The sequence below is a fragment of the Leuciscus leuciscus genome, assembly GCF_965113295.1.
Source record: "Leuciscus leuciscus genome assembly, chromosome: 7".
In the NCBI taxonomy this organism is placed as follows: Eukaryota; Metazoa; Chordata; class Actinopteri; order Cypriniformes; family Leuciscidae; genus Leuciscus; species Leuciscus leuciscus.
In genome coordinates this window covers 23,061,800-23,205,978 of record NC_138731.1, presented here as the reverse complement: position 1 = coordinate 23,205,978, position 144,179 = coordinate 23,061,800, and the positions used below count along the sequence as shown (strand labels likewise).

General features: G+C 38.0%; 6 protein-coding genes across 7 annotated transcripts in view; 3 read left to right on the top strand and 3 right to left on the bottom strand.

The window, feature by feature from the left end:
- Positions 1-27,978, bottom strand: part of thsd7ba (thrombospondin, type I, domain containing 7Ba) — a 317,109-nt gene extending 289,131 nt beyond the window's left edge. The window contains exon 1 of the mRNA XM_082175663.1: positions 27,896-27,978. The gene's annotated coding sequence lies outside the window, so the exon portion shown is untranslated. The remainder of the gene's footprint in view (positions 1-27,895) is intronic.
- A 21,698-nt stretch (positions 27,979-49,676) lies between these two features.
- Positions 49,677-51,667, top strand: cxcr4b (chemokine (C-X-C motif), receptor 4b). The gene is made up of 2 exons (XM_082175686.1): positions 49,677-49,815; positions 50,105-51,667. The coding sequence occupies exons 1-2, from the start codon at positions 49,801-49,803 to the stop codon at positions 51,149-51,151; spliced, it is 1,062 nt and encodes a 353-aa protein (XP_082031812.1). The 5' UTR covers positions 49,677-49,800; the 3' UTR covers positions 51,152-51,667.
- Positions 51,668-54,605: 2,938 nt separating this feature from the next.
- dars1 (aspartyl-tRNA synthetase 1) lies at positions 54,606-86,567 on the top strand. The gene is made up of 18 exons (XM_082175676.1): positions 54,606-54,765; positions 58,807-58,909; positions 59,810-59,839; positions 60,551-60,608; positions 61,302-61,394; positions 64,725-64,827; positions 70,778-70,880; positions 71,280-71,360; positions 73,201-73,260; positions 77,539-77,650; positions 79,850-79,984; positions 80,962-81,109; positions 81,621-81,767; positions 81,858-81,900; positions 84,074-84,154; positions 84,247-84,358; positions 85,365-85,436; positions 86,087-86,567. Exons 1-18 carry the CDS (start codon positions 54,743-54,745, stop codon positions 86,176-86,178), a joined length of 1,596 nt encoding a protein of 531 aa, XP_082031802.1. The 5' UTR covers positions 54,606-54,742; the 3' UTR covers positions 86,179-86,567.
- A 41-nt stretch (positions 86,568-86,608) lies between these two features.
- On the bottom strand, positions 86,609-93,641 carry LOC309502998 (protein lifeguard 3). Its single transcript, XM_082175687.1, has 12 exons — positions 93,555-93,641; positions 93,013-93,257; positions 92,487-92,557; positions 92,301-92,365; positions 92,129-92,182; positions 91,487-91,537; positions 91,364-91,403; positions 91,246-91,283; positions 91,066-91,153; positions 90,452-90,547; positions 88,023-88,076; positions 86,609-87,890 (listed from the first exon to the last, which is right to left on the bottom strand). Exons 2-12 carry the CDS (start codon positions 93,245-93,247, stop codon positions 87,744-87,746), a joined length of 939 nt encoding a protein of 312 aa, XP_082031813.1. The 5' UTR covers positions 93,248-93,257; positions 93,555-93,641; the 3' UTR covers positions 86,609-87,743.
- A 1,936-nt stretch (positions 93,642-95,577) lies between these two features.
- gmppaa (GDP-mannose pyrophosphorylase Aa) lies at positions 95,578-103,001 on the top strand. 2 transcript variants are annotated; one of them, XM_082175343.1, is made up of 13 exons: positions 95,578-95,941; positions 96,959-97,056; positions 97,151-97,254; positions 97,678-97,870; positions 98,072-98,131; positions 98,277-98,407; positions 98,551-98,565; positions 100,122-100,256; positions 100,372-100,469; positions 100,556-100,602; positions 101,894-101,986; positions 102,092-102,260; positions 102,346-103,001. In XM_082175343.1, exons 1-13 carry the CDS (start codon positions 95,902-95,904, stop codon positions 102,444-102,446), a joined length of 1,284 nt encoding a protein of 427 aa, XP_082031469.1. In that variant the 5' UTR covers positions 95,578-95,901; the 3' UTR covers positions 102,447-103,001. The 2 variants fall into 2 exon arrangements, with proteins under 2 accessions (XP_082031469.1, XP_082031470.1); XM_082175344.1 differs by lacking the exon at positions 98,551-98,565.
- A 107-nt stretch (positions 103,002-103,108) lies between these two features.
- Positions 103,109-112,788, bottom strand: LOC309502805 (rac GTPase-activating protein 1). Its single transcript, XM_082175342.1, has 16 exons — positions 112,666-112,788; positions 111,043-111,245; positions 110,085-110,221; positions 109,913-109,985; positions 109,719-109,775; positions 108,935-109,033; positions 108,099-108,240; positions 107,878-108,023; positions 106,757-106,918; positions 106,572-106,667; positions 106,165-106,363; positions 104,436-104,541; positions 104,201-104,333; positions 103,986-104,109; positions 103,696-103,807; positions 103,109-103,609 (listed from the first exon to the last, which is right to left on the bottom strand). The coding sequence occupies exons 1-16, from the start codon at positions 112,745-112,747 to the stop codon at positions 103,555-103,557; spliced, it is 1,926 nt and encodes a 641-aa protein (XP_082031468.1). The 5' UTR covers positions 112,748-112,788; the 3' UTR covers positions 103,109-103,554.
- Positions 112,789-144,179: the final 31,391 nt, after the last annotated feature.

Here is a 144,179-nt window from a genome sequence, read left to right as displayed (position 1 = left end):
CAGTGGTAGATCGTCAGATTTTCACGCGAGAGACCCGCGATCGAATCCCGGGTCTACCGGCAAAACACACTTTTTGCCGTCAATTCTCGCTCTGGCAGTTCCCTGAAAAGGCGACTGCAGATGTGTATTTTGCAGCCAACGAGCGCGTGGTACAACCCATTCGCCTGCACCCAAACTCTGTTTCTATGGTTTCCGCCTCTGAAGTTCAGACGACTGGAAATGTCAATATTGCAGTGAACAAGCCTGCTGTAATACACGCACGCCTGCAAACAAACGCCAGCATGTTGACGCTTTCTGTTTCTATGGAAACTTCTCGCTCGTTCAGTTCCAGTAAATGCGACTGTTCCAGTGTATTCTGCAGTAAACAAGTCGGCGAAATAGCCCGCTTGCCTGCACACAAACGCCGCTTTTACGGCTACCCAGATAAATCCCATAAGAGTGTATTTTCTGGTGTCCCGGCCACGGCCGATGGTGTTACGAATGTAGACGAAATTCCTACACACAAACACAGCCCGTCACACAGGGCTCGCGCACATGAAATCGACCCAGGTCGATTGCGCATTAAACGTGGTAAATGTGCCCACTGCCCAGTGCCCACAAACACTACGTTCCGCATATCTCAAGGTTTCTGTAAAAACAAAACCAACGTGCATTCGCTCTGCTCAGGCGGACAATGCTCTCAGTGTTGTAAATGTGCCCGCTATCCCGCGCCCACATTCACACATAGACATGACAGGTCCTACGGGACTCGCCCAGCCCTCCCCTCTCGGTTGACCACCGCAAAGGAGTCGAGCGCGGGCAATCTGCCCGCTGTTATCAGCGCGCCCCCTGCCTCGAAGCGCGACGCTTATGTTACAGCACACCGAAGCCCCTCGGTCGCTGAGCGACCAGAGCGCGCTCCGCATTCAGCCCCTAGCCATTCGTGCAGATGCATGGGCAAGGCTACCCGGGGGTTTTGAAGTGGGTGCTAGACATTATAGAAAGAGGCTATTCGCTACAGTTTCGCCGACGCCCTCGCCGCTATGTGACGCGCGTCGAAGCTACGGTAAAAACAGAAGTAGCACCACCTACTTCGAGCCGAAATTTTGAAACTGTTGAGCAAAGGGGCCATAGAGCCTTTATCTCAAGCTCAGAGTGAAGGAGGGCTATACAGCAGATACTTCCTGGTACTGAAAAAAGACGCGGGTCTCAGACCCATACTAGATCTAAGGCAACTGAACAGAGTGCTTGCGAAGCAACAGTTCGGAATGCTCACGACCAGAAAAACCCTCGCGCACATTCGCCGAGGAGATTGGTTTGTGTCAATAGATCTGAAAGACGCATATTTTCAAATACAAATAGCGTCACGTCACAGGCGACGTTTGAGATTCGCCTTCGGGGGCCAGGCATATCAGTGCTCAGTCCTACCGTTCGGCTTGTCTCTAGCCGCTCGCACCCCTCAGACTACAGGGCATGCGAGTATTGAACTACTTGGACGATTGGCTGATTCTAGCTCAATCTCACTCGGTGCTCATAGAGCACAGGACCATTTTGCTCGATCACCTCGAGAATCTGGGTCAATTGGGCGAAGAGTTCTCTGTCTCCCAGACAGATAATATCTTTTCTGGGCACAGAACTGGACTCGCTGTCTATGATAGCGCGACTGTCACCAGAGCGCGTACTAGACATTCAGCGCGCAGCGAGCTCTTTCCGCTGCGGCGCATCTGTCCCGCTCAAGAAATTTCAGAGGATGCTAGGTCTCATGGCCTCAGCATCATCAGTACTTCAGTTGGGCTTGCTTCGCATGCGCCCGCTACAGTTCTGGCTGAAAGCGCGAGTACCGCGCCGAGCGTGGGCTTCCGGTCTGCTTCGTCTCAAGGTCAATCAGAAATGCATCGCAGCTCTGAAACCTGGGAAAGCAAACGACTTGTACCAATCAGGTGTTAGCCTGGGGACTTCCTCGAGTGTGAAGGTAGTGTCTACGGACGCCTCCACCTTGGGATGGGGAGCACTGCTCAAGGGCAGACCGTTCTTCGGCCAATGGTCAGAACGGGAGAAGCTTCTACACATAAACTGCCTCGAAATGTTGGCAGTAGACAACGCACTGACGCGTTTTTGTCCCTAAATACGAGGACACCACGTCCTGGTCCGCTCGGACAACATGTCAGTGGTGTCCTACATAAATCGCCAGGGCGGCCTCAGGTCCCGAAACCTGCACAGGCTGACAGAACGCCTCCTGGTGTGGGCTCAGCGCAACCTGCTCTCGCCGAGAGCAGCGCATGTGCCAGGGCTCCTGAACGTAGGACCGGACAGACTGTCCAGAAACAATGTTCCGACAGGCGAATGGCCTCTACACCCACAGACAGTCCAGCTGCTGTGGAAGAAATTCGGCAGAGCGGAAGTAGACCTGTTCGCGTCTCAAGAAAACGTACTCGGTTACTAACGTAACCTCGGTTCTCTCTAGAGAGGAAACGAGTACTGCGTAAATCTTACGCTAGGGGAAAATCTCTTTTCCGCGAGATACTGAAGCCAAAAAATTATCCTTAATTTTGAAATAATGTAAAACGCGTTGCGGCAGCATGCAGACACAGGCGAGACGGCTTGTGCGCCTATTGGCTGCCCTGCGGCAACTGCAGCAGCCTATCGATAAGGCCCACTCGTGACGTCAGCTCCAATGGGGGCGCTTCGCGCCCAATACGTCACGTCCCGCCAGAATGGGCGTGGTCTAGGGCTATAAACATAGCTTCGAGAGGCTAGCTCACTGGTTTTTCATCGCCGAAGCGAACCAGAGCGTGTGCAGGCACGGCAAGATACGCAGTACTCGTTTCCTCTCTAGAGAGAACCGAGGTTACGTTAGTAACCGAGTACGTTCTCTTACGAGAGGTACTCTCGTACTGCGTAAATCTTACGCTAGGGGAAACAGTGTAAAACGCCGTGCATGCTAAGATCCAGCACCAAAGTCCCAAGGGCAAGTGCCCGGGCTCATATAGTACATGATCATAATGGACTCACAGAGAGCCCAGGAAAGAGTGGCTAGAATAGCATCATTCCTGTAATAATATAACATCTTATAAGGAGCAGTTATACTGATGATGTGTCGTACAGTCAGGGCGACCCCCGGCCTGGACTGACGAATATAGTGGGTCTTACACACTGCCCATAGAGCTGCGCGATCCAACAGCGAGCATTTGCTCAAGCAGTTTCAGTATTCTGGCCCGAACACATCAGGGCAGACAGTACCGATTTTAGACCGAAAGCAGCTTAGCCTGCAAGGCGGGAACCTCTAGGTTATAAAACCTTATAAATGTAGACGGGGAGGCCCAGCCTGCCGCCATACAGATATCTTGCAAGGCAATCCCACTAGACCAAGCCCACGACGAGGCCACGCCTCTCGTGGAGTGTGCTCTGACTCCAAATGGGCACTGTAAGCCCTTAGAGGTATAAGCCAGCGCTATAGCATCAACTATCCAACTGGATAGGCTCTGTTTCGACACGGCAAGTCCCTTAGAACGTCCGTAGAGTGAAAACAAAGAGCTGCTCTGTCTGTCTGAAAACAGACGTGCGAGACACATAAGCTCTTAATGCTCTGACTGGGCAAAGGAAGCTTGCGTCTCCTTCCTCGTCAGAGACCGGTAAGGCTGACAGGGAATGACCTGCGCCCTAAACGGTGTGTTGAGGGATTTTGGAACATAACCGTGCTTAGGTTTGAGTATAACTCTTGAGTCATTAGGCCCAAACTCCATACACGTCGCGCTTACTGAGAGCGCGTGTAAGTCCCCTGTGCGCTTCACTGAAGCGAGAGCCAGAAGAAACACTGTCTTGAAAGACAGGTGTTTAAGATCAATCGTCTGTAAAGGCTCGAATGGGTCACCTTTCATGGCTTCCAGCACTGTAGAAAGGTTCCATACAGGGACTGAGGGAGGCCTGGGAGGATTCAGTCTCTTAGCTCCTCTAAGGAAGACGATGACTAAATCATTCCTTCCTACTGACTGACCCAGCGTTGTTTTTGAGAACGCTGCTATGGCCGCCACATACACTTTGAGCGTGGAAGGGGTCCTGCCCTTGTCCAACAGCTCTTGTAGGAAGGAGAGAACCTCCGTCACCCCACAGTCTAGGGGCGACACGCCACGAGCTGTGCATCAGCTGGAGAACACTGACCATTTCGAGGAATAGAGACGTCGCATAGACGGAGCTCTAGCCTGCGTGATCGTGTTTAACACTCCGCTTGGGGAGGTCAGCGGGTACCCGTTGATGGCCCAAACATGAAGGGACCACAGCTCTGGGCGCGGATGCCAAAACGAGCCCTTGGCCTGAGAGAGGAGGTCCCTCCTCACTGGCACTGGCCATGGGGCAGTGCTTGCTAGCTGCATCAGAACTGGGAACCAGGGTTGGTTTTTCCAGAACGGCGCTACGAGTAGCACTGAGCATCCTTCTCTGATCCGTTCTATCACCTGAGGCAGGAGAAAGACGGGAGGAAAGGCATAGAGCGGGCGGCGGGGCCATACGTGAGCCAGCGCGTCCCTGCTCTTGGAGAAAAATTCCAGACAGTGAGCGTTTTCTTGAGACGCGAACAGGTCTACTTCCGCTCTGCCGAATTTCTTCCACAGCAGCTGGACTGTCTGTGGGTGTAGAGGCCATTCGCCTGTCGGAACATTGTTTCTGGACAGTCTGTCCGGTCCTACGTTCAGGAGCCCTGGCACATGCGCTGCTCTCGGCGAGAGCAGGTTGCGCTGAGCCCACACCAGGAGGCGTTCTGTCAGCCTGTGCAGGTTTCGGGACCTGAGGCCGCCCTGGCGATTTATGTAGGACACCACTGACATGTTGTCCGAGCGGACCAGGACGTGGTGTCCTCGTATTTAGGGACAAAAACGCGTCAGTGCGTTGTCTACTGCCAACATTTCGAGGCAGTTTATGTGTAGAAGCTTCTCCCGTTCTGACCATTGGCCGAAGAACGGTCTGCCCTTGAGCAGTGCTCCCCATCCCAAGGTGGAGGCGTCCGTAGACACTACCTTCACACTCGAGGAAGTCCCCAGGCTAACACCTGATTGGTACAAGTCGTTTGCTTTCCCAGGTTTCAGAGCTGCGATGCATTTCTGATTGACCTTGAGACGAAGCAGACCGGAAGCCCACGCTCGGCGCGGTACTCGCGCTTTCAGCCAGAACTGTAGCGGGCGCATGCGAAGCAAGCCCAACTGAAGTACTGATGATGCTGAGGCCATGAGACCTAGCATCCTCTGAAATTTCTTGAGCGGGACAGATGCGCCGCAGCGGAAAGAGCTCGCTGCGCGCTGAATGTCTAGTACGCGCTCTGGTGACAGTCGCGCTATCATAGACAGCGAGTCCAGTTCTGTGCCCAGAAAAGATATTATCTGTCTGGGAGACAGAGAACTCTTCGCCCAATTGACCCAGATTCTCGAGGTGATCGAGCAAAATGGTCCTGTGCTCTATGAGCACCGAGTGAGATTGAGCTAGAATCAGCCAATCGTCCAAGTAGTTCAATACTCGCATGCCCTGTAGTCTGAGGGGTGCGAGCGGCTAGAGACAAGCCGAACGGTAGGACTGAGCACTGATATGCCTGGCCCCCGAAGGCGAATCTCAAACGTCGCCTGTGACGTGACGCTATTTGTATTTGAAAATATGCGTCTTTCAGATCTATTGACACAAACCAATCTCCTCGGCGAATGTGCGCGAGGGTTTTTCTGGTCGTGAGCATTCCGAACTGTTGCTTCGCAAGCACTCTGTTCAGTTGCCTTAGATCTAGTATGGGTCTGAGACCCGCGTCTTTTTTCAGTACCAGGAAGTATCTGCTGTATAGCCCTCCTTCACTCTGAGCTTGAGATAAAGGCTCTATGGCCCCTTTGCTCAACAGTTTCAAAATTTCGGCTCGAAGTAGGTGGTGCTACTTCTGTTTTTACCGTAGCTTCGACGCGCGTCACATAGCGGCGAGGGCGTCGGCGAAACTGTAGCGAATAGCCTCTTTCTATAATGTCTAGCACCCACTTCAAAACCCCCGGGTAGCCTTGCCCATGCATCTGCACGAATGGCTAGGGGCTGAATGCGGAGCGCGCTCTGGTCGCTCAGCGACCGAGGGGCTTCGGTGTGCTGTAACATAAGCGTCGCGCTTCGAGGCAGGGGGCGCGCTGATAACAGCGGGCAGATTGCCCGCGCTCGACTCCTTTGCGGTGGTCAACCGAGAGGGGAGGGCTGGGCGAGTCCCGTAGGACCTGTCATGTCTATGTGTGAATGTGGGCGCGGGATAGCGGGCACATTTACAACACTGAGAGCATTGTCCGCCTGAGCAGAGCGAATGCACGTTGGTTTTGTTTTTACAGAAACCTTGAGATATGCGGAACGTAGTGTTTGTGGGCACTGGGCAGTGGGCACATTTACCACGTTTAATGCGCAATCGACCTGGGTCGATTTCATGTGCGCGAGCCCTGTGTGACGGGCTGTGTTTGTGTGTAGGAATTTCGTCTACATTCGTAACACCATCGGCCGTGGCCGGGACACCAGAAAATACACTCTTATGGGATTTATCTGGGTAGCCGTAAAAGCGCCGTTTGTGTGCAGGCAAGCGGGCTATTTCGCCGACTTGTTTACTGCAGAATACACTGGAACAGTCGCATTTACTGGAACTGAACGAGCGAGAAGTTGCCATAGAAACAGAAAGCGTCAACATGCTGGCGTTTGTTTGCAGGCGTGCGTGTATTACAGCAGGCTTGTACACTGCAATATTGACATTTCCAGTCGTCTGAACTTCAGAGGCGGAAACCATAGAAACAGAGTTTGGGTGCAGGCGAACGGGTTGTACCACGCGCTCGTTGGCTGCAAAATACACATCTGCAGTCGCCTTTTCAGGGAACTGCCAGAGCGAGAATTGACGGCAAAAAGTGTGTTTTGCCGGTAGACCCGGGATTCGATCGCGGGTCTCTCGCGTGAAAATCTGACGATCTACCACTGGACCACAGAGGAAGACACATAGACATTCAGTAGCGCGAGTATTATCAAAGAGCGTCAACATGCTGGCGTTTGTTTGCAGGCGTGCGTGCAAAACAACAGGCTCGCTCACTGCAATATTGACATTTCCAGTCACCTGAACTTAAGAGGGGAATGAGAAATGTGTCAGGAGTGGAGGTCGGCCCGGCCGCAGCGGGGCTAAAAACACCCTTTTCTCCTTTCGCCAGTGACGCACGGGAACCATAGAAACGGTGTTTGGGTGCAGGCGAGCGGGTTGTACAGCGCGCTCGTTGGCTGCAAAATGCACATCTGCAGTCGCCTTTCAGGGAACTGACAGAGCGAAGCATTGGCGGCATAATATATCTGCCGTTAGACCGGGATTCGAACCCCGGTCCCTCGTGCGAAAACCTAAGATTCCGCCACTGAGCCACAGGGGGGGAACACAAAGGTGTATAGATGCATGAGCATATAAGAGAGCGTCAACATGTTTTCTTCGGCGTTTGCTTGCAAGCGTGCGTGTTACAACAGGCTCGTTTGCTGCAATATTGATATTTCCAGTCGCCTAATCAGGGAACTGAGTTGTCTTTTCGCCGGTGAGTGACGCGTGAATGGGGCGCAAGGGCAGGGTAGCTTTCTTGTAACGTAAAGAAAAACTAACCCCGATCGTCCGCTTCAGCCTCCCTTGTGAACGGCGCAGTTTGCGCGGCTCGAACAGAGGGAGAGAGAAAGCTAGCCCCGTGACCGTCCGCTCCTGACATCCCCTGTGAACGGCGCGGTTTGCGCGGCTCGAACAGAGGGAGAGCAGGTATCATCCCCCAAGCAGGCAAGGCAAGCGGGCGCACCGGCGAGCTTTGCGGGTTGGGGGGGGGCGGAGGAGCAGTCTCGGAGAAGGATGCCAGGTGAGTCCTCAGAGTCACCAGGCAGTAACTGGCTCGCCGTGAGGGCGGTCGCCGTCAGCGAGCGCGAGAGCTGCGTGATCCTCAGGAAAGGGGCGTCTTGAAAAAGACGCCCGGCTCTTTTAGTGCAATGAGAGTGTGTGTCGCGGCGGCGAGCACACACACATACACAAAACACAGTAGCAGAGAAAGGATATAAAGCCGGATAGCGCAGCAGGAAGGCGACTGAAGGCGGCGCGGCCAGCGGCTTCAGAGTGTCGACTCGTCCCGCTGAAAGGCTTTTTCAGACGGCGCGGCTTCTCTCCGGATCCAGCGATGCGAGAGCTTCGCTGAAGAGATGAAAAATCAGTGAGCTAGCCTCTCGAAGCTATGTTTATAGCCCTAGACCACGCCCATTCTGGCGGGACGTGACGTATTGGGCGCGAAGCGCCCCCATTGGAGCTGACGTCACGAGTGGGCCTTATCGATAGGCTGCTGCAGTTGCCGCAGGGCAGCCAATAGGCGCACAAGCCGTCTCGCCTGTGTCTGCATGCTGCCGCAACGCGTTTTACATTATTTCAAAATTAAGGATAATTTTTTGGCTTCAGTATCTCGCGGAAAAGAGATTTTCCCCTAGCGTAAGATTTACGCAGTACGAGAGTACCTCTCGTAAGAGAACGCTCACTGTCTGGAATTTTTCTCCAAGAGCAGGGACGCGCTGGCTCACGTATGGCCCCGCCGCCCGCTCTATGCCTTTCCTCCCGTCTTTCTCCTGCCTCAGGTGATAGAACGGATCAGAGAAGGATGCTCAGTGCTACTCGTAGCGCCGTTCTGGAAAAACCAACCCTGGTTCCCAGTTCTGATGCAGCTAGCAAGCACTGCCCCATGGCCAGTGCCAGTGAGGAGGGACCTCCTCTCTCAGGCCAAGGGCTCGTTTTGGCATCCGCGCCCAGAGCTGTGGTCCCTTCATGTTTGGGCCATCAACGGGTACCCGCTGACCTCCCCAAGCGGAGTGTTAAACACGATCACGCAGGCTAGAGCTCCGTCTATGCGACGTCTCTATTCCTCGAAATGGTCAGTGTTCTCCAGCTGATGCACAGCTCGTGGCGTGTCGCCCCTAGACTGTGGGGTGACGGAGGTTCTCTCCTTCCTACAAGAGCTGTTGGACAAGGGCAGGACCCCTTCCACGCTCAAAGTGTATGTGGCGGCCATAGCAGCGTTCTCAAAAACAACGCTGGGTCAGTCAGTAGGAAGGAATGATTTAGTCATCGTCTTCCTTAGAGGAGCTAAGAGACTGAATCCTCCCAGGCCTCCCTCAGTCCCTGTATGGAACCTTTCTACAGTGCTGGAAGCCATGAAAGGTGACCCATTCGAGCCTTTACAGACGATTGATCTTAAACACCTGTCTTTCAAGACAGTGTTTCTTCTGGCTCTCGCTTCAGTGAAGCGCACAGGGGACTTACACGCGCTCTCAGTAAGCGCGACGTGTATGGAGTTTGGGCCTAATGACTCAAGAGTTATACTCAAACCTAAGCACGGTTATGTTCCAAAATCCCTCAACACACCGTTTAGGGCGCAGGTCATTCCCTGTCAGCCTTACCGGTCTCTGACGAGGAAGGAGACGCAAGCTTCCTTTGCCCAGTCAGAGCATTAAGAGCTTATGTGTCTCGCACGTCTGTTTTCAGACAGACAGAGCAGCTCTTTGTTTTCACTCTACGGACGTTCTAAGGGACTTGCCGTGTCGAAACAGAGCCTATCCAGTTGGATAGTTGATGCTATAGCGCTGGCTTATACCTCTAAGGGCTTACAGTGCCCATTTGGAGTCAGAGCACACTCCACGAGAGGCGTGGCCTCGTCGTGGGCTTGGTCTAGTGGGATTGCCTTGCAAGATATCTGTATGGCGGCAGGCTGGGCCTCCCCGTCTACATTTATAAGGTTTTATAACCTAGAGGTTCCCGCCTTGCAGGCTAAGCTGCTTTCGGTCTAAAATCGGTACTGTCTGCCCTGATGTGTTCGGGCCAGAATACTGAAACTGCTTGAGCAAATGCTCGCTGTTGGATCGCGCAGCTCTATGGGCAGTGTGTAAGACCCACTATATTCGTCAGTCCAGGCCGGGGGTCGCCCTGACTGTACGACACATCATCAGTATAACTGCTCCTTATAAGATGTTATATTATTACAGGAATGATGCTATTCTAGCCACTCTTTCCTGGGCTCTCTGTGAGTCCATTATGATCATGTACTATATGAGCCCGGGCACTTGCCCTTGGGACTTTGGTGCTGGATCTTAGCATGCACGGCGTTTTACACTGTTTCCCCTAGCGTAAGATTTACGCAGTACGAGAGTACCTCTCGTAAGAGAACGTACTCGGTTACTAACGTAACCTCGGTTCTCTCTAGAGAGGAAACGAGTACTGCGTATCTTGCCGTGCCTGCACACGCTCTGGTTCGCTTCGGCGATGAAAAACCAGTGAGCTAGCCTCTCGAAGCTATGTTTATAGCCCTAGACCACGCCCATTCTGGCGGGACGTGACGTATCGGGCGCGAAGCGCCCCCATTGGAGCTGACGTCACGAGTGGGCCTTATCGATAGGCTGCTGCAGTTGCCGCAGGGCAGCCAATAGGCGCACAAGCCGTCTCGCCTGTGTCTGCATGCTGCCGCAACGCGTTTTACATTATTTCAAAATTAAGGATAATTTTTTGGCTTCAGTATCTCGCGGAAAAGAGATTTTCCCCGAGCGTAAGATTTACGCAGTACTCGTTTCCTCTCTAGAGAGAACCGAGGTTACGTTAGTAACCGAGTACGTTTTATAATTAAGATCAATCAAAAGGAAATTGAAACAGTTAATAATTTTACATATTTAGGTGTTATTTTAGACTCTCATTTGAAATTTGATATGCATGTTAAGAAGCTATGTAGAACTATCAAAACAAATCTGAATTGTTTTTACATGATTAGACCATATATATCCTTAAAAGCAGCCAAGTTATACATGCATGCAATGATTTTTTCACACTTATCTTACTGTGTGACTGTCTGGAGTCAAGTTTCTCAACTGACTATTAAACCTGTTAGATCCTTATATAAACAAACATTAAAAGTCCTGGATAAGAAACCAACCAGATGGCATCACTGTAGCATTTTACAAAAATATAGTTTGCTTAGTTTTGAAAATTTTATAAATTCATCTGTTATTAAAATGTTTTTTAAATGTTTAAATAATCTTGTGCCAAAAGTTATATGCAAATTAATATCAAAACAGAGTAGTAGGGGGATCGCTACAAGGGGTGCAACTACACAGAACTGTATAGCACCACAGAGAAAAACTAAATTTGCACAATCTACATTTACAGTTCAAGGTACATTGTTATGGAACAGCTTGTCAGCTGAATTGAAAATGCAAACACAGTTGAATATTTTTCAAACAAAACTGAAAAAGTGGTTCAAACAAAACTGAAAAAGTGGTTGAAACAAAAGCAGATATGTGAACACTGATGGTTGTACATAGTCTTGGTTGCTTATTTTATTTTACTTCATTTGTTTGTTTTTTTTTATTTTGTTTTTTTAGCCTAACCAGGGACTGGGGCTGCAAATTAGCCTTTGGCTAGAAGCTTATATGTAGAGCATCGGCTGCATGAAATTGTAGCAATGTTATACTGCATTGTCCCTGCTAAATAAACTGATAAATAAAATAAAATAAAAGAGAGAGAGAGAGAGAGAGAGAGAGAGAGAGAGAGAGAGAGAGAGAGAGAGAGAGAGAGAGAGAGGATTCTGTATCACTGAACCACTCGCTCGCTCGTTTTTGAAATTACCGATTTGATCCGTTCATCTGTGAGGTTACTTTACTCATTTGTTAGTGGATAAATGTTTGCGGAATTTCTAGCATTATGAAGGCAGAACTTGCAGGAATGATTAAAATTATGCACAATACCCACCCTGGCCCAGATTCAGGCCCTGAAAGTCATACAATTCTTAAGCCATAATTCTTCTAGTTCTGTATGTCTTTGCCCTTGCCTTAGGAGTGCATAAACAAAAAGTCGCCCAAAGTTAAACGTGTTTTGTTAGGAACGCCACCCGCTGAGAAAAACACCCCATGGTCCTGTCTCATCATTTTGGCATTTATATGACACTAAAGAGGCGTTCAGGACCACATCAGACATTTGTGGTGAAATTGTAACATTTCACACTGTTTCCGTCAGGAGTCATTTCCTCAATTCCTTTCTGTTTTGCTTGTGACAGTCATAAATTCTCAGGCAAGTCCATCCATCATTCTTCTCAGCAGCATGTTGATGGGACCTGTCGTGGATGGGCTGTTTTGCGAACTGTCTATATTTAACCAGCATGAGGTAAATATTTAGCGAGTTGCGAGATGATATACCCTGGAATACAGCACAGTCGCTATGAGCGAAAGACAAGACATGGGAGCTGTCGGGACAAATGGCCGAACAGAACTCGTGGTGGAGCACGAACTATGAGACATTGAGCTTTACGCGGCATTTCCCGAGGGTCAGGCTATGAAGACAAACACCCCAGCTGGAGGAAATCCTACCTTGTCACCCACCACAGCATGGCTCAGGATTGTTATGCTACAGAGTCATTTAAAACTCACAAAGAAAAGGTATTGAGCTCTGCCACAGCACTGATGTTCAATGGAAGCTTTTCAAATAGCAAACCTTTTATAATATGAAACTAAGGATGTTTTGGGTACAGACCTAAATCTGTATGATGCCAGAGTTTGGTTTGTTTGGCTAGTGTAGGCATAGGATACAGCACTTTCACTTTTCATTGAACTATTAATAAGATAAATCATTGAATTGACATCTTTCAGCTTTCTTGCCAGGCTGTGATACAAAGAAATTATGAGTACATGCAAAACCAAGAGAAAACCACTGAAATCTTAGAAACTGATTTGCTGCACTCATGTGAGCTTTTTGATTTTCTTATCCATTTTCATTTTGCATAGTAAAACAAATCATCTAGCTGCAGTTTGCCTTCTTTTTTTTTCGCCAAATAATTTTGACAGAGAAAATCCTTAACCAAGTTGTGGGTTTTGTTCTTCCCTTCCCACATATTTGAAATATCTCAAAAATAAAATATAAACATTTTCCTCCTACCAGTATTTTAAAGGTATAATCAAACTTGTAGCAGGGTCATTAAAAACAAATATCCTCTCTGGACATCACTTTTGCCCACTATTATATTTCATCAGGCAAATGTATGCATGTGTAAGTGCAAATGTTCAAATTCCCTGACTAAGCTTTACAGAGATGTGAACTTGTCCTGTAGCATTGTTTCCGTGACAACCAAGTTACTGATCTCGCTCACTGCAACACAGGCAACGGTCAGAGGTCACAATGAACTCAAAGCAGCAAAAATCTCTGCATTTACATTTTACTGTTACATCAAACCATGTACATTGTCATGTGGTAGCTAAATGATGTTTTACATTTGATACATGTTTTACACATCTTAAACTTAATCTGTGTTTTAATCTTTTGGTGATTACTTTAGAAAGCCAAGCACCTTGAGATTGCGTACATGTTATATGTAAGTACATGACTCTTATTCCCGGTTTTACAGACAAGGTTTAAACCTAGTCCTAGACTAAAATGCCTGTTCGAGCTGTTTTAACTAAAGGCAACTTGCACTGACACAATTTAAAATATTTTGTCTCAAGATGCACTTATAAAACTTATAAAAGCTAATTCAATGTCCTAATTGAGCTAAGGCCTAATCCTGGCTTAATATAAACCATGTCTGTGAAACCAGGCCATAATCTTTTGTTTTTTACAAATATATTAGCAAAGTCACATAACATGAATGAAAAAAAAATGCACTCATTTTCATATGAATAAAGATTTTTCACACATTTATATCTGTCTAGATAACCAGAATAGGATGCATGTTATCACAAGGTTGTAGAAGCCCTTTTAATTATAGTGATTTACTTAACACCTGCAAATTACATTAACTATAGAAATGACTATAAATAAATAAGAGTAAGGGATGCCACAAGGGATGTGCTCACACCTCTCAGGAGGAGGCAATTATCTGTGTTATTTTAACATATTAACACAGTTCAGGTTATTCTTATCTACCTTGGTATAATATCTAAGAATACTGCAGTTAAACTTACAGTTGGAATATCAATTCACATATGCAGTGTACTGGCAGTCGTCTTGTTTTGATAATCTTTCTTTGATGAGCATTTTTTTATTTATTTTTTTTTTTTACTGTAATTGTAGAATGTGTAGTATGATATGGCTATTATAATTGAGAATAATCCACTAAATTTGCAGTTTACAAACTGTGGGCCACACAATAGAAACAAGTGTTTAGCACATAAAACAGTGTGAAAGTGTGAAAATTGTTTTTTCAGATTCTCAAATTCAATTAACAAGGTCAAACGGGCATACCAGATGGAACAATATGACAAAGAAAGTACAGTACATTTTCTCAAGATTGGTTATTCCTCAGGTGGATCGTAGAATGAAAAATAAAATCAAAAGTCCTGTTCTGTACTGTCAATGACTCTGAACACTTCAGAGAGGTTTTTTTCTTTTTTTGCCTAAAGCAGCCTATTCTACAAATATAATTAAGACATAGGGCCCTATCTTGCACCCAGCACAATTGACTTTGTACAGCGACGCATGTATCATTCCTATTTTGCACCCGACGCACAGCGGACTTTTCCCTCCACAGACGCACGTCGGTAAACTAGGAAATACACTTGCTCTCCCGGGGGCGGTGCAGCGCAAAGAGGAGGCGTGTTCCGGCGCAAACGTTCCCTCATGCTATTTTGCAGGTTTAGAAAACAATTCCGCCACTGACCGAAAAAATCTAGTTTAAAGTCAGTGGCGCGTTGCGTATGTTATTCATATGCTATTTTAAGGGCGCATGCTTGGCCTTAATCAATGTAGCACAACGCGCATACACTTTGCTTCTCTCATCTACACACAAGCAGCAGTTTTCATTTTTGCAAATCATACATTATTACGATAGATAGATAGATAGATAGATAGATAGATAGATAGATAGTTTATTATAAAAGCATACATCTAGCTTACACATTTACCAAAATTATCATACGCCTGTTTAACCGAAGTTAATTTGGGTGGGTTTCTCCATCCCCAATGTCACTTCTCTGTGTTTTACGGCCCTGACGAGAACGTCGGTCTCCTCGGCTGTGGCGAGCGCCTGGCAAATCCGCCGTTATAATAGGAATCCGCTTTAGAACAAGCGTGCCTGCTCTTAAAGGGAATGTGAGATGACGCTCTGATTTGTTTATTTCACGTTACGCCCAAACCACACCTATGAGTAATGAAGCTACTTCAGACCAACCCATTTTAGATTTGCGTCGGGCGCAAGAGTCATTTATCTCGCCGGTATAATAGCAACAGCGCCCAGCGCTTGATACTTGCGTTTCAGATCGTTAAAATAGGGCCCAAAGGGTCTTAATTACAAAAAAAAAAAAGTTGGTCAATGGACAGAAAATCTGGTCTTATGCAGAACATTCTGACCTCTAAACTTTCTTTCTTACACTTTTTACACACTTGTCTCATTGTCAAACATTTGTTTTGTGTTCATCCTGTCAATTATTTTCTCTTTCACTGCTTCCCTTGTCTCCTCAGAGAAAATACCCCTGCTGTATATAGCACAGAAGAGAGCTGTCTCCATTCATCTCCATCAACGGTTACAGTGATAATGGACTCTCAGAGAACAAGATAGCTTCATTCCATGGGCAGGTATTGGAAATCACTCAAATAGACAAACTAGCAAAGAGGGGTTGCATCTGTATAACCAAGGAGGATTAAATTCTTTAACAACAAGGTATCATCAACATCCCAGTCTTTAATAATGATACAAGCACATTACAGTGCTCTACAGATACATAAAAACCATAGGCTCCTCATGGATAGAGGATTGGAGCTATTTAGGACATGATCACTGGCACAAAACTTAGTCGTACATAAGAGACAGATACTTTACAATCTGCAAAAGTTATTTCCCTTCCAAATACTGCTATGTCTAGCGGTACGATAAAAGGCAATGCTTCAGCAGTCTTTTAAATGAACCACAGGGATGGCAAAGTGGAGGCAAAAATGTATTATGGGCCTTGACAACAATCCAGTAGGCCTAATGGAGCATACACTGCTTTCCGCCAACAAATATATTCTATGCTAAGTGGATTTCTACTTGCCCTAACATATAGAGGGAAACAAAAGAGAAAGAGGACAGGTTTAAAACAAAACAACAACAACAAAAAAGTTCTTATTCAGTCAGACACAATGGCAACATTTAACTTTGTAACCTCATTCATCTTGCAAATCATTTGAGGTTCAGCACTGCATAAAGAGGGGGTGATTCACTTGTTTAACACTTGGAAGGTGGTGACACTAAAGCTACACTTATCAGACTCTCTCCACACACACACACATACTCACACACACATCTAAATAGGGACATTCCATTGATGTCTATTGTTCTTTATATTATATAACTATGCATTAACCCACACTCTTACCCTAACAGAAAACTTTCTGCATTTTCACATTTAACATTTTTTTAAAGGTGTCATGACATGAGAAATTAGATTTTCCTAGATCTTTTGGCATATAAGAGGCTTCGTACCATTAGAACATCTTGGAAGTCTCATTGCTTTAAACATCCTCCTCATTTACAAAAAGGGCATTTATGTAACCAAGCTACAAAAACGGCGTAGTTGGATATTGTGGGATTTGTGATGTCACACGGGCAAATACATTTGCATTTGACTGCCTCTAGAGCAGGACATCGACAAATCGTTTTATACGATCACGACATAGGCTCCACCCACTGGCGTTTAGTCGCTTAAAGGGATAGGCCTAGTTCACCCAAAAATGAAAATTCGTTCATTAATTATTCACCCTCATGCTGTTCCAAACCCACAATACTTAAGTTCATCTTCGGAACTCAAATGAAGATATTTTTGATGAAAACTGAGAGCTTTCTATCTCTCCATAGACAGCTACGCAACTGACACTTTGACGTTTCAAAAAGTTCATAAAGAGATCATAAAACTAATCCATATGGATTGAGCGGTTTAATCCAAATTTTCCAAAGAGAATCGATAGCTTTATATTCCGAACAGATTCAATTTAGGCTTTTATTCACATTTAAACATAAAAGAGTCCGAATTGTGAGATGTAAACTCGCAATTGCAAGGAAAAAAAAAGCCTGAATTGTGGGATAAGTCGTCGCAATCATCTTTAAAAATGTTTTATTATGTGGCGGAGATGAGCTTCCATAGATTTCAATCTGTCAGAAGCACAAAAAAGGCCTGTTTTTGGAAAACTAAGGTCAGTGCACAAGGGCCAAGAGTTTTGCGGTATTGTGTCAGCACCCTATAGCAGCCCTGCAGAAACGGGCCTAAGCACCCTCAAACGCAATATATTGGCGAAACAGATTTGTCAAACGCTCGAGTGCATATTTGTGTTTGCGCTCTGGAGAACGTCAAATGTATCGATTTACAACATGTTTTTGCAGCGGTGAGCATTGGTGTAGCCAATCACAGACATAGTTGTTGATCCCTTGAATGCAAATGGCGTCCACTCACCACTCAATCCACTCAAAAAGTTTGTATTCATAGCTGAGTTATGCAGGCTTGCAAAACCTCTCATTAACAAACAAAGTGTAGACACAATGTAAGTAAGAGATTCATTGGGCATTGTTGGCAGCTTCATTTATTATAACGGAACTTAGTGAGATCGCGATGAACTGAAAAAGCAACAGTGTTTTAGTGATTGTAAAGGGAGCGCTCTTGGCTGTGCTTTGAGGCTACAGCCTATATAATCCATTGAATAAAACTATTGTTTTTCATTCTGCTAAGTGGACCGATGGCCAATTGCATGCTGCAAAGTTTTGGAAGTGACATCTACATATAAATGCTGGATTTACTCTGAATCTGCACGGTACAGAAATATGACGTTAAATAGTAATAGTAAGGCATTGAAGCAATGTAAAGGCAGACTAACAGATTAATAGAAAAATATTTGTAGCAAAATATATTTTTTTAAATTCTATTCCAATTATTGGTAAAAGGGATGACTTGTAAACAATCTTAAATGTCTCACTGTACACTGCTATGGTTGAACCATTGCTTACCCTACATCTGCACTGGAACCAGGCTTGTTTTGTGCTTTTTGAAACTATATAAATTACCTAAAATTAAGATAATGACATTAATAAAATGTACAAAAGCCATCAAAACTAGCAACCATTATCCATAATACCTGATCCATAAATCATTAGGTGAAACATATGCTTTGATATGTGACTATATTTTCATGTACTAAATCTTTATTTGATCTGTGTTCACTGAGAAATGATGCGTGTATGACTGTAAGGTGAGGTTCTATTATGCCCAAATTACAAACAACGGAGGAGAGATAACTGTGCTCGTACAAGAGGACACCTGCTGCTCTGCTTCCCAGAATCCTCAGTGCTGGATTACTTATGTAGCTCGTCTACATGAACATCAATAATCCTGTTTCTGCTCCAACACACGCACACCACACAGGAACTGGCTCGTATGCAACTAAACTGGAAAACATGCATTCAAGAACACATAATCCTGTCTGATATGTTTTTAACTTGGTGCTGAATATAGCCAACAAAATAGAAATAAAAATGAAGATTAGCACGTATAAATGTATTTATATACGTGCAGGATTTCAGAAACCAGCCCTAAAGAAAACAATCTGCCACTGTCCACAGCACAGAAAATGCAGCAGAACATGAGATAATGTCACCAGCCACAGGGAGACTGCAGCAAACACAAATGTTGCTCCACTGGCATCCAATATTTCATCTCCCAGGGTTGAAACAGTCACAGAAGTAGTAAAAAATGTGGAAAGGGGGAGAAAAAGAATACAACACCCTGGAGCTAGTCAGAAAAACACCAATAACTAACATCACAAGTTGAATAATGAAAACCGCATCATTTCCTTGGCCGTTTTTTCTATTCACAAGGATAAGGGGGATGTTCTTTGGACCCATTCATCGCACTCCTGTCTATGTTTGAGCACTCTAGTGTGCACTTTTATAAAGAGCTTGAGTTTTTTTCAGACAGAGTGAGAGGCTGTCAGTATTGCCATAGCCAAAGGATGCACTCTGAAGCGTGTCAGGCTGACTAGGTGCTCTGAATTGTTGACAAGGAAAACGTTGTTTGCTTCCGGTGTTGGACAGCATCAAATAAATGGAGGTATTTTGCGGCAGAGTAGCATTTCGAGGCTGTCCGAGTCGGGTGGGTGAATGTGGTCTGGCAGAGGGGCACTGAACGTACTACCCTTGGGTGCTGCGTAATGTTCTCTTGTAACATTTTAACTGATACACACACTAAAGCATCAGGACATCCAGAGGACACCATCTTGTTTCCTCACAGCTACTTTTGATGGCAAGAAACTTGATGGTTACTTACAGGAATATTCTAGGTTCTGTTTTTGTTCAAAAATGTCCTATTCATTTATTTATTTGTTTGTTTGTTTCATGCTGTTGACTGAAATGCCCCTCCTCCCCCCACCACCCCCTCCCCTCCCCTATATAATTTACTTTATATTGTGGTAATCAACATTATACTACAAATGCTGTTGACTGAGCTTAGCTTGTACTGAACCCGGAAGATTAATTTGCTCCTTTTGGATTGTTAAACTTCTATAATTAATAAATAACAGAACACTCCTGAGTCCTGATTTTGAATTAAATAACAGAGGATGATGTCAAGAATGTGAAGGTCTAATTGCAAAAAAAAGCAGAAATTAAATAAATCAAACTGAAGCGTTTGTGATCTTTGAACAGCTCCTTTCATCTACATGCACCCAAATTCGACACACTTCCTTTAATGCAAGTTGATATTCTGCCATCTAGTGGCACAAGCATTATTTGTCATCTAAAATGCCTCCAATACTCTCCCTTAGTCATAAATAAATAAATATCACCGTAGGCGGTCTGGCTTTGAATGTATTGATATTTTAATCCGATTAAATCCCTTAAAACCAAATCTTTCCCTCTGTATATATATATATATATTAAAAAAAAAACTAACCTCCACTACCATAATGAGAGGATAGTGAGAAAAGTGCTGCTTCCTTAGACCTAAAACCATTTGATTGTTGGGGAAAAAATAACAAACATTTGGGGACCAACCTTGACTCCCACCCCATCCACACATTTCCCATCACGCTAAAAATACCATTCTTAACTCGGTGTAATTGCAGTGTCTTATGGGCATCCGTGTTCTGGATAGAGTCCCAAATCACTCTGCTGGTCCGGAGCAGAGAAATGTTAATTCCAAACCTAATGCATGATGGCACTCTCTCCTCTCCATCGAGGTGTGATTTACCCCGTGTGAAAGCATCCTGACAGCCCCCTCCATCATCACACCTCTGTGACCAAATCTATAGGATGCTCAAATCTCCTGGTCCCCGGCTCATTCGCTCTTTCCATCCCTCCATCCGCAGGTAAGGCTGAAGACTGTATCACTCATTCCTCTGAGAATAACAGCCCTGAGAAACAGAGGTAGTCAAGCCCACTGGGACGCGAGTGCGTGGAATACGGGCTCTTGGGTTGTTGGATGCTGGTGTTCATTAATTAGCACGGACTTCAATCATGTAAAATAGTACCTAAGGCTGCTTTTAATTTAGATGAGATCTGCTGCACAAACACATTCAGGGCAAGTGGCATGTAGTTATTGCAACAAAACACTGAAACATTTATTCATTTAGTTAGCAGACGCTTATATCCAGAGCTATTCATAAAGCACACGATATGATTGAAAAAGCGAAATAAAGCCCAAAAGTGCATGGATGCTACTCATGGACTGTAAAGTTTGGAAGCCTATCAAGATGCCTTTTTAAGCCATTAAATCAACGTGGTTCAATACTGCAGAGCTCTAGACTGCATGAAATCCACCGATTCACGCTTGCCTCTCTAGTAATGCTTGGTATAATACTGCATGGAGAGCACAGACTTAAGTGTCTGAAAGTTTGCCAATTCGAAATGCCATTTGAAAACTTTTTTTGAAACCTTTGGGAGATTTAGATGAGGAAGGGTAAGGCTGCTGATTTCTTTTCAACACTGCACATTTTTTTTCATTTTAATTGCATTTTAATTGCATGTGGCATGCAGCTGCTGGTATGGCTAGGGGACAGCCTTTTTTCCCTCTCTCTCTTTAAACTAGTGTTTGTGTGTTTGCTGGAGTGCAACAGAGGACTGGGGCCACACACAGTAATGGATTCCCTGCTCGTCCTGTACCATGCAGCCAAAAGTGATTTGTCAGATTGTTGCAGGGGGCAAGAGTTTTTCTGCTCATTTAATCAGTTTCTTCTTGTTTGGTTTGGTAGCAAAAAAAAAAAAAAAAGTTTTCTTTTAACAAAAAAGAAAAGAAAAAAAAAGAAAAGAAAAGTTGGCTGCATTACTGATCATGATTTATCACTTTAAGATTATAAAATCACTACAAATAAAACATTACTTCTAAAACATCTACTGTAATAATGAAATTTTGCTTTATATGTTTCTTATAAAAAAATTAAATAATAATCTCAGGATAGCCAGCTACAGTTTTTCGAATGGTTGTCAATGGGGAAAGTTGCTTTATGTCCGTGTAATGATATAGTTACGAAATCTACCAGCAGGGACCAATCAGCAAAACTCAGTCTTGTGTAGCCAGACCTTTAACTACAAAAAAATTATAATGATTATAAATGCAATGATTACACAGTAAAACCACAGAAAAATGCGTGACACGGTGGTTAAAAAAAAATACACCAACACAAATCACAACCATGGAATGTACGGTTTCACTTGTGGATTAGGATAGGACTAATCTTTAGTAGAAATATTAAATTAAACAGTAAAAACATAAGCAACAGCATGCTGGGAAGCTTATACCCTTTATCTTAAAGGGGTTCATATACACAACGGTCTTAAACTTTTCACTTCAAAATAAAAACAATATTTGTTAGTTTACAAATCTAAAGAAATTAATATGTCCATGAATCCCCCATTAGCAAACAAACAGACATGACATCATTGTTAATATCCAACATAAAATAAATTCACAGATCACTATTATTCATCTTTAGTCATCTTAGACCATCTTCCCATATACTGTATGATTTTTGTAATTTGCACAGTATTTTACTGTAATGTACACTTACTGTATATACTGTAAAATGTTTTATTACTTTTTCATGAGCACAAGCCACATTTTTTGCTGCCTTCATTAAAAGATTTAGCCAAATTAATACCTTAAATTAAGATTACTCTGGTTCTGTTCTTAGGGGCTTAGATAACTTTATTAACAAAGGAGAACATCTGATCAAGGTAATTACGCAATGTTAATTATGGTTCTTAATCGCCCTGCTAATTATGGGCGCCCTTGCTGGTTCAATCTAAAAATCAAATTGTGCTCCCTTGAAGGTGTGGCAATTCGTTTGGCGAATCTCCATCTAAAGCGGTTTTCCAGCACACTCAGCAGTTCACCTGCTGAGGAAGAGGGGGGATGAGGGGAAATCAAGTACAGAAGGCCTATTTTCATTATCTTGCTACTGTTGGTTCTGCATGTCTAATGTGCATCATTTTACCTTCTGAGGAATCCTGGAGTGTGTTGCCAGGCAACATGCACATGGTATGGGGTGCATGTGGAGGTTCACTAGTTTGCCTTGTATAATAATCCAAACAAGCTGAGCAGTCAACAGTCACTTTCAGTAAATGCAAAAAATCTGGAGCAAAAGCTCCTTTGGTACTTTTAAACCGCTTCGCTGCTAAACACGGACGTGGCTGCTAGAATGTATTTTGGGAGTGCATAAAGGAATAGTTCAGCCCAAAAAGGAAAATCCTGTCATTTATTCCCCCGTGTCGTCCCAAACCCGAACAGCTTTTTCTTCTGTGGAACGCAAAAAGACACATTTTGAAGTATTGGTTGCTCTTTTTCCTATACAATTATTTCCCATGAGGACTGATGGCTTCAAACAAGAGGCACCCAAAAGTGGGGCATATGACTAGTTACAATAGGCCTGTGTGAAGAACAGAATGAAAATTTTAATCATTATTCACTAATAAAAACTTTACCATCCAATAAGCTGTTAACTGCTGCGACCAGGTCATTGAGTCAGGGTGTTGAACATGAGAACCAGATCAGACAGATTCAAGAAGGAATAATTCAGAATGCATTTGTGAACTGAATCAAACACATCTATAAAAGGATCTCATTCAAAATAATGATTCATTCTCAATATCACTGTGATTGCATGGAAAATAATTATTCTTAATTGATTTAAAATACACACTACTATTCAAAAGTTTGGGGTCACTAAAACTGTTTTGGAAAATAAATTAATATTAATAATAAACTGTTTTCAACACTGATAATAATAATGTTTCTTGGGCAGCAAAACAGTATAGAATGATTCTGAAGGATCATGTGACACTTAAAACTGGAGTAATGATGCTGAAAATTCAGCTTTGCCATCACAGGAATAAATAACATTTTAAAATATATAAAAATGTCAAATTGTAATATTTTGCAGTATTACGGTTTACTGTATTCTTGATTAAATAAATGCAGCCTTGGCGAGCATAAATGGTTTCTATCAAAAATATAACAAAATAATCTTACCGGCCCCAAACTTTAGAATGGTAGTGTAATTTTTCAAAAAATTCTTATTGTGTTTCCTGAAAGAAAATCATGAATTAGAAACAACATGAGAAGATTTTCATTTGTGCATGAACTATTCCTTTAACACGAATCTAAGAGCCGTTCTATGAACATTAACCATAATAATAAAAGATCATGCTGCAAATTTAATAAATGTTGTGCAAAATCAAAAAGACAAAAGAAATAAAATCTCATGCAGGGGACACCCACATTCTTTAATTATGAATCATATCTGAACTGTGCAAGAATCACAATACATTACAAAATAGAGAGCACTGATCACTTAATTCAAGAAAGAAATTCAACTCAACCCTAAAACATCTCACTCAGTTAAATAGTTCAAGCAGCAAAAAGACTGAGGCTGGAGGATGAACAATTTACAGCTTTTACCCACACGTTCCACAAGGACTATCTCAAGGAGAGCTCCATTGCCTGCCATTTGCATACATTTCCAAGTGAACAGAGTTTTGTAAAAAATTTGGCCGAGTGTCAAAGCGAAGCATGGGGGTTAGCGAACGCTCATCTCTCAGAGCTCCCGGTTCGCACCAAGCAGTGACAATCTGGCCACGTCTCATCCGTCAGTTTCCTGGGTAAGAAATGAACCAGCCTGGGACACTAGCAGATTGCTGGAAGCTGTCCAAATTAATTATAAGGCCTCTCAGAATACAGAGAGCCTACTAGCCTGTGTGCGTCTCTCCCTGTGGCAGGGACAATCGCTCTCGAAGTTGGCAGACGCGTTTAATCGAATGATCGCAAGCAACAGAAGTGCTGCATTGCATGATTTATAGAAGATAATTTCAGACCTTACCTGCTGAATTTGTAAACATCATCAGTCAATCCTTTCCAGGCTAACAAATAGCTGCCATTTAAAAATATGACTATTAGCATAGAGTCATGGGCTAATACTGTGGATCATAGCCTGCAGAGAAGTGAGTGGAATCTGACTGTAATTGATGAAGTGAACTTGTTGAGGGGGTTTAAGTCTGTAACTGACAATGTATCTGCGGACACAGACCTTAGTTGGGGTAGACAGCATAATAAATTTGATGTGAATTACAACAAGGCCATGAGGGATTGATTTGATGTCTGTTCAATGCGATGGATGATGTACAGTGGTGTAAATAAACAATCAAAATAAACTTCCAATTGACAAAAGCATTAGTTGTGAATAAGATCAATGGGTAACAAAAAAAGGTCATTGAAAAAAGAAAAGTAGCATATGACCTATGACCTTAAGAATGCATGTCTGTTTCTCAAAGCCTAATTTTCATCCATGTCAAATTAAATATGACATCTACCCTAAGCTCCATTGCTTATAAATTTTTTTTAAAAAAGGTGTTATGGGTAAAAGGCCAGTAGATACTCTAATCACATCAAATTCTTTGAATCCATTTCAAATAAAAATAAATAAATAAAAAAAAAAGTAGATAGAAAAACATGCTCCTCTGTGATAAATATCTCCTATTTTAATGCTTTAATTTGAAAGTAAATCCATTCAATTTTAAATGTTGCTCTTTTTTTCCATGTACATTAGTAAGTTTGCCTTACAAAGTTGGTATGTCTGTGTTGTAAATGTTCTAGAAGAAAATTCAGATTCAAATTCAGATCAGTGCAATAGGAGTGACCCTTATCTTGACAAGTCAAGACAATGAATGGATTAGCATGGACTAATGCATGCCAGTCTTTATCTGTCCACTATATGTGTAGCGTTTCTCTGTGAAGTGATACAAACCACGTGAGCTGAGGAACCGCAGCTGAACACAGCTTCAGCAATTCAGGGCTGACAAATGAAATGTAATTGACTCAGGAGCTAGAAATCAGACCCAGTGGAGGAGGAGTTATCATTCTGAATACTGATCAGCTTATGTGATTGACATCTAACAACACAGAAAAAGCCCAAAGCACAGAGGGTTTCATCAGCAAGTGTGGAAACATTCAAATTGTTACAGACAGCTATATCTGCAGGTGAAAATGAGTTGGACATTGTGGTCCTCTCTTGGGATGTAACCCCAAAAATAAAAACTCAAGCCAGAATTCTGAGACAAATCTCTATGTGCATTATTTCTTGATAAAATCATCAACAAAATACACAATGCACTGTACGATTAATACAAAACAAAGCAAAACAATGAAAAAAAATGAAAAAAAAACATGCCTGGTTCCAAAAATAAGGATAAGGATTTCAAAAAGTCTTTGTTAAAACATAAGCCATGAATCAGACCAACCAGCCACAAAGTCAATCACAAAGACAAACTTTGATTTGAAGCAAAAAGTAATTAAAAATCAAACAAAAAGACTAGGTACAAGAGATGGCTTTAAATAAAGAACTACAATCCCATGAAGGATTGTAGAATGACATCATCATATTAAAAATGATGGAGAAATATAAAACTACTGATTTAATTAAATAAAAAAAATAAAATAAAATAAAAAAATATATATATATATATATATATATAATTTTTTTTAAATATGCATACGTATACAAAACATTTACGAATTTTGAGAGCATTGGGAGACTAACTCTATTTGAAGTGCTTCATGGGAGTGGGTGAGTGGGTGATGTTGTTTCTCACAAGGATTGCAGCTGTTAAAGACGATTATTTAAAAAATAAGTTGAAATAATAATAATAATAATAATAGTTGAGTACAGCAGGCTAAACAAAATAACATTAGCCTACTTATAAAATCATGCAACCAACAGGTTTGAAATAAAGTTATCATCAACAAGCAATGATGGGTCCCATCACTTGTCAACACAAAATTCAACAATCACTGTCATTGTCCCAGCACAACTTTCTTTTGCTGCTTACATTTCACTGGTTTGAGTTAAGAAAGGCCAGCGTATCAACGTGAGGATGCAAGCTTGATCTCTCCTGGGTGACGGTGTTGCCATCCAAGGAAAAATTGTGTGTTCGACTATTAATTTATAGTCACTAGTAATATATATAAGAATATATTTTATTTAGATTTAATAAAAAATATATATACAGAATTATACAAGAAGTCTATACCGTGCACTTTTGTCCTATTTTTTTTTTCTGCGAGTCTAGAGAAAATAAATAGAATTTTGACTTGCAGAACCCAACTTTTGTGCTCTGCCGTAATTGTTTAAAAGAAACTCATGTATATATATATATATATTCTTTTTTTTTTATAATCATTCATAGTCAATTATGCAATCTGCATATTAAATTGAGATCTGTGCTTAGTAAGTATCTTCTCTAGCATTTAAATTCTGTTAGGAAGCCACGTACCCAAAACATCTTGTTTTGCTCAATAGCCTGCTAACACGAAGAAAAAAAGACCTTGCATGCAAGAACTCTGCGCTTTCCCTCAGCTCATTATGCAATGACAGAATTGGCCAATTTCACCACCCGCCCTGGGCGGTGTTTACACCTCACTCACCTGACAGGGGAAATAGGCTAATTAAAACCAAGGGAACACTTAAAAGTGTTGCTTGTCCTTTAGGCCCTGTTTACACTGGTATTAAGATGTGTTTTGGTCAATCAGATCACAAGTAGACGAGGCTGTTCAAACGCACTTTTCGACTACCTCTGGAAGTGGTCGAAAGTGGACAAGCTCAAAACGTTTTAGATCACGTTTACACCTGTTCATCCACTTGTGATGGATCTTAAATAAAATGGATCTTAATACCAGGTGTAAACAGGGCCTTAGTGTTTTAACAAAACAGAATTTAATCAATGACATTTCCCTAGCGGTAACTGACCGTTTCAAAAAACATTCTTTCAAAAATCGGTGGAAAACAAAAGTGTTGGGTTTTTCACTATTAGCATGTAAAGGAAAGTACAAAAGTATTCTACAATGAACCGTACTGAACTCTTGGGATTCAATATCTGATGATATCATCATCTCACAAAATTTCCAAATGTTGAAATGGTTTATTCAACATTTCCTCAAACAATGAGGTAAATAAGATGTCAGTACTGAGGCAGAGGTCTCAGATCCGCCCAGCACACAGCAGAGGGATTGTGGGAAAACACTGCCTTCATATACCTCTCCACATTCATCTGTCCAAGAGCAAATTGGCTGCCACCAGGGTTGGTAAGGATCATCCTGCTGTAAATGAAGACTGAGCCAACATAGACGGGCCTGTCAATTTGGCCCCAGCATCTCGGGGACCCTCCGGTCCCCAGACCTGCCCGCTCCAACCCTCACCACTATTAAAAGAATACGCAATTCAACTATGGCCAAGGGAAATATTTAACCATAGCGCTGTCAAAGCGAAGACATATAAAAATTAAACCCCTGGTCTTCCAGGGCCAAAGATGAGAAAGTTGAAGCCATTTACAGAAGTGGAAGCAGCAAGGCGTATTACCTGGGAAACAGAGTGGTTTGTTTATTAGAATAGTAGTACGGGTCGACATACCTGTCAGCGGATTTGCCATCTCACTTGGATTAATGTTCCACTTGTGCGTCTGCATCTTCATCATTTTGTTATCCATTTAGCTGCTTCATGGCTGTTTATAAACAGAAACAAAGAGCTACTTGATTTCCACCACTGAAGAAATGGCTGTCATCTCAAGCACTGATATAAACAGTGGCGTAATAATTGAAGTGCTTTTGTAAGCTTTGACTAAACAAAACACAAAGGGTACTGGCCGTTGGACACACTGGCAGCGGGGGAACAATCTTCTATTTGCTTTGATTTGTGTAAACCTATTTAGCTGACAAACCACCTGGACCAATTGAGATCAATGGTTTAATCCAAATGTTAAGTGTTCCTCGGCGTAAATGCACATGTTAATAATTATGGCTGCGAGGTGTCATTATATTCCTGTAAGGTGTCTCGAGGGATCCGACTCCAAATGAGAAAGCTTTGTCTCAATTATGGGCATTTAAACAGGGGGAGTTTGTGATAAGGTGAAATAAAAATTACCCTAAAAATATACTGACAAACAAATTGCATAATATCAGGGGTAATGTATCAACAATCCCCTGAAAAGCCTGCCTCCCACAATGTTTAATTTTCATAACTGCGGGTAAAGCGGTTTCGCAGTCTCAGTGGATAATTTCACATGCTTTTGTTTAAAATCTAATACGGTGGAAAATTACCTCCAGTACATTCATTTCTCCCCCAATCCTGCCTGATAAATCGTGCCATTTGAGATGAGAAGAAACAGGTGGGTTTTAAACTGCAGCTTGCCTGAGATGACTAGTGCAAGTCATTTCCATTTTGAGAGGTTTCTTTATTGCTCTCAGTTTTGTTACATCTGTTTTCTGCCATGCTCCTTCAACATGCCTGAAGTTTCTTTGCAATATCGGCTTGTTCAATTTGTATTCCTAAATTACCGAGCATACCATCACTGGCTTATGACTTTCTGAAAACCAGAACAAGGAGGAACTAATCGTTTCATCTGCGTTTTCATGTTTGTTCACCTTTTTCACAATGAGCTTTAATTGTGTTTCCGAATTAGAAGCACTTGAGAACGTTTAGACAACAGGATAAATTACTCTGTTTGTTTTTCCGGAATGAAACAAATTAATCTCAACATTTACAATTAAACTAACCGAAATGAGGCAGTAGGCTACTCTATAGCCGCGTTTCCATTACCCTTCAAATTGCGCTAATTGAAATTGCGAATTGAACATATACGCCCAATGGAAACACGTTAATTTCGCAAAAACTCCCATTTATCGCAAAAAAGTTTTTACGCTCGCATGAGGTGGTTTTTCAGGCTATTCGAAAAAGAAATATTTCGCAAAACTGCAATGGAAAGTTTTTGCGCATTTACAGGTCACCTGACGTAGATGACGCGTATGTTTGGACTGAATATGAGACAGAGTTCTTTATTAAATGTATAAAAGACAGAAGAATTACAGGAATACTGGATTCTAAACATCAAACAAATGCCACAATCAAGACCTCGAGGCAGAAATGAGTGAGAAACACCCAGAAACTTTTGCATACGCAAGATAAAATTCTACGTACTGTGTAATTTGAGCGCACGCGAAAGCTTATCGCAGATTTCGCAGCTGGTTGAAGGTGGTCGCCAGCTATGGTCACAAGGATTCAACGCGTTGACCAAAAGATTCAAAAAATGTATTTGAAAGACTTCTAGTGAGCTGTGCTTCACAATACACGCGGTCCTTTTTCGCTAATATGACGTTTTTTCCCCCCGCAACTGTCACTTCCAGGCAGATAAGCTAAAATCTTAATTGAACATTCCTGTGCAAATAGGGAATCCCCTACTGGGGAATAACTAATTAAAGTTATTAAACTATGTGCATACTTCATACCTACCTGTAGCTTGACGGTTATTTTCAGACTAGTGTAGAATGAAGAAACGATTCACTTTATGCAAATAGCACTCGGAAGTTTGAATCATTTTGCGAACCGATTCCTTTAGACGGTTCAAAAACTGATTTACCGAGTCTCTATCATAGAGGTCTCTATACATTCACAAAATATCACCCTCTCCACTAGATGGCACCTACATCCAGTGATAACAATGATTGTCCTTTTGCCTTAGATGGGCATAGTCTTAATGCAGTTACATTTTAGTAGCTATTAGTCTACTGTTATTACTCAAGATTTTTTGTGCATGTCTCCTAATAACATGAAGTATACTTAAGTAATGTTCAAGTATATTTTTAAGTATACTTTATGTAGTAGGCTAAGTATACTATTATCAGTACTTGTAAACTTGTAAGTGTACGATTTCAATACTGCTTGGGACTAAATTGGCCCACTTTTAGTATATAAAAGTATACGTTTAAGTGTAGGCTACTATAAGTGTAAGAGTAGTAAACTATTTTGTTTACTATTTTAATACAAGTAGTAAATTTTTTAGTTTATGAAAGTACACACTGTGTAGGCTACTCTCAGTAATATATACTTTATACTGCAAGTATACTTGTAAGTTTCCTTTAAGTGAACATAACATTATACTTATAGTTTACTATTTATATATTATTTTTGCACTTGCAGTGTACTACTATGTTCAAATGTAGATATTATTTTTATACTTGAAAAATACCTTTAACTGTACTTTAATTTTAAAAACATTTTATTAGCTTCATGCATTTCATTTGGTAATATTAACCAGTTTTGATTTACATGCTGTTTAATGTTTGATGATCACATTATTTTACATCTGAGTGAGCAATCTTCTACGGCCCTGTCCCAAATGGCACACTCCGGACTTGTGGACTTCCTCAGAGTCCACACTTTGGTGACGTCATGTAGTGCAGACCTATAGGGCCCTTGGCGTGAGTCCACGAGGGCGCATTGAGTGGTATTTTTGGGACAGACTCGATCGGCATGCCGGAAATAACGGTCTGGTTTTTGTTGGACAGAAGAAATCACATTTTTGCGCTCCGACGGCTTATCTGCATGTCCACTACACAGCCTAATTTTACAGTTCTATATTTTGATATTGTGCAAATCACCTAATATATCATGCTTATTTAAATGATGTATACAGTTGTACATAATAATACATAATGTTCCATTTGGACTAAGATTACAATTTTAAAACATAATTTAAACACAATTTTTTCAATTTACAGGTTTCAATATTCATACTATGTTTACATATGACTCAGTAAAGCCCTGCCATTCGGTTCTATTTATTTAATGAATCATAATGCGATCGTATTATTAAACGCGCTATTATTATGTTTGAGACATAAACCGCTGCTCGATGACCATAATGTTTGTATAAACTGTAGGTAACAACTGGTAAAACGTACATTTAGGTCATTAAAAACGTAATATTTTCTTCTCAGCCATGACAACAATTATCCGTGAGTGAAATCTCCTCCCATCTGTTGTCTGATTGGCCTTTCGCAAGGATTCCTGGGTAGTTAAAGTGTGTGGAGCCTGCTTCTATGCGGGCTTCGTGGAAGACCGCTTCAAGGGTACAAAGGGGGCGCTGCTGAGCACACTTCAGAGCGGTAAAATGCTGAATGGGACGGCCTACGGACTCGTAGACTCAGCGAGCACACGCAATTCAAGTCCACGAGACCGAAAGTCCGCATGAAGTGCGCCATTTAGGACAGGGCCTACCACTTGTTTCAGCTTCTTTTTCTCCTGTGTTTTGATCCAGAGAATCTGTACTAGAAGATGTGTCATAGCGCCCCCTACCGTATAACAGTGAAAACATGGATAGCTGGAAAATTCAGTCAATGGTGCCACTGCAATGGTGGGGAAAAGTAGAATTAGAGTAAATTCCTATACACTACCAGTGGACTAGCCTACACACAAATTCAGTTACGCAGAATTAGAAACATATCTGTTTATATCAATATTCTAATCAGTATTTTCAAACAATGTAAATTTCATAAGACTGTATATGAAAAACTATGTAAAAAAAAAAGGTATATTTAATAGGCTACTCGATCAAAAGGGTTAACACAACTACAAGCCAAGTATACTTTGAATAGCCTACTTATACTTTTAAGTATATCTCGATCAAAAGATTGAGTACAAGTACAGGCCAAACAGTATACTTGGACTTTTCTCTCAGTATAAGTCAAGTACTAATTTGTACTGTACTTTGTAATTTGTACTGTCAAGTACTGTAATTTTATTTCAGAGAAGTATATAAAGTATATTTTTGAGAAGTATATAAAATGTAGACTGAAAGTATTCTTTCTTATTTTTAGTTTAAAAGAAGTATACTAATAGAACACTTTCTCTTTTTCGCTTTTTAAACTTTTTTCGTAAGGGAATGCACAACAACTGTCTGCCTGAAATTTATCAATAAATACATATCAAATATCTTCGTTTTAGAACAACAACAGTTCTGAAAATGGCTGTAAGAGCTCTGGATGAATTAAATAGCCTACTGCGCAAATATCACTTCTCGTTTGCTCACATAACATGATACATGTGTTAATATGAAAAAAAAAATGAAAAAAAAAAACAGTGCCAAGAACAATTTGTTCTGCAGCAGGAAGTGGTTTTGATCAGCAGACCAAATCACACTTTATCTCAACTCGGTCTGAATGTGAAACTATACAGCCTCACTGAAGAAACTCAAAACCCCCTAAAAGATCACCATTTCAAAAGTTCTCTTTTGGTTTTGACATGCCCACTAACAAAGGCATGTTGTTCCACCACATCAAGAAAAACAGAAAACAAAAATGTTTTAAAAATTCATTATTTTGTCATTCATTATTTAGAGGCAGCATCGGCATGATTGATTTGCAGGCTTTCTCTTCCTTTTTTTCTGCCTAATTAGCCTTTGGGCACTCGGTCACAATAATACAAGCCATCTTTTGTTTCCTGTGGCAGCCTTTACTCTGGGATCCATACCCACACACACACATGGGAATACTATATGTCACTAGAGAGCAAAGTTCCCCATCATGGCTGCAGGGCAGGAGTGGAGCCACACGGTGGAACCGCCACCATCCCTCTTACTGATTTATGATCTGGAGAGCAACAATAAAACAAGGAGGAGGCCCAATTATTCTTCTGAGGGAAACTGGAGAAAGTATGTTAGCCTTGACTGCTGGAGAAGTGGGCGTGGGAGAGAGGAAAATGAGTCTGGCCGTACGCAGCAGGTTGCTTCTCAACCAAAACCCAGCCATCTCATGGAGAAACAGATATAGACCAATCAATGTCAGGTTTTAAAGCCTGAAAAAGTGGCTTCCGATTCAGTTTACAGTGGACATAAAAAAAGTATACACACCACAGTTAAAACAACTGTTTTTTGTGATATAAAAAATGAATACAAAAATTTAAAAGAAGAGTCAAGATGTGCCAAACTGATAGACTCCTATCTAAACAGACTGTTGTAATAAAGGGTTGTGCACACTTATGCAGTTGGTTATTCTCTGTGAAATGTCACTTTGGTTTTCAGTGGCATTGCAGATGTTGTAGCCTAATATTTACATTAAAGCTGCAAAGTTCTGATTATGATTTATCTTTGTTTAATTTTTTCACATTACAGCCATGTGTGGACTTTTTATAGTCGATAGCAAATACTGATCTCCCTACAGAATTCTTCTGCGTATCATCAGTTGGTCTCACAGTAAAGCTTTACAGTGGTACAGTCTTGCAGTGCATGCAATATAAGAAAGCTGAATATGAAATTTTACATCGTGAGAACTTCTGAACACCCAGAGGAGAGAGAACACAAGCGCTTAAAAGAAGGAAAAAGAGAGCAGTCTTCACATGAAACACTGTGATTCATCAAACTTTGATTAAAGCACTGATGTATGCCATCTCTAATAGCACTCAACAGAGTGATCACAGATTAAACCTGGAATCTGAAAGTAGTTTGACATATGCTTTGATTTAAATTCAATCAAAAGAATGAGGGGAAGATTGAGGATCCTGAATTAAAGTGTTTGGAGTGCCACCTGGTGACTGTTTACCATATTGGTTTATATTAGATGGAAATCTTGACAGGGTCACTGTCAGATGAGGTTAATACTTTTAACCCTTGTTCTCTGTTTGGGACCCCTGTCTGTAAGACCCCAAGGTCATTTTAATAGCTCAAAAAGCATACTTAACATTTGAATAGGCATTTACAACCTTTCATTATATATATATATATATATATATATATATATATATATATATATATATATATATATATATATAAAATTATTAAAACACAAATTTAATTTTCAAATGTCTTCCACAAAAATAAATAATAAATTCAATGGATTTTCATGCTGCCTTTCTCTATTTGGTGCATTTGAATTAAATATACAGTAGGGGTCAGTCAGTCTTAACTTATTAAGGTTATTACATATGACTTTTTTACACAAAGTATTTTTATACAAGTTTTGAACCCCCCAAAAAAGCAATACGTAATGGTTCAACCAACATACTCTTCCACCAATATGAATTTAACCATCATAATAAGGATGCAAATGAACATCATAATCAGCCTTCTTTCACAGATGGCAGTGCACATGTTGTTTTCCGTCTGTGCGTCTGCATTTGTGTGATGTGTTTATTTGGGGAGAATTCAGTGACCCTTCAAGTCAAAGTCAAATTTTGTGAAGTGAATCACAAAAAAACTCTACTTTGTCTTTGTTAGTCAATGAGATGCATTAATACTGACAGGACTAGGCAGATCGGGAGATTTATGACTAAAGTGCTATGACTTCTGAACCCTGTTTTGCCCTGGAGTGCTGTAATGAACACGCGACCCTACCTTCGAAGCACAGCTATAACAATTAGCATACAGACAGGAGCAAGATGTTACATAATTAACTTCTCAACCACGCCATGCTAAAAACCGTTGACATATGAGAACATAGATGTGTAAAACTGTGTTGCATTATCATTCTCCATGATAATGAGTTGTAGGAACAGCATATGTTTGTTCTGATTTGTGCTTGGTGAAGAGATGTTTACATCGATCAAAGAACTTAAATGACATAACGTCATTATAAACAGGAAGATTTGTTTGCCACAAACATAAATCAGATCAGATTAACCAGTTCCTGCATTTACCATATCCTATGTGACTGCAAACCCTGAACCTGTATCTGAAGAAGTCTTGGACTCTAGCTCAAACCTTTTCACAGGCATTTTCCATTAATATGGTAGATTCTGTTTTAATTGTTGGATATGGATACACAAAAAATTATCAACCATATCCATATTCAGCTATTAAAATCACACAACAGTGTCATAATTTTGACAACCTTGACTGCATCTGCCATGCTCAACCATTTAACACAGTTACCCAAATTATTGTGAGGGAAAATAAAAATAAATAAAAGTAGTTTCCTTTTATTTATGGGAAATATACATTTATCAGTAGGCTAAAAAGAATAATTCACCCTAGCTAGTTAGTTAGCTCCCTAACTATTTAGTTAGCTTTGTTTAACGAAACAAAAAACTTAATTTTAAGAATTTCAGACCTTATTTTTTACTCTATTTTTTGAAAGTGCTAATCATGCACTGACTGTCCACCCATTGAGCAGATAATGGTGGAAAGCAGCCCTGTGGGAGGCCTTGAAACCCTGAGCTGAATGCAGTTCTGCTCCAGATGTGTCACCCTGCCATTTTCCCCAGCAACAAAGCACAATCGCCGTGCTCCGCTTGTGTGCTTTCAGAATGGCTGTGTCATGTCACTAATCTCTGGGTGCTTGCCTTTGTGTGTGGCTCCTTCAAGCCTGATCTCTTGCTATTCACTTCGAGCAGGCCACACTTCACACCTCCTGTCTCCCCCCACCCCACCACCACTACTACAAGACAAGAGGCCATCTGCCCCTCTAATAGATGTCAAGAAGACTCCTGAGGAGTGAGGTACAAGCTTGACCTCTCAGATTTTGAGACCATGCAACTTCCAAAAATACTATTTGCATAAGGACCTTTTTCACAGTCGTTTCGACAGTTATTGAAATATTAAACCTAGCAATGTTCTTTCTTATTTTTTAATGCATATTTATAACACTATACTGTTATATTACCTTGTCATTAAATTACAAAAAAGTGGTTAATGCTCCTGCATGAGTGTTTCTACAACGGCTGAGGGATTGACAGCAAATTTGACATCTTTCTCTCTTCTAACCAATGTAATCAATCCCTCATTATTTTATTTTGCTATAGGGGAAATGAGAACGCAAGCAATGCATTTGTTGTAGGCTACAGTTTACATTCACCATTATAAAAGTTTACCCAACTACAGTATGACTTCTATGAAAAGTGGGGTTTTTTTTTTTTTTCTGTCATGTTTTCTGTCACTTGGGGCTTAAGTGAGCCAGGACATCCATTTGTGCCACCTCAAAAAACAAAACAAAACAAAAATATGGATTGGCTACGACCCCTGATCAGGGGTGTTAAAATATTTATTCATGTCTATTTCTAAATGAACAGGAGGTTAATACGATCAATAGAGTCTATGGCTCTGCGACCACTTTACTTTGCCTATGGTTTTAAAATGTCATAGAGCATGAGGTCATGCTTTAAAGTGGCTTTCTTGATCATGAATAAGCCCCTCTCTCATTACAGGTGACACAGAGGTGAACTTTTCTGCACGAAAGACCACAGAACAAGAACGCAGCAGAAAGTATCCAGTGTGAATACTATAGCTTGAAAGAAACCTCAGCATGTTCAGAGGGGGAAACAAACAAGTCGCAACTTCTTGTTTTTAATGGTTGCTCTCACGCAATCAGTGTGCAAAACAAGGAAATGGGCAAATGTGACAGTGACTCATCAATGTCCTCGACTATTGATTTAATTTCAGACAGGCGATTTTATCATGCATCAACAGGCTAGTGTTGGGTTAGGGGGAGTAAACTAGACAGGGGAAGTTTCTCTGAGGTTTGAACAACATGAGAAGCTACTGCCATCAGCAGAACACCAGCAAGGTTCACAGAGAGTTCAGCCACTGGAACACTGTGTTTGAAGTAACATGTTGAATGGCAGAAGTTTGGTAGGGAGTGAAAGAGAGAGCTAATTACCCTGCAGACATCAGCAGACGGCATCATTTTTTATTGCATGTTTTTTTTTTTCAAACTGAATGGCACTGGTAAAAACAGCTCTGCAGGAAAGTGCTCAGGCGTTTATACTCTAATACTTCTTAATGTAAGTGCTCTTTGAACACCTGCTTTCTAGAGTGGCCTTGTCATTAGCTTATATCATTGAATAAAGTTAGAATACAAGGACAGATACTTTTTCAGTTTTAAAGTGACTGTCTGGCAAGATGATGACTGTCTGGCTAAGATGTTTTATGGGATTACCATATGGTCTTTTTCCCAGACATATCCTTTTTTCGAACCTTAAAAAACATCCAACCAGGATTTCTAAATGAACTATGCCAAGGATTTTGCAGGAATTTTTCTATATTGACGTGTTCGGTCATCATTTATTATTAGATTAAAAGTGGTAGGCAGTTTTCAGTGAGGCAATAGCAATAGCAAGCTAGCTTTGAAAGCATAAGATCCCACCCTCCCTTCAGAGTGCTCTCCAAAGCAACGCCTCCTCCAAAACACATGAGTGTATTCAGCAGGGAGCAAACAAAAGCGTCACGAGAGATGGTGTTAAACTACTTCATGTCTCAAAGCACATAACATTACAATAATAATGAACAAAAACAACTTAAAGAACACTTACCTGTACCACCTGACTGCTGCAAATTAATTTCGGCATTGATAGTGTTGCCATTGATAAATTCGAGTCTCAAACAACTCCGAATATAACAGGTTTCCTTCTCTTCCAAATTACAGTGGCGTGAACGCAGCATAAGCTCGATGTTTTGGTTCAGGAGGAACTGTAAACATGGCTGCTGTTTCGGTTGCGGTGTTCAGTGATTGACGTCTGTCTAACTCTGCTTAGCATGAAACGCGCTGATGACATGTGATGTCTGCGCGAGGAGGGTGCTACGTTGACCAGAAGGTAGGACATCGTACCATTGCATACGGACCGAATTTGTACCATTGCATTCGGATTAAAACAAACATTGTATGGTCCTACGCCTTCCACAGACGATACATAAATTTAGACCTCTTAACTTAGTGATTGCTATCATGATGTGAAGAGACTTTCAACCAGCATAACAAAAAAATATTTCTGGAACAAATCACCTACCCTACCTTTAACAATTAAATGATTATCTTTCTATGTGCACATATTTATTTGTGTTACTTTGACTATTCTCTTTTGATTCCGCCTTCTCGCACGTCATAATTGGTCACTGCAAAGTGCTCAATTTTGGTCAAACTGCTTTCAAAAGATTGTTTTCAGTTTTCTGTTTTAAGATGGAAATGGTGTCATGTACAGGCCCCGGGCTCACGCATTTCGAGGCATGTGTGAATCTGGAGCATCAGATAAGCTGTGTTTAAAAAAAAAAAAAAGTATGTCCCTACGCAGTATTCATCAAATACAGACGAAACCTGAATCGCGCATATTAGATGAGTTTGAGGTATGATACATATTTCTATAAATAAAAATAATATTATTTAGATTGTTTATAGACTATATCATTCACATCTTGTGTAAACAACTTTTGCAAAATTTGTTTTAATTTAATTTATTATTTAAGTTATCGCAGCATTGAGGAAAAACTTTAAGCAAAGTATAAGCAAAAATAACAAAAAACAAGATAAGACTAAACTGCACAATGGAATGCTCTTATTGCACATCATCAAATTGTTCATATAGTTTGTTATAACAAAGCCACAGGCATATTAAAAGTGTGATTTAAAACAGACCTATTTTGAATGGTTTTATGGCTCAGTGTTTTAAGACAGGCTTCCCCCTGATAAATATGAAAAAGTGATTTGGCCTTAGGAACACCTGAGAACAAATCAGAATAATCCATCTTCTGCAGAAGAAAGCAGAGAAATGTGATACGGGTGTCTGAGGGCAAAGACAAAGCGCTCAGAAGTTGGTTGAGCAATAATTTCTGGTGTCAGACATCGAAGACAATAATAGGTGATTCAGTCTGAGTAATGAACTTATAGCACAGGTGTTGTCATCACATGGAATGATAACATCGATTTAATTAACATCAGCCGTGGATGCCAAAAGAGTGTTTGCACGAGAAATGCTTTTAGTTCTCAAATAACAGTAGGCCTACATCTGTTAGGAAACAACAGTCAACAAATTGACTATTTCTGCAGGGGTTAACATTTCCAACGCTTGTGTATTTTACAATGAACTCTTCAAAACACATGATGAAACCGTGCCAAGGAAATGAAGCAAAATAGTGTCTCATTTTGCATCCTCTATAGAGTTTAGTTCCCTCCTGGACTACCAGCTGCATCTGTTGATGTATCTTCAAGTCACTTCATCTTGTCAGTTACATATAAAACCAGATGGAAACCACCCCGGGGACGTGGCCCTGCTAATTCAATTAGACAGGCCTCAGCCGTAGCCCCAGATATAGGCAGTCAGTGGACACCCTGAAAAATGGCAGATTCATCCCCACTGCCACCCTGAAGGCTTAGGGCCCATGATTGATCAGACATTGATTTGATTTGAAGTGAGAGTGAAGAGCACTTTCCTGGGCTCTAAGTAAGAGGTCTGAACAAGATTTCCCTTGTCAAATCATCTGCGTCTTGTGAAGTGACTTTGGCTGTGAACAATAGGGGCTTACAGTAGAATGCAATTCGAGCACGATTCAAAACACATTGCTGTGAGTGAGTCAGAACAGAAGATTTTACAGCATCCAATATCTGTCTTTACTCTTAAATCAAGAATTCTGTTAATTTTCAGGCCATCTATGCCATCCATGCATCCAAGCCATCCATGCAACCCAAACTGCCTTTTTTAAAAATACTGTTTTTCTATTTGAGATATATAGTGAAAAATACTGTTTTTCTATTTGAGATATACAAATGTGATAATACACATTCTGACTAAAGGCCTGTTCACACCAAGGACAAAACACTAAAAAAAAAAAAAAAAAAATTAAAAATGCTGCCTTCAATTTTTAAGTACAATCCCCTTGGATGTTTAAGTCATTTCACCTTAAATTATTAAACTGACAAAAAAAAAAAAAAAAAATCAGTTGAATCTTGTATAACTTATAAAATAAGTTGAAAATTGCTTAACTTATTTTGATGAGTTAAAGCTATATAAAAACAAATGTTGTCATAACTTATTGATCATATAATTTTTGGATAAAAATAAAGATATCATTATAAAAATCATTCTAAATTAAAGAATAGCAGAGTCAAAACAACTATAACAATAATGAGGAACGATATCATTGGAATCACTTTAAAAACTTTTTTTTCCAGCTGACGAACGGTAAAAACATTGACAGCCAATAATAATCCATCCTGCTTTAAAAGGTAATGCATTTAAAGCGGGATATGACAGAACTCTATGCTTATAAACATAACGTCATTGTGTGTTGGTGTGGGCGCTAATATATTAATTGTTATAGTTATCTTTATAGTTATCATTCTCGGTGTGAATGGGCCTTAACTTGTAATCTAACTTTTGTGGTTACTCAAAACACTGTTAAAATGTAAAATAAAAACTGTTTAATTTTGTTATGACTGCCTTCGAGGGAGTTCGAGCCTTAAATGACACTTTGTTAAATGTGAACACACAATGCTTATATCAGGATTATATTTTGGCTACTTCACAGCAATGCTCTCAGTTTTTCTGTCTGGATCCTGTCGTCAACAGGTTTTATCGGTGAAGACATCTCAGTATTAACAAGTCATAACAGGAAAAAAGGGAAACTGTGGCGTGAAATACAATACAAAATAAACTAAGGGCTGTTACTTAGGCTACAAAGACCATGCTGGGAGTAAGATTCCCTGTCTGTCCACAGAAAAAGCCAGGAGGCGGAAAGTTTAGCCAGGGGGGGAAAGGGAGTCCTCTGTTTACCTTTCTTAAAACACAAAGCCTCATGGGAATCTCCTTTCAGTTTCAGGCTTTCATACTTTAAATATACAAATAACAAGTTAAAATTAGTCATTTATATAGTGTACACTGAATATAAATGTCAACAGTATAAGGAAAAGAAGTGCGTATGCATGTGTGTCCCAATGAAAAGTACATAAAAGTAAATATACAGTAATTTTTTTCTTTAAATACATGTATATGTGAGTACTTGGCCTTGCACAGCAGTCGGGCGACAGAATTTGGAGTTCAGACAGTAAAGCCTATAATTATGTCAAAAGTTTCACGGTGTGGGCCATCATTATAGCGTACAGCCTATGAAATTGAGGAACAAAAACAAGTCATGTTAACAGGTGCTTGTTTTTCATCTCTCTCTCTCTCTCTCTCTCTCTCACCTCCAGACAGAGAAAAACTACCATTTGTTTTCAGCTTGCTGCAGGCCATTGCTCTGATCTCGTCTTTCAGGCTTCAAGAAACCAGACCTTGGAGAAGACAGAGTGTGCCGGTATGACTGTGCTGATTATGAGCGCTTTGTTTCAGTCTAGGTTTTAAGCAATATCTGCATGTCAGAGCTCTGTATACATGGAGCAGCAGTTAGTGTGAATGTTCTTGATGCATTATGGTGTTCATGTTGGTGATGCAACGTGTCCGTTACTTTACTCTTCAGCCAAAAATGTTTAAAGATTATAGTTTATAGATTAAATTTATATTATAAAGATTCTAAAAATATATTTTAAAGAATATTTATAATATTTAGTATTTTATGATTGTTTTTCCTCAAAAAACATTTCAAATATTCAGTGTTTAATATTTAGTTTTTTCTAAAACTGTCCTAGTACCTTAAGTGACCTTAAGTGGATGTGTCAACTCTGCACTTCCTCCTGGCTTCCTATAGAAATATACAAAATCTGAGATTAAGTTAGACGATATGATTTTTTTAGGCATTTTTAAAACATTCATGTTGAGCTTCCGCTTCACTCCATCTGGACTGACTATACCTCAAATATGACTTGACACGAGACTAATAACACATCAGTAACCTAATAAATAATGAACAACTCTAAAATGCATTGTGGGTGCTCTGAACGCTCATTAACAGCGTGCCTATGACTCTTCCGTTCACCCATTCATGAGGTCTTATGAGCTGTCATCTGGTGCACCGTCCCTCTTATCCGAGTCAAGTCAAGCAGAATTGAGCGGGCCATGTGTTTGATGTGCTCTTTCTCCTCTACTTAAGCCACTCTTGGCCATATGGGTGGATTTAGAGCAGGGGACACTTGAAAGGGGGCAAAAGGAGTTGCTCCCCCTCGACCCTTCTGTCACAGATAGGCATGCTCTTCTGCTGAATACACACAATGTGCTCTGTTGACAGTTCAGACACAGGTATATCTGTGAATAAAACAGCTGGTAAGTCAGTAAAAAATGTAGGTTACAACTGATTGTTTTGATTGTTTTGTTATGGAGTGGATTTTTAGGTCATTTCCCTCTGATAGAATAACAGACAGAGAGTAGGCCTATACAGTCTTTTAAGTGAACAATTGCTTGTAAACCCAGCTAACAGAGAACGTTCTCAGAACTTTGGCTTACATGGAAAGGTTTTCTCAAATATTCAATAATATGATGCTTAATGCTTTGCCAGGGGACTCAAAAGGGAGAGTAAATGCTCAAATTAAGTGTTTTATAATTTATCTTTTGTGCAAGATTAATGTTAAGTGAGAGATTTAGTAGTGTTTAATGTTGTTTTGCTATGCTAGTTTTAGAAGAGTTTCTGTTATGTTGAGTTTTTTGGGGGGTTACCATCATGGTGACAAGTGGAGCATGTGCTTAGTTTGAGAACAAGTATAAGCTAAAAGCTCTACACTGTTTTACTCATTCAGCTATTGCCGTGCTAATCAAAGCATTGTGTTGCCTGTTTTTGAGGTAGTTTTGAGGTTTTCTGGGTAGCTTCAAAATGTACTGAAGCTACCCAGCAAGCAATAGCCGCCATTTCACCGTCTCGGTTAACCATAGAACCGATATAGTCTGGCTATGAGTAACCCATGCACTTCTAGCCAAAATTACCTTGAATTTGGTTTCATGTTGTTTTTTTTCCAAAATAACTTATGTAACATCACGTAAGCAAAGGTGTTTGGTTTCATTTCTTTGACATGTTTTCTAATTGATGATATTCTATTCTTGGGATATGGTTCGACATCTATTACATTTTCACTGACAGCCCAAATTTTGCCTTGTGTTAGCCTAGACGTCAGGGCGTTGTTTGGACAGCTATTAGAAGTCTTTTAAATGCAAAATTATATTATAGTTATAACTATTTCTGTTACCACTACTAAAAATGTTTGAGTAGAGATTACATGATAAATTTAAGTTAAACGTATGATTTGGCATTCTCAAATACTTCAAGTTAAGAGTAATTAGCATAAATAGTCAAATAAAAAAATTAAAACCTGCAAGTTAACTTTGAATTTCTTAACTCAAAAAATTTGAAGTAACTGATTACCTCAATTTTCTTGAGTTTTGAAGTAACTGATGTAATCAGTTTATTTTGGGTTTACAGTGGAAGCTGGGTGTTTTGCAATCTTAAACCCATGGTCACTTTTCTCAGCTTCAGTATTGCAAATTAAACCACAATTTAGCCGTTAGTGAAGGAAGGTAGGAACTTATCATGGAGAAACAGCAAACACCCTTCCCTTCAGACTCCATTTTATCCAAGAAAGGCTTGTGAGACACTTCTGTGGTTTGTTTTGGGCTATGAGCCAATAATGAATATAAATTTCAAGCAACACCCCAGGGGAAGTGTCACCATTTGAAATGTCATTTTACCCAACCTATTTTTTCCTTTTTCATTACCCCTTCATTTTTGAAGTAAAGTCGTGTCAGGACGTGTGTGCAAAGAAAATGTGTCAGTGATTTTTTTTCTTCTTATTGCCAACTGTAGTGCTTCCTGTTGTAAGTCAACACCAAAGATCAGGCAGGCACCCACTCAAAGCACATGGTACAACATGTGACTACCTGTTTAACATGGTTTCAGTCACATGCAAACAACATGCAGCAAACCACCAAAGTGAGAGTCAACATTTCTCATTACACATAATTTATCTGAATAGTAGTGTTTGATATCGACACCAAACTTTATGAAGGCACATGTCAAGCCTGTCTAACAAATTCTCCAGTGAAAAAATTGCCCTCTCCTCTAATTTCAAAGCGCAAAGTCATGACCTAATGCTATAAGAGGAAGAGCTTTCAGAAAGTGAATAAGTCTGCCCACACCCAAGTAGGAAGCGTAAAAAGGTGCCTTTCTTAGATAAGGCAAACCTTTGTCCTTAAAAATGTCCATTGTTCAATCATAAGACTTTCCTTAAACAATCTTTAAAATTACAATAGGAAATTTCCTAAATGTTTCAATGATATGCTATAGGCTTAGAACTGTCAAAGTGCATCTGAATCTCCAAAGTATCAATGTATCAGTGTCATGGATGCAAAAGAACTGGATTTTTTTTTCCGAACACAGTCACACTCCTAAATTGAGAAACATTTTGATATATGAGTAACACTATCATTTAGTCATGAAAGATGAAAAATATTCTGGACTGGAACATGACTAGGCAAATCGTATCATGTCGTTCCCCTGGTTATGTTAAGGAGAGGTGGGTGAAAAATATGCAGAACACAGAAAAAGATCCTGGAATGAGTTAGGCAACACCCATTCAACATGTAGATATGCATGCCATGTACCATTACAAATTTCCCAAGGCAGAAACATAAGCACCATAAAGCATATATGGTATTGATGTATGTTTTCCAGCTCACAACAAGCCCTTTAGCTATTTTATTACTGATCTAAATAATGTGCCATCTGAGAACAGAAATGAGTCTTGAACCTAAACTTGATCTTAAACAGAGTTTTTAGGGATCTATTATGTTTTGCATAGAGCTTAATTAAAATGTAGCTAATTAAAATGTAGCTAGCACTTTATTTTTCCCTTGAAATAACTAAAGAGGATCATTATTTTCTTTCATGCAAATATATCATTTCTGTACTGTAATCATGCGATATTTACCTGATAAATCTGTATTTAAGAGTAAATTTGACTTTTAAATGTTACAAAAACCAAACAGGATGACAAAATGCAAATGAACCTGCTTAGGGTTTTCAATGTCAGATCAAAGCAGAATATATATATATATATATATATATATATATATATGTGTGTAAAAAACAACAGTCTCCACACAAACATCTGGGTTGTAATTACTGGAAACCCCCTAGCTTAGAATTTCATGATTAATTATGTATCACTGCATATTTTCCAAAAAGCCCTATCTTATGAACCAGAGCTGATCCTTCAGCCCTCATATTATTATGTATGTGATCCTTTGCAAGCGTGCTGATGGCCATGAATGAGTTGTGGCTGCAAAACAAGCATTGTTTACTCTCTGGAGGCTTTACACACATTTCACTCTTTATCTCTGCTGCATTCTTTTACCTTATTTCCATGCTCATTCCCTGCTCCTTAGCTCCCTTGCCACTCTTCACACTTTATATTTGAATTCTAAACAGCACACGGATCCTTTGTATTCATGGGTACAGACGGCGTATACTGACAGATTGTGTTTAGTGCTCTCAGGACAGGGTATCTTATATTTCACAGGGGGGGATTCTAGCTCTGGTTTAGCGAAACACATCCTCCTGACCTGACCCTCGCTCATATAATTGAAAGAAAACAAAACATGGAGGCATTGCCAAGTTAATAATTCAGCCTGAAACGACCTGTCAAAACCTGTTTTTACTTCGACAGTGGCCTTTGAGTCTGAATCCACTTGAAATGCATGCTTACATTTCACATTTTTCTAATTTAACAGATTTTTATTTCCATTGAAAGTTATATTATCACATCAAATGTTTCATTTATTTAGATCATTTGATTATTGACCTAAATGTATTAATCTAATACAAATTTATAAGATTATTGATCGTAAATATTTACATTAGATTACAGTATTATTAAGCATTATTGTGCAGGCTTTGCCTTTCTGATCCTTTACAAATTAAAATAAGAATAGAGAGGGGGGGGGGGGGGGGGGTCTAGGCATACCTTTGCTGAACGATTTCTATCATCAGCAAAAAGAAAGCTTTAGGGCTTTAAGTGTCTGAACTGTAAGATATAGGATCAAGTGTTTATTGTTATAGGACAAAGTTACATGGTCCTTAAGAAAAAGTGCATTAAAATTATCTTATGCCATCATCTGTCAGCGAACACTTTTACATCTACTTGTATTTTTCCTGAGTCACCTTCATTCCATATCCATTTCTCACCAGAGGCTCATGCTGTTGATGTTTCACAGTAACACAATGGATGGAGGAATTCCATCTGTACGGTCCACAAGGCTCTAACTCAAAGATCTGGCCTAATGAGAGGACAGACAGACATAACAACAAACACAGAGGAAGCATAAGTTGACTGCATGGATGGCAAAGATGTTAGACCTACTCAAAAATTAAACGAATAAATCACTAAAATAAGAGTCTCATGTTTCAAAGAAATGCGATTCTGTCGTGGCTCACATTTAAGTAGAGTCACAGAGAGTTTGGATCTGTCATTAAATGTTAGTCCAGGCATATGATGGAGGTGACTGTGTGACCTTCTTCTTTCATCACTCATGGTTCCTTCAACAATCACAGTTCTACACGAAACAAATTGCATAGAGGACCAGAGGAGACCTGCCATATAGTAAATCACACTACAAAGCCTAAAGCGACCTCAAGTAACAGCCTTCACACTGTTCTTCACCCAAGTAACACGATGTGATCATAAACAAAACTGCTGGGATGTCTGAGGGAATTTTAGGTGGTGGGAAAGTTCACTTCAGTTGATCTGATTAAATGAATAAGGACTCATGTAGAGTCAGATGGTCATAAGCAAAATAAACCCTGACAGGGCTTTCAGGACCCGACACAAATCAGAGTGGCTTGTATTGGCCTTAAGGGAATCACTTTGTGATAACGACCTGCTGACTGAACATTATCCGCCTTGTTACACAGCTACTTAGCAAATAAATAAATAAATTGTCATCAACATTTAATTTTGATTTAAAATAATAATAATAATTAATTTAAAATAATAATAATAAACTTCCTTGTAGTCATTAAAATGATCTATCTATCTATCTATCTATCTATCTATCTATCTATCTATCTATCTGTCTGTCTGTCTGTCTGTCTGTCTGTCTGTCTGTCTGTCTGTCTGTCTGTCTGTCTATCTATATGATTTTCATATTCATATTTCAATTTTGTTTTGATGTCAATGTCAATTATTTTTATTCTTATAATTACTTTTTATTTGACTCTAACTGCTTTCTACTATACAATAATGTCAGTTTTGTCTATCACACTGAGGATCTTAAATACAGATTCATACAGTAGGTACAAATTTACTGGGAAAAGTCAATACTGTAGTACACAAAAAGAAAATGAACATTTGTATTTATAAAGTACATTTATTTTTGTAGAAATGTGACATGTAAACTGAAAATTCTCAGTTGCTTGTTAATTTTTACACACTCTATTATGTCTTTCTCTAACACATACAATATCTTCTTACATATCTTCCCATTGCTCTTCCATGACAAGAATGTTCAGTTTTCACATTTCTACAAAAATAAATGTACTATATAAATACAAATGTATTTATACATCACTGATGTAGCTGATGCTGTTCAGAGTTGTGATGTTTCTCCATATTCAAAAATGGTAGTGATTGTGCTGTCAGCAAACACACACACACACACACACACACACACACACACACATATATATATACACAGGGCTGGACTGGGACAAAAAATCAGCCCTGGCATTTTGGCCCAGACTGGCCCACTATATGATCATAAACACCACCCATCTTTGCACGCCCTTAAATATATGCATACCAACTCCTATTCCTTAAAACCACTAATGCCATGTAATGAGTGCAATGAGTGAGGGTTAACAGATGAAATAAGTATTTAGCCAATGTATGGGACAAAATTATCGATTTTTCTTTTATGGCAAAAATCATTAGGATACTAAGTAAAGATCATGTTCCATGAAGATATTTTGTAAATTTCCTACCATAAATATAGAAAACATGTATTTTTGTGAGTGAATGCAGCACAATCGTGAACATAAATGCACAACTTTAAAGGCAATTTTCTCAATGTTTAGATTTGTTTGCACCCTCAGATTCCAGATTTTCAAATAGTTGTCTCTCGGCCAAATATTGTCATATCCTAACAAACCATACATCAATGGTAAGCTTATTTATTCAGCTTTCATATTATGTATAAATCTCAATTTCAAAATTGTGACCCATGTGACTGGTTTTGTGGTCCAGGGTAACAATATTCATCAATCTGGTGCACTTTGAGAGTAAATTTAATTAAACCTCTTTTAGTTACAGTGTCTATTTACATTACACCTACTACATAATAATAGTTATAATATTAATCCAATGAAAGTAATAACCATATTTTGTAAAACAAATGCACTAAAAAATTAAGGAAACTTTCATAATTAGTTTTGTACCAATTTCTATACTTGAAAGAGATAAGCACATGATCTTTTATTTATCTTTTTATGATCTATAATATACAGTGTTGGGAAAGTTCACTTTCTACATATTTCAAAGTTCAGTTCACAATTTTTAAAATGAACTAGTTCAGTTCATAGTTCATACTTCAAAATTTTGAACTAAGTTCACAATTCCAAAAATGAACTACTCCATAGTTCTTTTTTTCCATGTTGCTACGAGCTATTATTTTTCAAAATTATGGCCACAGCCCATATAGAACCACAGACAACAATTATTTGATCAGTTTTAACATGAGGAAAAACGTGCTGCTTGAATGGTCTTTTTTAATGAGGAATTATTAAAAGAAAAACAGGACAGTAGTCCTCTTAAGGTGCAAATGTTTTTTCAATTTTAATAATTTTCCATTTCAGTACATAGGCCTACTAAAAAGGAATATTGGAATCCTGGAAAAATATACCAGGCAGATTCAACAAGTGCGGATTTTCTTTTCCTTTCAAAGTTTGCACAGAAATGTAAGATTGTCCCATCCTCACCGACCTTGTCATAAAACTTGTTTAAATGATCATACGACGCCTCCTTGCTGCTTTGTCGCCCCCATGCTGCTTTTTGTTTTGATCACACATGCGGCGGTGCGACATTGGTGGCTGGTGTTGCCAGATTGGGTGTTTTTTCCGCTACATATTAAGGTTTTCGCCTGGAAGGTGAGAGAGAAACCTGAAAGTGAGAGAGCGTGCCGTTCACAGACACCAGAATGAACGGGTTCACAGTAACGTTCATCAGGCAGTATTACGGTACGTTCAGTTCACGTTCGCCAAAATATGAACGAGTTCATGAAATATGGTTCAGGCACAACAGTATATACACACACAAATTGGTTGATTGATGCGATTGTGATTCCTATTCATTACAGCAACAGGCCAATTTAGCAAACGCGTGTCAAATATTTATGAAATATAACATGTCAGACAGATTTTGATCACTGAATGGTTGTGATGGGTCACAGGATGTTTAGAAGTTGTGAAGAGTTTGACAATTTCACTGAGAATCAACTCATCAGTTTTGATCAACAAGCCATGTGCATTTAGTTATTGTGCAATTTGTAGACAATTGTACACTTACTCTTTTGCACACATGCCAAAACACATGCAGTTTGCTTAAATAAATAAGTAATCCAAGTCTGATGTGAATAAGAAACTAATTGTTCAGAGATCTTGAGCCAAAACGATTGAGGATTTTTTAAAAACTTGAATAGAAAGAGCTGCCCTGCCCTGCTGAGCTCTGCTGACGTCATGACCCCGCCTTGTTTGAATATAAAGGGGCGTGTCAGACTTTACGGAGGACTATTTAAATGCTGCTGCAGGAGGTCCGTTGACTGAAGTGTGTGGAGAGACTTTTGCGCGGTTTTTGCGCTCACCTTTTTTTAACAACATGGACTTTTACGATGTAAGTTGTTTTAAGACAAACGTAGAACGCTCTGTAGTCTGATATTTAATTAAATACTTAATAACAAGGCTTTGTCAGTTGTTTATGTTCATCATGTCTTGTAACCTGCACTTTGCTTGTCACGTTTTACTATTCAGGTTTTGTGTGGTTTTAAAGCAACTTTTTTTTATTTTTTTATTTTTAAGTTTACAAAATAAATCATGTTTTTATATAGCCTATATATATTTTCATTGCTACTTTTAATGTCAACAGCATGTGAAATTAATAAATCTACTGTTATTTTCTGCAGCACATCATTTTAGACAACAGTACAGACTCCGGGTCTGGGGATTTTGATGATTATGAACTTTGTGACCTTACGGACAACAATGACTTCCCAAAGATCTTCCTCCCTACTGTATATGGGATTATATTTGTCTTGGGAATCATTGGCAATGGACTTGTGGTGCTTGTGATGGGCTTCCAGAAGAAGTCGAAGAACATGACAGACAAGTACAGATTGCACCTCTCCATCGCCGACCTCCTGTTTGTCCTCACTCTGCCCTTTTGGGCTGTGGATGCGGCCAGCGGGTGGCATTTTGGGAGATTTCTGTGCGTCACAGTCAACATGATCTACACTCTGAATTTGTACAGCAGCGTGCTGATCCTGGCCTTCATCAGTCTGGATAGATATCTGGCAGTTGTCCGTGCCACAAACAGCCATGTCGTCAGGAAGCTCCTTGCAGAAAAGGTGATCTACCTCGGAGTTTGGCTCCCGGCGACCCTGCTCACCGTGCCCGATCTGGTCTTCGCCAAAGTCCACAAAGCGGGCATGAATACGATCTGCCAGCTCACCTACCCACAGCAGGGGAACATGGTGTGGAAAGCTTATTTCCGCTTCCAGCACATCATCTTTGGCTTTCTGCTGCCTGGTCTGATCATTCTGACCTGTTACTGTATCATCATCTCGAAACTGTCTAAGAACTCCAAGGGTCAGGCCCTGAAGAGGAAGGCGCTGAAGACGACCGTCATCCTAATCCTCTGCTTCTTCATCTGCTGGTTGCCTTACTGTGCCGGGATCCTGGTGGACACTCTGGCGACGCTGAACGTCATATCTCACAGCTGTTTCCTGGAACAGGGTCTGGAGAAATGGATCTTCTTTACTGAGGCACTGGCGTACTTCCACTGCTGTCTGAACCCCATCCTTTATGCTTTCCTGGGAGTCAGGTTCAGTAAATCTGCCCGTAACGCTCTGAGCATCAGCAGTAGATCGAGTCACAAGATGTTGACCAAGAAAAGAGGCCATATCTCATCAGTATCTACTGAGTCCGAGTCATCCAGTGTGCTGTCCAGTTAATGGACACTTTTGTACATAAAACTTTCTGACATGGATGACTAAGCTTTCTTTTTTTTCTTTTTAAAAAAGGATTTTACTACACTTTTTTTTGTACATTGTAAATTCTTATTGTGTTGATAATTGTTATTTTGTACGACATTTTCTGGTGTTTTTATTCAGCTACTTAAATTAATATTTTTTAAATGTTAGTACTTTTTATTGCAGGGCCTAAAGGCAGAGCCTTGACAAAGTCTGTATGCTTGCAGAAGATCTTATCAGGAAATGTTGCATAATCTTTGGTCTGATTCTGAATGCGTAATGTAAATTATTTGTACATAGTTCATTGTTTGCCTGTGTGTGTGTGCTGTGCACTTAGCTTTGCCTATTTTCCCTATAAGCTTTCTGATATTTATTAAAATGGTAGCTCACACTGTAATTTTTTTTTTTAAAGTGTTGTAGAGTTGTAATTTAATCATGTCACAATTGTTGCATGTTGTCTTCTATTTCATAATAAAACATAAAAATCACCACTTTTAATGAGGTCTGACAGAGTGTCGTCTTGCATCTCTCAAGTGGCCATATACACACACACACCCACACCCACACCTCCACCCCCAATCTCTCTGTGGGGGTGGGGTAGAGCTGAAGGTCTGTCAAGTTACCAAAACAAAAGCTCCACCTGATCTCCTGCTGAACAGAATGGCTGAGGAGAGGGTCTGTAATTTTAAGAACATCTGTGTTCTTTAGCGTTTTAAGCAACTGCTGATACAAGACACCCATCAACCAACAAAGGGACAGAATTGGCTTTCCCTTGGGATTTCTTGTTGTATCAGATAACAAGCTAAAGAAGTTAATAAGGTAGTTTGAAGATGTAAAGAGTGAAATTATAAAATCTGCAGAATGCAGATTTTAATGTGTTTTTTTTTTTTTGCTGAGAGAAATAATTAAATTTTGAAATGATCCACAAATCAAAATATACATATTTGTTTTATAAAATGAGGTCCAAGGCGGTTAAATATATTTTATCCTCCACTTCTTATTGTAACATGTCTTGATGTTTCAGCTTTATTATACAATATTTTTTACTAATGATTCTAATGAGTGATGCGGTAATTTCCGCTAAAAAATACCAACTCTAATTTAAATTTAAATCAGCATAAATGTATATATACCAAAAAAAATCACTTCACATTAATGAGAATGCATAAGGATATTTTTTTTATTGAATGGGGGTGCTTAATTGTCATGGAAATTACGTCACAATGCAAAAATACAATCTTAAAAGCTACTTTTTATATGCTAAACCCGAAAGAAGAATTCCAATTCTTAAATGATGACAAAAACAAAAACTTTTGATGGGAATTTTCTTCTTTCTTAAGATTCATCATATTACTGTTAATACTGTGAACCAAGCACTTTTGACCTCTGTTTGCAATGCAAAGCGATCAGTCATCAAGTTGTGGTCTATTGCTTGATGAATAATAATCAGGTTACAGAAGCAAGTTAGCAGCCCTGAAGTACCTTACACCATTAATGCAGAACATTGATATTCACATGGTTTGTATTATAATGACCAAACTCATGTTTAATACAGCAGGTTAAATTACCATTTCTAAAGACTCCAATGCGGTGTGAAGTACCCTGCATCAGGTCTTTAGGGTTTATGGTTATTTTTCACTATCTGCTCTCACAGTAAGAGGCCAGTAAAAATAGAGAATTGGGAGCTGCATTTTGTTCATTTAGAAATGTCCTGGAATGGTTCTGTCATTAGCATGAGAGCTGTTCTCAAAAGCCACGGCACACCATTAACACTCCATTGAGCTCAGCTGGACCATCTATCCCATCTCTAAACCGCCATTTGAAAAGAGACCAACCAAAAGGAGCTTCTGGAAATCTGCTGGGAAAACCCATTATCAAACCCCACTTAACTCAGAGTCAGAGAAACCTCAGTCAAGCACATCACAGGTCAACAACAGATGTTAAGTTCATCCAAACACCCAAAACACAATGAGTTTGTTAAATGATCATTTTAAAAGAAAATAATTATGAACAAAAGATTTTTTTTGTAATTTTGTTACAATAAATGTTTTTTTTTTTTTTTTTTTGTATCTCAAATATGGTCAGAAATGTGATCAACCTGTTTATAGATCTGCAAATAAAGCTGTAAAGGGAGCCTTATGGCACAGAAGGATGATTAGACTGTGTTTCCTATTCTTGCCATTAACTTATTATTACATTTACATTGTTTAGACTGGGAGATCAGGAAGGTTGCTTCCTGCATTACGACCTTCTGTGACCAATAGCTGTTGTAAGACTTTAAAGCCCTATAACACAACTAAATACAACTAACAGAAGTTATTGTCTGTAACTCAGGAGAAAGGGTGTCTTGAGGTTACTGATTGTCTGAATAACACACACACACACGTTTACATGTTTTTTTGGGACTTCCCATAGACATAATGGTTTGTATACTGTACAAACTATATAGGCTATTCTATCCCCTTACACTAACCATATCAACCACAGAACCCTTTCTGCTCTTTTACATTTTCAAAACACTAAATTTAGAATGATTTATAAGCTGATTTCCTCATGGGGACCAAAAAAAAAAAAAAGATATTTGGTCCCCATACCGTACCAGGTACACACGCATGCGCGCGCACACACACACACTACACAGGTTTACAGGTTTTTTTGAGGACTTCCCATAGCTAACCACACCAATCACATAACACTTTCTGCACTTTTACATTTTTAAAACACTTACTTTAGTATGATTTGTAAGCTGATTTCCTAATGGGCACCCCAAAAAAAAAAAGAAAAAAAAAAGAGAGAAGACATTTGGTCCCCATAACGTAGGGAATACCCATAGACAGTAAAAGAAGGTACACACGCGTGCACGCACGCACACACGCACGTTCGCGCGCGCACACGCACATATACACCCACACAGGTTTACATGTTTTTTGGGGACTTCCCATAGACATAATGGTTTTTATAGGTACAAACTATAGGCTATTCTATCCCCTTACACTAACCATACCAATCACAGAACACTTTCTGCACTTTTACATTTTCAAAACACTTAATTTAGTATGATTTATAAGCTGATTTCCTCATCTGGACCAAAAAAATATATAAAAAAATAAATAAAATGAGAAGACATTTGGTCCCCATAACGTAGGGAATACCAGGTAACGTTACACACGCAAGCACGCACGCACACACACACACAGGATCATAGTCTGCATACGCACCTATAAAACATATGCATGCACCTATTAAACCCTGAACAATAAACAAAGAATGTAGTTTTTGTTTTATGCTGGACATAATGTGTTATTTCACTTCTATTTTATTTGGACAAACTAAGGCGATTGAAAGAGGACTAATTTTAATGAGCGCGCGCGGATAAAACAGTAACTAGGAACCTTTTATATGGAGACGTGTTCTACACGGATTAGCAGGGACGTTGTGAATGTGTAACAGCAAAACACTTCCACCTCTTTTCCACATGTCCTGCGTTCCCAGTGGCTGTCATTGCACATCAACACAGCTGACATTTTAAATATTCAGCGCTTTTGTTTCACTACATCCGACCAGAGCTGCACTATGACTAAAGAAAATGTACAAGGGTGAGAATCCAATCTCATTGTTTTCGTCGGATGTTTCATATTTGTGGTCATGGCATATTAGCTTGCCTTGCTGCTAGCTCAGTCTAATAGAGTTGCAGCTGATTGCATCAGCAGTTTAGAGATCTTTAACTATGACAGCTGAATAGTCTCTTTAATAAATGACAATTGGAGCTAGACAATATATTAGAAATTCCAGATAATCTTTTTGCAACAGTGGTAACTTCTAGCTGTGAAATATCTAGTCATAATAATTTAGTTGGGTATGTATAGAAGTATAACACTATTCTCCAGTCTTCAGTGTCACACGATCCGTCAGAAATCATTCTAATATGCTGATTTGCTGCTCAAGAAAAATTATTGCAGAAAACTGTTGTGCTGCTTAATATTTTTGTGGAAATCGTGATACATTTTCCAGGATTCTTTGATAAATAGAAAGGTCAAAAGAACAGCTTTTATTTGAAATAGAAATCTGCTGTAACATTATAAATGCTTTTACTTTCACTTTTGACCAATTTAATTTGTCCTCGTTAAATAAAGTATTAATTTCTTTTAAAAATTAAATAAAATCCTACTGACCCCAAACTTTTAAATGGTTGTTTATAATAAAAAATAATTATTAATGTGCAATTTATATGATATGATTTGTTAAAATGCCTCTCCAGTATTCAAGTTGGAAAAATCATAGAAATGAATTGCTAAAAAAGTTTTGGAACCCAACATGACCTTTTACTTTTCAGAAAACAAAGTGAAAGTAAGAGCCACAGTTTTAACCGCAGACATTGATATTGAAAACGACAAATACATTGATCATTTCATTTTAATTATTAGCAGTTGAATTATAATTATAGATTATTTCTATAACAATGCTACGCTGTTCCCAAAGCAGTGTTACGTGAACAATACTGTTTATGGTTTAATATATAAACCGTAATTTGATGCGTCATATGATCACAGCTGCTGTCTGGAGTGGTGAGGAGGGCATCTGAAAGCTCCACCCTTATTTTTATATCCCTGCTCTGCCCCGGGCCTTGTGTTTCTGTGTAAATACATAACCACAAATCTGGCACAGGCCTTTAATTATCGGCAGCCTTCTCATTCTCTTCTATCTGCCCCAGTGCTTCCAATTTCCTGTGAGCCGAAATTGCAGTGATGCTTTGGTGGACCGTCATCCGTGAATTCCCTTGAAAACTGCTCATACCTTCACTGTGGCCCTTTACGTTCTTCACTGCATTACGTGCTAATGCATAATATTGAGGGGGGAGTGGGGTTGTTTATTGCCCACTTTGGCACGGTTAAGGCCTCAACAGTGCCTGCGGCTGGACCATCGTTGCCTTGTTGGCAGCGGTAGTGCTTGGGAAGACATTCACAGATCCGTTTTGTTTAAACTTCTTCAGCACTGTGTGTGCACAGGCACTTGATCCTGTGTTGCCTGAGGGCTGCCATATGGTCGCCTGCCCGGATTCTGCTGTTTTTGGGGGTGCTTTGTAGATCAGAGTTGGATAAAGAGCAAGACTATGCTCTGGATTCATAGTTTCTTTGTTTTGTTCTGTTGTTTGGAGCAATTAGTGTAATAAAAAATGTCTGGAGGTGGAGGATGGGCTTGTCCTGCTCATGTTGTTGACCACCTGTTACTCTTGTGGTTTCAGATTAAATGGTGGCATTCATTGCAATGCCATATTTAACATCCACAAAGAGAGAACTGAATTTAAATTTAGCAAATGAGTGATTAGTAACGAGGCGTATTTAAAGTGGTTGGTCGGTCGGTCCTGTAAGCCGGGAACCATGTGTTATATGCAGAGAGTTTAAAATGGTAATAGAGATCACAAGGGCATGTCATTTCCATTAGCCTATGCCCTGTGATCAGTTTACGTATTGTTGGGGTTTCAGTGTAATTGTGTTTGTTTTAAATAACTGTTGTACTTCTTGGTAATCCATCTCTGCCATATTAACTAATGATGGATTGATGGAAGTCTTGGTAAATGTTGGACTCACTTGGTTAATGGACTTGGTCAGCCAAGTGTCTGAACTAACCTACTGACCCAGGGACTCTTGTTTTAATGCCAATAAGGAAAGTATTTTAAGAGTAATTGATTTAAGTTTTATACCAAGACAAATAGTATCTAATACGCTGATTTCACGCAGCCGTTATTTTGAAATCGAAAGCGAGGCTCCGGTGGGAAGAAAACCGGAAGTGCCGCCTGTAATCACAGGAGAGTCGTGAATGCGATGGCGTATTGTTGTGTTTAATGATGTTGTGTCAATTCTAAAAATGTACATACATTTCTTTCATACTTTAGACTATATACAGTGAAATTCATTTATAAATAAAATAATTTTTTTATATATAATTCAGAATGTAAAAAAAGAAGCAGGAATGAACTATATACATATCCTATATTGAATATTAACATCCAATAGTGTAAATCGCGGCAGCAGCTTCAGGTTGGTAATCCAAGGCATTGTTGTTTATCTTTACTTCCGGGGTCCTTCCCACCGGAGCCTCACTTTCGATTTTAAAATGGCGGCTGCGTGAAATCAGCGTATAAGTGCTTTTTAAACAAGCTTGTTTCTAGCCATATCATTTAGAGGAACTAAGATAGTGTCTGTTTTGTTTTTTTAATTGCCAATGCCTTTAGAGAACAGAGTGGCCAATGTCCAGTATAGGCTATGTAATAATAGTGAATGAAATGCCCAGAAAAATCAATATGGGTTTTGTGTATTTTATATAGGCCTATATATATAGGCCTATATATATATATATATATATATATATACATACATACATAGGCTACATACATACATACTCAATTTTCTCACATTTTGTCAGCACATTTTGCTGTGGGGTCTGTTTTTAAATGTCTCTTATTCACACCAAGGCTGCATTTATTTAATCAAAATACAGTAAAACAGTAATATTTTGAAATGTTATTACAATTTATTATCTATTCTATTGTAATACATATTAAAATGTAATTTATTCCTGTGATGGCAAAGCTGAATTTTCAGCATCATTACTCCAGTTTTCAGTGTCACATGACCCTTCAGAAATCATTAATATGACGATTTGCTGCTCAAGAAACATTTATTATTATTATCAATGTTGAAAACTGTAGTGCTGCTGATTAATATTTTTTGGAAGCTATGATATGTTTTTTTTTCTTTTTCAGAATCGAAATTTGAAAAGAAAAACATTTATTTTAAATAATTAAAATTGTGTGTATATGTATATATATATATATATATTAAATTGGTAAATAAAAACACACATATAGATATACATATATATATATAGATATACATATATACACATACACACATATACATATACATATGTGTTTTTATTTGTTTATTTACCAATTTAATATATATAAATATATATATGTGTGTGTGTGTGTGTATATATATATATATATATATATATATATATATATACTGTATGTATAAGTAAATGGTTATTATTCAGTACAATCTAACACTATCACATCACAGTGGTTCCACCTCAGCATCTTTATAATGACTATTACTTAGCTCTGTTACTATTTGCAGATGTGATAATTTGGGCAAATATGAACTGAAGAATCAGTCTTGCCAATATGAATCTCATTCAAATCACATTATAAAAAACTGAAAAGCAATTAATTTTTATTTATTATTATCGATCATTGCTGCCACTTCCACTCAGGTAGGCCAACTCATTCCCAGCCTTAAACTGTTATATTAGTCTGTTGTTACAGTATGGGACAGTCATCGCGTGAGTGATATTACAGTAGACAGACATCACACTTCCTGTACTGCTATAAATGGACTACCTAGACCACAGGAGCACAAGCAAAAATCACTGATGAAAGTTTAATTTAGCCTCTGTTCTTTCTTTGGCCATGCTGCAACAATAGATGAAAGACACAGCAACTTAAAAAGCCAGCGGGAATCTGTTGGTTGGAATGCTTTCCCCCCATCTATTAGAAAAGCTTCCCGGAAGGAAGCTAAAAAAAGGTAGATGGAAGTTTGACAGATCTGTTTTTTGTTGTCTTCCTGTTTCAGAGCTGGCGAGGAGGAGCAGCAGGCCCAGTCCAAGAAAGGCCTGAAGAAACAGCAGAAGGAAGCAGAGAAAGCAGCGAAGAAGGCAGAAAAACAGGCCAAGCTGGTGAGGCGACACAAACCCTGCCGCTGTTCTGCCCACCGCTGCCGTATGGAGGGGCTTCTATTGTTCTCTAATTCCTGTTCTTACAAATCTGTTTATATGCTCAAACATAGGGCCGTTTCTGCATCCAGAAAATGTTTCCCCAATATTTTAAACAGTCAAATCAACCATCTGGCTTATTTCGTTTGCTTAATGTGTTATTTCACTTGAAGTGAATGAAATTGAGGCTGTTAGGTATAGAAGTACATTTTGTTCAATAATGTACTGGCTTTTTAAAATATTTATTTTTACAATATATTTTATTAAAGAATGAAATACAATAAGTTGTTTACAGAGGGATTGTAGCAAAACAAATATACTTTTAAAAATAATATATATATATACACACACACACACACACATATATATATATATATATATATATATATATATATATATATGTGTGTGTGTGTGTGTGTATTTAAATAATAATACATTTAACAAAACAAGTAAATAAGTAAATTAAAACAGTGCAAAGCATCCAAAAATACCCTTGTTCAAATATTGTAATCTTAAAGTCTTTACTAAACAGTTTTTTTTTTTTTTTGGCATTTGTGGAATGTTTTGTTGATTAAGTGATTGACACTCAAGTAGACAAGATTAATTAAACAAGTCAGAAACAAGCAGAACAAATCATTATTAAATGAATGCATTGTTTGGAATAATTTACACAGAATCCACTACTGCTGTAACTGCAAAACTGTAATTTTATTTAAAATTTTAGAACTTGTGTACTTGTAGAAATAAGTGTTTTGTGAACTTGCAATGTTTGCCTTTCTACAGAATAATCAGCATGTGTTTTATCTTGATGTTTTTCCTTTACTGTTGACATTTTATTGAAATCAGTTCCTCTGTTTGATTCAGGCCGCAGAGCAGCAGGATGCTGATGAGGATGTAAGTACTGTTCACTTATTCCGAATATCACATTTAACATGTTAAAAGACATAGTGTTATATATATATATATATATATATGTATATATATATATATATATATATATATATATATATGAGAATGGGAACTATACTTTTTTTGATGCACCATAAAAGTGGTCCATATGACTGAAAACATTAGCGTTGTGTTTGAGGAACATACCAATGTAAGTCATTACTCACTGAATATCTTAACATAACCCTATCAATGTTAGTTTAGTTTGTTTCTTTAGAGTTTGATCTTTTTCAGTAAATCTGTTGATCCAGTTCACAAAATCATTCTGAAAGATTTGTTCATGAATTGAACTGATCTTGTTCTCAAATTCCACTTATTGATGAACCATGGTCCAGTCACCAGGTTCTCAAATTAGCAGCTTACTGGAGTGGATGATTATCAGTATTCGAAATTTGGAATAAATTAGCTAATTTTGGTCTGTTTGACTTGGGATAGAGTGCTCATATGGACTTCTTTTATGATACTTTTGCTTCTTTCTTGAAACTTGAATGCTTCAGTACCCATTCAAATGTTCTCTTTTGGTGTTACAAGGAAGAAAGTAAGTCACATGGATTAATGACATGAAGTTGAATAAATGATGACAGAATTAAAAAAAATTCTCTGAACTGTCCCTTTAAAATTCATTACCATCCCTGTCTTCTTCTTTTCTCCTTTCAGGACTTTGCCAAGGATCGCTATGGGATCTGTCCTATGGTCCAATCCCAACAGAAACTGGGTCAGTGTCCTTCTCAGTTTTTAAGGGGAGATTTAGGAGGGCATCTCACTCCCACAGGATGAAGATAGACAAGTTTCCCTGTGAAAAATTACCCATAGAATGATAATTAGGAATGTCTTTAAGCTTAAGAGATGATTTAAAGCTTTCGGGATCTCCCTGACGTCCCCTTCAGCTCTCCCTGATGTTCCTCCCCTCGCTGTCACACATAACAGTCTTGAATAACAGTATGAGATAAATCTCGGATGAGGAGTTAGGTTGACATCGCTCCCAACTGTCCGGCTTCGAGTTTTTAAGCTCTGCTGCTACAGAACAAAGTCGTCTCCCACCAGCATTGATCTCGGGCAGAGATAGACGAAGCTTTCATGTGGGTGGATTCTGGATCATCCAAACGCCTTGAGCACTTTCACTGGGGCTAAGCGGGAACGCCCCTTCTCCGCTGCCTCTTAATAAAGTCAAAATGTGAGTCAGCGGAGGCAGGGTGACACAGGGTTTGTCAAAACGGAGTAGAATTCACGTGATGGTCACCTTTCAGACGGGGCTTGTTATGTTTCATATTTATTAGCCCTCCTCCTGGTGGCTTTGTAATCCGAGTGAATGTCTTTGTGGAGCTCTGTGGACAAGGGGGAGGCCTGTCGTCTTTGATGTCTTTTCTCTGAGACTCACTCTCTCTCTCTCTCTCCTGGATGGAGGCAGACAGGGCGTTGGTGCGTGTCCAGGACCTGACACCCGAGAAGGCAGAGCAGCAGATCTGGGTGCGTGCCAGAATTCACACCAGCAGAGCTAAAGGTAAACTCCTCCTCACTGTTACACAAGCTCATCTGCTGCTGGAAGTGTTGCGCAATTCATTTCAACACATGGAAGCTGCTCTTACTAAAGCTCAAGGGTGTCATTTTTGACATTACTGACATATTATTGCAATTTATAAAAACTTAAGTCATTATCATAATGAAAGGTACGGAAAATGGGTTAGTACCCTCTCAAACTGTTGAAAATAAAGAAAGATTTGGAACAGCATCCTACCATACTATGCATGCTGTTGTTAGAGTACACATCATTTATACTGGGAAGGTTCAAAGTCAGATAATACCCAGATGATTTGGGGTACAGTCACATTTACCTACACAGCTAAATGATGTGATGTGAAATGCAGTCATCTGAACAGGAATCCACCCGATTTGGAATTTCAGATGAGGCAAATCATTTCTTCACGCGGATTTTGCATTGAATTAAAATTAGAAATTAAATTTAAACAGGCAAGTCTGAAGGACCACTATAAAGCTGCTTAGTTTGGAAGTGACCTCTGAGTAAGTGGTTCTTCATCCAGTCGCTACACTGTTGATAATGGACAATGGACTTTCTTTGCACGCAAAATTTTGTTAACATGACTGCACTTTCCTGCACTTACCAAAATATGAATGTGAATACAGTTTCTCAGAATGCACTTTCCATTCTTAGTGTGACACATGAACAGGAAGTAATGTCTGCCACTGTTATGATCTCTGTATTGATTCATTTAATCAGACTGCCAAAAATCAAGGTATTTTACACAAAATTAAATTAACAATACAAAACAGCTTGATAACATGTTGCCACTCACTGAATAAACAGAGTATTCACTACAATTTATTTTAAACAGCCATTGTGTACAAACAGCAAATTTTCTATACACATGAAATAAACAATTGATAAAATGTGAAGTATGCAATTAGAGCACACTACATTCATTGGCTTGTTATGCCACAGTGGAGTGCACCCAAAATGCCCTTCCACTTTGAGAGTGTCAGTTTTGAACATGTTTTTGTAGCATACTACTAATTGAAACGTTTATTGTTGCATACTTCATATACTTTTTTTGCAGTATAAAATGTATATGTAATGCACAGTATGCAGTAAGCTATGTGTAAGTATTCAACTTCAAATATAGACTTATTTGATTATGTTCCTCAATGGATGTAATGCACATTCGGTAAATAATATTCATGATTTACTATGACAAAAAATAGTTTCCAGGTTTTCAGTCCTGTAATTTTCCACACCCACGATTGATTGATTTTTTACTTTATTTTTATATAACTTTTCAGAACAAAGACAAACAGTAACATACAGTCAACACAGCTTCATGGGTATTTACATGGACATTATTAAAAAATGTGGCATAAAAAAAATAATAAAAAAAACTCTTTCCACACTCATGATTAATGCAGGTGATGAGGACCGTAGGGGATATGGGTGCCCCCAACATGTGCCTTATCTTTGCCAAATTTATATTTGGATGAATTGCAATGGCGATGGAGGCCTTTAAAAATAGTGGCTATTTTTACTACAAAACTGACAAACACTTCCTGTGGTTGCGTTTTATTAAAAGTAAATGTCTTTAATAGAAACTGTTCAGTTTCCTCAGCTTAAGTGAAACTTTGTGGCTTCCCCTGTCTTTCCCACACAATCCAAGTCTGATGGGGTCCGCACGTACACGTCTGGTTTAAGAGTGCAGTAATGAATAAACCATGTATTATGGCTATATCACTAACATTTCCTTCCAGGACAACTTCCATGTCAAGAATCATTTAACCTACAGCTTCCCTCATTCTGTCAGTGTGCTCTGGGCTGAAGAATGTCCTTTAGCACAACAACATCCTGATTTGCTCTGTTTTTAACTATCTGTCAGGCTCTGAACACTGAGGGGGACTTCAAAGAGTCTGGGTGGTCTCTGATCTTGACCTGATCCGTGTCAGGTTTACACAAATCAGAGTTTGTTCACTCTCAAGGTGTCTGATTAGCAATTTGTTGACAAGTCTGGACTACGTACATTGTGTCTTTCAAAGAGACGTCCGGTCTGTTGATAGCTGAGTGGTGCCAGTAGATTTGGTGCTTTTATTTAACTCCTCTGACTAGCGTTGAATCAGACAGCTCTACAATAATCTCAGACCTTAAAGGAATAGTTCACTTTAAAATGAAAATTCTGTCATCATATACTCACCCTCATGTTGTTTCAAACCTGTATGAATTTCTTTCTTCTGCTGAACACAAAGGAAGATACTTAGAAGAATGTCAGTAACCAGACAGTTTTTGGGTCCCATTGACTTCCATAGAATATTTTTTTCCTACTATGGAAGTCAATGGGACCCAGAAACTGCCTGGTTACTGACATTCTTCTAAATATCTTCCTTTGTGTTCAGCAGAAGAAAGAAATTCATACAGGTTTGAAACAACATGAGGGTGAGTATATGATGACAGAATTTTCATTTTAAAGTGAACTATTCCTTTAATCCTAGTTTGTTAGAGGTGTCTTTGACACTGTCTTAATATGAAAATATTCTCAAGTAATTGGTTATTATTTATTGTAGATATTCTTGTAGTTCTTGTTGTGTAATCAGAATCCATCTACTACATGAATATTTTAGTTTCTGTTAAGACACAGGAAACGGTATTTGCAAAAACATTATAATGTGATGTTGCACGCATGCAGAGTGAGATCACTTTGGAGATTGGATTGTGAAATTTAACATTATTATTATGTTGAGTTGTGTTACGTTACCATTCAAATGTTTGGGGTCAGTCAAGTCTTTTATGCTCACCAAGGGTGCATTTATTTGATCTAAATTTTAAATCTCACAATTTAAAATAACAGTTTTCTGTTTGAATATATTTTTAAAATGTAATTTTATTCCTGTGATGGCAAAGCTGAATTCCCAGCATCATTGTTCCAGTCTTCAGTGTCTCATGATCCTTTCAGAAATCATTCTAATATGCTGATTTGGAACTCAAAGACATTTATTATTATTATCAATGTTGAAAACAGTTGTGTTGCTTAATATTTTTGTGGAAACTGGTACTTTTTTTCCAGTATTCTTTGATGAATAGAACGTTCTAAAGAACAGCATTTATTTGAAATAGAAATCCTTTGTAACATTATACATGTCTTTACTGTCACTTTCGAACAATTTAATGCATCCTTGCTGAATAAAACGATTCATTTCTTAAAAAACTAAAATCCCAAAACATTTTTGAACAGTAGTGTTATGTGTTATTAGTGGCTCTTTGTCCTGGACAGTAACAACCACCCTGGTTTTAAGGTATGTTGAGGTATGTTTACTGACAGGTTGTTTTTCCCTCTAGGGAAGCAGTGCTTCTTGGTCCTGCGTCACCAGCAGTTTACCGTGCAGGCCCTGCTCGCCGTGGGAGAACGTGCGAGCAAGCAGATGGTCAAGTTTGCAGCTAAGTGAGTAGGCTATGTTTCCTGTCAAACAATGGTGGGAAAAGTGAAGTCCTGGCGACTCATTCCATTTTACCATGTTAAGTGGTGATCGATAAAGTTTCACTTCAGAACAAAAGCTCCATTTTTGCAGTCGGAAACAGCTTTCCCTCAACACCGTAATGGGTCGTTCCCCTTAAAACAACAAATAGTAGATACATCAGAGAGACAGAGATCTACTTTAAAGTCTGGCCTGAATGAATGACTCTGGGTTCGGGGTCAAATAGAGGGTTGTGGGACAATAGGACCAACATTCAGTCACAAATACAACACTGAATGGTGTATATATATGGTAGACAAGTCACTTTGTTTTCAAGTCCACTTCCAGTCTTTTAAGAGGGTCAGAGGGTTTGCTGCTTAACCGTGTTAACATCCTCTGTTTGCTCATGCAGCATTGAATGGAGGCTAAACTCTATTCACTTTATCAGTCATGAATTAGGAAGGGTGTTGTGGTCTGGGGAGTTCCTTTCCAGTTCCTAACGCTGTTGAACTTGTTTCCCTTTGGTTGATATCTGTGCACTTGGTTATTTGTTATCGAACTGAAAGATTTCACCTCAGCAGAAATCTTAGATGAGCGTTTTCACACATCGCAGATCTTTGAAGCAGATTTTGTGCTTTGTAGAGAAACTTCCTCTCTTTGTGTTACGTAAATGTTTGTGACAGTTGGAGAGTTTCAGTTAGGGGATGTTAAAGAAATAATCTAGTTGCCACATAAAATGCCTTTTTCTTTTATTGTTGCAGCATGTTTAACACACCCAAATTGTTCCATCAAACACCTAATTTATTTGATATACAGTGAGGAAAATAAGTATTTGAACACCCTGCTATTTTGCAAGTTCTCCCACTTGGAAATCATGGCGGGGTCTGAAATTGTCATCGTAGGTGCATGTCCACTGTGAGAGACATAATCTAAAAAAAATATAAAAAAATCCAGAAATCACAATATATGATTTTTTAACTATTTATTTGTATGATACAGCTGCAAATAAGTATTTGAACACCTGTCTATCAGCTAGAATTCTGACCCTCAAAGACCTGTTAGTCTGCCTTTAAAATGTTCACCTCCACTCCATTTATTATCCTAAATTAGATGCACCTGTTTGAGGTCGTTAGCTGCATAAAGACACCTGTCCACCCCATACAATCAGTAAGAATCCAACTACTAACATGGCCAAGACCAAAGAGCTGTCCAAAGACACTAGAGACAAAATTGTACACCTCCACAAGGCTGGAAAGGGCTACGGGGAAATTGCCAAGCAGCTTGGTGAAAAAAGGTCCACTGTTGGAGCAATCATTAGAAAATGGAAGAAGCTAAACATGACTGTCAATCTCCCTCGGACTGGGGCTCCATGCAAGATCTCACCTCGTGGAGTCTCAATGATCCTAAGAAAGGTGAGAAATCAGCCCAGAACTACACGGGAGGAGCTGCTCAATGACCTGAAAAGAGCTGGGACCACCGTTTCCAAGGTTACTGTTGGTAATACACTAAGACGTCATGGTTTAAAATCATGCATGGCACGGAAGGTTCCCCTGCTTAAACCAGCACATGCCAAGGCCCGTCTTAAGTTTGCCAATGACCATTTGGATGATCCAGAGGAGTCATGGGAGAAAGTCATGTGGTCAGATGAGACCAAAATAGAACTTTTTGGTCATAATTCCACTAAACTTGTTTTATGATGAGTACCATCCCAAGAACACCATCCCTACTGTGAAGCATGGGGGTGGTAGCATCATGCTTTGGGGGTGTTTTTCTGCGCATGGGACAGGGCGACTGCACTGTATTAAGGAGAGGATGACCGGGGCCATGTATTGTGAGATTTTGGGGAACAACCTCCTTCCCTCAGTTAGAGCATTGAAGATGGGTCGAGGCTGGGTCTTCCAACATGACAATGACCCGAAGCACACAGCCAGGATAACCAAGGAGTGGCTCTGTAAGAAGCATATCAAGGTTCTGGCGTGGCCTAGCCAGTCTCCAGACCTAAACCCAATAGAGAATCTTTGGAGGGAGCTCAAACTCCGTGTTTCTCAGCGACAACCCCGAAACCTGACTGATCTAGAGAAGATCTGTGTGGAGGAGTGGGCCAAAATCCCTCCTGCAGTGTGTGCAAACCTGGTGAAAAACTACAGGAAACGTTTGACCTCTGTAATTGCAAACAAAGGCTACTGTACCAAATATTAACATTGATTTTCTCAGGTGTTCAAATACTTATTTGCAGCTGTATCATACAAATAAATAGTTAAAAAATCATACATTGTGATTTCTGGATTTTTTTTTTTATAGATTATGTCTCTCACAGTGGACATGCACCTACGATGACAATTTCAGACCCCTCCATGATTTCTAAGTGGGAGAACTTGCAAAATAGCAGGGTGTTCAAATACTTATTTTCCTCACTGTATGTACCTGTTAATAAACATTTTAGAGTACCAGAATTATCTAATTATCTTAATGATGTGGCATATTTTAAAGTAATGTAGATCAATATTAGCTTACGCTAAGATGCACATTCCCCATGTCTACCTGGAATTCTGTTTGAGAGCAAGCACACATTTCCTAAAACAGGTTCATTATTCCGTTTTGTTTTTTTTTTAAGTAAAATTGACGACAAATATCATGTACGTTTGAATATTGCAGGGTGAATAATAAAACCCATTGTAAAATACATAGTTTTGAATTTCAGAGTTCAGACTAGTTTGGACATTTCTTCGTGTTCAAATAAATATTTTAAAACCTGCTAAATTAATCTTAATGTATTTTTATATTATATTGCTTGGCAGAAATATTCAATTTATTTGTTGTAAATATTTATATTTAAATAATATGTTTTCTAAAAGCAATAATCAACTTAGATGCATTACAGTGCACATTACATGGTTATTTTCACATCCTTTTACCATGGTAGAATCTACGATGGTATATTTCATTAACCCTCTACGGACACACTAAAGCTCGAGTCGCCATTGGCTAGTAAATGTTTTATTTTACTCGCCAGACTTTTGACAATGCAAGAACAATGCAAATGAATAAATATAATATAAAATATAAATTTCAAACACTGTTAAAGTCAAGTAAACAGTCTGTAATAAAATAACAATTAGTCAAACTACAAGCAATAGCAGAAATGAACAACAGAACAAAGATGCAAATGAAATAAACAGTGCTTTTCAGGTTTTACATGTAGTGGTTAGATACAGATTAAGTAGAGTATGTACAGAAATTGATTAAATGCAATTAAATGGACAATAACACGGCATAGTTTTTACTTTATAAATTAAATATAGATGAATCCTTATTAAAGTTACAAAAGTTATTCAGTCAAGAGCGTTGAGTGATTTTTTTTTTTTTTTTTGGCCAGAAATCTGTTGTTTGATTAACATTAAACCCAGGCAGCAGCAGGGATATTAGGGATATTAGTCACTAAGATATATTGCACATTGCACGGATCCAATATACTGATACTGTTACACATGCGTTTTATTTCTCAACTGTTTACGTTCACTTAACACGTAAACGACTATGTTTACTAGAATACTCACCAAGATGGGCATTTTGACATAATTTTGTGTGAAATTGTCCGTTCAAGCGCAAGAAGACGTGAAGGAGAGCTCAATTCAGCTTCGGATTTGCAATTTGCGCTTGAATGTTTAAATTGGCAAGGCTTAAAAACTCGTGCAAATGAACTTAAACTTTCATGACGACATAGCACTGGTCCGATCGGGAGAGTGACAGTTCAGTAAACGGTTAAGTGCGCGTGTGTGATAGAAAGCGAAAGAGGGCGCTCTCAGCCAGGCGACGGTGTGTAAAGCTCAGCTGGCAATATAATATCTCTAAACTTATTTTTGCCTCTAACTCAATTACTGGCGACTGTAATTGTACAATTTACTATCCATTGGCTAATTAAAGATATTTTTAGTCGCCTCTCGTGAAATTTGGTTGCATATATAAGTGATTTACTCTCATTGTAGAGGGTTGCTTTATATGTATTGAAATTTATCTTGAATACAAACCAAGCATTAAAGCCACTCAGTGCTGCTGATGTCCACCATAATTTTACATGCTTCTTTACACCACTTCACCTCCTGTTCGTGCCATATCTGTGTATAATAAGATTATTAAGCATTGCTTCCTGAAGGATGTTCCAGACCCTGATTAGAGTTTCTTTCCTGGTGACCCTTTCCACCTCAAACACTACAGACAAGCACCATGTTCTTTGGAGCACAGATCCCCCTAGATGATGCGTAGTCTTCATCGCTGAAACAGTCACTCATATTTGAAACTAACTAATAGATCTCTATCTTAATTATTAGCCGTGCTTGCTAATCTTCTTCAGTAAATTTAGTTTGAAATCGAATGCTGTTTGACAAAAGCGTATGAGCTCAATCAGAGGGCAGGTCAAACACACTTGCTCTGTGTAATCCTCTCTTTTATATCCACCTCTCTGTTCAGCCCAGTGTCCTTTCAATGCAGAGCCCATCATGGGCGGCTTAGTGTTCAGTAACCAGACTTAATCAGGACTTATGATGAGTGTCTGTATGGAGATTGTTCGAGAGAGCCGTGTGAGCAGAACTGATCCCAGAGCGATGTGGCCGCTCTCTGAGCAGCAGCTGGCAGGGACTGGCGCGTCTCATTCTCACTCTCTGGTCTCTCATTACTCCTTTGTAATGACTAGAGATGAAGGTTGCAATCTCAATTTGTGCCGTCTGCTTCTCCAGCAGACAGTTGGCCATCGCTTTTACGTTTGACCTTAGAGAGATGACATGGCTTAGACTTGCCGATCTAATATTGTTTCACTAAAAGGAGTAGGTCATCCAAAATTAAAGTGGTCAATTTCTCAATCTCATGTCGTTCCAGACCGGTTTGACATTATTTAAAATTTTATGACAGATCTTGAATGATAGTTCGACGTGACTGTGTCAGTCAAGCTTTAATAAATATTGTGTTCCAATGAAAAAACAATGCTTAACATATTAGTTTGGAATGCGAAGAGGTTAAGTAAATGTTAAGTAAATGGTATTATTTCCATCTTTAGGTGAATGCCCTTTATTGCTAGTATTTTTTTCAGTATTTGTGGTGGTGAGAAACCTGTGGCCTTTTGGTTTGTGATGTAAAGAACTTAAAATACATACTGTTTAACCAAAGTAAAAGTGATGTGGTTTGACTTCACAACAGCAATGTTTGTTTGAACTGTGAAAAGGAGAACTATGTATATCACGTGGGAGGAATGGTTTGAAAAAATAATTGCGAAGATACTGTTGCCTAACAATGTGATCTCATGAGTTTCCATGAAGTTGTTCTATAGTTTTTGTTTCATGTGTGCTTTTCTAAAAGTTGTTTGAAAAACACCCAAGACTAGACACTGCTGTTCTTTGGAATTTTCTGTTCATCAAAACATCCTGAAAAAATTTATCAAGGTTTTGACAAAAATAAACTGTTTTCAACATTGATGATAATAAGAAATGTTTCTTGAGCAGCAAATCAGCATATCAGAATGATTTCTGAAGATTCATGTGACACTGAAGTCTAGAGTAATGATGCTGAAAATTCAGCTTTGCCATCACAGAAATATATTACATTTGAAACTTTATTAAAATAGAAAACAGTTATTTTAAATTGTAATAATATTTCACAATATTTAAGTTTTTACTGTATTTTTTGGTCAAATAAATGCAGCTTTGGTGAGCAGAACAGACATCTTTAAATAAAATAAAAAGAATAATAATCATACCAATCCCAAACTTTTGAATGGTAGTGTGAACTCTAAAACGCCCATAATACTGTATTATGTTTATACAAGATTTTTGTAATCACTTTTGGAGTGCAGTTTTTGATTTTTCAGGACACTGCTGCCTCATTTCATGTCAGCTGTTCAAATGCGTTTTTCCCCTTCATCCTCATGCTGTATTTTTCTGTTCACAGCCTCACGAAGGAGAGCATCATTGACGTGGAGGCTGTGGTGAAGAAGGTTGAGCAGAAGATCGAGAGCTGTTCACAGCAGGATGTGGAGCTCCATGTTGAGAGGGTAGAGATCTATATTACTATATTAAATAAAATCTATATTACTCTATTAAAAGAATACATCTGATTGTTCTCTGTAAATATCGAAAGTTTAATTGGAAACAATCCTCATCATGGAATATAGGATCTTTGTATCTTTCAGCACAATACGACCCGCAAAAACCTATATAACTTACTTTCTTCTGTGGAACATAAAAGGAGCTGTATAGCACAATGTCTACAAGCTTCTGTAGTTCATGCAGTGAAAGTGGATGGGGACCAGGGACAGTTGAGGTCACTATTCACATTCATTGTATGGAAAAGAGCAGCTTAGACATTCTACTAGATAACTTCTTTTTGTTGTGGAGTCTTGTATTAAAGCTGCAATCATAGCTTAAACTCTCTTTGCTGTGTATTGTCCTAGATCTTTGTGATCAGCCAGTCTGAGGCCAGACTTCCACTTCAGCTTGAAGATGCTGTCAGGCCCGAGGGAGAAGGAGATGAGGTGAGAAACGGTCAAGAACAAAACCCAAATAAAAAACGTTAAACAGTTCTCTCAGTTCAGTGTTACGATAATCCAGTGTCCAAGTTCAGTTAGACAGGTTGAGTTAAAAGAAATGCAAGCATACAGCACAGTATATACAGTACTGCATAGTATTTATATTTTGGAAAACTGTGTGCATTATGCAGCACCAAACTTTTAAACAGTAGTAAGTTACATTGTTGACAGTATTGCATTGTGGTACATAGCATTCCTTGCAGTGTAAAGCCCGAAGTAAAATAAGTTTTTTAGCGTATGCGTACAGTCGAACACGTTGCCTTTCAAAGTATACTCCATTTGATAGCATGTGCGAACGAAAGTTTCATCTTTGTCCATTTTTCTCCAGAAGTTATGACTGATTAAAATGTCTTGTATTCTTTGAAACTAAAGTTACGGCTATCTCATAACCTCCTCACACAAGCGCTTGTCAATGCGGGCATCTGTCATTGTTGCAGTCTCCGGTGTTTTGTTGTTGTCCCGTCTCTTTAGTTTAGTTTTAGTTCTTGTGGAACAACTGATTAGTGCAAAACAAATTCAATACGCACGTGCGACCTGCGCGTTACAATAACCGTGCTGCGTGCGTACTATTCTGGTGACTCGTTAGACGACACTTGTGTACGCGTAAAAACCAAAGTATACTTTGGGTTTAAGCTGTATTGTACTTCTCATAGCAAATGCAGCAGGTCATCCAGGCATACCATGCATACGGAAAATTTGCATACTGTGCACAGTATACATGCTACCCACACTACAGAAATGGCTATTCATAGCTTCTGTCTTTGCCCCTCTTTCTTGACGTCAGACAGTTGATGGTGTTTATGTAGTAAGACAAAACCAGCTGCAGTTGCTGTCCAGGTGTTCTCTGCGGGGATTCCACAACGTCAGTCAGACAGAGCATCTGCCGCCTCATTACGCCTGTGTCTTATCGGCCCGGTCCGAGGATGAGTAGCCTGTTGATCAGTCTTGAGCTCCTACAGGCTTTATGAAGGAAAGATAACTCAGGAGCCATGGGGCAGCCTCTGCTAGATAAACTATTTGAATCTAGTTTTAAATATACACTACAGTTCAAAACTTTTCAAATGTTTGGGTGGGTTTCTTATGCTCACCAAGGCTGCATTTATTTGACCAAAAATACAGAAAAAACTGTGATATTCTAAGACATTATAACAATTTAAAATAACTGTTTTCTGTCTTAATATTTTTTTTAAATATAATTTATTCCATGATGGCACAGCTGAATTTTCTGAATTATTACTCAGTCTTCAGTGTCACATGATACTTCAGAATTTTTTAATATGCTTATTTGGTGCTCAAGAAACATATATTATATTATAAACTTATATTATAAATAGTGATTAATTATTTTCATGATTCTTTGAAGAATATAAATTTCAAAAGAACAGCATTAATTTGAAATAGAAATATTTTGCAACCTTATGAATGTTTCTACTGTGACTTTTGATAAATTTAATGCACCCTTGTGGAATAAAAATATTAATTTCTTAAAAAAAAAAAAAAAAACGTACTGACTTTTGATCGGCACTATATTATACCTGCATAATTTCCAAACTTTCTTTTTGTAAATTTAGGTATAAAAGTATAAAGAAAAAATTAAGTTCAATGAAAATGATGAATATTTCAAGCAAATATAACATTATATATATATATATATATATATATATATATAATATTGTGATCAGGCCAGTGTTGGCATGGCAGGGGCAAATTAGTCTGATAAACAAAACACTTATTGTTGAAAATTATTGTAAGAAATTTTGGAGTAATCATGACCTTTTTCTTTTAGGAGGGAAGAGCCACTGTCAATCAGGACACCAGACTGGACAACAGAGTTATTGATTTGAGGGTAAGCCAAGAGTAAAGTTTACAAGTGTTTCCGTCCTTCGGATGAGACGTTAAACTGAGGTCCTGACTCTCTGTGGTCATAAAAAAATCCCAATATGTCCTTCGGAAAAAGAGTAGGGGTGTAACCCCGGCATCCTGGCCATATTTGCCCATTGGCCTCGGTCCATCATGGCCTCCTTATAATCCCCATATTGACTGATTGGCTTCAACACTCTGTGTCCTCTCCATCAATAAGATGGTGTGTGTTCTGCCGTAATATGGCTGCCGTCGCATCATTCAGGTGGATGCTGCACATTGGTGGTGGTTGAGGAGATTCCCCCTTCCAAATGTAAATCGCTTTGAGTACCCAGAAAAGCACTATATAAATGTAATGAATTATTAATTATTATTACTATTATTACAAGAATAAAGTTTAAACATAAGCCTAAAGTTAAACGTAAACCAGTACTATTTAAAGTCGTCATGAAATCAGAATTGACACTATTTACTTTGTTAACGCACAAAATTTTATTATTTTAATTTAATACTGTGAAGCTGCTTTGATACAATCTGTATTGTGAAAAGCGCTATACAAATAAACTTGACTTGACTTGACAAAACTAGTCTTGTGGTGAACAATCAACCCGTACAAGTTAATACACAGAAAAAAATTGTTTGTCGTGCTAATTTTTTTTTATCAAAATCTGAAGATTTACTTCCGCTCTAAGGAGATCTATACAGTAGTAACTGAAGAAAGCTATCCGACAGCATTCCCATTCATCTCAATAGGTGTGTTCGACTTACAAGACGCTGCTGTTTGATGTCAGTTTGATGGCTTGGGATGAATGATCTTCTTACCCACTCCCCTCCAACCATCAGTCTGCTATGAGCGAGAGATGGAGAGGAGGGGCGTTAAAATATAAACATGCACTTTATTCAATATTCCGTTTCAGCTGGAAATACGTCACAACACTGAAGTAAAGTTAGTTGCAACTTCCGGTTCATTTGGACCAATATATTCGGGTCAAAATGTATCAGTTTTATTTTGATAAACGTGACTCAGTATAACAATGAATGTTATATGAAAAGAGTTTTTACTGTTATAAAACATGGATTTGCGAGCATAAGCGGAACTAAAAGTGTCCAAATAAACACGTCATTGTCTTTGGTGAATCCGGTCAATTGTGAAACTGACATCATGTAGCCGCTCTGGAGAAACCAGCTGACTGCTTTCGAATCGCTCTCGCGGTATGACCTCATATGTCACGTGGCATCAGTGGTGTCAAAAGTTTCCAACTGGCATGCACTTCTTCAACTCACACGCTAATCGTTCATATCAGCGTCTTGTGAAGTCGAACACACCTATTGAGAGAAATGGGAATGCTGTCGGATAGCTTTCTTCAGTTACTACTGTATAGACCTCCTTAGTGTGTCCTCCCTGACTTCCTGATATTGTGAAACAAGTACAAAGCGATAAGGTTCTGAAAAAAAGAAGAATCCCAAATGAGCCTGTTGTTCTGATTTATGAAGCCCTGATGATGTGGTTGTAGGACTCGGGCGCTGCGATTGGCCGCCTGTGCTTTGTGAGAGCACCTGTTTCTGAGACAATGTGTCTGTGCTTTCACACTTTCATTTCAGTGAAGAGCAAAGCATTAAACGGTTTTCAGCGGTGGCAGGATTAGCTCTGACATAATGAAAGACCTCCATGTCACGCACCCACACACCCCATGCTTTTTTGTTTGTTTGTTTTTTTCACACACCAAATGAGATTGAAATCTGGCAGTGTTGTAGGAGTCACAATGCACCTAGCTCTGATAGAGCTGCTCTTTTTTTGAGAACTTCCAGAAACTGAAGGCAGAAATCTGAGAGCGTAAGGCGGGGGAGTCAAACCACAGGACAACAGCTTTTCGCGCCTCTTTGGTCTTCACTGCTGCCTTGTGAACACTAAAGTGATGCACACATCTCCTTTCTCCACGCCTACAGTGAGAGACGTGTGAGGACGTCAACTGAAACCTGCGTGTTTCCACACTCCACTGATAACAGCTTTGCATATAAACTGTACAACCGCTTAGCTTCACAGACTAGTCACTAAATGTCCTGGCAACGTATCCCCTGGCGCCGGGTTATCATGATCTGCACTAAGAATATAGACAGACTGTCTTAATATGTTTACTCTTTGATATTTATTAGCCGATTAATAAGAGGAAGCCCTGTTGTCCTGTTTATATTACATTTACTGCATGGTTTTAAAGTAATAAATTACTACACAATAACTGTTATATAAAAATAAAAAAAGCATTTAATTCCTGCAGAAATATCAGGGAATATTCAAATGTTTATAGTAAATAAAAAAAAATTCTAGTTACATTCAACTATATTTTATTGCTAGAAATTTGCTGTTAGTGAGTGCAATCTCTATTTAATGATTTTTAAAACTCCTCAAATTCATTAGCCAAAAGTTGTAGGAACCCATTTCTAAGTTATAAGCCACTAATGATAATTATGCACTTTTTTTTCCTGTTCCAAAACCAAAGCCATCTACTTGGATGTGGATGTTTTCCGAAAGGAAGGCAGCATCTAAGATATCTTGTTTTGAACCTATTCTAAAGCAGAAACCCATTTATGATTTTGCAACGAGGGCTATACCAGAGTGCATTGTGACAAGCTCAGGGATGAGAAATGTCAGCTATAAATATACTCTACTGTTCAAAAGTTTGGGGTAAGATTTTGTTGTTGTTGAAAGAAATCAATATTTTATTCAACAAGGATGCAATAATTTAATTAGAAGTGACACTAAATTCTTACAAATTACATGTAAAATAAATGCTGTTCTTTCCACAACTGTTTTCAACATTGATGATGATAATTAATGTTTCTTGAGCATCAAATCAGCATATAAGAATGATATCTGAAGGATCATGTGGCACTGAAGACTTGAATAATGATGCTAAAAATTCAGCTTCAGGATTTAAAAATACATTAAATTATATAAGTTAAATTGTTATATTTCACAGTATTGCTGTTTTACTGTATTTTTGATCAAATAGATTTCTTGCTAAAATATGATCAATTCTTACCAACCCCAAACTTTTGAACTGTATTGTACTTATTTTCAGTACTGAAACTGATCATTTGAATAATTCCGTCTAATTAATAATCCCCTATCTTACCCATTGTCAGTGTCTATGTATTTCTTGTATTTATCACACAAACACCATGTTAAATTCAAACCAAAGTTCACCAGCCATCTTTATTAACACCCTCTTACCGTAAGAACAACTCTTATCTGCTTAAATAACAGAAACTCTAAAACTGTTTGTCAAGTTTGCATGCCAGTATTAGATTTATCAGCAATAAAAACGGACAGTTATGGTATTGTAAATTTAGCCTAATCAGCTGAAATCACGTGAAAATAGCAGTTTTCAGATACCAGTCCAGTTAATGCACAAGCATGTTAGATTTGTCTGCAGAGCTGTTGATTTGAAATCAATTGCATTTCATTAGGAAGCTGCCTTGGAAGATTGCTGCCTATGTAGGCAGTGCACTGCAAGGAACCTTACTTGGTTTTGGAACAGAGCTAATTTATGTGATGCTCACCGGTCTAAAATCCCCCCTTAGGGAGTTTTAGAGGTTTAGAATGTGGTCATGATGAGGTTGAAACTACAAACATGAAACCAGAATAGATCTGATTAACTTAAATCTCCAAAGAAATCTTAATGTTTATACTATCACATAATGAATTCTTGCCTGCAAAAGCGAGACTGTCCTAACTAAATCAAATCCAGTAAAACAAGAGCCTTGAAATATTGATATAGAAGCTGATTGTTTCTCTAGGATTTATTCGAGCTCTGAAGGTCGTAAAGAATCGGAAACGTGGCGCATATCACGGGTCATCAGGGAGTCATCTGATTCATGGGAAATTCATGCTGAGAAAGCTTTTTTGTTCAATACCAAAGGATTCAGGAGGTTTGATTGTTGCTGAAGATTGATTTTGCAAGTACTGTGTCCCTTTGGTACTGTGAAGAGGACCTAATTTATTTGTATCTCTGAAAAAATGACCAGAAATATATTACATTGCCAGTGAGATTTCATTCTAACATCATAAAAAGAGGTCTTCTGAGATCTAGCATTATGTTTCCTCCAGAACTTCTGCAGAAATACTTTCTAAACCTTTTCAGTGCTAAGTGAAATGTAGATGTGTCACATTGCATAAAAAGAGAAGTACTGACATCAGTCCATGGCACACTCAAACAAACAGGTTACATAACATGTTTACTAACCTATGCGTCTTCCCTCACAGACTACGACCAGCCAGGCCATCTTCCGGCTGCAGTCCGGCGTATGTCAGCTCTTCAGAGACACGCTCATCAACAAGGGCTTTGTGGAGATTCAGACCCCCAAGATCATCTCTGGTACGACCATCTCCAAGTTCACTTCATCTCTCTCCTTTTGTTATCATCTCTCTGCATAATTTTGGAGAGTCAGAGGAAGTCAACATTGGCCTAAACATGGTAGAGGAGCCATCAATGGTCTTACCTGTAATAATAGTAATAATAGCCTTACTGTAACAAATGCTACAGTTAAACATTACAAGAACTAAGGTAGATTTTCATAAGGACAAGTACAAGTTAAAATCAAGAGCCATGTGTAAAATGTGTTCTCATGATGACTGAAAAACCTGGCCTTCAGATATTCTAAGAGATGACAGACGAAATCATTAAGAGCCTAATGAACTGTTAAGGAGTAGGAAATAAACTATAAGAAAATGTTAAGCAAAGTTAGCCTGACTTCACGTGGCACTTTGAATTTGAACATTCTGTCAAACTGATAAGGTTCCAGGTGCTTAAATAATATAAAATACATCACATTATGTAAGCAAGTAATTGTTAACTAGGATATTATTATTTATTGCCGTTATATATCAACTAACTTTGCATGTGTGGATGATAGCACAAAAGACCGTTTTGCAAAAACAAATAAATAAACAAATAAATAAACCTCAGCGCTAAAACGGTTCTCATCAACTTTCCCCACATCTGAAACAACTTTTCTGAAATATTGTTCAGCAAAATGCCACATTACGGCATAGTCTGCATATTAGACGTGGTTTGGATTCCATTTTGTCTTTTAGATCAGTACAAAATGAAAATTCGCTCTCTCTAAATGCAGGTTTGTATCTATAGTGAACGATTCATCCATTCATGTTTTTTGATCTCGTAATTTTTAATCATAATATCTTGACTCAATCTTCTGGTGAAACAACAGACTTCTCTCTGGTGACGTAAACCTGACTTCTCCAATCATTCAGTGTTGTTCTTCAGTCCCACACCTTCCTTCATCCAGTCATCAACCGATGGATAGAAACCAAGTCCCTGCACTACATTTTTTTTAATCTAATGTAACCTCACAATATGGAAGAAAAGATCTGCCGCTACTTTCATTACATCGTGGCTTTAACCTCACAGAGCATCTGAGATGTCATAAGGCGAACAGTCTTGTCTCCGTGTTCACACTGGAGTATCTGTATTCATGACGGCAGGGACAGAGTAGTACAGGTTTTATCTCTGCCCTCACACACCGAGCCTTCTGAATGATTTCCTGCTCATAGTGTCCAACTTAGTTTATTGTTCTTTCTCTGCACCTTCAGTCTCTAAAAATTTCAATTTCAAGGATTGATACTTTTTCATTTTCTGAGGTAAAAAAAAGTTTGCGACACTGTCAAAACACTGGCTGAAGAAAAAGTGGTGTTTATTAAGGAGATATGCCTCCAGTCACTGATAGGGTGCCATCATGTTAGCTCTCTTGAAATGGTGGGTACACCGAGTGCTATGGGATCTGCTGGGATTCATGAGCACAGCTGTCTTTGTGAAGAGTTCAGGGCCTGTTTCATTTGACTTGACTCTCAAGACGGTGCAAATTGATTGCTTTCTCAGCTCTTAAAAGCACAGTTCACCCAAAAATAAAAAAAATATCTCATACAAAAGGATTCCATTTCAGATAAATGCTGACCTTTTGAACTTTCTATTCACCAAAGAACCTATATATATATATATAATGTTCTTTTCTTATAGATATATAGATATATGGATGGATGGATAGATATAGATGTGTACAGGATACTGTCCTTACGTGCTGAAAGTCTAGTGTAAAAATGATGTTGCTCAACTACTTCAACGGTCTCTTAAATACGCTTCTTTTTTAGTCCACCAATGATTTCAAAGCCTATGTATTACGTCAGCAAAGGTCTGGTGTCACAACACTTTCCCTCAACAAACCCCCCTGTTGTGTTTGTGTGGTTTTCGCTGTTAAGGAAAACAGTTGCTTTCATTTCCTCTGCACCCCGACCGGCCAATCATAACACATCTTTGTGACGCATTTCGAATTTAAACTTTGCCGCCTTCTGTGGGATCTGCCACCATCACCAATCAACATTATGTTCTTTCAGCAGCAACCGCATGACATCCGGTGTGCACACACCCAGCTGTACGTACCCTAAAGAACATCATGCTCTTATTTACTATGCGTGCCATGAGAATGATCAGCTCACATTTGTGGTCAAAATATTACACGTGACTACAGTTCAAATATTTTTTGTGTGTTTTTTTTAACAGCTGCCAGTGAGGGTGGCGCAAATGTCTTCACTGTCTCCTACTTCAAAACCAGTGCGTACCTGGCCCAGTCCCCTCAGCTCTACAAGCAAATGTGCATTTGTGCTGACTTTGACAAAGTCTTCTGTGTCGGACCAGGTAAAGAATAAAAATACACCCTCCTGTCTCTTTAATTTCCCTCTATTTGCTGTTTCCATCTTTAGGTCATCTTTAAAGTGGACAGTAAGAATTAACTGAACCTTCAGAGACCATCTCATAGACGATGGCTTATAAAGTATCTGGCCACTTATTTGTAGAGGTCACCTTCACCAGTATCTCCTCCCTGCCAGTATGCAGATCAGGACATACTGCAGGATAAATAGACGGATTGCGCTCTTGGTGCTTTTGGCGGGCACAGAAATCCCTCACTGAATAGAGCAAGAATATCAAACACTTTTAGCGGAGCCTTAGGGTATAGACTTCAGAAAAATACAGCTCATCAGGGACCTCTACTGATGGGAAGTCACATTGTAGAAACTGCATAAGTGCTTTTTTTGTATATCTGACCTGGGAATATTCAAAACAAGTGCATTAGTCTGATTTTATAGCAAGAATATTTAGATTATTGATGATCTTGTTTTTTGACATGGAAATTTGAACAGCTGCATTTTACAAATGTAACAGCTACTAATATTGCTAGGCAGTTTTATTTTAGTATCATTTAAATACTATTATAGTATTGTGAATATTTGTTTTGTTTAATTTTAGTATTTTTTTATTTACATTTATCTTTTCTATTTATTTTTAGTACAGTAAGTACTTCAACTTAAAATTATTTTATTTCAGTTAGTCGTCAAGGCAGCATTTCTAATTTAGTTTCTTATAGATTTTCATATTAGTATTTATGTTTTGTTTTATTTCAATTATTTCAAAACTTTTTAATAGTTTTGATTTTTGTTAACTATAACAACACTGCAACAAAGGTGCATGTTTGCATGATACGATTTTTTTTTGTCTGCTGGAAACAATAGGAATGGGTTTAAAATCATGTTCCACTCAAGTTTGCCCAGTGTTTTTAAATGAAATACTAAGGTTACTATGAATGTGAATCTCACAGTTGTCTGTGTTTCTTCTAGTGTTCAGGGCTGAGGATTCCAACACTCATCGCCATTTGACGGAGTTTGTGGGTCTGGATATTGAAATGACTTTCAATTACCATTACCATGAGGTCATTGACTCCATTACTGACACCATGGTCCAGATCTTTAAAGGACTACGTGACCGGTAAGGGACGTGACTCCTTCAACATCCCCTAAAGTTCTCAAAAGTTTTAGTCCTATTTCCTTTTATGAAGAATCAAATCACATGAGAATAATGTCACATGAATTTCACTTGAAATTCATTATAAGTGATGTAATTTATTCATGTGAAAGGGCAAACACGTTCATGTAGTTTATAATAACAAGGATATACACTGCCATCTAGTGGTCAGACTATTATTTATAAATATATTAGTTTATAACTGAAGTATTTTACTGTCATTGTGTGGCAAATGTTACATACAATTGGAAAACCCAAGCAGTCTCTATATGTGGAATGCATTATTATTTCATCCAGTGATCACAAACAACCTGACCAGCACTAAGAAAAGTAACATTTGCCTACTAATGGTTTACATTTGAAAGACTTTGAGAGACACTTTTCAATTAAATCTTGGGCCTACATTTCATGCTAGCCTCCGTTCTAGCTATGCATTCTCTTTTAATGGTGTGTCTGTGATGTGGATGCACTGCAGGTTCCAGACAGAGATCCAGACCGTGAACAAGCAGTACCCCAGTGAGCTGTTCAAGTTCCTGGAGCCCACGCTGAGACTGGAGTATATGGAGGGAGTGGCCATGCTCAGAGAGGCCGGGGTGGAAATGGGCGATGAAGAAGATTTGAGGTCAGTGTGGCTTTCTTTCATAGAATTTCCCACATTGCACACACAGGGAATCTGTTGCAGATTTTATAATCAAAAATTGTTCTTCCTCAGCACACCCAACGAAAAGCTGCTTGGTCGTCTTGTGAAGGACAAGGTAAAAAGACATCATAAGTGATATATACTTCTGATCAAATGTTTGGGGTCGATGAGGTTTTTTGAATGTTTTTGAAGGAAATGTCTCAGCACAGGTGCATTTATTTGATCTAAAATGCAGAAAAACAGTAATATTGTGAATTCAGATTTGATCTTTTCATAGATTTAGTCATTTTCAGCATCATTACTCCACACTTCAGTGTCACATGACCAGGGTTTGACATTAACTTGTTTGCTTGCCAGCCACTGTGGCTAGTGGTTTTTCAAAGTTACTAGCCACTCAGAATTTTCACTGCCACAATTTTGACATTGATACCATTGGGGAATAACTGCCATATAGATATTTTTAATATTATCTCATAATTTGGCAGCAGGTATATTAGGCTGCTGTCAATTTAAGACCTGACGCACAGATCCATTATTCTGTTAAACATGAGTTTTCTTTCTCAACTGTTTACAGTGGGGGAACTAACTATTTGATCCACTGCTGATTTTGTAAGTTCGCCCACTTACAAATAAATAAAGGGTCTATAATTTTTATGGTAGGTTTATTTTAATGGATAGAGACAGAAAATCAACCAAAAAATCCAGAAAAACACATTATATAAAGGTTGTAAATTGATTAGCATTTGATCGAGTGAAATAAGTATTTGATCCCCTACCAACCAGCAAGAATTCTGCCTCTCACATATTGAGCCAATAGACAGGGCCATGTACCGTCAAGTCTTGGACGAGAACCTCCTTCCTTCAGCCAGAACACTGAAGATGGTTCGTAGATGGGTCTTCCAGCATGACAATGACCCAAAACATACCGCCCAGGCACAAAGTAGTGGCTCAAGAAGAAGCACATTAAGGTCTTGGGGAGTGGCCTAGCCAGTCTCCAGACCTTAATCCTATAGAAAATCTGTGGAGGGAGCTGAAACTTTGAGTTGCCAAGCGACAGCCAAGAAACCTTAAGGATTTTGAGAGTATCTGTAAAGAAGAATGGACCAAAATCCCTCCTGAGAAGTGTGCAAACCTGGTGACCAACTACAAGAAACGTCTTACCTCTGTGCTTGCCATCAAAGGTTTCTCCACCAAATACTAAGGCATGATTTGCTTGGTGATCAAACACTTATTTCACTTACTGAAATGCAAATCAATTTATAACCTTTTACATTTTTCGGGTTTTTTTGTGTGTATTTTTTGGTTGATATTTTAGTTCTATCCATTAAAATAAACCTACCATAAAAATGATAGACCCTTCAGTTCTAGATTTTAACATTATTTTGTGCGTATTTGAGCATTTAAGCGCTGTAAGCAGTGACAAAGAACTCAATTTAGTACTGAGAAGAGGCTTTATGTGCTGTCGGAGAAAGGGGAGAGAGCGAGAAAGTGCAGCTTGTATCGTGTATCTATCCTGTGGAAAATGAGTTGGAAGCATTTCAGATATTTCAGTATTGATATATAGAGAATATATTATATAATATATTTAATTTATAGAAATATTGATATATATTTGGCAACACTACATTGCACTTAGTTTATTATTTCAGGTACCGTTTTAAAAGACTACAATTGAAAATATATATATTATATATCAACCAGCCAAAGTGGCTAGTATGACTGTGGTACACACCACTGCTGAAAGACACCCGCAGGTGTTAATGTCAAGCCCTGCACATGATTCTTCAGAAATAATTATAATATGGTGATTCACTACTCAAGAAACATTTCTTATTATTGTCAGTGTTGAAAACAGTTGTGCTGCTTAATATTTTTGTGGCGACTGTGATACTTTTTTTCTGGATTCAGTCATTTGAAAGATTTTTTTAAAAGTACATTTTTTTAACATTAGAAATGTTATAAAAATACACAATTTAATGCATCCTTGTGAAAGAAAAGTATTAATTTTTAAACCCCAAACCTTTGAACGGCAGTGTATTTGAAATGGAAATGGTTGAAGAAAAAAGAAAACAATCCAATCCCCTGTGTCATTCTGAAGTCTGTTTGACATGTTTCTTTACTGCTGAAGTAAGGTCAGGGAGTGGAAAATGGCCTTTTAAAACAACATTTTCAGTTTTTTTAGCTCCAAACATTTTGAAATCTAGACTTCGGGTACAAAATGTAATTCTACAAACGTATATGTGGAATATGGCCCACATAAATTAAACACACCTTTGTGATTATTTTAGTACGACACTGACTTCTATGTTCTGGACAAATACCCCTTGGCAGTAAGGCCATTCTACACCATGCCTGACCCCAACGACCCGGTAAGTGTTTCAAAGCCTTGTGAATCTAAATACAAAGCTTTTTATTCACAGACTATGTGGTTCATAACAAACCCCACATGTTCTTCCTGCAGAAATACTCCAACTCATATGATATGTTCATGAGAGGAGAGGAGATCCTGTCTGGAGCTCAGAGAGTCCACGATGCTCAGCTGCTCACTGAAAGGGCAATGCACCACAGCATCGGTAACTCAACAGCTGTGTTACAAAACCTACTGGAGTTTGGTGTTAACACATGTTGCTAAGATAAAAAAAAACAAAAATGCACAAAACATCTAAATGTTGGTTGACCATAATGCATTTGAATTTCATCACTCTTCAGTATTTAATCCGCTTACTTTATTTTAAGGTGTCCTTGTTACAGTGTAATTAAAGATTTAAGTACTGAGCAATGTTAAAGGACAAGTTTGGTATTTTACACTTAAAGCCCTGTTTTCAGATCGTTTCTGATGAAATACAATGGTTAAGATTGAAATTTGGACAAATGCTGCTGGCCCGAGAATTTTCGGTTTCTGTGGTAGCACCCCCCCACCTCCACAATGGTTGCATAGGTGCACTGGAATAATCCTTCCTAAAACGCATTAAACTTTCGTTTACAAAGACGTGAAACTCACCGAGTGGTCAGGGGTGTTCACTGATATGCTCACACAAAAATCGCTGCAAAAGATGCTTTCCAACAGGTTTTATCGTAGTTTTTCATCCAATACAAGTCAATGGAGTTGGACAAAAACTATGATAAAACCTGTTGGAAAGCATCTTTTGCAGCGATTTTTGTGTGAGCATATCAGTGAACACCCCTGACCACTCGGTGAGTTTCACGTCTGTGAACCATTCATGCAACCATTGTGGAGGTGGGGGGGGTGCTACCACAGAAACCGAAAATTCTCGGGCCAGCAGCATTTGTCCAAATTTCAATCTTAACCATTGTATTTCATCAGAAACGATCTGAAAACAGGGCTTTAAGTGTAAAATACCAAACTTGTCCTTTAATTAACTACATGTTCTTACTATAGGGTTAGGGTTTAGATCAGGGTGTGGTTTAGGGTTAGTTTCATGTAGTTATGCATAATTTATAGTTATTTTTTACTATAGTAACTACATGTAACAAGGACACTGTAAATCTTTATGGTAAATACTGACTACTCTAATGTCTGTTTTGTTGTAATGACACATTTTTTGCTCTTTGTTACAGACCTGGAGAAGATCAAGGCCTACATTGACTCGTTCCGTTATGGAGCTCCTCCTCATGCTGGCGGCGGCATAGGTGACACATTTTTTTTTACTATCATGTAGTTTAGAAATTGTTGAATTGAACAGTCTAGTTACAGTACTTTTCAAAGTTTTGGAGTCATTACGATTTTGAGTTTGAAAGAAATTCATTCTATTATTCAGCAAGGATGCATTAAATTGATCAAAATGGGACAGGAAAGACTTTTACATGGTTTCAAAATAATTTTATTTCAAATATATGCTCTTTCAAACTTATTATTCATCAAAGAATCTTGAGAAAAATGTATCATGGTTTTCACAAAATTAAGCAGCTCAACTGTTCTCAACATTGATAATAAGAAATATTTCTTGAGCAGCAAATCAGCATATAAGAATGATTTCTGAAGGTTCATGTGATTGATTTAGCTTTGCCAACACAGGAATAAATTACATTTTAAAATATATTCAGATAGAAAATCATTTTAAATTGTAAAAATATTTCACATTAATACAGCTTTTACTGTATTTTTGATCAAATCAGTGCAGCCTTGGCGAGCATAAGAGACTTCTTATAAAAACATAAAAGAATTCTTACAGACTTTGACCAATCTTTTGAATTGTAGTGTATATTTTCTAAAACAGTTTTAGAGTTTTAAAAATATCTCTGGCACAAGTGCATGATGTTAAATGTATGCCATCTCTTAGGTCTGGAGAGAGTGACCATGCTTTATCTCGGCCTACACAACGTACGTCAGACCTCCATGTTCCCCCGTGACCCCAAACGCCTGACCCCATAAAGATTAAAGTAACCGGTCGGTCTCTCGTCTCCCATCCTGCCTGAAACAGTACAAGCTCTTGGTCACCCAGCCATCAGGGATCTGGACGTGCCAGGATGGGGAATTGCCATGACGATTAACCCACAAAAATTAAGCCACTTTTATAATACTTCTCACCAGATACAGAAGGATGTTAGATACATCTAATATACTAAAACCATTGAAGGGAATCGGTGTTAACTGTTAAATGATGCAGATGGTATTGTGACATGCAGATCTTGTGTTATTAAAATCATACTGTACATGTAGGTTTTTTTTTCTACTGATCTATGTTCCTGACACACCAAGTTTTTGAGAATTCTAAAAAAAATAATTAAACAGCACATGCACAATAAATGAACTAAATAGTATGTTTTTGAGTGTTTTTCTTCGGAATATTTGACTATAAATGTTTGCAAAAAAAAGCCCTTTAATGAATGTTTCAAGTGAACAAATCATAAGCACTTCCTATATGGTTCCCCAAACATTGACAGTCAATATTACATCACTTCCCGCTTTGTAACGACAGTGTAGACCTTTAGGGATAGTTCATCAAAAAAAATAAATAAAAAAAAACCCTATGTGACTTTATTTTTTTCTGTGGAACATAAATCAAGAAATGCTGGTAACCATTGCTGGTTTTGGTTACCATTGACTTCCATTTTATGAAAAAAAAAAAAAACCTTGGGCACAATTAAGTTTTTATATATATATATATACATACTATTACTGGTTTTATTCATATTATTCATATTATTTTTCATATGATTTTAGTTGATTTTTTTATTTTAGTCATTTTGTTATTTGTTTTGTCTTTTTTTAATTTGTTTTAATTTTTTATATTAGTTTCAGTTTTTATTTACTTTCAGTTAGTAATTTTAGTGCTTCAACTTGAACTTATTTCATATATATGTATATATATCTACAGAGAGAGAGAGAGAGAGAAATTTCAGCTTTACTTCAATTACTGTTTTTGAATAGTTTTAGTTAATGGTAAATAACCCTGCTCAGAGAAGTCAAACATGTTAGGTTTGGAAGTAAATTAAATTTAAAACCAAGTAAAAATGTTCATTTTTGGGTGAACTATCCCTTTAACAATGTGGTCCACAGTCTTCATTTCAGTTACTTAATGCCAGTGGACCACCTTCAAACATCTACTTTTCCTGCATTCCCAATAGTCTTCATCATACAATACACTACTGTTTCTCGTCATTTTATTTCCCTTCAGGTTGTAGGCTAAATATTGATAATACAATAATCAAATCACAGTGGAGCTGTTTTAGTACACACTCAGGCTGTTCAAAATGCAAATTAACAGGTGAAACGTTACAAAAATAAAGTGCTTATTATAAATAAAGTGACAATTTTGTAAAAGTATGAGCAACCTCTGTAGTCTGTAGAGCAACATATTACACGACACAAAATACTTCTAATAACAGTCAGTAGTGTTGAGGGTGACATTTGAGATTCGTGTGATTGAAAAAGTCAAGATAAGCTCAAAGAAAGATCAGTCTCTGAAACAGAAACGCTCGAATGCGTGTGTGCGTTTACTCAGAGCTCCCTGTGATGTGCAGGAGGAAGATAAAGATCTGGACGATATCAACGTAGAGGGAAAGAGCCCCGAAGACATATTCCTCAGGGCTGATGGCGTTCGCTCGGTTTCCAATGAGCAACTGAGTGTGGTAGGCCAAAAACTAGAAAAAGAGAAGTCATCAGTTAGTATTCTCTTGTGTAAGTGTACTAAATTGTCCATTACAAATGTCACATGGGTTCTGTTTCATTTTTAACAACTGGCAACAACATAAAATCCTGTTTCGTAAACTCACCAAGGTAAAGACTATTGCTCCACAAGCACCATACAGCATGTGCAGCCAGGGCACCTGAGACATCGATGGTATAGGTATATTATCATAGAACAGGTATATTACAGGTTATTTATTCATTAGATGGGATATAGGAGGCCTGACTTCGCAAAGACAAGTTTTGTAAGCAGTTCGGCTAGTATGTGTAATGTATGCAAAACATGTAGCTGTTACACTGTTTTGAAAGAATATCTTTAACCCTTAAAGCAGTGGTTCTCAAATTTTTGGATCCCAAAGCCCTGAAAACAATATTCAAAGGCCCCCTAGCCTGAGTTCAAAACTTATTTTAATCTATGGGCACTCCTAGTTTCTGTAAATTCAAAAAGTAGCCTAACCAAATAATTGTAATTAAAGTAATTAAATTTCAGGTATCCAGAAGTTTCAGGATCTGAATGTTCTCCAGGGCTCCCTTTTACCAAGGATTGTACATGATGATGACTCGTCATTCATGATTTACTGGATAATGATTTTTAAAACATATTTTTTAAAGAAATGGCACACTGATATTTCCCAAAGTATTTAATAAAGTGCAACGTTTCGACCCCGAGCGGTCTTCATCAGGCCTCGAAACAATGCAATTTATGGGAGCAGAAATATCAGTGTGCCGGTTCTTTTGCATTTCAGCAAAGTTTTCTTTTGATCGAGCACCTGCTTAAGTGATGTTTGGATGTGCGCATACTACTTTGAATTCAAAATTGTTTTTAACTCAATTTCTACCTGATAAAATACTTAAGAGCTTGGATAACTGGTCAAATTAATATTAATTATAAAAATTCCCATGGAGTTTTAAGATTTGGATTAATTTGCATTAATTTACACATTTATTAATGACACTTTTATAATTAGGCTACCTCATATATCCAGTTTTTTTTGTGGGAGCTCTGGTTCTTCAAAGACATAAAACAGGTGTTGAGAAGGAAAATTAAAATAAGAAATATCCTGGTTATCTGAATGTTTTTTTTTGTTTTTTTTTTGCTTTAAGTCATCTTGAGGCCCCCTTGAAAGTTTTCTGAGGCCCTTTATGGGCCCTGGCCCGTTGGTTGAGAACCACTTCCTTAAAAGGACAATTTACATATTCTGACAGGTAAGAACTTAAATTTCTGTTCCTCCACACAATGCTATGTCTTCAGAACACTTGGAAGACAAAAAGAAAGTCTAAAGATCATTTGTTACCTGTTGTTTTGTGGCAAGAGAGTAACAATTCTTGATATTCTACTCTATTGTTTCATGGAAATAATACCAGCATATGGTTTTGAAATGACATTTTGAGTAAATGATTTTTTCACTATTTTGGGATGAACTATCACTTTAAATGTCATGGTTATACTTGTGCAACTGTGTTGTTTAAACATTTATTTACAGTGCCGCCCAGTTTAGTACAAGTCACTTTCTGCCATTGTAAATGCATTACTGCAATGTGTTGGTTTTTAACAAAATGAGGGGTGAGTCAAGATCATTTTCTGTGGTAATACACAGCATGCCACAAATGTAGGCATTGAAAATAACATGATTACATTAAGAATATTCTTTTAAACCAGTGGTTCTCAACCATTGTCCAACACAATTTTCGAAGGCCCCTATTTCTTCTGTTGTAATTATGACAAAGCCGCTTTGGAGCCAATAAACTAGGAGCCAATATATTAAATTAATTAACTACAATTAATTTTGTGTTTTTAAGAAGTTCTGTCAAGTTACCTTTTTTATATAGCGCTTTATACAATACACATTGTTTCAAAGCATGCTTTACAGTGATAAACATAAAAATAATGATCAAACAGAACTTAATTCTGCTATAAAGTAGCTCTGAAAAAGACAGGTGTCATTTTTCAGCTCACATCAGTTCAGCGCTCATGCGATTCCTAAAGTTCATCAATTATGAAATGAGTTTTCAGCTATAAGCTGCTCAACAGAAGACAATAGTGTAGTTATTCAATTTGAGTCAGTTCAATGTTGATTCAAATCAGTCCAATAACAGTATTGATGTTGCAAAAATCGTCAATTATGAAACTAAGTCAATTCAACAATAAAGCAACCCTGTAGAAAACAGTGATGTCATCATCCACCCCAATTCAGTTCAAGTTTTGTTCTCAATCTCATCCAATAGTGTCAGTGCAGTCAAATCAGTAATATTACTGTATATTAAGTGTCCACAACTTTGCAAGCCAAAGGGCGACCCAAACTCCATCAGGTGACAGAAATGGAGAAGAAAACCTTAGGAGAAACCAGGCTCAGTCAGGGGGCCAGTTCTCCTCTGGCCAAAGCTGTATGTTCTTTCATTTAAGAACTTCCCTTAGAAGTTTGCTGAATCCCCCTGGTTGAGAACCACTGCTTTAAACTGGAACATCATTTACATTGATTGAAAGTGTAAACCTTGCCATAACGGTCTCACTTACATACTGATAGGAGAGTACAATGGATGTGATAATGCCAGTCACCAGGACAACCACACAAAGAGCACAGAGAAGACCCGTACAGGAGGTGAAGTCAACCTGTTCAAACAAACACACACACACACACACACACACACACACACACACACACACACACACACACACACACACACACATACACACACACACACACACACACACACACACACACACACACACACACACACACACACACACACACACACACACACACACACACACACACACACAAAAGAGACTTCACTACAACTTGACAGCATGGCTTGATTGAAAAACCTCAGTAGTCACAAATTGTAAAAGTTGAAGGAATATAAATGAGACAAAAAAAAGAAAGAAAAGATTTCATAAGCAAATTTGAAAAAAGAAAATATTACACATGTAAAAAAAAATCTATCCATTAAAAAACAGGGCACATAAAAAAAACAGGTTTTGTCTCAAGCAAGCATGAGACATTTACCAGTGAGCCATGAATGTTTAAAAAGAAACAGACGATCATTGTAATCAAATACAATGGGGTTATTTTACACGGCCAACAAAGTGGCATTCACTGCCGGCCAGTCGATCAGAGCCAGTCTTACCTTGGTCTGAAAACAGAAGACTGTGACGATTACACACACCATTGCTGTGATCCCCAGGGCCAGAAACACTGCTTTAGTGTCAAAATAACTGTAAATAATGCCAGACGAAAAATAAAATAAAATAGAGCTTATCTGATGTTTAAAACTAACCACATGCAGTTTGTGAAACTCTAATCGAACCTTGATATTGTTCCTGTCATGTAAGACAATGCAAGGGTCTGTGGAGGACAGAAAACATGTTTCGTCAATAATAATGTAGATGTCTAAGAAAGCATAGGTAAATGAAATCATCACTTACAAAAATGAACAGGAGTATTAAATTCCATGGATGACGTCTCCTAAAAACAGAGGCAGTGTTTCCATGATTAAATAGATGTTCTGGTACTCATAATGTAAATAATCAAGAAATGACTAAACTCACCTCGGCCCCTCACAGCAAACCAGCATAAGGTAAGTAACAAGATACACAGGGCTGTGAAAAACATTCCACTGTTACTTCAATATAATATTCATTTAAAAGTTTGGGGTCAGTGTGTTTAAAACAAAAAGAAAAAAAAATCAATACTTTTATTCAGCAAGGATATATTAAATTGATCAAAAAAGGACAGTAAAGACATTCATAATGTTACAAAAGATTTTTATTTCAAATAAATGTTCTTATTTTTTAACTTTCTATTCATCAAAGAATCCTGGATAACAATATATCAGTTTCCCCAAAAAAATATTAAGCAGCACAACTGTTTTGAACATTGATAATAATAAGAAATGTTTCTTGAGCACCAAATCAGCATATTATAATATTTCTGAAGGATCATGTGACACTGAAGACTGGAGTAATGATGCTGTAAAGTCAGCTTTACCATCACTGGAATATTATAATTAAAAACAGTTATATTAAATTGTAATAATATTTGACAATATTACTGTTTTTACTATATTTTCGATCAAATAAATGCAGCCTTGGTTAGCATAAGAGAAATCTTTCAAAAATACTGACCTCAAACTTTTGTGTATGATATTTGTTTTTGTCATTTATTTTTAGATAAATAGATAAATAACTCACAATGATGCCCAATAAATGGCAGGATTTTGGACCACAAAAAGACGCACAGGCTCACTGTAAGATGAGGAATGTATACAAACACACCCACTTCATTACACTAGTATGCATAATGAATGAAATTCACACAGCTGTTCATAAAAATTCAGTTGTTGTGTGGATTTGTTGTACTCACACAAACGCGAACACTGCAATGATTGAAGTAGTCATAAACAGCTGGGCGGCTAAAATAAGGTAAACCTGGTACAAAAGCGCACACATATCAGTTTTTCTACATGAAGCCATTGCTTATTTTGTGGCATTTATAGATTGTTGTATTTATAAATCTGTAGTTCAAGTTTCGGACAAATAGTTTCAATACCTTTCTAATGAAAGCGTGGCGAACACTCATGCTGTCCCATATGCCAGTCGATGAGATGCCCTCTGCATCTCCTACAGCAAAACAATGAACACACACACACAAAACATATCTAATGATAAACATACATGGTGGCCCAAAATCTTTCCAATTTTAAGACACATAGGTCACATTTAAAAATGTTCTGAACCAGATATATGCTATTCAGATTGAAAAAATATATAAGCAGTTCAGTTTTATTCAAAGCAGACTGATGCATCTTAAGAGAGAGAGAGAGAGAGAGAGAGAGAGAGAGAGAGAGAGAGAGAGAGAGAGAGAGAGAGAGAGAGAGAGAGAGAGAGAGAGAAATAAAGAGAAATAAAGAGAATACGAGTATGTCAAAACTAAATAGTATAAAGGTTGTCTGCCCTATGCAACAGGTTGCTGGAATGAAACTTGAATTTTACAAACGAAACACATAAATAGTACAGTATAGAAGTAATAGATTTATGCAATAGGATTCACACAAGAACATTTATTTGAATCTTACTTAGGTTGGAGGAAAATATTGCTGGTGTTATAAAGGATGGCATTGCTGAAGGGGAGTATCCAGGACCCTGCCACAGCCCTGTCTGGGGGTGTATGCCTGGCTGTCCCGGGCCCGTGTACACTGCTGGCTGGGCTGGATATCCATAGGGAGGGTATGGATAGTTCCCATGCTGCTGTGGGCCATAAGGCTGCTGTCTTGACTCTTCGTAACTTGGAGGGGGGTCTGACTTAGACATTGTGATATCCCTGAAACAAAAGACAATAATGATCTCTCTCTCTCTCTCTCTCTCTCTCTCTCTCTCTCTCTCTCTCTCTCTCTCTCTCTCTCTCCATTTACACACGTATACAGAATAATATCGAAATATCCAATGCAGTCCAAGAAGTTCCATACAGTTAGCCTACTTAAATAATACAGTATTTACACTTTATTTTTCATTTAAAAGTTTCTTAAATCACAAAAGTTATCTGTTCTTAACTGTTTAGCCAGGGTGACGTTAACATAGTCGTAATAATTGTAAATAAATGTAGTAATATTTGGCTTACCACGTTAGCTGTCACCTCACCAACGGGACTGCAGACAGAGAGAAGTCGTTCGGCTCTACGTAAATAACGCAGCGGGTGATGTTGTGAAGAGCGCGAGGTGCACATTGGAGCGTTCTGATTGGCTGGAACTAAGCAACGCAACTCGGAGGAATTGTTGCGCCGTCTCCAGTTTCCAGGGTACTGTCCTCGCTGGACTGTGTTCAGTATCTATTTACCGACTTAGTCTTGTCATCATCTTACCAAAATACCGTATTGTGTGACCACTGTTTAGATTTTGAAAAAAATATATGAACAGTTCATTCTTTTTTTTTCCTTTTTTTTTTTGATGACCTGAAAATATTATCTTCACATGGCCATATTGCCTTATCTCGGAAATAAAATAAAAAATGAACAGTTCATTATTTTTTTCTTTTCTTTTTCTGATGACCTGAAAAGATTATCTTCACATGACCACATTGCCTTATTCTTAAAACTTTGCGTTCAACAAGTTCAGAAGGACTTGTTTACTGTAATCATTATTGTAATGATCATCATTAGTTAATGATCTTGTAGTGAAACTTATCTAACAACAGACGGCGCTAAAACATAGCTGTTCATTTGGACACTCATGCTCATGTTAATGATCTATTTATTAAGCTTTCAAGAATAGGCTACCTTAAAAAAGAAGAAAAGAAAAGAAAAAAAGAAAGAAATATACGATCCAATTTTGCAAATACCTCATTGACTTACTTTGTCAGACTTTCTCCCATTCAGACAGCAATGAGACATATTTTGGTCCCCATGAGGAAAACAGCTTAAATATTTTTTTTCTTTCTTTCTTTTTTTGTATGTAAAAATGCAGAAATTTGTTTATATTTTATTAATTGCAAGCAATGATATATCTACTTTAGGAAATGCAATTTCCCTTTTTTTGTAATCCCTGGCTGCATGGCTCTAAAGTATGTGGGCAGCAAAGATGAAATATAATAGATCAGATTGAGATATATTTTAGATAAGGAAATAAAATCCAATAGATTAGATTAGATACGTTATGTCTTAATGCTCATTGTTTGAAGCATGACATTTTCTTGATTGTAAATAAAAAAAGGAAGATCAAATTATTATCAGCAAGCCATGGGTTAAAGAAATTATGAAAATGTATGAGTGTATTCAGTGTAACCTCTATCCCACCTTCTTATAATTCTGCATTGGCATGAAAGAGTCTGAAATGCCCCGCAGAGGACCTGCTTATCAGAGTCCTGCAGGAGTCAGAAATGGCCTCTATTCACACCTGGTGTACATGTGAACCCCCCTTTTTTGTCAGTTGGACACAGCATCAAGATTGAGCATTTATTTGCACATCATTCATCATAATGCTTCTGATACTGCAATGCATCTGATACTGGTATCAGTGTGATAGTTATTTCCCCATGAGTTTTTGAAAGGAACAGTTACAAAAACGGCAAATGTTGAAATGTAGCATATGTAAAGGTTAGAATGGAAAAGACCTGCCTGGAAGTCTTGGCTGGCAGATAAGACATGGCTGTGTGTTCATGCAGCAGGCTGCAAAATGTGTTTGATGTGTTTGTGTCCAGGCATGCGAAGCGTTAACCACACCACAGCACAATACATTATTCAACCAGCTTTTGCATTATACTTTCAACAAGTAGAAACATAACATGACTTTTAGAACTATTTGAGTAAGAGATAACAATGAGCAGGATCTCGAAAAAAAAAGTAGCCACACAGAACACAACCATTAATAAAGAGCAGAACATTTTTCAGTTTACTTGAATATTGTGAAAGGAAATAATTTTTTTATGTACAATAATGTAGAAAATATGAAATAATAAACTTAATGTAGGCCAAACAATCACAAGTGATAGAATTGTATTTTTTATTAAAATATATATAATAATAATTAAACTAAATGTAATTCAGATGTCTTGTTTATCTGAATATTTTTCCCCTTAATTATACAGGACAGTTAGGATTAGGATTACTTTTATTTTGAAAACCTCTTTTATTTTGAATCTCTCTGGCACTTCCGGAACTGTCGCTGTGTGATGTCTTTGGGTTTTACTCAGTTTATATACTGTCTATGGTTTTACTCTTACTGTTGTCATGTTGATTACCTTGGAATAGGATAGGTACAATATTTTTCTTGTATTTTTTTCTTCTTTTTTTTGTTTTTGCACGTTGATGCCAATAATGTAAGGACATTTATGCATCAAAGTGATTTTCTGGAGGAGCTTGAGTACTAACCTCTTGCTCAAACTACCTGTTGACTCCAGTCCAACATCAACAACAATATTTGTATAGTTTTTTGGTTTTGTCATATATATGTATATATAAGAAGCAAGTAAGCATGCTGAAGGCTGTCATTCTAATCGGAGGTCCTCAAAAAGGTGATGTCCCTCATACTCGAATCATTGAAAATGGTGTGAATGGAATAACTAGACAAATATAAAACACATAACGTTAAGTTAATAAAAGGACTTATGCACAATTCACCTGTTATAGTGTGTATGTGTAGGCCTATGTCTAATAGTATAATCAGTGAATAGGTGAATGTCTTATTGTTCTTATTGTTTATGACTAATATATCCACAGATGTTGGACTCGTTCTATAATTGGAGGTACATTTCATATCAACAAAAAAGTACCACAACAAAATGCTTTCTCTATAAAATGACTATTGGTTTCAGTTATATTCAGTATATATTTCGTCAGTGCAATATATCTGGTAGTTGCCAAGTTTTATCATTAAACATCATTTAGAAATTACAAGGGAAAGGATGCTTTCCCTGGTTAATTTGTCAACTATGTTATGGACAAACTGTATGGCACTACACACTCTGATTAAGTGCTACTCTTCAAGTATGACATGTGTTTAGGGCCTCTTTTATCTATTATATAACAGTGATTGTTATGAAGAATTTAAGAGTCATATTTTGTGCAGACACTGTAACTACAGCGCATTTAAAACATTTTTTATATATCTGCCTTAAAGTTTTTTTTTTTTGGTCATTTTAAGAGATGTTTGTGTATCATTATGCAAAACTCTGTGTGGATATAAAGTATACCCTACAAGAATAGACACACCATTATCGTTATTTAAACACACACACACACACACACACACACACACACACACACACACACACACACACACACACACACACACACACACACACACACACACACACACACACACACACTAACTCTTTGTCTGAGATTAGGCTTTCCCTTAATGTATAAAATATGATTTTTGTGAAGAAAATTGTTAGAAAAATATAACTGTGATCATTGGACATGAAATGTATCCTAAATTAATGAAATAATTCATAAATATAGAGTGTATCATTTTGTGAATTATGTTTATTTTCGAGTATATGATTTTGTATTTTCTGCTGTTCATGCAGGGACCCGGTTTCGCCCTCTGTCTTTTGAAGTGCCCAAACCTCTGTTTCCAGTGGCTGGAGTGCCAATGCTGCAGCATCACATTGAGGCTTGTTCTAAGGTATATATGCTCAGTTCATATAGCAATAAATAAATGCTTTATTGTTTCCTTGTGTAACATTTCATATATTGTTTGACCTTTTTTTTTTCTAAAGCTTCCGAATATGAAGGAGATCTTACTCATTGGATTTTATCAGCCCAATGAAGAACTTAACAGATTTTTGTCATGCGCCCAACAAGATTACAAAATATCAATAAGGTAAGTTACTTAATTTTATTACATGGCTTGGTTGAATTCCAATGTAGAATGCGGTCTGTTATTTCTTGATAACAGACCGCTGCGAAGTATAACACACCGTTGCCATGAAAAACAGAGCGTTGCTATGGATGCAGTTCTGTTCACTCTGGCAGTATAATCGTTTTTAAATCAAATTATTGATTTATTTGTTAGGTAGCCATGTAATAAGCGGGATAATGTATAGCGAGGCAGTTGTTATAGCGAATACAACCCCTTCAGGCTGATTCAAGAGCAGCCTGTCCCGATCAGCCTGTCAGGGTTGTATTCGCTATAACAACCGCCTCGCAATACATTATCCCTTACATATTACGTTTGTATTTATTGTTGGAGAATCAGAAAAGTTCCTTTAATCAAGTCTTTCATATTGTCCTAAATCTTCCTCAGATACCTTCAGGAATATGCTGCTCTGGGCACTGGAGGAGGAATCTACCATTTCAGAGATCAGATCCTGTCTGGCGGTCCAGAGGCGTTTTTTGTCATGAATGCTGATGTGTGCTCAGAGTTTCCTCTGCCAGAGATGCTTGACTTCCAGAAGGAACACGGAGACGCTTACAGTTTCATCATCCTCGGCACCACTGTAAGGAGTTCTTGTGTCTTGTATTTTTGTATCAAACCATAATGCAGACTTTTCCTGGGCACAAGCCACTTATAAAACAGGATTCTCACTTGAGTATTAGCTTGTTTTTAACTTAAGATTTGGTAAGCGATCCATTATATTTTGTTATTATTTAGTGGTTCTTGAAAATCAAATGAATAAACTTAAATCTGATTGTTTTAGGCCAACAGAAAACAGTCCATGAACTACGGCTGCATTGTTGAGAATGAAAAATCTGATGAGGTACTTGAGTTTTCAGTGTGGAAGGATACATTTTATATGCTGGGGATTTCAAATATTTTACTACAGTTAAGATTTAATTGATAATGAATAAAACATGTTTACATGATTACAAATAAGACCATAATTGTCTCATCATATCCCCCAGGTCTTGCATTATGTAGAGAAGCCCAGCACATTTGTGAGTGACATAATCAACTGTGGAATATACCTGTTCACTCCAGAGATATTCCAGCACATCGGAGAAGTTTTCCAGAAGAATCAACAGGACATGCTGTTGTGAGTGGGACAAATCCTGTAGGGTTCTTGAGTGGAAGTGCATGCATACTTAATCCATTTCTTTTCCTTGGTTCTCTTCATTTGTCTTTCCCCCTCCAACTCCTTCCTGTCTGCCATCATTCTGTTTCCTGTTCCATCATCAGATATTCGTATGAGGGGTAAGTTTGAACGTGGGCTGAAGCTCTGGTTTGGCTATGATGTAGACTGATTAGGAGCAAGTGTGATGTAGGTTTTGCAGTGAGCGCACGTGCTTGTATGATCTGTGAACTAGATTCATGTTAGCATGTTGTGGTGTGATGATAACGACACGACACGCACGTTTTTTTTACACCATTATGAATAGGCTGTTTTTCAGGTTTGATCTCTGAAATCCACTTAGAACTGAATCCAGCAGAACCGCTGCCTGATACAAAGTTTGTTTTAATATTCTTTCATCCAAATTTAATTTTCTTTGCCTCTGAAACTACTTTTCTTTTTCTGTTGACCTCTGGTGGATGGGAATAATAATATTAACCAATAATATTATAGCCTAACAATCAAAATCCAGTCAAATCCTAATGGTTAAAACAAAGTCCTAACCTACATTATTTGCTTTATCAGCGGCCATTGTTCCGGAACAATTTTTTTTACCATAGGGATTTTAAAAAAGTGTTTGGGAAAGCTAGGGTAGGCAATTTCGGCAATAGCAATTGTAAGCTAGCTTTGAAAGCATTAGATCCCACCCTCCCTTCAGAGCGCTCTGCCATGCCTCCTTCAAAACTCATGAACACACAACTAGAGGTCAGTCTGCAAAGCGTCATGAGAGTCACATGATGTTGACGTGTGATGTCTGTGCTGTAGGACAGTCAGGTAGGACATTCTATTATTGCATCCAAATGCAATAATTGGACAAACATTTTTTTGGTCCTGAGACTTCCAGAGAAGATATATGTGAAAAACAAAACAAAAAAAACAACAACAAAAAAACTATATAATATATATATATATATTTAGACCACTTCTATTATTGATTGCTCTCATGATGTCAAGAGCGTTTTAACCAGTATAACGAAAAGTGTTTATGAAAAACATTGCCTACCATAGCTTTAAAGCATTGTAAGTTATGAACCACGAGGTGAACCACAACATTACAAACTTTGATTTGAAGCAATAAAATAATTGAAAATCAGACAAAAACATAAAGGTACAAGACTATGTACTTAACAGCTTTAGTCCAAATGACATAAAGTTTAAAATTATTATTTAAAAGTGTTCATTATGTATATAGAAACAACTTATTTGAAGTTTATTGCAAAACATACAAGGGGTGTAACAATATATTGTGTCACAATATATCACAATACAAAAATGCAACAATACTGTATGCATTGTGAATATTTCACCCAAAATAAAAAATTACTGTGTAAGAACAAAAATGTGATTTATACTTCTGGAACCAGACTGTTGCACTCTACTAAATACTCTGATTTCCTCATAAACGTGACACGTTTTCATGTTGGTTTTAACACCCTGTATATGCAGCATTTACCTTTAATTTTCATTAATTAATTAATTCATTTATTAATTCATTCATTTGTACCTTTTTAAATGACTGTCCATCATAGTGTCATTTTATGTCATACTCTGTCCTGGATATTAGAAAAAGTTTCCTGACATCACCAGAGGGTGAAATGAAAACTTTTATTTACTACTATGCATTGTGTGCTGTTCTCAGAGAAGAGCAGTCCAACGGCTGGCATCGGGCAGAGGTGATCCGTCTGGAGCAGGACATCTTCACTGCACTGGCAGGACAGGGCAAGCTATATGTGTACAAAACAGACCGCTTCTGGAGCCAGATCAAATCTGCAGGGTTAGTTCTTGACATATGCTGTATCATTAGATTTATGCTCTGATTATGTTCTCTGTAACCACATTTGATTATGTTTGTGTTATTATAGTTAATGTTATGCCCTCCCCTCTGTCAGATCTGCGATCTATGCAAGCCGCTTGTATCTTAACCAGTATCACAAGACACATCCAGAGAGGTTAGCTACCAATACAGATGGAGGGCCGAAGACCAGAGGTAAATGCTTTGTGGAAATATCAAATTTTTATGCCTGTAAAAGCTCTTCATGCAGTCCTTCTAATGCATTTTTAATTTTATTTTAGGAAATGTTTATATACATCCAACTGCCAACATTGATCCAACTGCTGTAGTAAGTTCTCTTTTATAGTTAAATTGATTTTCAATGTATTAAACATTTGCAACTTGCACTTCTGCGTAAAATGGGATGTTCAGCAGGAAATGTGCAAAATGTTTGCAATAATATTTGATTTTATGTTAAGTATGTTTGGTTTGAAATTAATGTGCTGTCAAATCGATTAGTTGAGATTAATCACATCTAACAAGAGTTTTTGTTTACATAATATGTGTATATATTATTATATTTATGTATATTATACATATTATACATATGTCTCTGTGTGTGTGTATATATGTACAGTGGGTACGGAAAGTATTCAGACCCCCTTAAATGTTTCACTCTTTGTTATATTGCAGCCATTTGCTAAAATCATTTAAGTTCATTTTTTTTCCTCATTATTGTACACACAGCACCCCATATTGACAGAAAAACACAGAATTGTTGACATTTTTGCACATTTATTAAAAAAGAAAAACTGAAATATCACATGGTCCTAAGTATTCAGACCCTTTGCTCAGTATTTAGTAGAAGCACCCTTTTGATCTAATACAGCCATGAGCCATGATATAATAATATATACACACACGCACACACACACACACACACACACACACACACACACACACACACACACACACACACACACACACACACACACACACACACACACACACATATTAGTAAACAAAACCTTTTGTTAGATGTAATTAATCTATTTGACAGCACTAATACTAACATATTTTATCTGTGTAGTACTCTTGGTCATGTCAAAAGAAAAGTCATCAGTTCCCTAGTCAAGTGATTATTACATTTCCCCCAAACTTTTTACTTCGATGGGCCAAATCCAAATGTCAATCTTTATTGGGGGGCGTGGGGCAAAAGTACAGCAAAGTGTTGCATTATATCAAACAATTGTATGTTAATATTTAGATTTTTTAAATCAAATGTACAAATGTTAAAAAAATGAAGAGAGAAATGACAAATTAAAGTTTTCTCCAATTTTATAAGGCATGACAGACACGGGCCCTGGTTTGTGCATCTCTGCTTTAGAATAACATGCACTAAGGAATCACACACAGTTGGACCCAGGTCATTATTACTAAACCATATAGGGGCCATTTTTGGAAACGACGGTGGAAACTTGTTCGTCATTATTTTTGCAATTTCACTTGGTGATGTTAGTGGCGCAGAGATTGTTGTGTGCAAAATATTTTTGGACAGTTGACTTGTTTTTATCATTTGCATTATAAATAACCTGTAATGACTTGTAACCATGTTATATTGGTGTTTCTTTTCCCTTCAGTTAGGACCAAACGTGTCCATAGGAACAGGAGTAACGATCGGCGCAGGAGTTCGTGTGAGGGAGTCCATCATCCTCCATGGTGCTACTTTACAGGTGAGTTCATGCCACTTTCTCTCCATATTGCTTTGTCTGAAAATTGAAACCAATGACTCATAACAACACAATATACAGCATATAAACTGACTGTGTCTTCTGTAGGATCACAGCTGTGTGCTGAACAGTATTGTGGGCTGGGGCAGCACTATTGGCAAATGGGCCAGAGTAGAAGGGACCCCTAGTGATCCGAATCCTAATGACCCGTATGCCAAAATTGACAGCGAGACACTCTTCAGAGATGGAAAATTAACACCTTCCATTACAATTCTAGGTAATTTTATAGGACACCATCATGAATATATTATGTTTTTGAGAGTGATTTATCTAAACACATAATTCTCCCTCTGTCTCATCAGGCTGCAATGTAAATATTCCATCTGAGGTCATCATTCTCAACTCCATCGTCCTGCCACATAAAGACCTCAACAGAAGCTTCAAAAACCAGATCATACTGTAGTTTCAGTGTACGGCATTTGCATACAAATCTACAAAAAACAGATCTTTGAAAGTAAACATTAATAATGGATGAATCATCTGAATATTCAGTGGTATTCATGTAAAAATGTCTGGTGCTGTATTGTGCACAGATTTACCACCAGTGTCATCATGTCAAAGCTGGATAAAACAAATGCTAACATAATTCTGCTACAGAAAATCACTTTGTCAATCTGTTTCTGAAAAGACTTGAAATGTATTTTACAGCTTGTTGGCTCCCTTGTGTCACTGAAATGCCAAAGAAAGGTGCAAAAAAGGCAGTTTATTTGTGCATTGTTACCATTTCGGTCAAGCATTTAACATGTCATGTAAAACAAAAACTGGTAAGACAAATGGTAAAATCCTGTAATTGGATACCAGTCGTGTTGGTAATTGTTTTGAATAATTGATGTTTCTGTGACTGCTCTCTGTATGAAAGCCGAGCGCAGTGCAATAGTTAGACGTCTGCAATAAATTACATTTTGATTAAGTCACATAAGGTAATAAAGTAATTTACTGCTGGCCTTGTAGAAAATCATCAGGTGAAAGAGCTACAAGACCATCAATTATTTTTCTTAACCTTGAAAGGCCAAGACAAATTATTCAATTACAGACATCACATTAATAATAGAAATAAAATGCCCCAAACATTTTTGCAGTTTGGAAAGAGTTAAAATCTCCCAGAGCTACTGCCTGACTTCAGAGGGCACTAATGCAGACAGTGCCATCCATATGTGACTTATACAAAGTACACAAGACATGAATTCATCTTGTTTATTTCAAATCAATATTTCACCGTGTTTATATTATACCGCCTTTAGATATTTTCCAGGACATTATTTTTATACTTGATTATTATAAAAAACATTTAAACCCTTTACAAAAACAATACAAAGAGTGTAGTCTCATGTTACAAGGTTCTTTCTTTCCGGACACACTTAAATTCATGAGAAAAGTTATTTTCCCAGATAGGATATAAAGTGCTAAAGAGTTTCATTTCGCGTGGTAGGAAAAAACAGTTCAAGCCACCGAAGCAAAGTTTCCCAGTGCAACTATCTGGCACACAAAATAAACATTTATACACACACAAATCATTTGGGGGATGTGAAGAATTTCTTTTTTCCTGGTTCATTTTTTGGTTTGCTTCTAGAAAGGAGAGAATTGTTATGAAAGCATGCAATACTAAGCTCAAGACCAATACAATAAAAGTTGCATGAGGATTAGTAGCTTACGGGTTATTGAAAGTGCCACCAAAGTGCTTGATCCGACCCTTGATTGAGCCGCCGGATGTAGTTTTAGAATATTTACTCATCTCAGGAGAGGTCAGAGGTTTGAATATTTTATCTGAAAGACACATTCAGGAACAAAGTTAATGATTTAAGTTAAAATGTACACATTGTATTAAAAATACAAAATAGAGAAGATCATGAGAACAATTTAAATGGCATGAAATTTGCAATAAGTGAGCAGTTTAACTTTAACCGACTGACTTTTAACACATGGTGGATACTAATGCATGTACCTCTGCTAGTGCTTGGACCGACATTGCTGTTGTTGGAATCAACCACAGGAAGGACAAGGGGATCCTTCTCAGCTAGCAGGCCTTCCCAGAAATCTGAGGGGAACGACAGTAACCGAGCCACTACCTGTTGCAAAGAAGTTAGAATAGGTTTATTTCTTGAAATATAAGATAAATACACAAGCAGTTGATCACATCCTGATTTTCTAGCAACTCACTTTGGGTTGTGTGTTTGTGTCTCTCATAATGGTCATGGGAGAAGGTTCTAGCAAACCGTGACCGATGATAGTGGGGCCAAACACTCTGGACAAGTTATTCTGATCCATCTGACACGACGGACTATGCATTACCCTGAGAAACAACATGAATGCGGTTGCAAAACAAGTAAGCATGCTTAAAAAAAAAAGTATACGAAGGCAGAGTTGCAGAAATATCTAAATTAGAGCATTTTACCTCTGCAAATGCAGTATTAGGAAGGCCAGGGTGTCTTTGTTAGGCTTCGGCAGCTCTTTGATATTCTTTATTAATGTTTCTATGCTCTTGTCTTCATCAGCCATCTCTGTGAGTGAAAAAAATGACTGTTTTGTCGAGCCAGCCACAGTATCAGATTCAATTACGCTCCATTACAAGAGCAATATATCCGATATTATAGGTGAATTAATCACTTTATCAACTTTTCTGACTTAAGGATATTAGTTTTCAGTGAGCAGGAACAAACACCTGTAGCAGCAATGCATTATGAAGGACTTTCTCTCATTTATATGCTACAACCATTCCTAGCCAAGGAAATTAGACAATATGACTCTCCCCATGACATCCAATCCAATTTATAATTTAAAAGGGAGGTACTTTACCCTGGAGTCATCCTGAATCTATGAGGGCTAGGGGGAAAAAAACTCCATAATAATAGCAGAAGCACCCTGACTGCTCCTAAATCTGCCACTTACCCTCCATTCAGCAGCGGCGACTGAAATTAAAATGCTGAAAAAGACAAGCGCTGGTTTGGGAGATAACGTTCGACATTGATTGTTTCCGAGTCATCAGGGACTTGTCAACTATATCACAAGTAATGGGAAATAACCATCCGCCCCAAAATGAATGAGGGTAGCATACGTCCTCGTGCCTCAGGCATACACAAGCGCCAGACGCTTGTTATAGAATCCACCCTCTGCAAAATTGCAACCATTTTGGATAATCTAGTCAGACTGCTCAAAGAATACCAAATTGTGAAAGTCAAATTGAGACTATTAATGTCAGGACAAGATGGGTCTCCTGACAGACTCGATGATGATTGAGCAGGGAAAAAAGTTTTAGGGAGTAAGGACAATATGTTTGGGACATACAGTTTTTGAAACCAATTCAATGACTCTGTCCCACAAATGTCAGTTTTTCTGCACTGAAAACATTTCACCCAGTGTTGTGTCGAGACCTGTTCATTCCAGTTTGGGTTGAGACCAGAGTAGGGCGAGTCCAATTGATCATATGATTTTTTTTTTGCATGGTTTGGAAGGACCAGTAAGCCCTGAATGCCTGCTGTAAGAACTACTGTAAGTTTTAAGTGCCCTTTAAATAAACACTGTAAATATTGAATTATAATATTTGACCAAGAATATTTTAGCCGAAAGCTTGGGGCCTGTAATATATTATAATATATATATATATATTATATTATATATTTTTATATATATATATATATATATATATATATATATATATATAAAATGTTTAAATTGTTTAATTAAAACAATGTTTAATTAAAAGTGATAGTAAGCTGTTATAATGGGGGGGGAAATCTATAAAAAAAAATGCTTTTTTGAACATTATTTTCCACAACAAATTGAAAAGAGGAGAAGGTGAAGAATAAGATGTTTCTTGAGCAGCAAATCAGCATATTAGAATGATTTCTGAAGGATCATGTGACACTGAAGACAGGAGTAATGATGCTGAAAATTCAGTTTTGCATCACAGGAATACATAACATTTATAAAATATATTCAAATAGAAAAGTTATTTTAAATTGTACTAATACTTTTTTTAATCAAATAAATGCAGCCTTGATGAGCAGAAGATACTTTTCAAAAACATTAAAACAAATCTTACCAACCTCAAACTTTGAACAGTAGTGCATATTTAAATTTAAAATGAAATCCTTCTCCATAATATCATTATTAAGAAAACCTACCAGAAGCTTCCATAAATGTTTTGTGAAGCTTAAACGTTATGAGAGGCTCCTTGAGTTTCCTCAGGAAGTCTTTGAGGAGTCCACAGACAGCATGAACCTCATCTACTTTGTGGAGCATCATCAGGCCTTTCCCACACAAGTATTTCTCCCTCAGTTCCTTCACCAGTCGCTCTCCTCCCGGCACTCTGTAAATACCCCTCTACATACCGCAGTCAGACAGAAAATATCAGTGAGATGGATTGAAATTTCATACATCAACTGTATACATTGTAACTGGATGTTGTAATGTACTGTAATATGATTTGAAAATCCAAATTAACCTCAATTATACAGTGCTATGATTCAAGCCCTGTAATTATACTTTCAGTTCGAGAAACTATCCCTGTGTTGGTGTATTATTTAAACACCTCTTCAAGTCCTCTTCTCTCAATTTCATGAACACACTGAACAATCAAAGAGGGAATCCGTGGACGTGTGGAGGGGGCAAAGCTCTCTAATGTCCTCTATAAAGGGGGGGAAAAATGAAAATTTTAACATGTCATCTTTACATAAGGATGTGCATGTACACTACTACAGTATGAAAGGTGAATACCTCAGTGGGCTGAGCTGATCCATGAGCATTAGGGCTGCACTTCTCCAGACATAGTTGTTTACACTCAGGATGGCTCACCACTCGACAGTCTCTGCATTTTACGGCCATCTTCCCAAAGCGAATCCTCTTCCCACATGGTATGCATGTCTCTGGACGAATCACCTAGAAAATGTAAAACGCTGACTTGGCGGTCAGTCGCAACATGCACAGTGCCATCAAACACAGACCCTGTTTACACCTGGAATTTCTTTTTATAATTATATTTCTTTTAAATAATTCAAAGGTCAATTTATAGTCCCCTGCCCCTTACAATTCAAGGCTGTATTACTCTGACAGTTTAATAATAATAATAACAACAACAACAACAATTAAAAACAAAACCAACACAATAAGATGTGCAGTAGAGCATGTTAAGGTCAGATTGGTGTTATCATGGGTCTTGTTAAATTTTTTTTTTTTTTTTTACCTCAGCCACTTATTTGAAACAATAGTGAACTAGAAACAGGACGTTTGGCAGTCTTTCCTTATTGAACTTTATTTTATACATTATATACATATTTTATACTGGAATAATAGCATGATGAACACTGAAGGTAACTACATTTTATATAATAAATTCATGTTTATTTAAAATGTTCATATAATAAAATAAAATATATTTTTAGATTAAGTTTATATTAAATTATAGCATTGGACGACCAACATAGTGAACGGTGCTAAAGTGAGACTCATTAAAATAATAAAATAAAATAAAATAATAAAAAACTCTTTTATATGGACTTTTTCACAGATTGTGATGACATATCTTAACAGTTATTAACATCGTAAATCTACAAACTTTTTTTTACATTTTCTTTTATGTACATTTATAAAACTATACTTGGTGTTATATTACTTTAGCATTTAAATGACAGAAAACTAGTTAATGCTGCTGCGTGAGTGATTACAAATTTAACTCCAAATCTGACATCTTTCTCTCTTACCAATGTAATCAATCACTTGGAAAGTCATAGAAACTAAAATAATAATACATGTTTGATACATGACTAAAGAAACGGATGTTAATACCAGGTGTAAAAGCCACGCAACATGTTGAGAAGTACTACTGAATGGCCTCCTACTGTTTTTTGCTGAAATACATGCTGGGAAGTCTTATCCACGATGGGCGTGAAGTGCTGAGGGACAACCGGCTCAGGGGCGATCACCTCCATTTCAACAAACGTTTCAGCCTCTGTGACTTCACTATGTGCCCACACAGACGTTTGTTCTACATGCACGACTCTGGTTAGTTTGGGAAGGTTAGAATGTGTCAGTGAAAGTGGCGCCTCCGAGGCTTATTTACCATCAACAGACGAGAAATCTTCATTTCTGAAAGCCCTGGATGGATGTTCTGGAATCTCCTGGGTTATGTCTATTACCATGTGAATCTGACCTCCAGTCTCTGGGGTAGTGACAGACGCCTTCACAACCGTCGTCTCGATTTCCTTAGCACATACACACAAAAACACACACAAAAAAATCCATTTGAAGCCAATCATTCTTTCTGCTGGAATGCAAGACCCTTAGAGTAGCATAACAATTGGTTATCAAGCTCATGTCCACGTTCCTGGCAACAAGGACAAATGTAGTTTCTCAAAGTGCCAAATTGCTTTGCTTCTCTCTTAGTGATCAGTGCCAGCTGAGTGGGAGTGATACGAGTCCCATGGAGGGAGACAGACAGGACACGGTCCACTGCTGTTCTCATCCGAGCAGTGTAGTGGTGGGTGTGGCCAATATGATGGATGAGGGACTGATGAACGAACGAGCTGATGAGAAACGACACCAGACTAACCTATAGAGGGGATATTATGATCCCCCTACTGATAGAAGGGGAAAAAAAAATGAAGGAGACTCTACATTTCACAAAACATACCTGACATTTTGCTAACTGTGTGCTACAATCCCAACTGACATCTAAGCCAGGAGGAGCCATTTCATTAAATGGCAATATAGGATATATATTTTATACTGACTTTAACAGGATGACTCAAACGATGCATAGCAGCATCACATATTCAACATGCATATAATTTCTGCTTAATGTTTTACTTTTCGTAGATTTTTTCTATCTGCATTTACTTGTTCAGAATAAATGAGATGGAGAAAAAAAAATATTAGCCTTAATAAACTTCTACCAACCTTCTCCATTGGTCTTGTCCCTAGTAGATCTCCTGAACGCCCGCTGACTCTTCCCCGTTTTGAAACCGGAGGACCAACACTTGGGCCCATTGATGAACGCTAAAAAAACGAGCAGTGATAAAGTGAGACACATTATGACTAGCACAAAACTATAGTTGCGTCCCAAATGAGGAACTATGCACTTATACACTGTACTAAATTGTGTATTCGTGTAAGGTTATTTTGTCATTCAACATTGGAGTCTGAGAGCCCCTCCCCCTCCGCTATGTATTTAAATCTGCGACAGTTGAGTGCATGAAGTGTGCAACATTCTACTCTTAGGATGTGTCTGAAATCACCCCCTATAGTACACTATTTGAGGGGACAGCCATTTGTAGTGGTGTCTTTGTTTTTCTACTTAAAACTATATTTGGAATCCAAGCTTTTCCAATTACATTACCATTCAAAAGTTTGAGGAGAGGTAATATTCAACAAGGATACATTCAATTGATTAAAAGTGACAATAAAGTCTTACATTATTACAAAATATATCTATTTTAAATAAATGTAGTTATTTTAAACTTTCTGTTCATCAAAGAATCCTGAAAACCATGCATCCCGGTTTCCACAAACAAAATTAAGCAGTTTTTAACACTGATAATAAGAAATGTTTCTTGTGCAGCAAATCAGCATATTACAGCTTTGCCACCACAGGAATAAATTACATATACACACAATATATGTGTATATATATTTTTTTTTTATATATTTTTTTTTACAAGTACTGTAAACTAGCAGCACTTACTCTTCTCTCACGAGCTCTTGACTTGAGAGGCTTAACAAAAGCTGTGCTGTCCAAGTCCTAGAATAGTGAAATAATTTTTTAGAAACAATTGCTTTGAGCTTTTCAGTGATTTTTATGCATAATCACTTTGCTTGTGTCTGACAATAATCCTACATCATGAATAAAAATGATACTAAAAAAATGTGATACTTCACCAAATCATCATCCGTTCTGTCATAACTAATGTCAGAGTGCGACAGGAAGGAGGACTCATCAATCACTGATAACCTGATATAAAGACACATGATGGAAAATAGCATTGTGAAAGAGGGGAAAAACACCAGCGAACTGAGAACTAAATGAAGAGCATGCTGAACGTTGAGGTACCGTCTTCCTCGGTGTTGTGGGACACTGGCTCCTTTATGACTGAAGCTGGTCAGCATTGACCTCTGCTCTTCATTGAGACAGGCACTTGACTTGCTGTCATGCACCAGTACGTCACATATCAACTGCATCTGCCTCTCCTGTCAAATGAATTAATAAGACACCATAAGTATCATTAATATACTCTCACATGTGTAGACTTGGAATTAAGCCTTTTTCCCCGTTATTATTTGATTCAGGGAACCGGACACCAGTTCTCTTGCCAAGAAAAATCTTTATTCATCAGCATAGGAGAGAAACTTGAGAAGATGTTGTATTCGTGCCAGGTCCATGTGTTGTATTCGTGCCAGGTCCATGTGTTCCCGATGTTTCTCTGCCATAGTACAGTAAGATTGAGCTTATATACACCACTGAGCGACTTTCAACTTCCTTGTAAGGTAGAAAAACATGTTGCTTATGTTTAAAAATGGAATGTATATGTAATGCTTCCACATGGTACAATCCACTATCCCTCGGTGTATACATTAGTGGTACATTTGCATCAGTTGAAACATTCCTTTCCTTGTAAAGAACATGCCAATTGTACACATTTAACGTATCATCATCATTGGAACATCTCTGCTCAGTGAACGTTGCATTGCACACATACCTCTAAACAAAATATAGCTCATCCCAGATCTTTACACATGTACAACATACTCTGACTTCTACAAAATACATTATGAAATTATTATGAAAATGAATAGAGAAAAATGTGCTCTTCACATGGACAATAAATCAAAGAGCACTTCTGTTTGATGAACTTTCATTAACACATGAATATTAAGGCCCCTGTACTCAAAAGACCCTCTCAGCACGTGCGGCCCTCCACCAAGTCCACAAGTTGGTCATGTAATGCTGCACTGACCAACTGGGCACATAACATAACATTACATAAAAACTATGTGATTTCTCAACTAACCAGGCACTGGTAGTCTGCCTCAGCTTTGTAGCGCTTCTTGATCTCCACGTCTAGCTGGTTTCGAGCATGTTTGAGTTTGACCTCCAGAGCAGCTCGAGCAACATCAGACTTCACTAGGAGCTCCTTCTGTTTTTTCAGCTCCAGCTCTGCATGCAGCCATTTCTTCCGGGCAGCTTCAAAATTCTTCACAACCTCAATAAATTCTTGAAGATAAGAGACAACTGGTGAGAATTCAATATGGCGATATATTCTGATCAAAGGACTATCAAGGCAAAACATGCATATTCTAAAAGCAGATTTTTCTTATTTTTCTAGCACAAAGATATGACGCTGTTACAAAACGTTTAACGATAAAAATGTGGGTAATTTGTGCTGAAATAAGTGCTTTTAAAAAATAACTACTTTCCCTTTTGCTTCTAAAACCCCAAATGTTAAATAAGATGTATTGCTGGCTTTCAAAAGCACTGCACAAACAATACACCTTACATTTTTTCAGATATAAATTATCCCTCACGTTACACTGTAACTGACTTGACTTCCCTTCATTTTTACCTCCATGTGAAAATAACAGTAATTTCAAAATGATTATTTTACCTCAAAGTGATTTTAATATAGCCCTGCTGCAATGGACTGGCCATCCATTCATGGTGTTTCCCTACGACCCGAGACGCTGGAATAGGCTCCAGCATCCCTGCGACATATGACAAACGGTTTGGAAAATGGATGGACGGGTGGTTTTAATACGTTCCTCTGACACAATGAAAACCCAGCAGACATATTATTGAAGTTCAAAGCACTGTTTTATTATAGACTGGGCATGCAATTTTCAGAGTTGTGATTGCTATCCGAGACAGTAATGTTCTTTCTGGTTTGGATTAAATGGGAGATTAATTTAGCCTCAGAAAAAGTAATTCGTAGAAAAATACCATTTTACAGTGAGTATTTCAATACTACCATTTCTGATGGATCATGGAATAATCACAGGAATAAATTACATAAAAAAAAAAGAGAAACAGTCGTTTTAAATTGTAATTTTCACAACATTACTGTATTTTTGATCAAATAAATGCAGCCTAAGAGTATTCATTCGAATACAAAAACTCTGATTTTAAACTTTTGAACGGTAGCAACATGAAAATTTGGGGTTTTAAAAACACTGGAAAGATCACTAGCGAACAACAGATCATCATCCATCAAATTCCTAAGGAAGATGGTCGTGTACACCAATTTTCAATCCACTGTCAGGGATCTGAAGAGGCTTTTGGAACCAGGATAAATTAGTTTTTGAACACCTTGCTCTGAGACCAGCATGCAAACCAGAGCAAAAGCAAATATGAGCATGCCAAAACAAGTACCTTACACTGTAAAAACTGACATCTGCACTGCTGGTGGCCCACATGTTTAAATAAACCACAAAGAACAACCAAATATGAATGCATTAGAAAAATTAGAAAACAACAACACTAAACAATCAAGCAAAATTATGCTTTTCGAATGACAGACGTATTGATTGGACCTAGGGGACAGGTAGGTTTTAATTTGAGTGCAATGTCAAATATAAGATAAGATAAGATAATATTAAAATTTTAAGAATTAAACTAAATAGAGACAACAATATCTTACCGAGCTCAGAGTAAGTAGCTTCTTCTATAGCAAGCCTTTGCAAACACAGACTGAGGACTTCTTTTACAAACTGATCCCCCATGGTCGAGTCAGCTGATGATCCCGCATCGAACTCAAACAAGTCGTTTTAAATGCGTCACGTGAGTGTAATGTCACGGTCACGGGTCACATGGATGTATAGTTGCTCATGCAAACTGGACTAACGTTTCTGAAACTCTGCGTTTGGACCAGTCTATGGTTTGGACTATCGTTCCGGAAGTCCATCCATCAGCAACAATGGAAAAGTTCTTCTTTTCAGAGCAACCTGCCCTCTAAGACAAGGTAAGAACTTTTAATTTACTAAAGGTCCTAAAGTGGTTTGAAATGGTTTGAAACGTTAATTACAGATGCCATGTGATTGCCTGCTGATATTCACACTGAAATTGCTCTTGCAGTGCATATTATGTGTGTATGCATTTTTATTATTATCTTTTCAATACAGTTAATACAATGGTCACTATAGGCCCATAATCTAGTCTTGACTAGCTATGATTTGAGAAATTGGCACTGTGGAAGATGGTGTTTATGTATTGATTTGTTTACTTTTTTTTTTTACGTCTGGTTTTTTTTTTCATGTCATTCATGAGCATGATAAACAAATAGAGATTTTTGTTATTATTATTTTTTTTGGGAGAAATATAGGCTATTTTATTCTTATATTAAATTATGCTATGTCCTCTGTATTGGACACCAGGACAAGGACAGGACAAGGCATGAAATTATTTGTATAGGCAAAAACAATGTGATTTTTAATTTCATTCACCAATCAATTTTTTGGTTTCAGGTTTAGGTTTTTAAGCAAACTTTGTTTAAAGATGATTCTCAACTATGCATGAAAGATATAATGGAATGAATTAATATTCCATGCAATATGTTGGTAAAATGTCCATACATGGGTAGTCCTATTCAATACAATGTATCACACATTGTCTAATTTTCATATTAATGTGTTCTTGGGGCAACATGTAATGAAAAAAAGGCAAAAAGATTGGCAACATTTTCATAACAATATCTAATATTTCATAGGAATGTTGATATATAATTTATTTTCCTGTTCACATGTGTCTCCCAAAATGCCCGATAAACATGCTTTAAGTCCTGGTGTCCTCTACAGTGGATATGTATAAAATCAATGCCCTGTTTTGAAACAGAAAGTCATATTTTGATTAGAAACCACATAACATATTCCTGAGATGTTGATTTATTACAAACAATTTTGAAAAATGAGTCAGATTTAAATGATAATTGCAAAATATTATCACATTTCCACAAGAGTTCGACATTTGATCACTAAATTAATGTCAGCCATTTTTAAAGACCAAGGAAAAGTTTTTGTAATGGCGTAACCTGCAAACATTTGATATCTCTGAAAAGCTCTGAATGTGACTTAAAACTGTGACATGTATGATGTCAGAGAAATTCAATAAAATATAATGTCCACGACAGAGGACAAAAGTCTATTTCTGGGTACCAGGAGGATATAATACAATCAACATACATCATCTTTAGCCTAATGCATGTTTAAGTAAACAGTTTTAAAGTCAATGTTTGGATATGAATTTGAATGGATAAACTCCTGTAACCTCTTTTACTCTTATCTTGTCCTAACCCAAGCCCCTCATCCACTGTAGCCAGTAGAGGGCAGTCAAGGCATTTTGTGTTCGGCATCCACTGTTGTTGTACCTTCATATAGGGCTGTGTGAGCTTGCTAGTGATTAGGGAGGTGTTTGAGCAAAGCTTTGTTGTGTTTGCTTGACTCAAGAAAATAAGCTTCTCTGTGATATCATGCTCTGAGTCTCCGCTGCAAATGCTCCATTACACAAATAATGGTTTCTGCTGCTACTGGAGTCACTTTAATTTAGCACCCAAAAAATCTTATTACAGTCATTTTTAACATGGCTGCTTTGAGCATAGGAGATCAAGAGCGGTGGTGTTTGGAGAGACCGAATTCAATTTTGCTGGAAATAAAAGACTTGCAACACCAGGTCTTTCTCATTGTTGAAACTTTAACTGGCTTGCAAGGCCTCGGTCACTGTTTGTGGAATATTGCATTTGAATTTTAGTGCTTTCATGGGTTTCATATGTCGTCCCTTGCATAGCAATACAATCACTGATGTTCTTCAGCCATGATGGCAAACATTTAGGCTTAGCAGGCTGGACTAGATTGATCCTTTTCATCTCATTTAATATTTAGGCTAAGACTAGAAATATAGATAAAGATATAGATAAGATAAAAGTGGCTCTTCTAATCGTACTTCAATGAGTATTGTTTTATTTTTAGTTATTATCCTCAAGTCCTGTGTCTGTTTACAGCTATGGACTACCGATATTTTGTGTTACATAATATTAGGATTAATATTAAGGATTAATACAAAATATTAACAATATTTTTTATGTTCTCTAGTTGTCTCTTATGACCCGCCTTTTGCTGTGGATTTCGAAATGTTATGTGTTTCGAGAAGAACACCCCCCCCCCCCCCCCCCCCCGCTAAATTAAAGCTCGTTCTTACGGCAACATTGATAAAAATGTAATTGTTATCGTGTGTGCTGTGTGGAATGCAAAATCTGTTTTTCTCTGAGGGCGTTGGGGTATTTGCATTGTTTAGAAACTCTCAAAATAATCCGTTTCTGATGGCAAATGCACATTTGCTTTAGCAAGCGAATGTTGTGTTAATCTGGGGAAACATACATTTATAAAAGTACATCATTTGTTTCATAAATGGACATGCCAAGCAGTTGTTTTCTGATTAATATATTTATCTGCCATTGTTATATAAAATACAAGATATCCTGATCATGTAGACTATTTTATTACAGATTAATTTGTAGTTAATGATTAGTCATGAATGCATCACCCCAGAGTTGAATTTATAAACCAATTTTTAAAATACATGTTTTTTTTCCCCATGTACTTTTATTTTGGTATTTCTGTAAAGATGTAAGTTATGTTAATTCGGATGCACTCTATAGCAAAGAACAAATAGATTTCTGGAGTTCTGCCCATAAACATTAAAAAAGCTGTGTATTGTCTGTTGGCTAATATTAATGTTTGCTTTACAGTGCATTGGCTCATTAGGAAACTCATTGCCTTTGGCTGAGTATATACACAGCTCAGCAGATGAGATGCTAATCTGAGGACCAGAGACGAATGTGTTTGATACTAGTCTCCATTTAGTCAACACACTTTTACTGAATGAGCCATTTCTCTCATTAAGTGTTTACCCAAGAGAGGCGTTTATTCTGAGAGCATTAGTCTTGATTTGAGTCCTTGAGTCCTTTTTATGAGATGTGCTGTCCATCAATAAAAAAGTGAAGATGACAGATGTGTGGTGCTTCGAGTTCGTAGTTCGTACTTGTATAAGTGCAGATTGTCACATAAAAGATTTTCAGAGCTGTTGAGACATTGTAGACCTCCCATAAGGGTGCCAGGGTCAAATCTGATCTGTTTCATGTCCTAAACACTTGGCCATTTTTCTTAACTGTCTTGATGTTGTAGCAACCAAAAGCAAAAGCTCAACACAAGCATATGAAAACAGTCTAAATGTATTCAAATCCTGGCTTTGTGTCAGAATGCAGTGATATATATTCTAAAGTGATTTAGAGGTTCACTTCACTGCAGGGTTTTGCTCCAACCCTAATCAAACGCACCTGAACAATGAAACAATTGAATGAATGAATGAATTAAACAGTCAAATGAATCAATCAATTGAACGAACAAATGAATTAATCAATCAAACAAATGAATGAACAAGTAAATAAAAACGAATGAATGGACAAATCAATTGAACAAATGAATAAGTGAATGAATCAATCAATGGATCATATGAATGGATCGAATGAATGGATGGATCATGGATGGATCAAATGAATGAACGGATGAATCAAACGAATGAATGAGTGAATGAATTGAGCGAATGAATGAATCAAACAAATGAATTAATTAATTAATCAATGGATCTAATGAATGGATCGAATGAATGAATGGATAGATCGAACGAACAAACGAATGAATGAATGAATGAATGAAAGAAAGAATGAACAAATCATTCAAACAAATGAATAAATTAATCAATCGAGCAAACGAATGAGTACATCAACTGAATGAATGAATGAATGAATCAGTGGAAGAATGAATGAATGAATGAATGAATGAATGAATGAATCAATCAATCAATCAATCAATCAATCAATCAATCAATCAATCAATCAATCAATCAATCAATCAATCAATCAGTGAATCAACCGAATGAATGACTCAATCAATCAAATTAATGAATGAAATAAATAATCAACCTAAAATAACTGAATGAATGAAATAATCAGTCAAATGAATGAATGAAAAAAGTAGTCTTGTAAAATGAAGCTTTACATTAACTTAATTTTGGCCACCCCTGAAATGGGTCATTCCTTTGGCATTACCTGAGCCGTTGAATTTAAATACGTTATAAATCCCCACTCTTTCAAGGACGCACATTTATTGCACGGACAGAGCAACAACATGTTTAAAATGCTTGTGCTGCGTTCAGTTGAGTGATATTTAATGCTGTTAATCTGTTTGCTGAAATATCCACAACATTAACAACAACATTGAAAAAAAAACATGTTTTTCAGAATCCAATCTATAGCCACATAATGTATGTGATGTATATATGTGTATTTGAATGTATTTTTTATGGTTAAGTTCACAACTATTGTGTTGAAATTCACAAATTGTAAATAATTTCAATGAAGTCACCCATTTCCTGTTATGTTAATTTAGAAGACCGAATGAACTTTCATAGTAACAGTGTGCACTTATCTGCTGAAAAAGCCTGAAATTATGCACCTAGGGAAAGAAATATACAAACCTCTGGGGACTTAGATATAAATACATAAATAAATAAATAAAATGTGCCTCATCCCAAGCTGTTACTGAAACTGTCAAAAGAAACATGCCTCAAACTAATTCACATAGCAGGAGTATAGTTGAATTCTTATAATCATCTGTTTGTGAAATTGTTCCCTGAATGTATTCTAATACCAACTTGAGCATTGATTTCTGCACCAGGTACAGTACATCTGTGAAGTTCTTATGAGGTGAGCATGGAATAAACAAGGAATATGCATGCATGACTTCTCCTACTCCACCGGGACCCATTATCAGCACCGCTGATGCAGGAAATAGATTGAATGCTGAAAATAATACCCTTGAATAATTAATCAGATGGGTTTTAAATGTGCAACAAACACTCTAGCGTCTCTCTAGGGGAAAGAGAATGTGTGATTTTACAAGTGCAAGTTTAAAAGCTGAACTCAGTTTACATCTGAAACCGGAGAGAAGCCGATAACTAGGCAGAGGAATTAGATTAAACCCCTGTTTGCAGTAGAAAGCCCTCACAGTCTGTGTATGTTTGCTCTGTGCTTTGATAAGGAAGGAACAGGTTATAGGATCCAATGCACACTGTAGAAAAGGTCAGAGAGTCGACCATCTTCCCTCCTGATTGGGTTTGTCTCAGTAAGTGCTTTATTCGATAGAGCAAATCACACTTTATATCCATATCTTCTGATTGGAAAGTTGGGTGTCGTTTGATGCACATAAGCGGAACTAAGTAAATATTGGATTTCCAAGAGCACTTGTCCATTTGTGATCACTTATCAGTTTATGTGATGACTAATGTCTCTCTGACTCATTAGTCTTAGCAGGGCTTAGATAGGATAAAACCAATGCGTTTTGAAAGTGCACTGAAGAGAAATGTCAACATTTAACAGTATAGTTTAGTTCAGACTGCATTGCATTTCTTTCTCCACATTTAGATTCATTTTATTGTGTCGGTTGTTTATGAAATTACAAATGTCAGTGGATGACCTTTCGAGTGACATTCCAGTTTCAGATAACATCAAAGCAACTAGTTGCATTCAATGAGGCAGAAATGTTGTTAACTTTACTTTGAAGAGACAGATCACTGTGAAGTCTCTGTTAGCGGACTCGCATACGCGAGACTAGACTAGACAGAATCTAAGAGTGTAGATATACTCAAATGTTTCCTCAGGGTCTCAGCTGGAGTTCTATTGAAATTCTATTCTATTGTATCTAGTGAATGTGTTGTTTTTTTCCCTTTCATGTTTGGTATAATTTTAAATGTCTCAGTGCGATTGGTAAAATTGTCTCAATTTCACAGCAGTCACTTATATTATTAGAAAATGTAAAACTTAGGATAATTCTGTTCTCTTTTTGGGTAGTTTCTCTTCAAGATATCTGATAATCATTGCTACTCTTTCCTGAAAACAGGTGTGATCCTTTGGGGCATGAGAGTAGGTCCAACAAATCCAAAAATATTGGTCTAATAAATATTTACAACTCTTTTGTTCTGGGTATTTAATGGGAAGTGGCAGAGCAGTCATTGGGAATTCTGTAACCAGAAAACCTCCACACCGTGCTGTTCCTGAGTCCTGCACTGCTGTCAGGTATGCATTTCTTTGTATTTTCTAATTTGTAATTGTGTCAAGCACATTGTGCTCATAGAACACACATTTTAGTTGTTTTGTTTGTGCTACAACATGTACACATAGACTTGTTGAGTTTATTTTTTTAAACACACGACTGCTTTACTGTAAGTGTTGTATGCAATACTTAGGTTAAAGGTTGTAGATGTTATGCAATCTAGACCATGTTTCTTTTGTAAATTGGAATAACTGTAACACTGAAATTGCAATGTGTGACTATGTTGAATTTGTTTGTTTTGTACATGGAACACTCTGCTATTTACCATATAGCTGAAGTAAAACCAGGAGCACAGAATTGCCAGGTGGCTACAATGTGATTCGCAATTGCATTATCATTTTAAAATTGGCTCCTAATTGTTTAATTGTGTAATTGGCATGATACATTTTTAACTGACAAATACAATTTTAAGTTCTGATTCATTTTGGACTCTCTTGAAATCATTACGACCAGTAGATTATGAGGAGGCTGATGCTACCGCAAATCTGTGTCCACAATAGGACAAACTAAAGGCTCATGAATGAATGGAGCAGTTGGCACGTCATCTGAAGACCTTTTGATTTCTCCATAACTGACTTAGCAAGTTGTACGGAAGTGGCTAAATAAACTACGAGTAGGCAACCGCCAAAAAAGGTAATGGCTAACCCTGCACCCTCTAACTAAGATAAGACTGGCGAGTTTCTGTCCATGAGATCCATGATGTAACCCAGCCGGCGTGTGACTCTGTGTGGCATCCGGTCCCTAATGAACGAATAATTGAAAGTATGGGATACCCAGAATTATCAAATGTCTAAATTAATACATAACCAATATTTATGATTAGTTCCTATTCCTAATTAGAAACACAATCTAAATTTAATAATCATTTCAAATTAAGTGTCAGATTAAGCACCGAGCTAAAGTAAAATTAAGTGAACTTCACAGAAGGTCTGAAAATATCTACGCAATATGCTTTCTCCCACGCCGCTAAATTACGTTGTTGGGCCGACGGGTGGTCCTTACAACAGATTGAACTAACATAAAACATACTGATCCTGATCCTGTTGAACAGAATGAACATCATACCTGCATGCAAATACTTAACAGTAGAATGATAAATAGAATCATAACCACATTTACATCTAAATGACTTTCACTAACAGTCATTTGGGAAGCTAATGAAATAATTGAGGATGTGCCTTACTCCTGATAAGAGTTTCATAGTCTGGGGTGAAAGTAGACAGAGCTACCCTAAGATCGTACTTAATGTCCAACCTGTTCCTCTTCTTTGACTTAAGCTGGACATAAGAAGAGAAGCCACTTTCGCACAGATATATAGTGCTGAATGGTAGGATGATTTTGATTGCACGAGTGGCGAGGGCCACCAAATCTGGGAAAGGCTTACCTCACCAAATTTCTTTTTTAGTGTCTGATCACATGACAGCTTTACCAGCTGGTTTTCTTTGTTGCTTGGCAACGTGATGCTTTCCATGTCGATTCCAAAGGGATCACGTATCCAGGGGTTATCTTCATGTTTCTGAGGGAAGTAGTTATTAAATTGTGTTGAGGTGCGCAAACAAATCAGCAAGATCAGCAAGTCAGATTTCATCGATAAAAAGATCGGCATAAGGACATTATTTTCCAAAAGGAAGGCAGCAATTTCTGTTTTAAGTTTGTAACACATTGACAAAACCTTTCCCCTCGAGGGCCAACGAACTTTGGAGGGGTACAACAGCTGTATGTGCTCAGAGCCCATGCAGGTCTTTGCACAGATTTTTTAAAAACTAAGAGTTCTTGGCACGACTTCTTTTAATGTCTCATTCCTTCCTGCTAATCAGTGACGGCTGCTGGTCTTTCAAAGAGGGGAAGCTCATTTTCGGCCTACATCATAAAAATTGTCCATTTATTTATACGGAAATTCTACGTTCCTTTTCAAGAAAATGCTCTGTGACCCTGTCGTACCATCTAGGCGTCTTTTCCAGTGACTTGACCAGTGTCCTCTCAATGGCCAGCAGAGTTAAATATAATTGTATAAATGTAATACTATAATAAAGGTATAAATAATAATATAATAATGTATCATAATACTACTACTAATATATATATATATATATATATATATATATATATATATATATATATATATATATATATATATATATATATATATATATATATATATAATAATTAAAAAATAATTATTAAAATAATATATATATATATATATATATATATATATATATTATTTTAATAATTATTATTTAATTATTTTAATTATTATTTTTTAATTATTACTAATAATAATGTAAAAAATATAATAAGTAACAATATAATAAAGGTATAAATGTATAATTGTATAATTGTGTGAAATGTATTATGAAAATTGGCTAGCAATTTCGACAAGCAAATACCAAGAAATAGGTTGCAGCAGTTTGTCTTTCGACTACACTTGAAAAATCCGCGATGGGACTGAGCTCGAATAGCTTCAGAATCAGCGACTTTTTATGGTATGAAATCGCTGTCAATCAAAAGGAGATGCAGCCTTTCGACAGACCCTCCAATCATCACGCAGAAGCCCGGAGTCCAACTCCTCCATTCACCCCCAGAGACGCTGAGCGTCCGTGGGCGGGACATAATCGCAGCATTTATCCAATGACCGTCTAGTTTCGAAGCACTGAAAAAAACTGTTCAAAGCAGCCCGGTTTTGTGGTTATAGAGGCTGTGCCATCAGCCAAGAACAAATCCACAGTATTGAAAATGCCCTCTGCCATTGTAGTGGTGGGGAGAACTCTGCTGCAGAGAAAATGCTCCTGCAAGTCCCCTTCCTACACGTCTCACATTAACAAGTAACAAGCAATGTCCGTGGATTCATCCATCTGAAAAGCGTAATAATCACTTGCCTCTACGTGAGTTGTAGTCTGTTGTTTTATATCATCAGCCATTTCTTCAATGTGCCTACATGCGTATCATTTGACAGTGGTATGGTATTCAGCTTATCTGTTGCAGATTGATCCAGCACCTCTCTGACTATGTCCATGGCTGCAAGTTAGAGAAGTTCTTCTGCTATTGTGTGGACTTTCTTAGCCTTTGCAATACAGTGAGCTACTTAGTAAGATGCGAGTTCCTGCACTTATTTTGAGCACAAAGATGCTAAGCACGTATGTAATGCCCTCAGCTCCACAGGTTTGTATTTGCAACCCGGATGTTTTGTTTCTAAATTACGTTTCAATATAGATGGTTTCATGCTTTCTTGTGAGGGTACTTTACTATATATCACACACTGAGGTTTAACACTGAGGCCCTTTTTGTCGTCAATGTACGTAAATCAGTGTTTTGCATTTTTGGGGTAATACTTGCGCTTCGCCTGCATCAGAATAGAACATTTAAAACTACGTTTTTTTTGTTGTTTCTTTGACTGCACTCTCCGCAACCCACTCAAAATGGTCCTGCAACCCATCAGTTGAGAAAAAGCACTTGTTTTTTAAACCATGGTAGCAGTATTTCATTTGACTTTGCAGTTGTGTTAATGGATTAATATAATATATCAATATAATTGGCAGAGTGTTACAAGAGTGGTGTTTGCATCATTACAGACAGGTGTAGGGATTTTTGAACCCTGTCTGCATGAGTGAATCAATGATTTAGTAAATTAAATTTAAATCGTTGTATAAAAGCAATATCACACTCATAATTGTGCTGTTAGACTCTATATCAGCAGGCTGTGGTTACTTGTGGCCTTGTACCTAATTTAGAATTTGATATAGAGTCTAATGACAAATTCACACTACAAAGATGGCACAGAAACACTTCGGAAAGTTTCGTCTTTACACACTGTTTATTGCTGCTCAGAGCTGCAGATGCATTAACAGAGCAATTACAAATGCATACTTAGATTCTGAGATGGGTCAGAGCTGGAATCATTTAGTGTGACTTTTTATGCTGCATTGCATCTATACACAGAATTTTGAGCAGGCAGAAAGTAGTCTTAACTCAGCTATGTAAAGACACCTTTACAGTACTCCTTGTGGAATGTTGCTTAAAGGACTAATTCACCAAATAAATAAAAATAATTGACCAATTATCCCATAATTTACTCACCCTCAAGCCGTGTATATAACAAAAGCGCATCCATCCATCATTAAAGTAATCCATATGACTCCCGTGGGTTAATAAATGCCTTCTGACATCCTAAGGATATCCTGCCCCCTACATGCTCCGCAAAGTGAGAGTAGTATGGGTCAGTGGCTGTGGGCGGAGGTTGATTGTGTCTGACATCTCTCTTGCTCTGCTCTGATACCCTGAAGTATCTTGTTTCCCAGGATTGAGCTATATTTTATATACAGTGAGGAAAATAAGTATTTGAACACCCTTCTATTTTGCAAGTTCTCCCACTTGGAAATCATGGAGGGGTCTGAAATTGTCATCGTAGGTGCATGTCCACTGTGAGAGACATAATCTAAAAAAAAAAAATCCAGAAATCACAACATATGATTTTTTAACTAATTATTTGTATGATACAGCTGCAAATAAGTATTTGAACACCTGTCTATCAGCTAGAATTCTGACCCTCAAAGACCTGTTATGGTGCGTTCACACCAAACGCGAATATGCGTCTGGCGCGAGTGATTTCAATGTTAAGTCAATGGTAAGACGCGTTTACGCGCGTCTGGAGGTCTTGCGGCGCGAATGAGGCGTTTAGCGCGGCGCGGTAGACGCGAATTCGCCTCATTCGCGCGAATTGAGCGTTTGGTTACGCGCGAAATTTATTAGTGCTATTTGTGCATTCACGCGTTTGACGCGAATTCGCGTCTGCCGCCCGAGTTGAAAAATCTGAACTTCTGCGTCAATTCGCGCCGCGTTAACCAATCAGAAGCCTGCTTGCTGCTGTCACGTGGTGAAGTGACAGTTTACAATGTTATTTTATGTTTGGCCTCAATAAATTATTTTGTAATATGACTAAAATGCACAACAAAGCAAATCTTTCACATAAAAACTCGATTTCAATATATGAGAGATACTCATTTTGTATTGAATGCTATTTATTCCATATCTATTCTAGATTATAATGAAACATTATTATTCTAATGTAAAGACAACAAACACAATTTAGTGTATAAAAACAAAAATCACAGGACAGGTTTCACCTTTGGAGGCTGACTCCATTTATTATCAAAACAAAAATAAATGACAGATTAGGTGGGTGCGGGCGAGGGTGAACCTCGCGCCGGGCTGTAGAGCGCGGACTCGTCAGGCAGCGACCACTCGAGGCCGAGGCCTTACGGCCTACGCGGTCCTCGTCAGCGTCCTCACCGTTAGGTCCACCAAACCTAGCTCCTGGAGCAAATTGTGAAACTCCTGAAACCCTCCGGAGGGTCTGGTGGACCCGAGTACAGCGACGATGATCCCTACGCCGCTGTTCTGCTCTCCAGAGCAAATACAGAGCGGCGACTCTCTCGATAAATGACCGATCAATAACAGACATCTTGTAAAAAGATGGCCGCCAACGGGGTTCGAAACTTTCGCCTCTGACGCGCGTGACGCGCGTAAATTTCGCTTCAAACTTATTTCGCTCTTGACGCGCGAATGCACACAAAGTGGTCACGCGTATAACTAGACGCGGCAGGCGCGAATTTTGACGCAGATTCGCGTTTGGTGTGAACGCAGCATGAGTCTGCCTTTAAAATGTCCACCTCCACTCCATTTATTATCCTAAATTAGATGCACCTGTTTGAGGTCGTTAGCTGCATAAAGACACCTGTCCACCCAATACAATCAGTAAGAATCCAACTACTAACATGGCCAAGACCAAAGAGCTGTCCAAAGACACTAGAGACAAAATTGTACACCTCCACAAGGCTGGAAAGGGCTACGGGGAAATTGCCAAGCAGCTTGGTGAAAAAAGGTCCACTGTTGGAGCAATCATTAGAAAATGGAAGAAGCTAAACATGACTGTCAATCTCCCTCGGACTGGGGCTCCATGCAAGATCTCACCTCGTGGAGTCTCAATGATCCTAAGAAAGGTGAGAAATCAGCTCAGAACTACACGGGAGGAGCTGGTCAATGACCTGAAAAGAGCTGGGACCACCGTTTCCAAGGTTACTGTTGGTAATACACTAAGACGTCATGGTTTGAAATCATGCATGGCAAGGAAGGTTCCCCTGCTTAAACCAGCACATGTCAAGGCCCGTCTTAAGTTTGCCAATGACCATTTGGATGATCCAGAGGAGTCATGGGAGAAAGTCATGTGGTCAGATGAGACCAAAATAGAACTTTTTGGTCATAATTCCACTAAACGTGTTTGGAGGAAGAAGAATGATGAGTACCATCCCAAGAACACCATCCAAGTATTTGGCTCTACTTCATTCACTTCCCTCCCCAACTATGGTTGGGTCTTGAAGTAGGGACAGCACTCCCCTTGGAATGGCCCTGGTTTGACAATGCTAATAAGTAGAGGAAGTTCACCTGTGGGGCAGAATCCCTTGCTCCCCTTTTAAAATCATAGGTATGCTATACCCATTATGTTTGTGCATATTCTCACCTAGAGCTAGGCATCCCCACGGCATGGGGATGGGACGGCATAGGTATTTGTTCCCCATAGCATCAATCCAAGACGCGGTGTTGAGTTCCGCTTTGAAAGGGAACGTCTCAGGTTACGACTATAACCATGGTTCCCTGAGAAGGGGAACGAGATACTGTCTCGTTGCCATGCCATTGGGTCTGCCTGCACGTCTCCTTCAGACAAAGAAGTTGATGACGTGTGCTACAGGGGCCCTCTTATGCTTCCTGGTGCTCAGCTTATGACGTCACGGGCTGTTGCCAACCAATGAAATTGGAGTGTGTTTACGTATGCTTCAGACACTGGTCAGGCTGATGGCATTCCACATAGCGTCGATCTAAGACGCAATGTCTCATTCCCCTGCTCAGGGAACCATGGTTACAGTCGTAACCTGAGATGTTTTAGAATGTTAAAATAGATGTAAAATAGATTTTAAAAACCTGATATGGTTTACCTTAACATTTTCTTGCCATGAAAATTGGCACAGAAGCTGGCATGGCATTAAAAACAAACAATCAAACTAATCAATTTTAAAGAAAAAATTATAGTAGTTTAAAATCAAATGGTAGGTACAGCTGCAGTGGTGTTTTGTCCAATGTCTCACGAATCAGTGAAACAATTGTCTTTATTTGCCATTTCTTGCTTTTAAGCTTAAGCTTGGATTATGCTATGTGTAAAGACCCATATTTGAATTTTGGCTCATCTAATTGAATATGCAGCTGTGAGCTTTTATTGCAGATAACAATAGACAAGACAGACATGACGAATTTTAAAGCAAAGCTATTCCATTACCAACAATCACTCTAATGTTTCCTAAAGGTAAAGTTTTAATTCTGGATCTGTATAATGGCATTCTTGGCAGAGCACTGTATGTTTTGAGTTATTTGACAATGGTGCGGTTCCCTATATTATGCCACTTGAACACAGCCAGCCCTTTGCTACTGTTCACTTATACTGTCAAATGATTTTCAAGCATGAAATGAATCGGGTACATCTCACTGGAGATTTTATTAGTTTTTTTAAAATTATTATTCTAGCCTACTCTGTCCTTTTGTTCCTCTGAGATGGTTCTCTAGAGAGGAACTGTCTTTATAGCCTGAAACAAACACTGTAAAAACACGAGCAAGTCAGACTAAAGTGAATAGAGAGAGAAACTCCTGTATCAGATGAATGTAAATCTTGACTGAATGGAGGACAAGTCTCTCAATTCCACATTATGTGATTGAAGATGATGTCAGCTTCCCGTATGGCATACACTTGTTTTAGTTTTGGAGTTGAGTTTCCCATGACTTTTGAAAATCAGATTTGACTCATCATTCTGCCAAGTATTGACTGCAAAGTTGTCAAATAAAGACATTTAATACAGAATACTGTATTATCGGCAATTCATGCAGCCTACCTTAAATGTACAATACCTAAAACCTTGACAGAAAAGGCTGTAGTTTAAAGGGTGAAATGAAAAATCTGTCATTAATTACTCGCCCTCATGTCGTTCAAATCCTGTGAGACTTTCGTTCATCTTTGGAACACTAATGAATTTTATGACGTAGGCTGTCTATATGTTTCATAAATGGTTTAAAATCCAGATATTACATATCTGGTAGTCTAGTACTCTGAACAATTGTGAACACTTTTCACTTTTTTCAATTTTTCATCATCAATATCCCCATAACATAATTTAAAGTTATTTATGTCTGTGCATGTTTAAGTTCTAAATGAAGTAATGAAGTTTTGAGATGTCAAAAAGTTGAGATGTCAAGCAGTGAGATGACAACGAGATTGTATTTTTACTAGAGGTGGGCATAGATTAATTTTTTTAATCTAGATTAATTTTGAAATTAATCTAGATTAATCTAGATTAAAATGGCTCATTTGAATTCTGCCGAAGGCATTCAGAATATGTGTGCTACCCAAATAATGACTATAAAAGTAAGTCTTTGAGAACGGGTTTCTCAAGCCAGGTGGCGCATTAGACCAGGGGCTCATCTCCTGTTTCCAAAATGCATCACAAACTGCTTGAGAAAGCTGTTCTACTCATAGACTGTAAAAGGTTACTGTTACCGTCCGTAGGCAACATTAGGTAGGCCTATGTTATTATCAACTACTATAGGCTATCAATTAGGGATGGGCGATATGGCCTAAAATCTATATTGTGATATACATTGCAGCCTCTTGCGATAACGATATACAGTATATTATAATAAAACCATTTCAGAACAGATTACACAGACCCATGCTAAACTGCTAAATGTTTTTTTTTTTAAAGGGTGTATGTAGTTTTGAGAACATATATTGTGCAAAACTGTAAGTATACAACATCATTTTGCAGATAAATAAAATGTAAGTACTCTAGCTGCAGAGACTTAAGCAGGTCTAATGTTTATTATGGCTTGGAGCTTATGAAACCCCAAATTTAAAATTAGAATATTGTCTAACTGATGTCTTTTCAGTTAAAAAGAAACACAACAATGATCTTAAAATCGAGATTATGTGCTACACCACTAAGATATATTGGAATGGGAATAATACGCGCGCGCTGGTATTCAGTGATACCATGTTTCGTTTTGAATTTGAGGTGGTAGAACGGATTAGTCAGCCCGGTATCACCCCAAAACGTCATATACTGACGCGTCTTGACCATGCGTCAACATACGACGAAAAGGGTACCCCTTTAACGTCAATATGAGACGCAGACAGAAGCGCACCAGCAGCGCCTCCTAGCGGTACCATAACGCATACCTAAACCTACCCATAACCCGAATCGTCACACATGGACGTTAGGGGGTACCCTTTTCGTCGTATGTTGACGCATGGTCAAGACGCGTCAGTATATGACGTTTTGGGGTGAGACTGTGTTAGATTAGTCGTGTGTTAACTTACCGAACTGTTACCCCACACACTCTGTATTGCTGCTGCTCGTCTGATGGCTTAAACCCGAACCAAGTCCAAATAATGGATGTTGCACCGATCTTTTTCACCAGCTTTCACGTTCAGCCGTGTTTACTTAAGATGACGACGAATATGCGTTGCAGCCGGGTTTACCTCGCGGCCGCGGGTAGATTGCGTCATCATAGCTTGTGTAGTATAGAGCCATCTCCCAACCCAACTTGGAGAATAGATTAACGGCGATATTTTTTTTATCGCGCGATAAGAGTCTCGCGTTAATGCAGCACGTTAACGCCGATAACGGCCCACCACTAATTTTTACACGCATTGATAGATATTAACACAAATCAATTTGAATTTGTGTGCAAATATTTTAACATAATGTGAAGGACATGAATGAGATAATTCATTATTTCATAATATTACAGTGTGTAATGAGCGAAACACAGCCTAATAAATTCCAACAGTTGTTGTCTCCTTTGTAGAATTATTTGCATTAGCTGATAGGGACAATCTGTATATGTATATACCATGTTTGGTGGCATTCATGAGGACTACTAAAAATAACAACACTAGGCTAACTCTTGCTGACTGACCGCATAGTGCTGGCATATTGGTGGGCCATTAATGTAAACACAGTGGGTTATGTATAAACCGAATGTACATACATAGGCAGGAATAAAGATCAGATGTGTACCTTGCAGCCAGAGGGTGAAAGAGAGAACTTCATAGATTTTGAGCTGCTGTGATGATAAAAGAAACATTTCTGCAACTTACACACACCGTGGCTTGCAGTAGTAGCAGCTGTGTTCTAGTTTTATTTTTCGGTCTGAAATCTCTGAATGTTCTGTTTTCCACCCGTCTCTCCTTGCCCTGTAGGTCTCTTTTTAAATGTTTGTATTCCGGTACATTTGCGTCATCAATGCGAGAATTTGTGGCAGATGTTTACCACAGTAACCAGGAAACAACTCAAGGAGGATGTGCAAAAATTGGAAAGTGGTTTTCGCTTCACTTCACTCAAAATGACATATGTTTATTGTAGTGTCTGATGCTGATTAATATATTTTTTTGCAAAGGCATTATCAGCAATGAGAAATGCTTTATAATAGTGGTTGATCTATTTTGATTTTGTTTTATGGCATATGCCATGCCGTTATATTAGAGAGCATGCTAAAGATAGTAAAAACACATGCATTGCTGAAATGTTTATTTTTCATTTTTATTTTACATAATATAAGTTGGAAATAAATCATTTTAAAATTAATATAAACGTATAGAAGTTGGTAAAAAAAACTGATTTATATTTTTGATTTCCAACTTTTTTAATTCTGCAATCCTATTATTGTATTTTTTCACAAATAAAGTTGTTAAAAATATGAATAAAAAGGAAGTAAACTGCATATTTGCTGAATGTTGATGCTAGATGAAATTAAAAGCCAACACTGTACTTTATCAGAGACCATTAACTTTCTTTTTTTAGTAACTGTCTAAACTTTTAAACCGAGACAGTAAACTAATGTTAACTAAATAAAGTCCCGCACGCTGTTAAAATAAAAGTCCTGCTACCGTCACATTGGCCGATGCCGATAATTAAAAAATGGCAAAAAACTATATATCGGCAAGGCCACTACTTAATAGAGGTGCTATATTTATTATTATCATTATTATAAAATAAAATGTCTTAAAGTTCCCCTATAGTAAATAATTGTATCCCTTAAAACTTATCTTTGATCACCAAAATTACTTATTCAAACTTTTTTTCCTGTGAAAAAAATAAATAAATTCGTCATGCCTTTAAATAGCTTGAATTTAACTCTAATTTAACTAGAAATTAACTGCTTCATTTAGTAGATGCGGATTCATGAATATGCAAATTCCCCCCGCCTCCACTCACTCACACCAGTGAAGACTAAAATTGTACTGTTTAATGTTATATTTTAGTATTATTTTTCTTTATCAATTTTCATAATAATTTCATAATGTATTTTGTGAAGTCAGAGTATGTTTGTACATATGTGCTGAGGAGAGATATGGGATGAGCAGACCCAGGGTATGAAATTAACACCCGCCAACCCGCCAAATGTGATATAACGCTGTCAAATCAATAGCCAATTTGGCGTGTTACTATGTTTACTCACTTTGCTGGGAAAGTTGGTGTAACCCAAATCTGCGTGGATTTAGCGCAAATACTTAACTCATGAGTTATCGTGATCTATTTCTGGCTTACTTGAACACACACGTCACTAAGCAACAAATAATGGCGGACTTGTTCACTTGCATTGTAGCCATAGCGAAGATTAAAAAGCATTTGGTTAACAGAAAAGACATTGTTATTTTCCAACATCCTTCATGTTCGTTTTACTGTATTGATATACCTAAAACACATTTTTTGTAAAAAAAAAAAAGAGAGGAGAATGAATGAGGAGATTGCTGAATGACATGATTTTGTTTGAATAAGAAATGCATGAAATCCAAATTGTTATATATATATATATATATATATAAGCTGTGACGTAGTTAATCTGGTTAATTTTCTTTTTCTTTTTTTGGCTAGTAGAAGTTCTGAATGGCCAGTAACTTAAAAATTTTGTAGCAAAATTGGCCGGTGGGGGAAAAAGTTAATTTCAAATGCTGGGGATGAGGTATGTTTTGCATAGAAGTATGTATGCAATGCAAGATATGTTCACTGAGCAAAGGTTTTCCAATGATGATGTGTACTTCAACAGTTGTACAGTTGGCATATTCTTTACAAGGAAATGAATGTTTTTCTACTGATGCATATGTACCATGAATGTATACACCGAGGGATAGTTTCTTAATATGGAAACTGGATTGTGCCATGTGTAAGCATGAGGTATACGTTCCATTTTAAACATAAGCAACATATTTTGCTACCTTACAAGGAAGTTGTAAGTCCCTCAATGGTGTATATAAGCTCAATCCTTATATTGTAGCACCCAGAGAAACACATAGGTAACACACAAAGGCATAATGGGTTGAGAGGAGAGAGAGAGAGAGAGATGAAAGAGAAATGGGGAACAGAGAAATTTGGAATGAAGACCACCTCGCCTGTAACCTTCCTCTTCATCTATGCCTGTTTCTCTCGTATGTCTGACACATGTATATAAAAATAATAAGTAAGAGATCTCTTGGCAAAATGACTGGTGTAGCTTCTGTGATTCAACCTTGATTTTCAATCTACACCAGCCTAGAGATCCACTCACACAAGTTACTGTAGTAAACACGGTAATTAATATGATTATTATGACTAACCCTTTTGCATGACTGTGTTATCAAATAGCTTATAATGTGTTGCTAATGTTACACAAAACATGTACTTGTTCGCCATCTCCGAGTCAGACAGCTGCCTTCTGAAAAGCAGGATCCATAGAAACACTTTGAACATCATAGGATGTCAGTGGAGAAGGCATGTATTTTATCATAACATCATAATATACATAATATAGGCCTACATAATTCACCCACTATTGCTAAATGTACACAATTTTCCATATCAACAGAAAAATATAATAGTATGGCTTCTTTTGAGACTCCCCTGCTTCACAGCATAGTAATGATGATATGCTAAAGCCCGTCCCCCTTGTGAGAGGATTGGTTACAAGTTAGTTTGTGACATCAGAAACACCAGTGATTTCAAACCATGTTTTTGAGACGGTCTTTGGTTCACTGGACAAATATTCAGCAATGGTGTTGACTCATGTATTTGCACATGGTTTGTCTGAAAGCATATTGAAAACACCACATAGACATATAAACAACATTAAAAACTTGATTTTCACCACAGGGGGTCTTTAAATATTGAGTTACTTCCACAAACTAGTTGCTTTCGTCCTAATGGCAGATCACATGAATGGTATTCCAGTGCAGTTCCTGCTGTTTGAAAGCAGCTTTCTTACCAAACTTACTCTTACGTCAAATAGACTCTAATGTGTACGTACACCAACAACTGCAGTTGGGTCTGCCTGCATTGTAATCCTGTTATTAGTCTGGAATTTCCGCAATGCTGTACTTAACCGAATGTGTTATTTTCCTCCATCCTTTGTGTTTTGGTCTAGCGCTTGGGGATTGCAGCAGTATAGCGCTGTCAAAGGTAAAACATCATTTTGTCACTGAAGACTGACAAAGGCCTATTAATTAGTGGAGTTTCATTAATCCAGGCAGCTAATTATCCCAGGAGCATGATTTGTGAGCTTATCTGGAGAGATAAGGAGTTAAATATGATGATAGTTCTGCTTATCCCTGCTATGGGTAATTGTAATTACTACAGTATAGTGTAATAGGAACATTGGCAAATTGTCTCAGATTAAAAAATCATTATCGTTCTCCAATGAACATGCAGCCTGGTCTCCTGGTTTATTATGAAAACAATGTAGCAATTTGGCATAAACTGAGACAGCAGATTATAGCTAGCAATTAAGATTCATTCTTTCACGACAGCTTTTATTGGTAACTGGCATAATGTCATGGGCTGTCAACAGCGTGACAAGGGCTTCTTATGAATCTGACACAGGTATAAATGACTCCATATCCGGGCTCTTTACCACTGGGTAAAAGCTCTAATTAAATGTCCTTGAATTCCTGCACTGATTCAAACATACGGCCTACATTATTCTTTCTGCATCATTCTATTCTTTTATGGCTCATGCTCTGATCTTTCAAATATTGGTACCACATTGGCCTCATTCCTTTCTATCCATTATATGTATATTTTTGGATTTGATTGTATGCGAAGTAGAAAGGGAAATTCATCTCAATGGATTGGCCACACTGCAATGAAGCTGGAGTTTGTCTAAGAATGAGAGTGGTTTGGTGGAGCAGCAATTAGAATCAGCTTTGATTTTCTTTCAGGCTGCATGATGAAAGCTGGCACTTTTAAACAATCATATCTCGAAGCCATTTCTAAGACCTGCTGCTCATGTTACTGATGCAGTTACAGTAATGCAAACAAATTTTTGGGTAACATATGCTTTTATGTTTTTGTTCATTTTACTGTTATTATTAGCTTTTTGTTGTTTTAGCATTGTTTACAGTTCACTTGTGAGTCAATATAACTTATATTTTATTTATATTATTTGGGTTAGTTCAGGTTGTAAAATATCAAAACATTGATATTTATTAATTAATAGGCCTTATTCATATCATATATATATATATATATATATATATATATATATATATATATATATATATATATATATATATATATATATGTATATACTGTATATACTGTATATATACACAGTATACCCGAGCTGCTGAGTCTTTAGCCATCTTCAAGAATCTACTAAAGACGCATCTCTTTCACCAACATTTGACTCAATAATACTAACACTTACTATTCTATATCTATTCTATAAAAAAAAAAAATCCTTGGTACGTGTGCTGCGCTGGTCTAGCGACAGTGAGACTGGTCACGACATTTGCATATTGTTGCCCTATTGTTGATTTGACTGCTTCTATTGCTCTCTTCATTTGCAAGTAACTTTGGATAAAAGTTTCTGCTAAATTATTAAATGTGTGTGTACTTGTACAACTATCTTTGTGAGGACCAGTTTGAGTTTTAGACCATTGGAGTGAGGACAAAGAGTGTAAAGTGAGGACATTTTGGGCCGGTCCCCACTTTCTGAGACCCCTTTAAAGGCCTGTTTGAGGGTCAAGACTTTGTTTTAGGGATAAGGTTATAATTAGGTTAAGGATAGGTTTAGGGTAAGGGTTCGGGTTAGGCACTTAGTTGTGATGGGTAAGGTTAGGAGGTTAGGGTAAGCGGCTAGAGATTGCATTGTGTCAATGAATGTCCTCATAAAGATAGATGTACAAGAATGTGTATGTGTGTGTGTGTGTGTATACAGTGCTATGCATAAGTTTAGACACCCATGCTAAAGTTGACTAAAAAGAGGAATAAAAAATCATCTTTTGGAAATTGAACTTAATGCCTTAATTAAAAAAATTAGGAAAAATCCAACCTTTAAGGACACCAATTTTCTTTGTGAATGAATAATGTATCGTAAATAAATAAATGTTCTTCCTTAAAATACAGGGTTCATAAGTCTGGACACCCCTATGTTAAATTCCCATAGAGGCAGGCAGATTTTTATTTTTAAAGGCCAGTTACTTCATGGATCCAGGATACTATGCATCCTGATAAAGTTCCCTTGGCCTTTGGAATTAAAATAGCCCCACATCATCACATAGCCTTCACCATACCTAGAGATTGGCATGGAGTACTTTCCATAAGATCATCTCTCAATGCAAATCAAACCAGCTATTAGGCTAACTGAAATAAAACCATGCCAATCTCTAGGTATGGTGAAGACTATGTGATGATGTGGGGCTATTTTAATTCCAAAGGCCAAGGGAACTTTATCAGGATGCTTAGTATCTATATCTATTCTACAAGCTATGTTTGACCGTGCTAAAGTATTTAAAAAAGACAGACAATGAAAAAATTGCTGCCTTATACTGGGTCTAGTCAGTGTTGTCAATCTTCCAGAGAAGATTGGGATCAATTCCACTATGTGTGCTATTCTGACTTTAGCACGGCTCCCATTAGATGTTTACTTCACCTCAAATCATAGAGGAGAGAAGTGCGTCCACAACTGTCAAAGGATTTAGCACCTGAGAGTAAGAAAGCTGCAGCATTCTGAAACAATCACAGCGGTGAAAATGGAAGCAGATTGGGCCTGCTGTGGTCTGATTGATTTGTCTCGGACGAGGGTAAAATAAAAGTTCCTTTTGTGAAGATTTTAAAAGATGCACCCTTTATGGGTCACGTTGTGAAGACACCTACTTTACTCGACAGCTCAGTGCAGCTTGATCTTTATTTTCAAATTGTTACTGGTGATATTTCACTAACAATTGGGTTAAATTTATCTCGCTATCTACCATATGCAATTCTCTACTAAAATCTCCTAAAAACCTCTAAACCTCTTTTAACTGATTGCATTCATGCAAATATTTTACAAAAATCAAAATGGATCTTGTTGAATTAGAATTTGGTAGGGCTGGGAAAATAAATTGATGCATTATGAATTGAGAAATTATTCTGGATCGATTCTGAGATTTTCAGAATGCATCGCGACTCTCTCTTATTTTTTAATAGCAGATGGCACTGCGTGTTTTAGAAACAGCCGTACTCTGCTTGCTTCCAAGTTCAAAAAGGTTGAAGCGAATTACTAGGGTGTTTGCAGTGGGCTGTTTACATTAATCTTGTGTGATCAAAGCATTCTGAGGTGCAAGTACATTATCATACTCAGCCGAACGCACAAGTGCTCTTCTTCGTAAGCAATTTGAGCGTGTGGTTAAAAACTAGCCTAGATCGCCATCTGCTTTTAAAAACTAAGCTCAGAATCGATTCGAGAGAGAATGGCGATGCATTCAGAAAATATTGGAATCGATCCACGAATCACGATGAATCGATTTATTGTCCCAGCCCTATAATTTAGTACATTTAAAATATATTAATTTTAAATGTAATATTGAATAACACACTACAGTTAAAATTATTAACTTGTTCACAAGGCAAATGTTTCTGGCCTTGGGCACAATGCATTAGTGCATGTTATTCATGCTTGTTTTCATTGCGTTTCATGCATAGTTTTCTCAACCTTTTCTTTTCTGGTGACACAAACCAAAGACCATACTGTAGGCTATATTAATAATATTAACCAGTAATGTCATAGCAACAAAAACCTAAACCTAAAAAATGTGCATTTAGAAACCTAAATTTGCATCCAGGTCTGTCTCCATCTTTTCTTTTTTTATTATCTATTTGATTTACATTATGTATTTTTACTGGATACTAGATTTAGTCTAGTATACACAGTAGCTAACTGTTGTCACAGTAACTGTTTGGCTAGTAACTGTTTTTACAGGTCTTTTTTTTTTTTTTTTTTTTTTTTTATGTTGTCACTTTTGGCCTTGTGAGCTTGTTATTTTAGGTAAATGCTTTGGTATTTGACATAAATGTCGTATGCACTTTTTGTCTTTCAAGAGCATGTAAATTTGAAACAAATTTCACATTTGAAAACTTTTCTTGCTCTCAGGTTGATGACTGATGAAAAGTAAAAGGCTGTCTGAGAAGTCGGCTGTGACTCACTGTTTTAATTGTTGTAGACAGATTCACATCTATTAAAATAAACTGCAGGTAATGCATTTATGTAACTGTGCAGTGAGGTTCAAAAGCCTATGTCCACTTTAGAAATCTTGGATTTTTTATTTAATCTGCAAATAAACAGTTTTAGAACTTAAAATTAAACCAAGACAGTTCTATTAACAATTTTATGAACAAGAAGTTAATATTGAGTGAGTTACTTTTCAGACATATAAGTACTCCCTGTTTTATTCAATCCTTTGTCAGTTCTTGTCTAGACTTTGCGCGGTTAATGTGATTTATTCTTTCTTTATTCTCCTGGTTATACTCTGCATGTTTATTAAAGTATCTTTGTTAGAAATTCTGCATCGTGTATCTCTTGTCTACCACCATACACGTGACAGAAGAACCAACCCTCAACAACAGTATTTTATGGACTGCTTCTCACAGAACAGCTGGTCGGTGGAGGAGTACATGGAGGAATTCCTGGAGCATTACGACGAGGTGTGCTGGGATGATGAAATTTTGAAACAGGTTTTTTGGAGCGGGATGGACGATATCCTCAGCCAGATGCGGCTGTTGTTGGAGGATCAGCATCCTTTCATGGAGTTCATTGATTATAACTTTTGGGTATGTGGATCCTCCCTCTCTGAGAGACAACGACAACATTAAGTCTGACTCCCCAGGGCTATTAACACTAGGGGTCGACCGATTAATCGGTCGGACGATTAATCGGCCGATTTTTTGCATTTTTTAACATAATCGGCATCGGCCAATATCCAGTATATCAAGCCGATTATTAGGCGGGCGCATCTGTGGGCAGCCTTGTGTTGTTGTTGTGGACGCACGCTGCGCCTAGAGTCATTCTCCAGCAGAGTGAGCAGACCTCATCCAGTGCCTAAGGAAGGAGCTAAGTTCCTTGGAGAAAACTCCTTTATATTTAATTAAAACCTTTTGATATGTTACTGCCAACTTCGAGAAAAAATATGAATAGGCGACATGACGTTCGGTGGATATTGATAGCGTAGTTGAGGTTGCATTAGCACAGCAGAAGGGTTGCTATCATGTCACAACAATAAGTAAGCAAGAATTTTGCAATTACAGACAGAGAATCTGATACTTTTATTTGTTCTGTTTTGTGTGTCTTATATTTGAGAGGGTTGTCACTCAATGCAGAGAAATAAGTAATAAAAAAGTGACCATAGGTTAGTGAAGGACTGGCTTTGCTTTGCTAGCGTCGTCGCTAGGGTTGGGTAACGTTAGCTACAGACAGACCCGGTGCTAATACGGCACTGGTGCCTTAACGACCGTTATTTACCAGACCGAATATCAATGCGTATTTCTGTGCTACTGTTATGCCTGTGCTTCTCTTGGATGCTCTGAAAACGGACGTTAGAAACGTGACGCTAGTCAGCAGTTAACTTTAGCATACTGTTAGCTAGTAGCTGGATTAAACACGGTTAAAATGCTGGCCAAAGTGTAATGTGTGACTGTATTTCACTGTAGACTAGGGGTGGAACATGTAACTGTTATTCGTATTGAACCGAAACGGTACGGGCGTCATGGTTCGGTGTATACATTTACACGGAGAATACATGGTATAAAAATAAATAAAACTCGCGTGCAAATTAATTAATGTACTGCGGAACTACTGTTAGATACGCGAGTTCTTTGGGGACACCTAATCTGTAGCCCCGCCTTAGCTCTGAAGCAGGCTGCGATGTAAAGATTGCAATGCTGGAGTATGGTGTGTGTGTGTGTGTGTGTGTGGAAGAGAGAGAGGGAGAGGGAGACTCGGGAGAGGGAGAGAGGGGCGCGGGCGCGATCGAAAAGTCGCGTGTGTTTAAAGTCGCAAAGTGTTTACTTATATTTGTGTGTGTGTGTGTGTGTGTGTGTGTGTGTGTGTGTGTGTGTGTGTGTGTGTGTGTGTGTGTGTGTGTGTGAGGCGCGGATGCGATCGAACAGTGGAAACATAAAAACATACTCCGTCATTTTGTTTACAAGACATCATTCAAACTGCAAAGTGTTTAAGTTAACGTTACTGTTAATTACAATTTTAAGCAAAACAAATATATTAATCTGAAATGTAGCAAATTAATTTAATTCATTCAGGTACAATTACCAAACATATCTCAAGGTCACAACAAGTGCAGATTGGTCAAGTGTTCAATAAATGTTTTTGTTGAGAAATCTTGTCTATCTTAAGTAATTATTTGTGTTATATTTTATCTTTCAAATAGAGGTTAAAAACAAGCACATAATCGGCCAAATATCGGCCAAAATAAATCGGCAGCATTAATCGGCCATCGGCCGACCCGGATTTCAAAAGATCGGCATCGGCATCGGCCTGAAAAAACCCATATCGGTCGACCTCTAATTAACACCTCCAGCTGCCATCTCTCTGACCACTACAGAAAGGACACATTGTCCCAGCCTGGTGTGTGCAAGTAAAGTAGAGAGATCTCCCACAACAGACCAAGAGACAATGCCCATGACCACCACAGAAACATAGCCTGATCCAGCACCCACTGCGGAACACAAGTTTAAGCCTCCTCCATCACCAGAGACAGAGCCGGTCACCACATCCGTCCCACGATTGCTAGGTCCATCAAGGAGTTAGTGCCGGTGAGATAATACACAGATGAGTGTGTATTATCTATACAGCGTGACGCTGTAAAGTGGATCCCTGGGCTTCACCTCGGGCCTCCAGGCCCATTGCTCCACCTCGGCCTGTCAGCCCGTCGGCTTCGCCACGACTCTATGCTTCCTTAGCTCTTCCATGGTCCGCCATCACTCAGGCTTCACTGGGCTCTCTCGTCCCTCCGACTCCCCCTTGGTCTATCGTCACCCTGGTTTCGGCGTGGACTTCCACTTCTCTAGCTGCCACTCAGCCCACCACCCCTTTGGCTCCACCGGGCTCCTCCTTCCCTCTGGCTCCACCTTGGTCCTCACTCCCTCCGATGTCACCCCATTCTTCCTGGCCCTCGTCCTTGCCTTGGTCCCTCAAGCCAGGGGTATCGCCTATGGCTTCCGGGACTACAATGTTGATCTGGACCATTGTCCTCAAGGCTTTGCATGTGTCTCCAAGGTTGATAGCTCTGCCCCTGTCAGTAGGCCCCAAGGCTCTGCCCATGAGGTCTATCAGGGCTCCACCTTGGCTCCTCCTTCCTTCATCTCTGCTATAGCGTTCCAAGCAACAAGCTCTTCCGGTTCCCTGAACTTTGCCAGTTCCTCGTCCACCTCCAAAACCCCTTCCCTCCCTCCACTCTGGTACTCATGTCTGGTGGGAGGGGGGAACTAATGTCATGGTTATGTTATTTTTCTTTGTGTTTTTGTTCATATTCCTGTGTTTGCTTTCTGTTTAGTTCATTGTTTCCATAGTTACTAAGTTCTCCCTGCTTGTTACCTAAGTTACTTAATCCCACCTGTATCTAGTTTAGTTCTCTGTGTATAAGTACTAGAGCCCGACCGATAAAGGATTTTTAAGGCCGATACCGATACAAATATTTGGTGATTTAAAAATCCGATATTCCGATATATCGGTGATTATATATATTTTTTTTTAATCCAGAAACGCGTAACAAAACATGAACAGATTTCCCTAACATTAGTTATTTGTCGTTATTTAAGAGTCCTCAGCCTTACTAAAATAATATGATAATGCAGTTTAAAAATAAACTTGTTTGTTTTATTGTCACAACAGAACAGAATATATTAAAGTTCTGATAAATATAATGTATAAAAATACAAACTTAAGATATGAAACTTAAAGTCCTTTGAACAAAAAAAAGTCAACTATTATTATTAATATTGACAGTAATAATTCAATTATGTAATAATGTGTGTGTGTGTGTGTGTGTGTGTGTGTGAAGAACTGATAAGATTGTAAATGTGTACCTTGAAATGCAATGTAAGTCGCTTTTGATAAAAGCGTCTGCCAAATGTCAATGTTATAAGCTACCTTATTACAATGTCAACTTGCTTATCCCTTTACCTGCACTCTTTTAATTCTATCCATCTATTCCATCAAGCTACAACAAACCATTTTCAATCATCATTTGCTGCCTGCCTTCTAAAATCTACTACTTAGTGATGCACTAAATACATTATGTGACTCGTTAATGCTGCGGCTAAACGAAGTCAGCAACGCACACTTGGATTTCACACACGTGTAAAAGAAAAGCTAACTTTTATGCACAGGCTATGTTTGATACTTTTTCTCTATGTCTAAATGTTCACTCCTCGCGTGCCTAACTTACATTTTACAATGCAGAGACTGGAACTACAGATATGCTAGTTATAAATACAGTAATCATTACTTTATTTAGGCAGAATAAGTTCGTTGTGATTTCCAAGCTCATTGATGTTAGCGATCTTCCTTGTATAGTGCCCTCTGGTGGACAAACTATGCAGCGCCAACACTCAGAACATGGTTGAAGGGTGTTTCGTCCGCTTTTATTTTATTTTTTAAATATTCATTTATCGGCCATTATAAATGCCGATACCGATAGTTTGGAAAATGCCTAATATCGGCCGATAATATCGGCCCACCGATGTATCGGTCGGGCTCTAATAAGTACTCCATGTTTTGTTCAATCCTCTGTCGGTTCTCGTTGTGATTAAGTGTGGTTTATGTGATTATTTGATGCGTATTTATGTTCTCCTGGTTATACTATGCATATTGTCTACCACCATACACTTGACAACAGGCCTGAACGGTTTTAAAAATATGAATGGATTTAAAAAAAAAAGTATTATAATTAAAAAAAAATTTAAAAATTTAAATAAAGACATTTTCTCTAGTGGTCTGCGACTTTTGGACCCCATTGTATGTGTGCGTGGAAGTGTCAGGTATAGAGTGACCTGAAGTGCTCTGCCTGTCCTTAAATCTATGCCAGTTAGAGTGACATCATACTCGCCATCTTCCTGTGTGGGAGGTGGCCGGAGGGTCCCCAGTTTCAGACTTCAAGAAGAATTATTGTCATCTGAGCATGATGGTGCCACAGGGGTGAAAACTCTGAAGATGTATATTGGTGCATGTATACAAGTATGAATCTCAACTGATTCAAATGCCTGCTTTCATCATCTTGCCTACATCTTTTCACTGGTGCTGTTTAACAAATCCTGCTTGCAAACAATGTAGCTCACTCCTTATGAGCTCAGCATGTTTCTAAGAAGTCTGTCAATCACACTATTGATCAGTAAACCTCTGTGCCAGATATCTATACAGTATCTGTGCAAGAGGCATTAGGCTATACACTGCAGTTTTGGGGAAGCACCTTTAAAAAAAAAAAAAAAAAGTGAAGCTGCTGGAGGGGAAATTACAACTATTATAATTAAGTATATATTTATTATTATTGTGTTATAAACAGTATAATCAGATCTGCTGGTAAATTTAGTTAATAGAAATTATATGTACATCACATATAATAAAATTTCAATTAAATAGTTTTGTTTCTCATTATTTGTGTTATCACTTATTATCTTAGAGTATTTGTGTTACATTTTCTGTTATTTAGTTAATGTTTATGTTATGGTATTATAATATTGTATGTTATCTTGATGGTGTTTGTGTGCATGATATGGACCATCTACAGTGCTGGTCAGAATTATTTGCCCCCTTGGTAAATATGATCAAAGATAGCTGTAAAAAATTATTCTGCATTGTTAATCCTTTTGTTTTTTTATTTAAAAAAATAGCAAAAATCTAACCTTTCATTGAAGTAAAATAATTGAAAGTGGGGGGAAAATCACATTATTAAATAAATGTTTTTATCCAAAACACGTTGGGAACAATTATTTCCCTTTTATTAAATACTTTTTGCAACCTCCCTTTTCCAAGATAACAGCTCTGAGTCTTCTCCTATAATGCCTGATGAGTTTGGCTCAGCTCCCTCCTACTTTCTCTCGCTCCTACGAGTCTACATCCCTACCAGACACCTACGATCGGTCAACGAGCGACGTCTCGTGGTTCCATCACAGAAAGCCACAAAATCACTTTCCAGAACATTCTCATTCACAGTTCCATGCTGGTGGAACGCTCTCCCCACCCTCATCCGGAATGCAGAATCCCTGACAACATTCAAAAGACAGCTGAAAACCCATCTCTTCCGTGAGCACTTAACCTAAACAAAAAAAAAACTAAACAAAAAAAACCTTTCCCTTTGAAACATCACTTATCAGGCTTATGCTACTCTGAATAATACCTGAACTTCGTATTTTGAGCACTTCTTGCGTTGTTGTTGCTTTTGCCTCTTTATGATGACTCGCTGAATTTTTGTCCTAATTTGTAAGTCGCTTTGGATAAAAGCGTCTGCTAAATGACTAAATGTAAAATGTAAATGTAAAATGTTTGGAGAACACCTGACAAGAGATCAGAGACCATTCCTCCATACAGAATCTCTCCAGATCCTTCAGATTCCCAGATCCATGTTGGCGCTTCTTCTCTTCAGTTCACCCCACTCATTTTCTATAGGGTTCAGGTCTGGGGACTGGGATGGCCATTGCAAATGCTTGGTTTTGTGCTCAGTGACCCATTTTTGTTTTGATTTTGATGTTTGTTTTTGGATCACTGGCCTGTTGGAAGATCCAAACATGGCCCGTTATAAGATTTCTAGCAGAGGTTGTTAGGTTTAGATTTTTTATCTGTTGGTGATCGAATCCATGATGCCATGTATCTGAACAAGATGTCCAGGACCTCTGGCAGAAAATTAGGCCCACAACATTAAAGATACAGCAGAGTATTTCATTTTAAACATGGGGGTACTTTTTTATCAGTAAAATTTTAAGCTAAAAAGCAGCTTTTAGTAGATCCAGATATTTTGATATATAAACATTAAATGACTTAATGAATTATACAAGTTGTAAAATATACAGGCACTAACATGCCCTTTTAGTAATACCTGAAACATAGTCACCTTGTTTTTGATACCTACACTGTAAAAAAAAATTACATCCCCAAGTCAAAAATTTCAAGTGACCGATAACATCTAAATTTTTCAATTAGTCTGACATATTATTTCTCATTGAGCCAATGTTAACAGACTATTGCAACAAGAATTTCACTTGGGCCAATTGAAAAATGTAGATGTTATCGGTCACTTGAAATTTTTGATTTGGGAGGGTTAGAAATGTTTTACAGTGTATATAATACCATGTGATATACAGTAATTCAAAGTTTGAAAGTGTTTTAGCATTTACAGAACCATTTACCATTTTTCACCTCATAATGTAATTTTTGAGTTAACCAATTTTACAGGTTTTTACGGCCTTTTTTGGAAAAATTACAAACATTTATTACTGTGTGTAGTTTTCTGCTAAAACAATGAGGGGGGTTTGAGTGAATGAACAGATACATTTACAATAAATACAAGTACAACTGAACACTAGAATTATTAATTTGCTTAACTAAATATTCTGCTATAAAAAGACAACCTAAAAGCCTCACAGGGACTAAATGTTGA

What these genes read in the sequence shown, in the direction of transcription:
- dars1 (XM_082175676.1), top strand. Translation starts at nt 54,743, where the DNA reads ATGACTAAAGAAAATGTACAAGG. An exon ending in CCAATCCCAACAGAAACTGG is followed by an intron (nt 60,609 to 61,301) that starts GTCAGTGTCCTT and finishes GGATGGAGGCAG; the next exon opens with ACAGGGCGTTGGTGCGTGTC. An exon ending in ATGGTCAAGTTTGCAGCTAA is followed by an intron (nt 64,828 to 70,777) that starts GTGAGTAGGCTA and finishes TTCTGTTCACAG; the next exon opens with CCTCACGAAGGAGAGCATCA.
- LOC309502998 (XM_082175687.1), bottom strand. Translation starts at nt 93,247, where the DNA reads ATGTCTAAGTCAGACCCCCCTCCAAGTTACGAAGAGTCAAGACAGCAG. An exon ending in AATATTTTCCTCCAACCTAA is followed by an intron (nt 92,558 to 93,012) that starts GTAAGATTCAAA and finishes GTTTTGCTGTAG; the next exon opens with GAGATGCAGAGGGCATCTCA. An exon ending in TTGTACTCTCCTATCAGTAT is followed by an intron (nt 88,077 to 90,451) that starts GTAAGTGAGACC and finishes TCGATGTCTCAG; the next exon opens with GTGCCCTGGCTGCACATGCT.
- gmppaa (XM_082175343.1), top strand. Translation starts at nt 95,902, where the DNA reads ATGCTGAAGGCTGTCATTCTAATCGGAGGTCCTCAAAAAG. An exon ending in TCATCATCCTCGGCACCACT is followed by an intron (nt 97,871 to 98,071) that starts GTAAGGAGTTCT and finishes TGATTGTTTTAG; the next exon opens with GCCAACAGAAAACAGTCCAT. An exon ending in AGCCAGATCAAATCTGCAGG is followed by an intron (nt 100,257 to 100,371) that starts GTTAGTTCTTGA and finishes CCCCTCTGTCAG; the next exon opens with ATCTGCGATCTATGCAAGCC.
- LOC309502805 (XM_082175342.1), bottom strand. Translation starts at nt 112,747, where the DNA reads ATGGGGGATCAGTTTGTAAAAGAAGTCCTCAGTCTGTGTTTGCAAAGG. An exon ending in CCACAACACCGAGGAAGACG is followed by an intron (nt 109,986 to 110,084) that starts GTACCTCAACGT and finishes TCTTTATATCAG; the next exon opens with GTTATCAGTGATTGATGAGT. An exon ending in ACAGAACGGATGATGATTTG is followed by an intron (nt 109,776 to 109,912) that starts GTGAAGTATCAC and finishes TCACTATTCTAG; the next exon opens with GACTTGGACAGCACAGCTTT.